The sequence below is a fragment of the Piliocolobus tephrosceles genome, chromosome 4, assembly GCF_002776525.5.
Source record: "Piliocolobus tephrosceles isolate RC106 chromosome 4, ASM277652v3, whole genome shotgun sequence".
NCBI lineage: Eukaryota > Metazoa > Chordata > Mammalia > Primates > Cercopithecidae > Piliocolobus > Piliocolobus tephrosceles.
In genome coordinates this window covers 176,254,470-176,398,648 of record NC_045437.1, presented here as the reverse complement: position 1 = coordinate 176,398,648, position 144,179 = coordinate 176,254,470, and the positions used below count along the sequence as shown (strand labels likewise).

Below are 144,179 nucleotides of genomic sequence, written 5' to 3'. Positions count from 1 at the left end.
ATAAATGGCTGCTCCCTAGCCCTCAGATCTTTGCCCCCGAAATTATTTTCTCATCAAGGCCTCACCTAACTACTTCGTTTAATATTAAAATTAGCCTCTCATCCCTGAACTCCCTTCACTATTCCCTTCCCTGCCTTTATTTGGTATTTCTTACTATCTAACATATCATACTTTGTTTTGTGTTTATTTATCTCACCTCCTGTCCCATGTAAGTTTCTTAAGGGCAGAACACTTTGGCTATTTTGTTCACTCCTATATTCTCAATGCTTAGAAGAGTAGTACATAGTAAGCACTCAACAAATGTATGTTGAATAAAATATTTGAATAAATTAAATAACTTTAATATATACCATCAAATAGCACCAAGAAAAAAAAGGCAAAAAAAGCTCCACTCATGACAGCAACAAAATGTAGGGGGAAAAACAGATAAACAAAATAAAATGAAAAATAAAGCATAAGTTGATTATATTAGGAAAACCACTGACTGACATACGAAAGAATAAATATAGAGACATATAATCCCTCTTAGCAAAAAATTGGCTTGCAGAAATATCAATTCTCTTTACATCAATTTAGAAATGTATCCTATTTCCAATTAAAATTCAATGGAGTCTTAAAGTCTTTTTGGGAGGAAAAATATGCCTGAAAATAGCCAAGATGGTTTTTTTTGTGGGGCAGAGGGAGACAATGAGGAAGGGAGGCCACATAAAATATTAAACCATATTATAAAGCAATAGTATTGAGCTAAGAACAGATAGATCAAGAAAAAAAAAAGAGTAAGATCCATAATGAGATGCAAATGTATGTTCTTCAAAGTTGTACACACATTACATTATGTATTTTCAAGTCAGTAGAGATTCATCACATAGAATTAGGAAAAATCGTTAAACATTTGGGGGAAAATTATGTTTCCTATCATGTGCTAAAAATTCATATACACAAAAATTCCTGAGGCATTAGATATTTAACTTCAAAATAAACCCATAAAATAGCTATAAGAAAATAATGTCAATATTTATCTACTGAGCTCAGTAGAGAGAGTTTTAACATATGCAAAAGGAAAAATGAAGAAAAAGATTGACAGTGACAGATTTGGCTGCATAAGCATTTAAAGCTTATATTTTGCAAAAGGTATCACAAAATTTAAAAGAAGACAAACATTTTAGGAAAATATTTGCAACCTGACAAAAGATTAGTATCTCTAATATACAAAGACCTCTTAGAAATCAAAAAGAAAAATACAAATTCCTAACAGAAAAAAGTGAGCAAAAAGGAAATTCACAAGTTAGAAATAGTCAATAAGTAAATGAAAAAGATGTCCAAACTCACTAGGATTCAAAGAAATGTAAAGTTAAATAATGTTATACCATATTCAGATGTTAGATGATGGAGGTTTAGAAAGGTTATAATAGTTAATGTTACTGAATACCTAAGAAAATGGGCACTCTTATAGACTGCTGATGGTAAACTCTGAAAAGCAATTAGGAATCCATTAACCCAGATTTTTTTTTTTTTTTTTTTTTAGATGGAGTCTCGCTCTGTTGCTCAGGCTGGAGTGTGGTGGCACGATCTCAGCTCACTGCAACCTCTGCCTCTCACGTTCAACCTCTGCCTCTCACGTTCAAGTCTCAGCCTCCCAGGTAGCTGAGACTATAGGCACCTGCCACCACGCCTGGCTAATTTTTATATTTTTTTTAGTAGAGACAGGGTTTCACCATATTGGCCAGGCTGGTCTCCAACTTCTGACCTTGTGATCCACCTGCCTCGACTCCCAAAGTGCTAGGATTACAGGCATAAGTCACCGTGCCCAGCCCAACCCAGATATTAAGAGAAGGATGTGTTTGTTTGCGAGGGCCACCATAACAAAGTACCATAGACTGAGTGGCTTAAACAATACACATTTATTTTCTCTTGATTCTGAAGGTTACAATTCCAAGATCAAGATGTCGGCAGGGTTGGTTTCATTGTGAGGCCTCTCTCTCCTTGGTGACAGATGGCTGTCTTCCCCGTTTGTTATCCCATGGTCTTCCCTCTGTGCATGTCTGTGTTCTAATCCGTATGTGTCTGTGCCTGATCTACATGTTTCTTTGGTCTGTGGAAGGGAGTCAGAGCAGCAGGGAACAGTGTGAGCCATAGCTAGAGTCAATCTGGCTGGAAGCAAAGAAAGAGGCTGAGATCTAGGAGGGTAGGTGAAGTTGAGTGGCCATTCTGAGCACGGTACATACTTCTTGCAACAAACTTACCCCTAACTAGAATAATATTCACCAATAAAGCCTACTAGATTGCTTATTCTCCTTTTCCTGAACCTTCCTAAGCAGTTTGCATTGTTATTTGTTTATGCATGTGTATACTTACTGCCTAAGACAAAATACTCCTTAAGGTCAGAAGTTATAATATATTCATCTTTGTATTCCTCCGTGCCTACAGGGTACATTGAATGAATGTTTAACAATAAAAATTAATATTCTTAAATTCGTTCTGCTCTGACAGTTATCAGATTCCATAACTATGGAAGATTTAGGAGGTAATCTGTAAAGTAACTATTGATTGTGAATAGCAAATTATTCCTTTTAGAGAAGCTAAAATTTATATTAACAAAATAAGGGGCTTTAACTAATTTACAAGATCAGAATGCAATATTTTTTGTGATATCCTCATTCCATATTATTTCACAGATGGTAATTCTGGAAGCATGTAAGCATATGGTTAAAGACAGATTAACATGGTGCAGAGTTTTCCTCTATTTTAGGAATGAGAAAAATCAAAATACTATTTGGGAGTGTGGAGTACCATATTTTGTCTTAAGGTAATATTAATCTATTGGTTCATTCATTCAATGTTGATTTAGCATCTAATCAACGCATGATGTCAGGTGGTGTGAGAGATACAAAGACACTGTTGCATTCATGAAGCTTACAGTCTAGCAGGTGAAAGAAGCAGAATAGAAATTACCATAATACAAGTTAGTATTGGGTAAGTTCTTTATTTTTATTTTATTATTACTTCTAAATTTTAGTTTACTGTGACTACCTAGTAACTAACCATAGATGGATAGCCTATGAAAAGTAGACCACAAAATATTAATTTAAGAATCTCTTTCTAACTTTTATATACCTTGGAGTAGTCAAAATAAAACTGGCTGGGTGCAGTGGCTCACACCTGTAATCCCAGCACTTTGGGAGGACAAGACAGGAGGATCACGTGAGTACGGGAGTTTGAGACCAGCCCGGGCAACACAGTGAGACCCCATCTCTAGAAAAAGTTTTAAATTAGCTGGGTATGGGAGTGCATGCTTCTAGTCCCAGCTACTTGGAAGCCTGATGCGGAAGGGTTACTTGAGCCCAGGAGTGTGAGGCTGCCGTGGGCTATAATCACACTACTATGCTCTAGCCTGGATGACAAAGCAAGACCCTGTCTCAAAAAACCAAAACAAAACAAAACAAAACTGTGTGGGCAACTGTCCATCAACTTTTCAATAACAACTATAACACAAAATTATAAGTAGTTTTTAGGTTTACTCCATCTCATAACCTTCACTTAAGAATTGACAAAAAATCCTAACCAAGAGTTCGATGCTTTTGAAAATACTATTACTGCATGGAATTGAAGGAATTGGATAATAATGAATACTACTAAAGAGACACTATGGATTTATCAGGGTTAGTTCATGAACAACCAGACAGTTGCCCAATAGAGACTAACTTAAACAGCATGCCTTTCCGTAAGAATATGCTACCACTAAAATCCTGAGCTGGTACCTACAATCCATAAAAATCAAAGTATTTCAGTCCTGAAAAAGCTAATCGAAAAAAATCGCAGAAGAAGAAAATGATATTGATTAGAAAGTGATGTAAGACTTATCTAAAGTTACATGACCAGTTAGTAGCAGGGGCACTAAATTTTGGTCACACTGATCTTTTAGATTAGGTAAAATGCACCTAATATGTATTTTCAAAATATAAATTCCTCAGCTAAATTGGACAAAAAGTTGATAAAGCTTTTTCTAAAAATTATGAAGCATTTGAAATGTTTCTATTAAGTGTTGGGCACTAAGGTTACAAAGGCAAAAGACAAGAAAGCATGGTCTCTGCCTTGAGCATGGGGAGAAAGGAAATGAAAACTATGAGAATATCCAGTGTGAGCAGTGCCGGTGTAGGAGTACGTGCAAGGTGCTAGGGCATCAGGAAAGTGTCCAGAGAGGAGGAGCTATATGGAAACAGCCTAGAAAAAATGAGAGGGTGCTCATCAGACAGGTAAGGGGGAAAGGCACTTACGGGGAGCTGCACGTGCACAGCACCGATGCTTGGAGCAGCCTGGCACGCTGCAGTGAGACAGGAATGCAGCAAGAGATAATGCTGGAGGGGGAGTGGACTCACCGTGCCAGACGGGCAGGGCCTTAAATTAAACGCCTCTAGAAGGAGTCTGAACTTCTCTGTAAGGAACAGGCACCTGTTGAAGGATTTTAGGAAGAGCTGCCTGCTCAGTTCTGTGTTACAGAAAAATGACTTCAGTGTCAGTGCCGAGAGTCCTGGAGAGGGCAAGCCTGCAGATTAGAGCACTAGGGTAATCATCCTGGTTAGAGATGAAGTAGCTTAGGAAACCAAAAAGGGAGAGAGGGATCAGCCCCACTGATTTCATCCTTTGCCTCTAATAAATATAAAACTGCCAACACATTTTCAGAAGAGGAATTATATAAAAATACCTCCCCAACAATTTTCTCAGAGACTTTCATCCCATTTATTACTGTGAAGTAAAGTCAGCTTAAGACTACATCACATAAGATTGAACAAATAAAGCCCTTTCCTGAAAGCATTAACCTCTAATGTAGAATATTTTGTTAAGCTTCTCATTTCTCAGAAAGAAGTTCTGAAATTTTATTATAAATAAATGCAAAATTCTGATATTTAAAAGAAATGCAGCCACATCGTTATGAAAAAGCTTCCCTCCACCCCATCTATTTTCTCACTTCATTTATACTACAAATTTGGGCATGTGGATGTTTTAAATAATAGACAACAGGTGTACTAAACAACGTCACTTGCCATAATATTGAATAGATGCCCAATTAACACCAACATTAAGTCTAAATGCTCTTTCAAGTATCTTCTATATCACTGATGTGAATGTTTTAAATAATTAAACACAAAGCTCATCTATCGAGAATTTTCCAAGCAACAGTTTCACAAGTAAATATTCAACTGAGAGTTATATCAGATAAACATTTAATGCTTACTAGTTACACTTAATGCTTCTTAGTCACCGTATTTAAAAGTATTATTAAAAAATAATGGTCTCCAGTAAAGGCTAACATGGGATAATTCAAAAATCTGCATTATTGTAATTTTGTATTTAACTGTACTTTTTATTCTCTATATGCTTTAAAAAGACAAATGCATTAAATTGTACACTGAAAAATAAATAAATAAATATATATATTTTGGCAAATTAAAAAAAAAAAGAAAATGCAAATAAAATTTCCTCCTGTAAAGTTCTTCCAAAAAAAAAAAAATGCTTATTAGTCAATCTAGAAACTTGTTCAATTTACTTTTTCACTTTGTTAGGTGACAGGGATCCAAATGTTTGAAAAAGTAATAGGTCCAGAGAGTCCTTCTACCTACCCATCTTTTTTTCTCCCATCAGTTAGAGTCATCGATAATCAACGGCATAAATTTAGTAATGACTCATTTACATATTTAAACTGGCATTTTGAAATGACAATGAGAAGCTGACAATTAACTGTTCTCTAAGGAAATGCCCTTTCTCTCCATATGGCTTCCACTCTGAGACTAAGAATTAAAGAGATTTTTCAATTTATGGAACAACAGAGAGTCTCTCCAGCTGAGACTCCCATGTCATTTCATTTAGAATGCAAATCCCAACATTTTAAATGTCATTCCTACTGGCTAAGAAGGCAGTTATAAAACGAAAAATCACCCTCACCATAGAGCTTTGGTAAATTAAAAAGTAAAGGACTTTAAGACTTTAAGGGAAAATAAGTTTTCTCATGTTAGCTAGGCCACATGTATGGTGGGAAATACCCTCAAGAAGCTATGTTACCTTAGCTCCTCACCTTAAAATGAAAATACTAATTCCTGTTGCAAAGATTACATAAAATAATGTATGGTCTGATTGTAAACTATAAAGGTTTGTGTAAACATATGCCATTATTACTTTAGACTTCCACTGATATTTGACTCAAAATAAAAAGACTGTAAAATGACCTTGTGGGCCAGAGGAAAAATCAAAAGTACCCTAAAAAACATAGTTACTAAAAATGCATGTGAACGAATTAGTTTACAGATTCAACACAATCCTTATAAAACTCTCAGCCGTGCTTTTTGAAAAGATTGAAAACTAATCCTAAAATTCATATGAATACTCAAGGGACCAACCACAGACTAAAAATCTTGAAAAAGAAGAACAAAGTTGGACAATTCATACTTCCCGATTTCAAAACTTAGAACACAGCAACAGTAATCAAGATAGTATGGTACTAGTATAAGCATAGGCACACAGAGCAATGGAAAGGACTTGAGAGTTCAGAAATATATTCTTACATTTACGGTCTACTGATTTTTGACAAGGGTGTCAAGAAAATGGGAAAAAGACTAGTACTTTCAACAAATGGCTGTTGACAACTGAATATCCACATTCAAAGGGATGCTTTCTTCACACCATACACAAAAATTAACTCAAGTGGATCATAGACTTAAATATAAGAGCTAAAACTATAAAACTCTTAGAAGAAAACATTTAAATTCTTTCTGACCTTTAGTTAGACAAAGCCTTTTTAGCGACAGTATCAAAACACAAGCAATAAAAGGCCACAGAATGTACAATGTCCATAGCAGGCAAGTCTAGAGAGGCAGTAGACTACTGGTTGCCTAGGGCTGGAGTGGTTGGGGGAAATGGGGTTGACTGCTAATGGGTACAGGGTTTCATTTTGAGGTGATGAAACTATTCTAAAATTGGTTGCAATGATTGTTACTCTGAATATATGAGACCATTGAATTGAATGCTTTAAATGGGTTAATTGTGTAGTATGTCAATTATATCTCAATAAAGCTAGTTAAATATAACTTAAAGAAATGTATGTGAAAAGCCACATCGAGTAGTGCTCATGACCTTCATTTGTTAAACATGAGTTTGAATTCAGGTCCTACTGACTGTGGAATCTTGAGCAAATAACAATAATTCTGAGCCTACTTTTCTTATCTTTAAATTCTGTAATAAAAATTCCTTTCTCAAAGGAATGAGTATTAAATGAGATCATGCAGACTAAGTGCTTACTTGGCACAGCCTAGCATACAGTGAGCACTCAATAATATTAGCTATTAAAAGAAGAGATATATGGGCCTAGACTGTAGGGAGTTGCTAAAAACAAAACAAAACAAAAACCAGTAAGTTAGTTGAGGCATTTCTGTAAATGTTATTATTTAAATTATATATAAACTTAATAATAAACAGGGTGCTTCCAAATAGGCAGGCTCACTTTGAAACACTCAGTAAAAAGAGAAAGAAGGTCATAATCATAGGTCCTAACAGAAACACAGAGGCTGGATTTACCTTTTCACCTAAAACAGCTAGAAAACCAGACAAAATACATGAAATAATGATTTTCAGACATTATATAACAGCATAAGAACACATTCCATGAGTAAAGGGCAACAAGCAAGGTGGGCCTACACTTATACCAACTTGCTGCCTGGAGGCAGTCTATCGGCTGCAGAACAGGAGGGAAAATTCAGACTGCACCCAGTGGTCTCACTGAGTTGAGGAGAGAGAGAACAAAATTCAGGGAAGGCAAGGCAGATTAAATTTATGGTGCAAAGGGAAGAGGAAGGAATGCTTTAGATAAAAGGAGCTCCACAGATGTGAAGAGTAGGCCAATTTAAATTAGCCCTAGTCTAAAGACTCCTCTGGTCATGTCAAACAAACTTTAAAGGCAAGCTTCCAAAAGAGCCAAAACTCAACTGCAAGCCACAACAAAGTATAGACATACAATACAAAAACCAGCATGCAACCAGTTAATATATGTGGCATCCAATTAAATGTAACTAGGCTTGCAAAGAAGCAGAAAACAGTTCCATAACCATCAGAAAAATCAATCATTAAACCCAGAAATGATAGAGATGATGGAATTGGCAGATAAGAATTTAAAAGTTATAAATATGCTCCATATGTTCAAATGGAACTTCTAGAGGTGAAAAATACAATATGAATACAATATGAAAAATGCAATATCACTCCACTTTTTGGTGGTGACACTAAGACAGAGGCAGGGTCTGGTGCCAACTCACACAGTAGCAGAGCCTAGAGGGAACTCAACTTTGCTGGCTCTGATCCAGGGCTCTTTCCACTATGCTGCAGAGAAATAACATGATCTGACAGACACTTTAGCTGGTTACTAGCTGCTGTATGCCTGGGCCTTAGGTGGAATGTTGAGGGAGCAATGGGAGAAGTAGGAGTCTGTTATAATAGACTTGTTGATAAACAAGTGATGGTTTGGACCTCAGTGGTAGAAAGGAAGATGGTAAGAAACGGTTGAATATTAGGTATATTTTAAAGAGTTGGTAGGGTGGCTGATGGGTTGGATGTAGCACTTGAAAAGAGGAGAATGCAAGAAGACTTCAAGTTTTTAACTTGAACCTCTAGCAAGGGAGTAGCCATTTACTCTAATGGAAAAAACTGAGGGAGGAGCAGCTTGGGGAGAGGAGTCAGGAATTCGGTTCTGTACATGGTAAGCTTGGGATGCCATCAGACATGGAAGTCAAGTGTGCAGTTACTGCATATAGCTGTCTGAAATTCAAGGGAGAGATTGAGGTTAGAGATATGGAAAGAGTAAAGATGGTGGACAAATGACTAAAGTTTGGAAGCTCTGGACTTTAAGGGTCTTTAGATAAGAGGAATCTGTGATCCGATAATGTGGCATCATGTTCCTCAGGCAAAGCAGTCTCTTGCCAGTCTCACAGAGAGTCCTTCTTATCATTATGGCTTCTCACACTATTTGTCAGGATTATCCACTCTCTTCCCTTGTGTTTCCACAGTATCTGTCTCGCATGGCTACTGTGAATATTACATAAGCTATATGAATATCTGGTAAGCACTCCATACGTGTTAGCTGTATCTTATCTGAAACAGATAATCCTGTTTCTAAAAAGTAATATGGTTTCACTTGTATGTGAATGCTCATAATGCCTTTATTTACAATAACCTAAAACTAGATACAACCTAAATGTCCATCAACTAATGAATGGATAAACAAATTGTGGTACCTTCATACAATGAAATGTTAGTAATAAAAAGGAACTACTGATATATGTAAAAGTATGCATGAATTTCACAAGCATGATATTGTTCAAAAAAAGTCAGATGCAAAAATAATACATGCTGTATGATTCCATTTATGTGAAATACTAAAAGACAAATCTAATCTGTAGTGACAGAAAGCAGATCAGTGGTTGCAGGGGATTGGGTTTGGGGTAGCAATTGACTAGGAAGGCGCACAAGAAACTTGTGTTATGAAAATCAATTGAATTAGGAAATTCAATGGTGGTGGTGGTTATAGGGGTATATACATTTGCCAAAACTCATTGAAATATATACTTTAAATGGGTTCCTTTTATTGCATGTCAGTAAATCAGAGAATACTGCATATCAGTTAGTGCTTCTCAAAAGTAATATGGTTTCACTTGTAATGTGAATGTTCATAATGCCAATGTGTCCTCTTCAAAATTCTCTCCCATGTTACTTTACAATCCTAAGTAGGGATCTATTTTTTATCTTGAGCTACCTCAAGGGGAGTTCTGTAGGGTGTTTTTTTTTAACCTATTTAAAAAATGAAATAGGATCATATTTTTCTTTGACTTATCTTGGTAGGCTGCTTGCCTTATGGCTGGTCTTAGGATTTTAATGGTTTCTCTTTTTTCTTCTTTATTCTTCCACTTAGGTTCAGATTATACTTTTCTTAGTGACACTATGGCTTCATTGTAGCTTTGAGGCTTTCAGTGCTATGCACTTTCTTTGATGCTTGGCTTTGGTTATGCTGCCGTTTCAATCTTGTAAAGGCTCTCTTTTAAAAATTGTGTTCCAGAGTTACTGCTTCCAAGAAGAAAAAATATATTGCAGGTTTTATACTTATGTCACAAGAATCTACTTTGCCATGAGACAAGGAATGTAGAGGTCATAGTCTTTCTGTTCTATTTGCCTTTGGTTCAAGTGACTCTTTCAACCCTTTAAAAGTCAGGTGACTTTTCTCTCTTGCCTCCCCAAGTTCAATTTCTGCTAACATCGAATAAGGGTGAATAGTAGATTATGTTTAAGATGTATATAAATTTGTAGTTCTTTAGTTAAGCAAACTACCATATTCTCCATTAAATCTGAAAACCTTTTGTTGTTTATAGTTGTTGTTGCTGCCGTTAAGGAGGACTGAGCAAAGTGCCTGCAAGCAATTTTAGGTCATACATTTCACTGATAACTTCAGTTTTGACTAATTCTCTAATAACACAGTATATGGATCAATGAAGGTGTTTATTCTAGCATTATAGAAAATACACTTCAAAACTTCTAAGATGCACAGTTTAACACTGTGAAATCTGAATGTTTCTTAAAATTTATTGGCTTTATGCCAACACAGTTACCATTGCCTGTTCTGTGTGAATCAGGTTGTTATTCCTTGTAAAATGGACTAGATAACCGCAAACCTCAGGGCTTCCTCAAGAATACAAGTCGTGGTTATTGTCTGAGAAACTTCCATCAACACCTTCCAGTAAGATCCGGAGTGTCAACATCAATACTTGCAGAAAGTGTGTAGGCATCTTAGAAGAAAATACTATAGCAAATAGCATGCTGCATCCCTAAATATTTTAATGTCACAGAGGTTGACATGAAACACAACATCAATATCTAAATCAAAAAGTGATTTGGAAGACTTGGATTTTATTATTTTTATCTATTTTATTTTATTTCAGACAGGGTCTTGCTCTGTTGTCCAGGCTGAATGCAGTGGGTATTCACAACTCACTGCAGCCTTGACGTCCCAGGCTCAAGTGATGATCCCACCTCAGCCTCCTGAGTAGCCAGGACTACAGGTGCAGGCTACCATGCCTGGCTAATCTTTGTAATTTCTTTGTAAAGACACAGTTTCTCCATGTTGCTCAGGCTTGTCTTGAACTCCTAGGTTCAAAAGATCCACCTGCCTCAGCCTCCCAAAGTGCTGGGATTAGAGGCATGAGCCACTGTAGCTGGCCAAGACTTGGATTTTAAATGTGAAAAAGTTTTAGAATTACTTTAAACAATTGAATTAGCCTATTTCCCTTTTTATATATGTACAAGAGTGCAATATGATAAAAATCTATAACTTAACAATTTTAAGGGAGTCCTTTCAGTAAGAATTTTAAACTTCTAAGTAGTAAGAATTATTTTGCCATAGTTTAATTGGTATAGAAAATAATGGTTTGTCCTAGTCTTTGGCAACTTAGATTTAATGAAATTCTAAAACAAATAATTAGAAACTATCTAAATAGTCAACAACAGGACAATAATTAAATTAATTAAATAAATAATGAGATTACAACAAATATAAATTTTTTTGGCCGAGCGTGGTGGCTCATGCCTATAATCCCAGCACTTTGGGAGGCTGAGGTGGGTGGATCATGAGGTCAGGAGTTCGAGACCAACCTGGCCAACATGGTGAAATCCAATCTCTACTAAAAATGCAAAAATATTAGCCAGGCGTGGTGGTGTACACCCGTAGTCCCAACTACTCAGGAGGCTGAGGCAGAGGAATTGCTTGAACCCGGGAGGCGGAAGTTGCAGTGAGCCGAGATTGTGCCACTTTACTCCAGCCTGGGTGACAGAGTGAGACTCCATCTCAAAAAAATAAAAAATAAAAAATAGGGGGGCGCACCCAAGATGGCCGAACAGGAACAGTTCCAGCCTCCAGCTCCCAGCATGAGCAACACAGAAGACAGGTGATTTCTGCATTTTCAACTGAGGTACTGGGTTCATCTCACAGGGGGCGTGTTGGACGGTTGGTGCTGGTCAGCGAGTGCAGCCCGACCAGCAAGAGCTGAAGCAGGGCGAGGCATCGCCTCACCTGGGAAGCGCAAGGGAGAAGGGAATTCCTTTCCCTAACCAAAGGAAATTGAGACACACAACACCTGAAAAATCAGGTATCTCCCACCCTAATACTGTGCTTTACCAAGGGTCTTAGCAAATGGCACTCCAGGAGATTATATCCCACACCTGGCCCAGAGGGTCCCACGCCCACGGAGCCACCCTCATTGCTAGCACAGCAGTCTGAGATCTAACTGCAAGGCAGCAGCGAGGCTGGGGGAAGGATGTCTGCCATTGCAGAGGCTTAAGTAGGTAAACAAAGCCTCTGGGAAGCTCGAATTGGATGGAGCCCACCACAGCTCAAGATGGCCTGCCTGCCTCTGTAGACTCCACCTCTGGGGACAGGACATAGCTAAACAAAAAGCAGCAGAAACCTCGGCAGAGGTAAATGTCCCTATCTGACAGCTTTGAAGAGAGCAGTGGATCTCCCAGCACAGAAGTTGAGATCTGAGAATGGACAGACTGCCTGCTCAAGTGGGTCCCTGACACCTGAGTAGCCTAACTGGGAGACATCCCCCACTAGGTGCAGACCAACACCTCACACCTCACATGGTTGTGTACACCCCTGAGATGAAGCTTCCACAGCAAGAATCAGACAGCAACACTCGCTGTTCAGCAATATTCTATCTTCTGCAGCCTCTGCTGCTGAAACCCAGGCAACAGGGTCTGGAGTGGACCTCAAGCAAACTCCAACAGACCTGCAGCTGAGGGTCTTGATTGTTAGAAGGAAAACTAACAAACAGAAAGGACACCCACACCAAAACCCCATCAGTACGTCACCATCATCAAAGACCAAAGGCAGATAAAATCACAAAGAGGGGGAAAAAGCAGGGCAGAAAAGCTGGAAATTCAAAAAATCAGAGCGCATCTCCCTCTCCAAAGGAACACAACTCATCACCAGCAATGGAACAAAGCTGGACGGAGAATGACTTTGACGAGCTGAGAGAAGAAGACTTCAATCAATCAACTTCTCAGAGCTAAAGGAGGAACTACATAACCAGGGCAAAGAAACTAAAAATCTTTAAAAAAGAATGGAAGAACGGATAACTAGAATAACCAATGTACAGAAGTCCTTAAAAGAACTGATAGAGATGAAAACCATAACGTGAGAACTACGTGACAAATGCACAAGCTTCAGGAACCGACTCAATCAACTGGAAGAAAGAGTATCAGCGATTGAAGATCAAATGAATGAAATGAAGCGAGAAGAGAATTGTAGAGAAAAAAAGAGTAAAAAGAAATGAACATAGCCTCCAAGAAATATGGGATTATGTGAAAAGACCAAATCTACATCTGATTGGTGTGCCTGAAAGTGACGCCGAAAATGGAACCAAGTTGGAAAACACTATGCAGGATATCATCCAGGAGAACTTCCCCAACCTAGTAAGGCAGGCCAACATTCAAATTCAGGAAATACAGAGAATGCCACAAAGATACTCCTCGAGAAGAGCAACTCCAAGATACATAATTGTCAGATTCACCAAAGTTGAAATGAAGGAAAAACTTTTAAGGGCAACCAGAGAGAAAGGTCAGGTTACCCACAAAGAGAAGCCCATCAGACTAACAGCAGATCTCTCAGCAGAAACTCTCCAAGCCAGAAGAGAGTGGGAGCCAATATTGAACATTCTTAAAGAAAAGAATTTTCAACCCAGAATTTCATATCCAGCCAAAATAAGTTTCATAAGTAAGAAATAAAATTCTTAGCAGACAAGCAAATGCTTAGAGATTTTGTCACCACCAGCCCTGCCCTACAAGAGATCCTGAAGGAAGCACTAAACATGGAAAGGAACAACCGGTACCAGCCATTGCAAAAACATGTCAAAATGTAAAGGTCATTGATGCTAGGAAGAAATTGCATCAACTAACGAGTAAAATAACCAGTTAATATCGTGATGACACGATCAAGTTCACACATAACAATATTAACCTTAAATGTAAATGCACTAAATGGTCCAATTAGAAGACACAGACTGGCAAATTGGATAAAGAGTCAAAACCCATCAGTTTGCTGTATTCAGGAGACCCATCTCACACGCAGAGACACACATAGGCTCAAAATAAAGGGATGGAGGAAGATCTACCAAGAAAATTGAAAACAAAAAAAAGCAGGGGTTGCAATCCTAGTCTCTGATAAAACAGACTTTAAACCATCAAAGATCAAAAGAGACAAAGAAGACCATTACATAATGGTAAAGGGATCAATTCATCAGGAAGAGCTAACTATCCTAAATATATATGCACCCAATACAGGAGCACCCACATTCATAAAGCAAGTCCTTAGAGACTTACAAAGAGACTTAGACTCCCATACAATAATAATGGGAGACTTTAACACCCCACTGTCAACATTAGACAGACCAACAAGACAGAAAGTTAACAAGGATATCCAGGAATTGAACTCATCTCTGCACCAAGAGGACCTAATAGACATCTACAGAACTCTCCACCCCAAATCAACAGAATATACATTCTTCTCAGCACCACATCACACTTATTCCAAACTGACCACATGGTTGGAAGTAAAGCACTCCTCAGCAAATGGAAAAGAACAGAAATTATAACAAACTGTCTCTCAGACCACAGTGCAATCAAACTAGAACTCAGGACTAAGAAACTCAATCAAAACCGCTCAACTACATGGAAACTGAACAACCTGCTCCTGAGACTACTGGGTACATAACCAAATGAAGGCAGAAATAAAGATGTTCTTTGAAACCGGTAAGAACAAAGATACAACATACCAGAATCTCTGGGACACATTTAAAGCAGTGTGTAGAGGGACATTTATAGCACTAAATGCCCACAAGAGAAAGCTGGAAAGATCTAAAATTGACAACCTAACATCACAATTAAAAGAACTAGAGAAGCAAGAGCAAACACATTCAAAAGCTAGCAGAAGGCAAGAAACAACTAAGATCAGAGCAGAACTGAAGGAGATAGAGACACAAAAAACCCTCCAAAAAATCAATGAATCCAGGAGTTGGTTTTTTGAAAAGATCAACAAAATTGATAGACCACTAGCGAGAATAATTAAGAAGAAAAGAGAGAAGAATCAAATAGGCGCAATAAAATATGACAAAGGGGATAACACCACCGACCCCACAGAAATACAAATTACCATCAGAGAATGCTATAAACACCTCTACGCAAATAAACTAGAAAATCTAGAAGAAATGGATAATTTCCCAGACACTTAAACACTCTCCCAAGACTAAACCAGGAAGAAGTTGAATCCCTGAATAGACCAATAGCAGGCTCTGAAATTGAGGCAATAATTAATAGCCTACCAACCAAAAAAAGTTCAGGACCAGACGGATTCATAGCCGAATTCCACCAGAGGTACAAGGAGGAGTTGGTACCATTCCTTCTGAAACTATTCCAATCAATAGAAAAAGAGGGAATCCTCCCTAACTCATTTTACGAGGCCAACATCATCCTGATACCAAAGCCTGACAGAGACACAACAAAAGAAAGAGAACAGTAGACCAATATCCCTGATGAACATCGATGCAAGAATCTTCAATAAAATACTGGCAAACAGAATCCAGCGGCACATCAAAAAGCTCATCCACCATGATCAAGTGGGCTTCATCCCTGTGATGCAAGGCTGGTTCAACATACGCAAATCAAGAGACGTAATCCAGCATATAAACAGAACCAAAGACAAAAACTACATGATTATCTCAATAGATGCAGAAAAGGCCTTTGACAAAATTCAACATCCTTTCATGCTAAAAACGCTCAATAAATTCGGTATTGATGGAACGTATCTCAAATAATAAAGAGGTTTTTATGACAAACCCACAGTCAATATCATACTGAATGGGCAAAAACTGGAAGCATTCCCTCTGAAAACTGGCACAAGACAGGAATGCCCTCTCTCACCACCCCTATTCAACATAGTGTTGGAAGTTCTCGCTAGGGCAATCAGGCAAGAGAAAGAAATCAAGTATATTCAGTTAGGAAAAGAAGAAATCAAATTGTCCCTGTTTGCAGATGACATGATTGTATATTTAGAAAACCCTATTGTCTCAGCCCAAAATCTCCTTAAGCTGATAAGCAACTTCAGCAAAGTCTCAGGATACAAAATCAATGTGCAAAAATCACAAGCATTCTTATACATCAGTAACAGACAAACAGAGAGCCAAATCATGAGTGAACTCCCATTTACAATAGCTTCAAAGAGAATAAAATACCTAGGAATCCAACTTACAAGGGATGTAAAGGACCTCTTCAAGGAGAACTACAAACCACTGCTCAGTGAAATAAAAGAGGGCACAAACAAATGGAAGAACATACCATGCTCTTGGATAGGAAGAATCAATATCGTGAAAATGGCCATACTGCCCAAGGTAATGTATAGATTTAATGCCATCCCCATTAAGCTACCAATGAGTTTCTTCACAGAATTGGAAAAAACTGCTTTAAAGTTCATATGGAACCAAAAAAGAGCCCACATTGCCAAGACAATCCTAAGCCAAAAGAACAAAGCTGGAGGCATCACACTACCTGACTTCAAACTATACTACAAGGCTACAGTAACCAAAACAGCATGGTACTGGTACCAAAACAGAGATATAGACCAATGGAACAGAACAGAGCCCTCAGAAATAATACCACACATCTACAGCCATCTGATCTTTGACAAACCTGAAAGAAACAAGAAATGGGGAAAGGACTCCCTATTTAATAAATGGTGCTGGGAAAATTGGCTAGCCATAAGTAGAAAGCTGAAACTGGATCCTTTCCTTACTCCTTACATGAAAATTAATTCAAGATGGATTAGAGTCTTAAATGTTAGACCCAAAACCATAAAAACCCTAGAAGAAAACCTAGGTAATACCATTCAGGACACAGGCATGGGCAAGGACTTCATGTCTAAAACACCACAAGCAATGGCAACAAAAGCCAAAATTGACAAATGGGATCTAATTAAACTAAAGAGCTTCTGCACAGCAAAAGAAACTACCATCAGAGTGAACAGGCAACCTACAGAGTGGGAGAAAATTTTTGCAATCTACTCATCTGACAAAGGGCTAATATCCAGAACCTACAAAGAACTCAAACAAATTTTCAAGAAAAAAACAAACAATCCCATCAAAAAGTGGGCAAAGGATATGAACAGACACTTCTCAAAAGAAGACATTTATGCAGCCAACAGACACATGAAAAAATGCTCATCATCACTGGCCATCAGAGAAATGCAAATCAAAACCACAATGAGATACCATCTCATACCAGTTAGAATGGCAATCATTAAAAAATCAGGAAACAGCAGGTGCTGGAGAGGATGTGGAGAAATAGGAACACTTTTACACTGTTGGTGGGACTGTAAACTGGTTCCACACTAGTGGAAAACAGCATGGCGATTCCTGAAGGATCTTGAACTAGAAATACCATTTGACCTAGCCATCCCATTACTGGGTATATACCCAAAGGATTATAAGTCATGCTGCTATAAAGACACATGCACACGTATGTTTATTGCGGCACTATTCACAATAGCAAAGACTTGGAATCAACCCAAATGTCCATCAGTGACAGACTGGATTAAGAAAATGTGGCACATACACACCATGCAATACTATGCAGCCATAAAAAAGGATGAGTTTGTGTCCTTTGCAGGGACATGGATGCAGCTGGAAACCATCATTCTCTGCAAACTATCACAAGAACAGAAAACCAAATACCGCATGTTCTCACTCATAGGTGGGAATTGAACAATGAGATCACTTGGACACAGGAAGGGGTACATCATATACCGGGTCCTGTTGTGGGGAGGGGGTAGGCGGGAGGGACACCATTAGGAGATATACCTAATGTAAATGACGAGTTAATAGGTGCAGCACACCAACATGGCACATGTATACATATGTATCAAACCTGCACGTTGTGCACATGTACCCTAGAACTTAAAGTATAAAAAAAAAAAAAAAGAAATGAGGGCAAAAAAAAAAATAAATAATAAATATTTTTTAACAGCTTTGTTGAGTTATATAATTCACATACCATAATGTTCACCCATTGTTTTTTACTATATTCACAGAGCTGTAAAACTATTACCAAAATCAATTTTAGAACACTTTTATCATTTCAAAACAAGAAATCCTATACTCTTTAGCTCTCATTCATCTATTCTTCCCATTACCCACAAACCTGAGTAACCACTAATCCACTTTCTATCTATCTCTATAAAACTGTTTACTCTAGACATTTCACATAAATGAAATAATATAACATGTAGCCTTTTGTGACTGGCTTATTTCACTTAGCATTAATGTTTTCAAAGTTCATCCTTGTTGTAACATGTATTAGTACCTCATTCTTTTTGATGGCTGAAAAATATTCCATTATATGGATACATCACATCTTGTTTATTCATTCATCAGATGATGAACATTTGGGTACATCTTTTGACTATTATAAATAATATTGTTATGAACATTCATTTATGTTTTTGGGTGAACATTTATTTTCAGTTCTCTTAGTTGTATATCTAGGAGTAGCATTGCTGGCATTATACGCCAATTCTATGTCTATGTTTTAGAGAATTGCTAGAGTGTTTTCCAGAGTAGCTGCATCATTTCACATTGCTATCAGCAATATATAAGGGTTCTGGTTTCTTTACATCCTTGTCAACACTTACTATTTTCTGACTTTTTTATTATAGTCTTCCTAGTGGGTGTAAAGTAGAATCCCATGGTAGTTTTGATTTGCATTTCCCTAGTGGTTAATGATGTTGAGCATCTATCTTTTCATGTGCATATTGGCTATGTGTATGTCTTCCTTGGAGAAATGTCTATTCAGATCCTTTATCCATTTTTAAATTGAGTTATTTGTCTTTTTATTATTAAGTGTTCTTTATAAATTCTAAATACTAGTCCTTTATCAGATGTACAATTTGTAAATATTTTCTCCCATTCTGCAGCTTTCACTCTTTTGATAGTGTTTTTTGAAGCATAAACTTAAAAAAATTGCAGAAGCCCAATTTATCAATTTTTTCTTTTGTAGTTTGTGCTTTTGGTGTCACATGTAAGAATCCATTGCCAAATTGAAGTTCACAAAGATTTAGCTCTATTTCTTTCTTCTAAGAGTTTAATAGTTTTAGTTCTTATATTTAAGTTTTTGATACATTTTGAGTTGATTTTTGTAAACGGTGTGAGGAAAGTGTCCAATTTCATTCTTTTATATATGACTATCCAGTTGTCCCAGTATCATTTCTCAAAAGACGATTTTTTCTCCCCCATTTTACCCTTGACCTTGGCATTCTTAATCTTGGTGCTTTTGTTGAAAAACAATTGACATGAATATGTAGGTTTATCCCTGGACTTTCAATTATATTCCACTGACCTATTTGTCTATCATTATGCTAGTACCATACTATCTTAATTACTGTCACTTTGGAGCAAGTTTGGAAATTAGAAAGCATGAATCCTCCAACTTTGTTCTTTTTCAAGATTGTTTTGACTCTTCTAGGTCCTTTGAGTTTCCTCATGAATTTTTAGATCTATTCATCAATTTCTGCAAAAAAAACAGCAGCTGGTATTCTGAGAAGGATTACATTGATTCTGTAAATCAGTTTGGGAAGTATTGCCATCTTAACAATCTTAAGTTTTCCCATCCATGAACATGTGATTTTTTCCATTTATCCAATCATTTTTAATGTACCCATAAAGGAATGGTATGATGCAAATATTATCACTGGGAAAATAGAAATAATATCCCTCGGTTATGGGATTAGAGATAATTTTGATTTTATTTTTGTATATTTCCATGTTTTTCCAAATTTTCAACAACAAGAGTATCTTTTATATAACCCCAAAGAAGTTATTTTTAAAGAAAAAATATCTTTAATAAAATATACACATATCCTCAAAGACCTGAAGACAGAAATACCATTCAACCCAGCAGTCCCATTACTAGATATATACTCAAAGGAACATAAATTGTTGTATTATAAAGACACATGCACCTGTATGTTCACTGCAGTACTGTTCACAATAGTAAAGACATGGACTCAACCTAAATGCGCATCGATGATAGACAAGACAAAGAAAGTGTGGTACATATACACCATGTAATACTACACAGTCATAAAAAAGAACTAGATCACGTCCTTTGCAGGGACGTGGATGCGGCTGGAGGCCATTACCCTTAGCAAATTAACACAGGAACAGAAAACCAAATATCACATGGTCTCACATATAAGTGGGAGCTAAATGGTGAGAACACATGGACACATAGAGTGGAACAACATGCACTGGGGCCTATCAGAGGGTGGAAATTGGGAGGAGGGGGAGGATCAGGAAAAATAACTAATGGGTACTAGGCTTGGTACCCATAACTAGTGGGCACTAGCTTAGTACCCATAACTACTGGGTACTAGGCATGGGTGATGAAATAATCTGTACAACAAACCCCCGCGACACAAGTTTACCTATGTAACAAACCTGCACATGTACCCCTGAATTTAAAATAAAAGTTAAAAATATACATATTTAAAATATCACATAGACATGGAAAATAGAAAATGCTTGAAACATTTTCCAATATACATGAACATACCACTGTTTATTCTTGGTCACATTTTCATCAGAATTTGCTGATTGTGTGCTACATGGCAGACACTGTGCTAAGTACTGAGTATACTGTTTTTAAGAAAACAGGCATGATTTCTGCCCTCAGGAAGCCTACATTTAGTGAGAGAACGACAATAAACAGGCAAAGTAGCAAACAGAAAAGGAATTGTAAGTTGTAAAGGGCACTTTGAAAGAAAGCAATCAGTACTATGATGGACAATAATGGCAGGATAAAGCAAACCTATTTTGATATAGTGGTCAGGGAAGCTCTCTCTAAGGCATCAACGTTTGAGCTGAGACTTGGGAACTCAGAAATGTTAAGTGCTGGCTTTCAACATTTGTCAAAGATATGTTCAACATAAGCAGTTTCTTATATTGAACGGTAAAAACAAAAAGCTTTAAAATTCCAAGGGGAAATAATTTCAACAAACAGAGTAACCTCCACCACCTTCTATAATATGATACACAGGGTCCAAAAAATCCAGTACCATAAAATATGTTAAAAGTCATTGTAAGGTTAATGAAATGCACTGAAAACGCTTACGGTGGTCTCACTGTGCTGCCCAAATTCAGCAGGGTCCCAGCCACAGTTTGGAGCCACTTGATCATAGCTTTCTGTTCCACCTTAACTATTGATGGGGATGATTCTGGGTCCCTTTTACAGGCTAAAGTTCCTTGGCAGAAGCAGCAATTCCAAGAATCTAGGTAGTTGATGCCTTTTTTGTCAGCCTGATGGGAAGACTGGGCCAAGAGAATACTGAAAGCACAAAGCATCACCCCTTACCTCCCTGACATTTCCCCTCATGGCCCAGTTTCTCTTCCACTTATCCTTCCCCAAAACTTAAGATTTCCAGCCTACTCCTGTTTAGAATGAGGGTTAGGCAGAGGACCAGAGCAAATACAGTTGAATGTGGATTATTGGGGGGGGGGGCTTATTATAGGTATTAACTGCTACCTGCCCACCCAATATCTATTTCCTACTCTTAGTAACAGAACCCAGATTTTGTTTAGGAGGTAATGTGCCTAGTTGAATTATATGCTTCCTCAGACCCTACTGAAGTAGACATGGTTAAGTGATGTAGTTTGACCAGTAAGATGTCAATTAAGGGATCTGGGAAAGTTCTGCTTTAATGATATAGGAACCACTTATTTCCACTTTCTTTTACATCTTCTTCCCTAGAATTTGGGAATGAGGAGGGAAACAGGGCAATCATCTTTGGACTATGAGATAACCATGAGGATGAACGCTTTATGTGAAAAACGGTGTTGGAGAAAGGTAGAACATAGCTGGGGACTGACACCACTGCCCCAATCTAGATAGCCTACCTCCAGATTTCTACAAGGTGACAAAGCCAACCCTTATTTGACTGTGGTTAGGTTACTGTGATAACATATAGTCATCTGAAATCCTAACAGGTACAGTTGTCTACCATGAACATAAATTTATTGTCTTTGGATGAATCCAAAGTTTTTAAGGTTTTAATGTAAAAAGTCCAACTCTATGTCTGATAAAACAGGAAATGCACAACCCTCCAAACCATATCACCCACTACAGAGTGGTAAGTATAGGTTATTAAATGAAAGCAGCACAGAAAAGTGGCTTCAGAGAGGGAGTCATTTCATGCCCCTTACCTTCATTAGCCCCACTCCCGAAGTCATACCACATAAACATAAATTCCAGGTAAAACTGTGCTTACTACGTAAACACACTTCCAGACAAGTTCCTTGTTGCTCTATATTGCCATCCCTAAACTTCTCCTACATGGCAATTCTGCCACAGCATAATTCCCAGGGCAGCTCCACCCACAGTTAAAGTTATGATTTAGGGTTCATTACTACACATACCTTGAAACTTTTAAGCAGACGCGTTAAAGTAACGCGGCACAAGGAATGTTAACAACTTTTTCCACTTTCGTCCCAGCCAGTTTCTACTCCAATCCAAAACGGCTTCTTTATCACCACCCGCTTTACTCAAATTACGCTTACAGAATTCATTATCCTCCAGGGTAGAATCACCAAAAATAATGTGAGCATTTATACAGAAAGTGTAGTTCAGATAAAGCAATATATTAATAGGCCAAATTAGAAAAGGATAGCATGCTGCTAGTTTTCTATATGCACTCTTGCCCATGTGAAATTAAACTTTTTTGCATCCATGCCGGGAGCAGTGGCTCAGGCCTATAATCTCAGCACTTCAGGAGGCCAAGGCAGGTGGATCACTTGAGGTCATAAGTTCGAGACCAGCCTGGCCAAATGGTGACGCCCCTTCTCTACTAAAAATACAAAAAGTAGCTGGGAATGGTGGTGGGCACCTGTAATCCCAGCTACTTGGGAGGCTGAGGCAGGAGAATCTCTTGAACCAGGAGGCAGAGGTTGCAGTGAGCCAAGACCACGCCACTGCACGCCAGCCTGGGTGATAGAGCGAGATTCTGTCTAAAAAAATAAAATAATGCATCCAAAGCTGAATGGAGTTTGCTTTATTATTGCCAATGAGATAATAACCTTTCAAGTAGGAAAACAACAAAAAGGAAAACTATGTAATGAAATTTTTTTTAAATCCCAGAACCAAAATAAGTAAAGATTTCCAGATAGAAATTTGCGTAGAGTCAATCAGAGTTACATATTATTTTCATTTCCGAACAGAATTACTCCATCAAGTTTTCTGATATCTTTCTAATGTTTCTCAGTAAAACTTTAGGAAAGTAATAAAAATTCACCTAAGAATGATCAAAATTGCGTTGAGTCCCAAATAATTTTTTTTTTTTTTTTTTTTGTAATTGCAAATTCTTACATGTTAAATTACCTGTTTCGGAGAGCTTTCTAAATTTTAAGGGAAAAATTCCGTACTCTTTCCTTTTAAGGTAGGCAGGGACAATCAGGAAGCAGCCCGGATTTTCAGAAACGATCTTTAGCATCACCAAGGCAAAGACTAAAGAAACATGTAATGCACAACTTGGGCTGCTCCTTCATCCGAGGCAATTCAAATTTCCACGGATACCAAGTCTTCAGTGTCCGGTGTCAACCTTTCAACAGAAGCATACCAGAAACTGTTGCGATCGCCTTCTTCACCACGAGAGTCTAAACGACACAAATCTGGGCAGAAGTAATTATCTGGCCAAGCCGGGAGGCACGAAGCTTAAATACCGCCCCTGTAGGAGGTGCCGGGGATCCGAAGCAAACACCCCAAAGTTTGTGAGTGGAGGCGCAGAGGCGCCCGGAGCCACCCCCGAGGCTCACCTGGTCAGCGCACGGAGCCGGGTAGGAGTAGGGTCTAGCCCCAGTTTGCTCCTGAGCGCTTCGCTCCCCTCAGGCTAGTGCGTTTAAATCAGTACTGGGTGGCAAACGACGCCCATTCTTTGGGCTCTGAAGTTTGGAATTCATGGGTTCTGCGGCATAAGAAAGTTCTTCGCAGGTTATTTTCATGTCCGAGGCGTCGCTTAGCGCATCTCCTCCCGCTGCGGCCCCAGGCTGTCCACCCAGCCGCCTACCACATCGCTGCCCTGTGCCGCAGCATCTCGATGCCCAGGACCCCGAGGCTGTTGGGCAGCCCCTCCTACTTGGGATCAGGGGCCAGAACTCCTTTCCCCACTGGGAAGAACACTCCGAGCCCGGGAAGAGTGCGCATCCTAAAGCGATGTCTCCTAACGCCTAGACAAAGGCAGCGCTGGGAAAAGTTGGACCAACTGGCACCCCTGCAAGGCGAACAGAGCAGCCCCTTGGCCTTGGTGGCCGAGCCGGCTACGCGCTCTCGGAGTCGCGGCCAACTTTTCCCGCGAGCTTCTGAGCAACTTGCCGCAAGTTGGGGCGAAGGGGCAGATCAGGGGTCAAGGGCGCGCGGACCGGCTGATCTCGCCCCAGTCGTTTTCCTCGTGCCTCCCCGCTTACCTGCTGATGTATCCGTCCCCGTCGCCGTCGCATGTCTGAAAGAGGCGCCGCATCCTCTCCTCCTCGCGGGTACTGGACGTGTCGCTGCTGCTGCCGCCGCCGCCGCTGCTGGCGCTCCCCGCAGCCGTTGCCGCCGCGGCCGCCATCATGCGCCCGCTCCCTGCTGGGGAGGAACAGAAGGCGCGGCCGCAGCGGGAGCCGCAGCAGGAATCCGCCGGGCGCGCAGGCTGCCTGCAGCCCTGAACCTGCCTGACAACGGAGCATGCCCAGTGGCCGCCCGCCGGGGCGCTCCGGGCGACGGATTCCACCTCTCCGGGTTTTGCCCGGGCTGGGAAGATGGGCGCTCTGGAATCGCCGAGTAGGCACCTCAGGGAAGAGGGAGGAGGGGGAGGTGGCTAGAGGAGTCAGAGAGCCAAGGGTGGCGACGGGAACACGAGAGGAGGCAGAATACACTGGAAGCCCCCGGAGGGGTGTCAGCATTGTGCTTCCGGCCACGACGCGGGCCCGGGACACTTGGGGGCGCTTCAGGCAGAGCGCGGGTGTTCTCCCGGCAGAACCCCTCCGACCGCCGGGAGTCGTGGATTCCTTTTCCAGAAAAAACATAAACACGCCGTTTCTGCAAACTCAAAACGGTGCTTGTCATCCCACCCTCCAGGATTGTTCCGGGTTCTGTACCCATGACCCCCAGTGAGAACCGGAATGACTGGACTTTTTATGAAATCTTGACACCTGTCAAGAAACCTGGCCCTCACAGCCCTGACCTTGGCTTCCACTCTGTACTGGGAACAGTCTACACTCATATGGGACATTGTGCACGTTGGGTCCATATCCGGAAACGGCTCGCTCTACTGGGCAGAAATCACTAGAATTTCCCCCAACAGCTTTAATAATGCCAAGAGCGAACATAATAGATGGTCTCATTTGATCCACACTACAGACCTGGAAGATACCTCTTTGATTATCAATCCTACGACTTAGGAAGCATTAATAGATAAGTACTTCATAGGGTTACCTTGCGTATAAAAGGAGAGCAGACACAATGCAGTTAGGACAACGTCTGACACTAAGTGCTCAACAAATGTTATAGCTCTCATTGTTCCCAATTTACAGGTTAAGAAAACTGAGATACCAAGAACTGCTCAAGGTTCCAGGTTTAGTAAGTGTCAGGGCAGAGGCAAGCCCAGGCAGCCTAACTCCAGAGCAGGAGCCTTTAAAAACGGCACCATTCCCCCCATAGCCAAAGGGGAACCACAGTGAAGCAATTTGTGGTTTCGTGAATGACTCATTATTCTGTCCTAGATTTTCTGCCAGAGAGGCCTGTGAAGTTGTCTGGTGGTTTTAAAATATGTCCACAGATTCTTTGGTGCATCCCTCATCAAGAGGTGGAGTCTGCTGCTTCCCCTAAACCTGGATTGGACTTGTGACTGCCTTGAATCCTGAGACTAGGTTAGAAAAGGCAATGCAGATTCCACTTGGCTCTCTCCCTTGGGACACTTAACCTTTGACGCCCTGAGCTGCCTGAAAAGAAGTTTGGCTTCCCCGAAGCTGGAGAAACCATGCAGAAAGACCATGAAAAGAAAAAAAGAGACGACCAAAGAGCTACAGCTGTTCTAGCCCTTGGATCTTTGAATCTTCCCAGACTAGGTGCCAGACATGAGTGAAAAATGATGCTAGCTCTAGATGCTGCAAGTGCATTAGAGACCCTGAGCAAAACTGGCTAACCAACCCCCAGAACTGTGAAAATAATAATTAAAAATTGTTGTTTTAAGCCATTAAGTTTTGAGGTGATTTGTTATACAGTAATATATAACTGGAACAAGTCCATATGTCTTGGGAATGTCTGCCAGGTCAGAAGGAAGGAACCTCTGCTCTCTTTCTCCTCCTCTCCACTCCATCTACCTATTCCTACTTTACTTCTTTATAATTCTCTAAGTCCCCAGTATTTCAGGGCACTGAAATCGTAGATTAATGAGTTAATGAGTTAATGGGTTATGGGAGTGGGACTAGTGACTTTATAAGAAGAGAAAGAGAGACCTGAGCTAGCAGGCTCAGCCCCTTTGCCATGTCATGTCCTGCACTGTTTTGGGACTCTACACAGAGTCCCCACTAGCAAAGTGGCCCCTTGACCTTGGACTTTTCAGTCTCCAGGACTGTAAGAAATAAATTCATTTCTTTATAAATCACCCTAGTTTCAGGTAGTCTGTTCTAAGCAACAGGAAATTGACAAGACCAGAAATTAGTACTGAGAGTGGGGTGTTCATGAAAACAAATACCTGAAAATGCAGAAGCAGCTTTGAAGCTGGATAATGAGTAGAGACAACAAGAATGAAGCAGCAGTCTAGAAAAAGCCTAGGTTCTAGTGAGGGCTTAGAAGACAAGAAGAATAGGGAAAGTTTGGAACTCCTTAGAAACTGGTTAAATGGTCATGATCAGAATGCTGATGAAACTATAGACAGTAAAGGCCATTCTGACAAGGTCTCAGATGGAACTGAGGAACAAGGTGCTAGAAAGTGGAGTAAAGACCGTCCTTGTTATAAATTGGCAAATAACTTAGCTGACCTGTTCTATACCTGAGGGCTTTCTGGAAGGCTGAACTTGAGAGAGAGAAAGTGGGGTATCTGGCCAAAGAAATATCTAAGCAGTAAAGCATTCAGGCTGCTGCATGGCTACTTTTAACCACTTACATCAAGCTGTGAGAGAGGGAAAAAGAAAACCTTAAAGGCGGAATTTATAATCATAAGAGAAGCAAAGTGGAAAGATTTGGAAAACTCTCAGCCTGGCCATGTAAAGAGTGAAAAGGTGTGTTTGGGAGAGGAAACCAAGGGTGTAGCCCAGCAACCTTTTGCTATGGAGATTAGTAAAGGAAAAAAGTATCATCATGAGAAGGAAAGACCTCAATGGCATTTCAGAGAACTTTGAGTTGTTCCTCTCATCATAGACCCAGAGGCAGGAGGACAGAATGGTTTCAGGGGACAGACCTGACGCACCTTTCATGGGCTTGCTGCCCAGGGCTCTCTCAGGTCTTTGCTTCCCAAATTCTGGTACAGTCCTTCTGGACATGCCAGCTGTGGCTCAAGAAGCTTTAGGTGTGAATTGACCTGCCACTCAAGAAGATAAGAACCATAAGCCTTAAGGGCATCCATATGGTGCCGTTATAATTCTTCAGATTTGCAGAAAGCAAGAGCTGTGGAGGTTTGGGGGCCTCCACTAGATGTCAAAGGATTTTTGCTGAAAGCCTGGATCCAGGCAAAGACCTGTAACAAGAGCAGAGCACTACAGAGAGCTCCAGCTAGGGCAGTGTTAAGCAGAATTGTAGGGTCAGAACTGCTGCAGAAAGTTTCCAACAGAGCAATGCCTAGTGGAGCTGTGGGAACAGGGCCACTACCAGGATCCCAGAACTGTGAAGTCACCAACAGCATGCAACATCTGCTTGGGAAAGCCTCAGGCACCGGGCTCCAACCTGTACGGGCAGCTGTATGGGCTGCACCCAGCAAAGCCATAGAGGTGGGGCTGTCTAAGGCCTTGTGGGCCCAACTCGTGCTCTAGTGTATCCAAGAGGCAGCACATGGACTCAAAAAAGATTATTCTCCAGCTTTAAGATGTAATGTCTGCCCTGCTAGGTTTTGGACTTTCTTGGGGCATGCTGCTTTTTTTCTTTTTGTTTATTCCTTCCTTTTGGAATGGGAATGTCTGTTTTATGCTATACCACTATTGTATCTTGAAAGTGGATAATTTACTTTGATTTCACAGGAAGATGAAATTCTGGGCTTTGGACTTCTTAGTTGGTGCTGAAACAAGTTAAGACTTTGGGGCTATCAGAATGAAATAAATGTATTTGTATGTGAGAAGAACATAAGTTTGGCAGGGCCAGGGACAGAATGTTATGGTTGAATGTTTGTACTCACTTGAAATTCATGTTGAAACAATCCCCAGTGTGGCAGGATTGAGAGGTGGTTGGTTCGTGAAGGCTCTTCCCTCATAAATAGATTAAATCATTCGTAGATTAATGGGTTATCATGGGAATGGGACTATTGGCTTTATGACAAGAGGAAGAGAGTCCTGAGCTAGCATACTCAGCCCCTTTGCCATGTGATGCTTTGTGCTGTCTTCAGCCTGCAGAGTTCCCACCAGCAAGAAGGCACTTACCAAATGTGGCCCCTCAACTTTGGACTTCCCAGCCTCTAGAGCTACAATAAATAAATTTCATTTCTTTGTAAATTACCCTAGCTTCAGGTATTCTGTTATAAGCCACAGGAAATTGCCGAAGACACTATCTACTACCCAATAATACTTTATTGAAAGTTGCTACCAGCAGCACAAATATTCCTATCTACAATAAAACAAGAACTAAGCCCAAGAGTTTATATATATTTAAATTTATATATATAAATTTTTTAATCCTAATTTTTCTAATTTTTATACAATAAAAAAAACTTCTGTTGTTTGACAATACAGCCAGACAGGAGCTGTTACACTCAATTTTTTCTAGAGAAATGCCAGTTTAAGACTAAAAAAGAAATTAATAAAGCATTTTTCTAAGTACAACATGTATAGAGGGTCTGGAAACCCAAAGGATTTTGCAAAATTTCAACATATCTCTCTATAACCACATTCCATATATACAGAATGTGGAAGTAAAGCTCAACGAATTATATTTCAAAGCAAAGAATATTTTTTCTTCTTACAGAATGGGTACAACATCTCTGGATGTTTAAATTCAAACACACAAAAAGTGGATCTTGATGAATTTCCTAAACAACATTTTTCTCATGCTTGGGTAACTCAGAAATGGCTGAACAGATAGGTTCCACATCCCAGAAAAGAATTTGTTTCTGAATTGATATGAACGTGAAATTTCAGCCTAAAGGGTTACAGGAGAGGGAGAAATTTCTAAGACATTGAAAATACAGATGCCATATGAATATAAAGATGATAAATATAAAGAAGGAGCTTTGAGTGAGAGCCACTCTCTCAAAGAGTGAGGGATGTATACCCACTGCCATAAATCTAACAGTACTGGCCATAATTTCAAGGTTTCATGTATTTATCTGAGATGAGTACACAGCTCAACCTCTTTGCCCTTATTCAGTTTTTTTCTTCAATTTATGTGATACATTTCAGAAAACACTGTACACATTACAAGATATCCTACCCCATATGTCTAAAATTACAAGTTAAAATAAATAACTGCAGTGCTTTGAAAACCTGATAATCTGGTGTGTGTCCCACCAAACTTGATTTACCTAAACTAGACTACATGCAACCATCCTTTTGATGGGTTGCACTATGTCCAATGAGTGCACAGTGAGGGCAGTACTGCTAATACCTATACAACACACCCGCATCAACCAGAGGTTTGCTTTTATCTTGGTGCAATTTTTGGAAAAATGAAAATCCACTTTTCCATGTGAAAAAAAAAGTTTAAAAAAAATAAATAAAAAGGCAGCCAGGTGTGGTGGCTCATGCCTGTAATCCCAGCACTTTGGGAGGCCGAGGCAGGCAAATCACTTGAGGTCAGGACTTCGAGACCAGCCTGGCCAACTTGGTGAAACCCTGTCTCTACAAAAAAAATACAAAAATTAGCTGGGCATGGTGGCAAGTGCCTGTAGTCCCAGCTACTCGGGAGGCTGAGGCAGGAGAATAGGATAATCATTTGAACCAGGATAGTCGAGATTGTGCCACTGCACTCCAGCCCAAGAGACAGAGCAAGACTCCATCTCAAAAAAACAAACAAACAAAAAACGCTATATGCAAGAGTTGGAGTGAGGACTCCATGGTGCCACGGGCTCACCATTTTCTCTAGGATGTTTTTACCATCCCTGCTCAATTCCAATATTCCTCAAGAAGCTTTTCTTCACCACTATAGGACACAGTTACCTTCCAGAGCTCTCTCAGTTGAAGCACACATTTGAGAGAAGCGAACCATAAAACGGTGATTTGCCTCCCAATTCAATAGTATCAATTATTATTAAAAGAAGTTGCAAATTCCTGAGAGAAAATAGTGAGGTAGAGTTAAGAGAGCTTAACTAAGTTTTATTGGGTTCTTATCACAAATCAGTCACAGGGTTTAAAATTACACCTTACTTAATGCTTTCTAGTGGGGGTAGGTATTTATTATCTCTATTTATGGGTGGATGTTGGTGAGTGAGAGTAACTAAATGCCAAAGTTAAGTAATGTCCCTGTCTTAGTCTATTTTGTGTTTCTGTAACAGAATATCACATATTGAGTAATTTATAAAGAAAAGAAATTTGTTTCTCACCATTCTGGAGGCTGTGAAGTCCAATATCAAGGTGTCAGCATCTTTCAAGGCCTTTTTGCTGTGTCGTCCCATGGTGCAGAAGGTAAGAGCAAGAGAGGGTAAGAAGGTCAAATTAATCCTTTTGTCAGGAACCCATTGCAGCAATTATGACATTAATCCATGCATAAGGGATCTGCCCTCACGACCAAATCACCTCTTTTTTTTTTTTTTTTTTTTTTTTTTTTTTTTTTGAGACGGAGTCTGGCTCTGCCGCCCAGGCTGGAGTGCAGTGGCCGGATCTCAGCTCACTGCAAGCTCCGCCTCCCGGGTTTACGCCATTCTCCTGCCTCAGCCTCCCGAGTAGCTGGGACTACAGGCGCCCGCCACGTCGCCCGGCTAGTTTTTTGTATTTTTTTTTAGTAGAGACGGGGTTTCACCGTGTTAGCCAGGATGGTCTCGATCTCCTGACCTCGTGATCCGCCCGTCTCGGCCTCCCAAAGTGCTGGGATGACAGGCTTGAGCCACCGCGCCCGGCCCAAATCACCTCTTAAAAGTCCCCTCTCAACATTGTTGAATTGGGGATTAAGCTTCCAACACATGAACTTTGGGAGACACAAGTAGAGACGCTAGAATTGAACTTGTATCTACCAGTCAAAGCCATGTTTTTAACATTGACTTCATGTTGTCTTAATATCAGATCCAGTGCTATTCACATTCATAGTCATATAGGCATTACACTTTTTGATGAACAGTTTCTAACTCCTTTTAATAAACATTTATAAGCTTTATATATTTATTATATATTTATAGTTATAAGAGGACTTCATGAGGTTTTATTATCTGTCACAAGCTGGGTTCTCTGGGAAGCAGACTCCAATATGGGGTTCACATACAGGATGCTTACTAAGGAGTGCTCCAAGCTGGGGACAAGAGAGGTGAAGGAAGCAAGATGGGATGGAGATAAGGGAGAAGCCATGCTGTGATGCAGGGCTGAGAGGAGCCTTGTCTGACCTCCAAAGCGGCCTTTATTACTTCCCCATTGCTGCTGTAACAACTTACCACAACACAAATTTATTATCTTAACATGAAACAAATTTATTATTGTACAGTTCTGGGGGGCATAAATCAAAACTGAGTCTGAGTTAGGCTGAAGGTGTTGGCAAGACTGTTTTTTCTGGAGGCTGTGGCAGAGAATCACCTGCCATAGCTGCTGGAGGCTGTTTGCCTTCCTTGACTCGTGGTTCCTTCCTCCATCGTCAAAGCCAGCTGAATACCATTTTTAAATCTCTCTCTGACTTAATGCCCTTTTCTACCTCCCTCTTGATTATACTGGGCCCTCCTAGGTAATCCAGGATAACTTCCTTGTCTTAAATTCAGCTGATTAGCAACCATAATTCTATCAATAGCCTTAATTCTCCATTGCCACATAACATATTCACAGGTTCCAGGGATTAGAATGTGGTTATCTTTGGGAGAAGGTACTATGCTGCCTAACAATATCAGATTGTCCTTTACTGAAATGAAATGGCTCGGCTTATATACCTCTACCTCAATCACCCATTGAATATAGGACCCCATCCTACTGGATCCACAATCCAGGAAGGTTGTGATTGTGGGTAAGGCAACTCTGCAGCTGAGACACAATCTGATAGATTGACAGCCGCAGGTTATCTTCTGACAGCACTCCTAGTGCTGCGCAACAAGTCCATTTTTTAAATTAATTTGTTTATTTTACTTTTTATTTTTTTATTTGTGGGTAAATAGTAGATATAGACAGATTTATTTACTTATTTATGAAGTGCATGACACATTTTGGTATAGGCATGCAATACATAATAACCACATCAAGGTAAATGGGGTATCCATAACCTCAAACATTTATCCTTTCTTTGTGCCACAAATGATCCAATTATGCTCTTATAGTTACTTTTAAATACACAATAAATTATCATTGATTGTAGCCACCCTGTTATGCTATCACATACTAGATCATATTCATTTTATCCAACTATATTTTTGTACCCATTAATTATTCCCACTTACCCTATCGCCAACTATCCTTCCCACCCTCTGGTAACCATCATTCTACTCTCATTCTCCATGAGTTAAATTGTTTTGATATTTAGCTCTCAAAAAGATGTGAGACTACATGAAGTTTGTCTTTCTGTATCTGGTTTATTCCACTAAACATAATGTTGTTAATTCATGTTCCATCCATATTATTGCATATGACAGGATCTCATTCTATTTTAGGGCTAAATAGCACTCTATTGTGTATACAGACCGCATTTTCTTTATCCATTTATCTGTTGATGGACACTTAGACTGCTTCCAAATCTTGGCTCTGTGACTACTGCCACAGTAAGCATGGGAGTGCAGATATCTCTTTGATATACTGATTTCCTTTCTTTTGGCTATGTACCCAGCAGTAGGATTGCTGGAACATATAGTAGTTCTATTTTTATTGTTTTTGGGAACTTCCAAACTGTTCTCCATTGTAGTTTTATTAATTTACATTCCCACCAAAAGTGTATGACGGTTGCCTTTTCTCTATATTCTCACCAGCATTTGCTATTGCCCGTCTCTTGAATAGAAATCATTTAACTGTGGTGAGATGATATCTCATTGTAGTTTTCATTTGCATTTCTCTGATGATCAGTGATGTTAAGCACCTTTTAATATACCTATTTTCCATTTGTATGTCTTCTTTTGCAAGGTATCTATTCAGACCTTTTGCCTATTTTTAAATAGGATTATTAGATTTTTTTCCTGTAGAGTTGTTTGAGCTCCTTATATATTCTGATTATTTATCTCTTGTCAGATGGCTAGTTTGCATATTTTCTCCCATTCTGTGGATTGTCTTTGCACTTTGTTGATTGTTTCCTTTGCCATGCAGAAGCCTTTTAACTTGATGTGATCCCATTTGTCCATTTTTGCTTTGGTTGCCTGTGCTTGTGGGGTATTACTCAATAAATCTTTGCCCAGATCAATGTCTTGGAGAGTTTCCCAACATTTCTTTTTAGGAGTTTCATAGTTGGAGGTCTTAGATTTAAGTCTTTAAGCCATTTTGATTTGATTTTTGTATATGATAAAATATAAGGGTCTAGATTCATTCTTCCACATATGGATATCCAGTATTCCCAGCACAATTTATTGAAGAGACTGTCTTTTCCCCAAAGTATATTCTTGGCATCTTTGTTGAAACTGAGTTCACTATAGACGTATGGATTTATTTCTCACTTCTCGATTCTGTTCCATTGATCTACATGTCTCTTTTTATGTCAGTACCATGCTATTGGGTTACTACAGCTCTGTAATATACCTTGAAGTCAAGTAATGTAATTCATCCAGTTTTGGTCTTTTTGCCCAGGATAGCTTTGGCTCTTCTAGATCTTTTATAGTTTCATATAAATTTTAGGATTGCCTTTTCTATTTCTGTGAAGAATGTCATTGGTATTGTAATAGGGATTGCATTGAATCTGTAGATTGCTTTGAGTAGTATGGACATTTTAACAATATTTATTCTTCCAGTCCATGAACATGAAATATCTTTTCATTTTTGGTGCCCTCTTCAATTTCTTGTTTCAATGTTTTACAGTTTTCATTGTAGAGATTCTTCACTTCTTTGGTTACATTTATTCCTAGTTATTTTATTTGTAGTTATTGTATATAGGATTACTTCTAAAATTTATTTTTCAGATTATTCATTGTAGGCATATAGAAATGCTATTGATTTTTGTATGTTGATTTTGTATCCTGCAACTTTCCTGAATTTTTTTTTATCAGTTCTAATAGTTTTTTTGTGGAGTATTTAGGCTCTTCCAAATACAAGATCATATTATCTGCAAACAAGGATAATTTTACCTCTTCCTTTCCACTTTGGATGCCCTTTATATCTTTCAATTGTCTGATTCCTCTAGCTAGGACTTCCAGGACTGTGTTGAATAACAGTGGTGACAGTGGACATACTTGTTTTGTTCCAGATCTTACAGGAAGGGCTTTCAGTATTCTCCATTCAGTATGATATTAGCTGTGGGTGTGTTGTATATGACTTTTATTATGTTGAAGTATATTCCTTCTATTCTGTTTTTCAAGGTTTTTTAAATCATAAAAGGATGTTGAATTTTATCAAATACTTTTTCATCGTCAGTTGAAATGATCAGATGGTTTTTGTCCTTCATACTGTTGATATGATATACTACATTGATTGACTTGCATATGTTCAACCATCCTTGCATCTTGGGATAAATCCTGCTTGATCATGATGAATGAACTTTTTAATGTGTTGCTGATTTTAATATGCTAGTATTTTGTTCGGGATTTTTGCATCAATGTTTATCGGGGATATTGGCCTGCAGTTTTCCTTTTTTTGATGTCTTTGTCTGGTTTTGGTATTAGAGTAATACGGGCTTTATAGAATGAGTTTGGAAGTATTCCCTCCTTTTTTTCAGAATAGTTTGTGTAGGATTGGTATTAGTTCTTTAAATGTTTGGTAAAATTCTGCTCTGAACCCACTGGGTCCTGGGCTTTTCTTTAATGATAGACTTTTTATTATGGCTTAAATATTATTACCTATTGGTTATTGGTTTGCTTAGGTTTGCAGTTTTTTTGTAGTTGAATCTTAGCAGGTGTCTAGGAATTTATCCATTTCTCCTACATTTTCCAATTATTGACATATAGTTGCTCATGGTAGCCTCTAATGAGCCTTTGAATTTCTTCAGTGTTGGTAATAATCTCTCCTTTTTCATATCTGATTTTATTTATTTGAGTCTTCTATCTTTTTCTTAGTCTGGCTAAAGGTTTGTTGATGTTTATCTTTTCAAAAAACCAACTTTTTGTTTGGTGATCTTTTGTATTTTTTTGGTTTCAGTTTCATGTATTTCTGCTCTGATCTTTATGATTTATTTTCTTCTACTACATTACGGTTTGGTTTACTCTTGCCTTTCTAGCTCTTTAAGACATATTGTTAGGTTGTTTAAGTTTTTCTAGATTTTTGATGTAGATGCTTATTGCTATATATTTTCCTCTTAGTACCGCTTTCCCTGTATCCCACAGGTTTCGGTATGCTGTGTTTCCATTTACATTTGTTTCAAGAAATTTTTTAAATGTCCTTTTAAAATTATTCACTGACCTTTAAAAATTATTCACTGACCCACTGATCATTCGAGAGCATATTGTTTGATTTCCAATCATATGACTGCATAAACAAACTTACAAAGAATCAAAGCAAAAACTAACAAAAACTCTATAATTTAATCCCCCACTTTTTAACTTTTTTGCTGTTTCTACTTATATCTCATTATACTGTCTATGCCTTAAAAAGTCATAGTTACTATTTCTGATAGGTTCATCTTTTAGTCTTTCTACTCAAAACACGAGTACTTTATACACTACAATTACAGTGTTATAATATTCTATGTTTTACTATTATCAGTTAGTTTTGTAATACTTCAGATGATTTCTCATTGTTCATTAATATCCTTTTCTTTCAGACCGAAGAACTCCCTTTACCATTTCTTATCGGACATGTTTTGTGTTTTAATGAAATCCCTCAGCTTCTGTTTGTCTCAGAAAGCCTTTATTTCTCCTTCATTTTTACTGGATATGGTATTGTAGGATAACAATTTTTGTCCTTCAGCAGTCATGTCACTCTCTGCTGGCCTGTAAGGTGTCCACTGAGAAGTCTGCTGCCAGACCTATTGGACTCCATTGTATGTTATTTGTTTCTTTTCTTTTGCTGCTTTTAGGATCCTTTCTTTATCTCTAACCTTTGGGAGTTTAATTATTAAATGCCTTCAGGTAGTATTCTTTGAGTTAAATTGGCTAGATGTTCTATAACATTCTTGTACTTGAAAGTTAATATCTTTCTCTAGGTGTGGGAAATTCTCTGTTATTGTCCCTTTGAATAAACTCTCTACCCAAATATCTCTTTCTATACCTTCTCTTTAAGGCCAATAACTTTTAGATTTTCCCTTTTGAGGCTATTTTCTGTATCCTGTAGATGTACTCCATCATTTCTTATTCTTTTTTTATTTTGTCTCCTTGGACTGTGTATTTTCAAATAGTTCTGTCTTCAAGCTCACTAATTTTTTCTTCTGCTTGATCAATTTTGCTAGTAAGAGGCTCTGATATAGTCTTCAGTATATCAATTGCTTTCTTCAACTCCAGAATGTCTGTTTTTTTTTCTTGTTAATGATACTTTAAGTTCTAGGGTACATGTGCACAACGTGCAGGTTTGTTACATACATATACATGTGCCATGTTGGTGTGCTACACCCATTAACTCATCATTTACATTAGGTATATCTCCTAATGCAATCCCTCCCCTTTCACCACACTCCCAACAGGCCCCAGTGTGTGATGTTCCCCTTCCTGTGTCCAAGTGTTCTCATTGTTCAATTCCCACCTATGAGTGAGAACATGCGGTATTTGGTTTTCTGTTCTTGCGATAGTTTGCTGAGAATGATGGTTTCCAGCTACATCCATGTCCCTACAAAGGACACGAACTCATCCTTTTTTATGGCTGCATAGTATTCCATGGTGTATATGTGCCACATTTTCTTAATCCAGTCTGTCACTGATGGACATTTGGGTGGGTTCCAAGTCTTTGCTATTGTGAATAGTGCCGCAATAAACATACGTGTGCATATGTCTTTATAGCAGCATGATTTATCATCCTTTGGGTATACACCCAGTCATGGGATGGCTGGATCAAATGGTATTTCTAGTTCTAGATCCTTGAGGAATCACCACACTGTCTTCTACAATGGTTGAACTAGTTTAAAGTCCCACCAACAGTGTAAAAGTGTTCCTATTTCTCCAAATTCTCTCCAGCACCTGTTGTTTCCTGATTTTTTAATGATCGTCATTCTAACTGGTGTGAGATGGTATCTCATTGTGGTTTTGATTTGCATTTCTCTGATGGCGAGCGATGATGAGCATTTTTTTCGTGTGTCTGTTGGCTGAATAAATGTCTTCTTTTGAGAAGTGTCTGTTCATATCCTTTGCCCACTTTTTGATGGGGTTGTTTGTTTTTTTCTTGTAAATTTGTTTGAGTTCTTTGTAGGTTCTGGATATTAGCCCTTTGTCAGATGAGTAGATTGCAAAAATTTTCTCCCACTCTGTAGGTTGCCTGTTCACTCTGAAGGTAGTTTCTTTTGCTGTGCAGAAGCTCTTTAGTTTAATTAGATTCCATTTGTCAATTTTGGCTTTTGTTGCCATTGCTTTTGGTGTTTTAGACATGAAGTATTGCCCATGCCTGTGTCCTGAATGGTATTGCCTAGGTTTTCTTTTAGGGTTTTTATAGTTTGGGGTCTAACATTAAAGACTCTAATCCATTTTGAATTAATTTTTGTATAAGGTGTAAGGAAGGGACCCAATTTCAGCTTTCTACATATGGCTAGCCAGTTTTCCCAGCACCATTTGTTAAATAGGGAATCCTTTCCCCATTTCTTGTTTTTCTCAGGTTTGTCAAAGATCAGATGACTGTAGACGTGTGGTATTATTTCTGAGGGCTCTGTTCTGTTCCATTGGTCTATATCTCTGTTTTGGTACCAGTACCATGCTGTTTTGGTTACTGTAGCCTTATAGTATAGTTTGAAGTCAGGTAGTGTGATGCCTCCAGCTTTGTTCTTTTGGCTTAGGACTGTCTTGGCAATGCGGGCTCTTTTTTGGTTCCATATGAACTTTAAAGCAGTTTTTTCCAGTTCTGTCAAGAAAGCCATTGGTAGCTTAATGGGGATGGCATTGAATCTATGCATTACCTTGGGCAGTATGGCCATTTTCACGATATTGATTCTTCCTATCCAAGAGCATGGTATGTTCTTCCATTTGTTTGTGCCCTCTTTTATTTCACTGAGCAGTGGTTTGTAGTTCTCCTTGAAGAGGTCCTTTACATCCCTTGTAAGTTGGATTCCTAGGTATTTTATTCTCTTTGAAACTATTGTAAATGGGAGTTCACTCATGATTTGGCTCTCTGTTTGTCTGTTAGTGGTGTATAAGAATGGTAGTGACTTTTGCACATTGATTTTGTATCCTGAGACTTTGCTGAAGTTGCTCATCAGCTTAAGGAGATTTTGGGCTGAGACGATGGAGTTTTCTAAATATACAATCATGTCATATAAAAAGAGGGACAATTTGACTTCCTCTTTTCCTAATTGAATACCCTTTATTTATTTCTCTTGCCTGATTGCCCTAGCCAGAACTTCCAACACTATGTTGAATAGGAGTGGTGAGAGAGGGCATCCCTGTCTTGTGCCAGTTTTCAAAGGGAATGCTTCCAGTTTTTGCCCATTCAGTATGATATTGGCTGTTGGTTTGTCATAAATAGCTCTTATTATTTGGAGATATTTTCCATCAATACCGAATTTTTTGAGAGTTTTTTTTAGCATGAAGGGCTGTTGAATTTTGTGAAAGGCCTTTTCTGCATCTATTGTGGTTTTTGCCTTTGGTTCTGTTTATACGCTGGATTATGTTTATTGATTTGCTAATATTGAACAAGCCTTGCATCCCAGGAATGAAGCCCACTTGATCATATGGATAAGTTTTTTGATGTGCTGCTGGATTCAGTTTGCCAGTATGGGGCAGCCAGAGAGAAAGGCCGGGTTACCCACAGAGGGAAGCCCATCAGACTAACAGCGGATCTCTCGGCAGAAACTCTCCAAGCCAGAAGAGAGTGGGGGCCAATATTCAACATTCTTAAAGAAAAGAATTTTCAAGCCAGAATTTCATATCCAGCCAAACTAAGTTTCATAAGTGAAGGACTTCATAAGGGAAATTTACATTTACACTCTACCAGTGTGTAGAGGGAAATTTATAGCACTAAATGTCCACAAGAGAAAGCAGGAAAGATCTAAAGTTGACACCCTAACATCACAATTAAAAGAACTAGAGCAGCAAGAGCAAACACATTCAAAAGCTAGCAGAAGGCAAGAAATAACTAAGATCAGAGCAGAACTGAAGGAGATAGAGACACAAAAAACCCTTCAAAAAAATCAATGAATCCAGGAGCTGAAGATCAACAAAATTGATAGACCTCTAGCAAGACTAATAAAGAAGAAAAGAGAGAAGAATCAAATAGACGCAATAAAAAATGATAAAGGGGTTATCACCACCGACCCCACAGAAATACAAACTACCATCAGAGAATACTTTAAACACCTCTACAAAAATAAACTAGAAAACCTAGAAGAAATGGATAAATTCCTGGACACATACACTCTCCCAAGACTAAACCAGGAAGAAGTTGAATCCCTGAATAGATCAATAACAGGCTCTGAAATTGAGGCAATAATTAATAGCCTACCAACCAAAAAAAGTCCAGGACCAGATGGACTCACAACTGAATTCTACCAGAGGTAAAAGAAGGAGTTGGTACCATTCCTTCTGAAACTATTCCAATCAATAGAAAAAGAGTGAATCCTCCCTGATTCGTTTTATGAGGCCAACATCATCCTGATACCAAAGCCTGGCAGAGACACAACAAAAAAAGAGAATTTTAGACCAATATCCCTGATGAACATCGATGCAAAAATCCTCAATGTCTGCTTGTTTTTAATTATTTTAATCTCTTTTTTAACTTATGTGATAGGATTCTGAATTCCTTCTCTGTGTTACCTTGAATTTTGTTGCGCTTCCTCAAAACAGCTAATTTGAATTCTCTTTTTGAAAGGTTACATATCCTTGTCTCTCTGGGACTGGTCCTTGGTGCCTTATTTAGTTAATTTCATGAGGTTATATTTTCCTGCATGGTCATGATGCTTGTGGTTGTTCATCAGTTTCTGAGAATCAAAGAGTTAGGTATTTATTGTAGTCTTCAGAGTCTGGGCTGGTTTATACCTGTTCTTGGGAAGGTTTTCCAAGTATTCAAAAGGATTTTGGTGTTGTTATCTAAGTCGTTGGTCACTGCAGCCATATTTGCATTAGGATGCACCCCAATGCTCAGTAGCACTGTGACTCTTGCAGACTCATAGAGGACTGCCTTGGTGGTCTTGGGTAAGATCCAGGAGAATTCTTGGATTACCAGGCAAAGATTCTTGTTTTCTTCCCTTAATTTCCCCCAAACAAATAGAGTCTGTCTCTGTGCTGAGCTTTCTGGAGCTGAGGGAGAGGTGACACAAGCACCACTGCAGCCACAACCACTGGGACTACACTGGGTCAGACCCGCAGCACAGGGTCTCACCCAAGGCCCGCAGGGACCATTGCCTGGCTACCACCCATATTCACTCAAGGCCCAAGGACTCTACAGTCGGTAGGTTGCAAATACAGTCAGGCTTGTGTCCTTCCCTTCAGTGTAGCAAGTGCCACTCAGCCCCAGGTGGGTCCAGAGATGCTGTCTGTGAACCAGGGCCTGGAACCAGGAACCTTAGGAATCTACCTGGTGCTCTATTCTACTGTAGCTGAGCTGGCACCCAGGTCGTAAGACAAAGTCCTTCCTACTCTTCCCTCCCCTTTCCTTAAGCAGAGGAGTCTCCCCCCATGGCCACCACCACCCAGGCCCATAAGGAGTACTGCCTGGCTACCACAAGTTTTCATTCGCGGCCCAAGGGCTCTTGAGTTAGCTTGTGATAAATGCTGCCAGGCCTAGGTCTCTCCCTTCAGGGAAGTGGCTTCCCTCTGGCCCAGTGCACATCCAAAAAATGCTGTCTAAGAGTCAAGACCTGGAATCAGGGACCCTGGGTATCTGCCTGCTCTTTGCCACTATGGCTGAGCTGGTACCCAAGCTATATGACAAGGTCCTCATACTATTCCTTTTCCTTTCCTCAGACAAAAGGAGTCTCTCCCTTAGCTACCACGGTGGGAAGGTGCTGGGTCACACCTGAAGCCAGCATGGTTCTGAGTCTTACCTAAGGCCCATGGCAAGTACAACCTGGCTACTACTGCTGATTTAGTCAGCAGGTGTTGAATCCTGCCAGGACTGGTATCTTCCCTTCAAGGAAGCAGTTTCCCTTCTGGCCCAGGGTATATCTAGAAATGTCATCCGGGAGCTAAGGGGCCTCACAACTCTGCCTGGTGCTCTACCCTACTGTGGTTGAGCTGGTGTTGAGGTTGCAAGACAAGGTCTTCTTTATTGTTCCCTCTCCTCTCCTCAAGAAGAAGGAAAGAGTCTCTCCTGAAGCTGTGAGCTGTGCCTCCTAGGATTGGGGAGGGGTGATGCAAGCACTCCCTTGGTCATCCCAACTGTCTCACTAGGTCATGTACACCCCAAGTCCACTGGCTCTGAGCCCAGGACAGCACCAAGATCTGCCCAGGAATTGCAACCCTTGTGGCTTACATTCCCTTTCAAATTTATTTAGGGCCCCAGAGCTGTAGCTTGCAGTGATGGGACTAGCTGGAACTCAGGTTCCAACTGCTGGAAGAGGTAATTCTCCCCTAGCTAGGGCTGATCTAAATACTCCCTGCCAGTGTGCCAGCTGAGTTCTGCCCCATGTTTCCGCAGTGACAGGCCAGCACTGAGTTCCAAAGGAAGTCCCACTATCACTGCACTCTCTCTTCTCCAAATACACAGATTCTCTCTCCACACCAAATAGCTGCTGCCATGGGATGAGAGAGGGGTGGTATAGGGGATTCAAGATTGTCTTTCCTACCCTCTTACAGTGTCTATTTCCTTAATTTGATGTTAAAATCAGTTACTGCGATCACTTATCTGATTTTTGGTTCTTAATGAAGTTACTTTTTTGTGTGCAGGTAGTTGTTCAATTTGATGTTTCTGTAGAGGTGACAATTGCTAAAGGCTTCTAATCAGCCATCATGCTCTACCTACCCCAAGAAGTCCATTCTTAAAGGGAGAACTCGGTGGTGCACCTTAATGTTCATCACAGTTCATCTTGAGCTATTGGAATCCACTTCTTTGTACACGTCTGGGAAGCTGCTCCTCTGCGATTCCAGTGGGCTTCTCTTTCTGGGGCACTCTTTTATTTTCATTTTTTTCTTTTCTTTTTAAATAGAGACAGGGTCTTGCTATGTTGCCCAGGCTGGTCTCGAACCTCTGGGCTCAAGTGATCCTTCCACCTCAGCCTCTCAATGTGCTGAGATTACAGGTGTGAGCCACTGCTCCTGGCCTCAGGGGCACTCTTAGAAGAGGAAGTTTATTGGGAAAAATAACAATCTCCATCACTGCTCTAGGTCTTAGGGTCCCAAATGATACTCATTGTTTCCCTCTTCCACTTGTAAAATGGGGGTAATAGTATCACTTATTACATAGAGATATTACTAAATTCCAGGAAATAATGCAAAGCACACTGGACCCCTGGGAAGAGCCCAGTGAAACATAGCCATTATAATTTTTAGTATTATAAAACTGGATCAGGCTGTACATCATGATAGTTTTTAAGACATTTATTGCTGGATATCAGATAACATCAGTTCCTCCTTTTAAAATGTTTCCTATTTCTCATTCTGGGTTCAGATACAGGAAGTTAGCCATACAGTGTTTAGATTCAAATCTCTGGCTAGGGGGCCTGGTATTTTCTTTGCATATACAGCACCTCTTATTTTTAACGTGCTTGCATTTCTTCCTGGAACTAAAGGATGTGGCAAACACAATAGGGACTATGTGAGGCAGGCTGAGTGTGTGCAGGGATATGCATCGTCATCACACTCTCGGTGCCTCACAAGATGACAGGCTTTCCAGCCACCTCTACCCTAGCTAGTAGGTGGGGCTGGCTATAAAGAGGAGTCTTATGCCTGTCAGGTGTTATATGTTGGTTGACTTTACACAATCCCTAGGTAAATATCATCTCTTGTAGTGAACATAGGTATCTTGGATTTAAACAGAGCAACCATACTTTGTGAAGAATCAAACTGGTTTCTAATGAAGGAAATGGTGAGGCCAAGAACTCCAGAGAAAAGAGCTCCTTTCCAACATCTTACACCAAATCCTTAGGGCAGTGGTTTTCAGACTGCAGTTTGCAACCCATCAGTGGGCTGCAAAATCATTTTAGTAGGTGGTGGCCAAGCTTTAAAAATATGAACTAGAGGAAAAAAAAAAACCCATGAACTAGAGAAATATAAAATATCTGCATGTATTTACCTTAGTACAATTGTCCTCCCTTATCTGCAGTTTCACTTTCCATGGTCAATCATGGTCCAGAAATCTTAAATGAAAAATTACAGAAATAAACAACTCATAATTTTTAAATTGTGCACAGTTCTGGTGATGAAATCTTGCACTACCCTGCCCTGTCCTGCCTGCAAAGTGAATCCTCCCTTTGTCAGTGTATCTGCATTGTATACACTAACCATCCATTACTCACTTAGCCGTCCAGGTTATCAGATCGAATGTTGTGGTATCACAGTGCTTGCATTCAAGTAACCCTTATTTTATTTAGTAATGGCCCCAAAGTGCAAGAGGAGGGATGCCGGCAATTTGGATATGCCAAAGTGAAGTGGTAAAGTGCTTCATTTAAGTGAAAGGGTGAACTTAAAGTGCTTCATTTAAGTGAAAAAGTTCTCAATTTAGGGAATGAAAAAGATCATATGCTGAAGTTGCAAAGATCTACAGTAAAAATGAATCTTCTATCCATGAAATTATGAAGAGTATATTGTTATCACTGTTTTATTTTATTACTATTGTTTTTAATCTTTTACTGTGTCTGATTTATAAATTAAACTTTATCATATGTATGTACAGAAAAAGCAAAATGTATATGAGTTCAATACTATCCTCAGTCTTAGGCATCCACTGGGGCTCTTGGAATGTATCCCTCACAGATAAGGGGGGAGGACTTGCAGTGTCACATATTGTTGCATAAAACATTTTCATTTACGTGTGTATTTTTTTCTGAACACAATAAAAACAGTGTATATCTGGTTGTATATCTGTCTAATATGCACTGCTCTAGGGGGAAATACTTATAGCAAGAACAATCACCCTGACACTCTTAGCTCAAAAGCTTTATTTTTCTTTCCTTAGTTTTGATCAGGAATAACTCGAGGCATTGGCCCTATTTCTCTTTATTTTATTCACCTTCTATTTCGTATACTTGGGGTGATTAGGAAGGAATGCATTTTATTTCTGTAGCTCCCATTCTCTTTCTTATTTCCAGCATGTTCCCCTGGTGGACCAAGAAGGCTAACCTGCTTCATTTATCTCCTCTACCAGGCAAAGCAGTCAAGAGTGAGTTAGGCTACTGAGTTCTGGGAGGGGATTGGAGCAGGGTTTTTTATCTTAGATGGGTGGAGCCAGTGAATAAATTATTGGAAATCTCATTTGGATTCTCAAATCTAAGAAGTCAGGCAGACAACTGGAGCCAATGTGCAGAAGCAAACAGTGTCAGAAACAAATGTCAGAGACAAATGTGGATTGATTTTCCGGTGTTGAGATGGGATGACGGGAGGCACAAAGGAAGAATTTCTCAAGTGAGGAGCACCCTCAAGAATGCCCCATGATTTGAAAATGAGAACAGCTGAAAAGTTGTAAGTACATTATTTCCTTTTCTACTGACTTACATATTTTAAGTATGCCCAAAAGGAGACAATAGGAGTGTGGGCTACACAGGGTGTCCAGTCCTAAATAGTATAGCTAACAATTGTGCATTTCAATGTATATACATTTTACTTTAAAATGATAATAATTGGGTAAGGGTGGGAAGCGTGTGGAGGTACACCTGGGTCAAGGATGGCAGACTGTTGAGGCTGCATGAAGGGTACGTGGAGATGCATTCTTCTTCTTTTTTTTGTTTTTTTGAGATGGAGTCTAGCTTTGCTACCCAGGCTGGAGTGTAGTGGCACGATCTCGGCTCACTGTAACCTCTGCCTCCTGAGTCCAAGTGATTCTCCTGCCTCAGCCTCATGAGTAGCTGGGATTACAGGCATGAACCACCACGCCCGACTAATTTTTGTATTTTTAGTAGAGGGTTTCACCATGTTGTCCAGGCTGGTCTTGAACTCCTGACCTCAGATGATCCACCCACCTCAGCCTCCTAAAGTGCTGGGATTACAGGTGTGAGCCACCGCACCCAGCCATTATTCTCTTCATTTGAGATTTGAAATTTTCCAAAGTGCAAACTTGAAAAAAAGTCTCAAAATAGCTTTAATGCTCTTCCTTGTTATTAATCCAACCATGGGCTGATATTACCTTTTTTTCCCATAAACCTCAGACCAGCATGGAAGTAAGCTACATTGTTTCCACATTCTTGGCTCCTCTCAGCAGCCAAGTCCTGAAGTTGCAAGAACCATGATCTCCACCCTGGGCAATCAGAAGGGATCCAAGAGATAGATACAGTGACTTTGTATCTGAAGTATTTATTAAATCTAGCATTTGTCCATTGACCCCATAAATCTCTCTAATGTCAGGGACCTTCTCAAGAGTCTGTGAAGGTAAGAGACTGGTGCTTGTTTTTTCCATTGTGTGTTGATAGTTATGGAGACAATAAGACTGAACCTACCTACAGGTTGCCTGCATTTGTGAATTATGAATACAAAAGGTAGGGTAGTAACAGATGGCAATTCAGTATGTATGATTTACTTGAAAAGGAAGCCACAAAACAATTTTTGAGACCCAACACAACATGAAATGTGCAAAAGTGATTGCCTAAGGCTCATAAATTAAAGGATTGCTGGTGAGGAAGTGGCTTGCTTGACCACCTCTTTGCTAACTGGTCTCCACTGAGGGTGTGCTGCCAGAAGCTGATCTTGATATCTAATGATATGGGGCAGAACTGGAGTGATGATGTGAAATGGTGTCATAAAAAGTATTCTAGTCTTGGATCCTCATGTAACTACACAATATTGGGCAATAAACCCAGCCAAGCTATACTTTCATTTCCTTATTTGTAAAATGATTCAGTTGAATTCCAAAGGTTCCTTTTATTTCTAAAATTCTATGATTTATTTGTCATAGTTAAAATTTTACTTGCTCATTACTTTGGAGAAATCCCAATAAGTCAAAACTCTCCTCTGCTCATGTGCTACCTATTTCTTGACAAGGATTAGTCTCACAAACAGAGAGTAGTGGCCACTTCCCATGCAGTGATTCAGGGCATAATGAGATGGGATCCCATTGGCAAACTCCTCACTAGCTATAGCGTTTCCAGAAATTACATTACAAGAGATTTATTTCTTTGCATTTTGGAGGTTCCTCTTTAAGACTCCCTTGTTAAAGTAGAAATGTCCCTGGAAGACTATTCAGTCCTTAGTATTGATTGAAAACTTTGTGGGAACAGTCTGTTAGATAGGTCTTATGGGCCAGAGGAGAGGAAGGGGCTGAAGAAGAGTGTGGAGGCATCGGTGTGACTCCAGTGCACCTCTTGGGGCCCCATTACCCTGTGTGATGGACCAGTCATTACAGGAAAAGGAAGATGATGGGATCAAGTTTGGGGAATAGATTAGAGAGACTTGAGTCAGGTGGTGCATCTTAGCACATGCATCTTAGCACATAACTCTGAAGTCCCTGACATCTCTGTTATTAATGTTTGTGTCCCCACCTCCCTAATTCATATATTCAAGCTCTAACCTCCAAAGTGAAGGTACGTGAGGATGGGGAGGTAATTAGTGTTAGATAAGGTTATGAGTGTGGGACACTCAAGACAGGATTGGCGCCCTTTTAAAGGAGACAGGAGAGAGCAAGCTATCTCAGTGCAAGAGACCCTGTAAGCACACAGCAAGTGGGCAGCCATCTGCAAGCCAGGAAAAGGGCTCTCTATAGAAACTGAACTTTCTCAGACCTTGATCTTGGACTTTTCAGCCCTCAGAACTGCTGAAAATAAATTTATGTTGTTTAAGCCAACCAGTGTATGGTATTTTGTCATGGCAGCCTGAGGTGACTAAAATAATCTTCTTTTAATCGTGTGGTCCTTTTCCTTTTCAGTGTTAGTTGTGAGTCAAATTAAACATGAAAGAAATGTCCCTAAAACATCTGCCAAGGGAGTATTCCTAAATAGTATTCCTCCCTGACCAAATGCTAGGCTGGTTTTTCTTTGTTACTGTTGCTGGAGTTGACTAGTTTTGGATGATCCAATCAAACCAGGTAGTTACATGTCCTGAAAGAATACTTCTTTCTTAACCTATCCCAAATGCTTAAGTAGGTTTACTAACTTGATACATTTTGGGGCTAGAAAGACTCTTAACGATTTTTTAAAAAAAAGTCAACATTTTCAAACATGTCCCAAAGTAAAAAGAATAGTATGAAGAAGACCGGTATAACCATTACCCAATTCAGTAATTACCAGGATTTTGCTTGTGAAGATTTTGAAGAAAAATATCAGTAAGAAATAAAGTACTATATTTATCAAATACTAAGTGTGCCCTGGGGAAAATAAAATCTTGATTTTGTGGGATATAAATACACTGTCAAGCAATGGAAAAATGTAGTCAATTCCTCTTCAGCTATCTGCATGGGTAAACTTTGCCTGTGCTTTAAAAACTGAATCCTTTAATAAAACAGAAACATTAAATATTTAGCAATAACCTTTTTGTTTTCAGTGGGTTTTTGACATTCTCTTCTCTTCAGAGCGCTCCAGGACACAGCTCCATGAATGTACTCTCCCTCTTCGTCTCTGAGTTCTTAAAAGTCTCCTGAAGGAGAAACGTAGGGGTGTTCATTCTCCCAGCTCGGCAGCGTCCTCTCATAAATTCTCACCCGATTCTTTTTACTACCACAGTTACATTATTTAAAGTGTCATCATTTCTATACTTGATTTTTAAAATCCTACTCTTGATAAATCCCAAGAGCATGGTTTCCTTAAAATTCCATAAGGACATATGCCAACGGACAAATTTACATCCCTCCTGTCTTCCCAGTAGGTAAATTTCCTCTGGTATCCAACCATAGACTAGATCTACACTGATCATTTAGTGTCACTGCTTTCTTCTTCGGCCCCTTCAACCTGCCTTTCCATACTCCCAATGAGGGGCTTTCAAGATTGTGACATGGTACTTTCTCTTACATACTGCTCCTTTGCTTAGCAAATACTTTCCCATGGGTTGGGCATGGTGGCTTATGCCTGTAATCCCAGCAGATTGGGAGGCCGAGGCTGGTGGATCACGAGATCAGGAGATCAAGACCATCCTGGCTAACATGATGAAACCCCGTCTCTACTAAAAATAAAAAAAAAAAAATTAGCCGGGCGTGGTGGCTCATGCCTGTAGTACCGGCTACTCCCGAGGCTGAGGCAGGAGAATAGCATGAACCTGAGAGGCGGAGCTTGCAGTGAGCCGAGATGGCACCACTGCATTCCAGCCTGGGCGACAGAGGGAGACTCCATCTCAAAAAAAAAAAAAAAAAAAAAGTTCTTCCCTGTGACCCTGTGAGCTTTTCCAAACCTTTTCTTCCTATTTTCCTATGCAATGCTTTAAAAATGTATCTCCTTTATAAAACAAACAAGCAAGACTTCCTGGAAGAGATGGTTTTCCTCTTCTCAGTCATCCCCAACATGAGATAGCAATTGCTTAGTGAGTTACACAATGTATTTGCTGACTTACTGTGTTCACAATTTTGGACTGAGCTTTTAGTGTTTGGGAGATGGTTAAGGATGTTCTAGATGTTTTTAAGGCACATTCTGTAAAAATAGTCATTTAAATTTTAAGCTCCAAGATCTAACAGACTATGTCTATTTATATTTCTTATTTATGGATGCTGAATAAATTAGTGTTTGATACTTTATGTAATGATTGGGGTATCCTATCACATGAGAGTGGGTAAGAAGAGAAAGAATACAAACTAGTTGATAGGCTCTTCCAGAGAGTCTTATTTTCATGATTTTAAAATATGAACATTGCCTCCTATTAACCTCACTGCTGCCACCTCCCTTATTAAAATGAAATTGTCCCTGGAAGGGATTACTACTGTTATTACAATACTTCATAGAAGCCATTTATGAAAATCAATGAGTCAAGACCTAAAACCATAAGCAAAAGATAGCTTTCTAGTGTCACCTTGTGGCTAACCATATTAATACACATTTAAGCTGATTACTACATAGATAGGTAGATAGATATATGGGATATAGGAAAATACCATTTTTTCGATATATACATTTTGATATGTGTATAAAATGATAACACTGGAAGTAGTTTTACAATTAAGTACAAATTTTATTCCATAGATTTAGATATGAAATAACTTAGTTTCTCTGTAATTAACCTCAGTTAATTCAGGGGACGCCACTTTTCTCTAGGCTTGCTTCTAAGTTCTGGGGGACTTACGGAGTATCAAGGCGTTAGTAAGTGTGGGAAAGAGTTTCTGATCCTTGGTGGTCAAACAACATAGGTCACTGTTAAGTCATTTATTGCTTATTCTCAACTGTGCGATTCCTTCAGGTCTGGCATATCTCTCTGCCAATTCTGGACACCTCTTGGCACCAGGAACCCTCTGCTGCTCTATACCACACTGAACCTCACCTGCCTAGGCACACCGCACCACCCTTCTTTCCTGGACTGCCTCTCTGGGCTTCCCTTGGGACAGCAGCACAGGCCATACTGTTCCAGGATCTCCCACACCATTCAGGGTTTTTGTTTTGTTCTCCCCAATAGAAGCAGGGCTCAGGATCCTTTTAGGCAACTTACTGGTATATTAATATGTGACTTCTTCCAGTTCTGAAAAACTGAAACCAACTTAAGACAATATTCCCCCAAACAATAAACCCCAAATGACCTGGCTGAACAAGAGAGAAAGGGATGGAGGGCTGGCAAAGTAGAGGTGATGAGGGGGCAAAGGGTGGGAGGAAATATCCCTAGCATCAATAATAAAATCATCTTGGTTATATTTTAAGACTATATTACTCTACCAGGCCAATTTTATAGATGTGAAGAGAGCAGTTTCCAGACCACTGTGCTGTGGCATGCTCGTATGCCACAAGTTATTTATAGGCATATCAAGAAGTTGATGACCCCAGTTCTTAGGCAACTGGGTACAAACTGGAACTGGTGAAGCCAATTCTCTCAGCCTAGTCACTTCTGCCCAAGATCAGCCTTATCATTGTCCAAATATATTAGTCAGAATAAGCTAACTCTTTGTATCAGTTATCTACTACTGTGTAACAAACCCAACCTAAAACTTAGTGGCTTAAAGCAACATTCGTTTTATTTGTTTATGTGTTCTGTGGGTCAACAGTTTGGACTATGTTAGGTAGGTGGTTCTGCTAATCTTGCTTTGGGTTGCTTACAGGGTTGTAGTCATCCAGTAGCTTTTCTGAGACTAGACTTTCCATTATGCCCTTTTTTGCCTGTCTCTCCCTCGGTGCTGGTGGATGATTGGGCCATAGGTGTCAGTGGCCTAGTCTAAGCTTCTTTACTTTGCAGAAGAAGAATTCTCAGCCTCAAAACAGGGTAAGCCTTAATGCACAAACACCTTTCAAGCCCCTGCTTATCTCGTATTTGCTGATGTTCCAACGACCAAAGCAAGTTACATTGCCAAGGACAGAGTCTATATGGGAAGGAAGAATCCATGGGTGTGAACACAGGAATGCGTGATTCATCAAAGGCCATACCTTTGATGAATTCAACAATTTACCATATTGTTACAAAAAAAAATCTCCCCAAATCTCAGCAGTTTACCACAACTAAGGATTATTTCTTACCCATATCATATTCCAATGTGGGTTGGTGAGGACACTCTATCACACTCAGAGGATCGGGAACCTGCTATCTATCTAGTGGTTCTACCGTTGTCTAAGAACTTCCAGAAGACCAGGAAAGGCAGGGAAGGGAGAATTCAAGGAAGGTGTTACAGACCAAGGGTTCCAATGGCCATGTGAACTCAGCCATGTGGCCCCCGGCTAACTGCAGGGGAGTTGGGAAATATCATAACGCCTAGGAAGAAAAGGAGAAACATTTTTTGATGAGTATTAGTATTCTTTCCCACAGTTCATACTTCTTGTCACCAAATATTCCGCCCCCTTTTTACCACACACAGAATACACGTATATCCTCCCCAGACACCTGGAGTTCTATCTAAGTCACTGCATCCGGATCTGTTGTTGATACACAGTCCTCTTTATTAGATTCAGATGTGTATCCTTATTGCCAGGTAACTCATGAACGATGTAAATATGTACTACGTGCCTGTCCCCACTCAGCTAGCCTGTGTAGCCTGATAGAGCAAGGGTGGCATACTTGTATTAAAATCTCCCATTCAGAAAAGGGAAGAATGCAAGACACCTAACAGTCGCTCATTTTTTAGTATATGTATTTTTTACGATATTTTTCCAAATATTGCACGGGAAATAGATATACTAAAAAGTATTCGTTTATCTGAAATGCAAATTAATTAGGCATTCTGTATTTTTTTTTTTTTTTTGACGGAGTTTCACTTTGTTGCCCAGGCTGGAGTGCAGTGGCCGGATCTCAGCTCACTGTAAGCTCCGCCTCCCGGGTTCCCGCCATTCTCCTGCCTCAGCCTCCCGAGTAGCTGGGACTACAGGCGCCCGCCACCTCGCCCGGCTAGTTTTTTGTATTTTTAGTAGAGACGGGGTTTCACCGTGTTGGCCAGGATGGTCTCGATCTCCTGACCTCGTGATCCGCCCGTCTCGGCCTCCCACAGTGCTGGGATTACAGGCTTGAGCCACCGCGCCGGGCCAGGCATTCTGCATTTTTATTTGCTAAACCTGGCAACCCTCCTCCCACTGTAATATAAATTCCATGAAGGTAGGAACCTTCTCCAATGTGTATCGAAGGCGTGGCATAGTGCCGGGTCCACAGTAGGAGCCCATACATGTTACTGCGGGAATTAATGAAGGACGACACGACGTAGCGAGGGAGTGAACACGAAGACGAGGAGCGACCCTTGGTGGGCGGGCGGGCGGGCGGGAAGAGGACCGCACCACGGCTCTGCAGAGCCGCCCTTAGGCGCGCAGCGGCGGCCGCGCTGAGGTCACGGGCGTCGGCCCGGGTGACGTCATTACGCCCGCGCTCCCCGCCTCGCCGTGATATCAACGGCCGGGCTTCAGTTCTGCTGTGGTGGCGGCTGAGGGCTTTCTGGTGACTTCACCCCAACGCAGGCCGTCTGCGGAGCCGCCCGGTAGTGGCCCCGGAGTCCCACGGCCTCTATCATTGGCTGTCACCCAGCAGGCCTGGCCGCTCCCGCGCAGCGAGACCATCTCCTCAGGGCCATGTCCAGGCCGAGCAGCGTCTCCCCGCGGCAGCCGGCGCCTGGCGGTGGCGGAGGCGGTGGCCCCTCGCCGTGTGGCCCCGGGGGCGGCGGGCGGGCCAGGGGGCTGAAGGACATTCGCATTGATGAGGAGGTGAAGATCGCAGTCAGTATCGCGCTGGAGCGCTTCCGATACGGGGAGCAGAGAGGTGAGGTTCCCGACAGGGACCCTGCTGGCCGTCAGGACACCCCTCACCCCAGCGCCCCCCAAACCTGGGCCCACCGAGTGACGGGGTTGCCTCCGAGGAGGGAGGGAAGCCCCGGGCCGCGGTCCGGGGCGGGCCTCAGCGGCGGCACCTGGGTGTGGAACCACGCGAGGTGCCCTGCGGATGAGTGGGGTTGTGGGCACTTTGCTCGCCAGCTGCGTGTGTTTTTCCCCCGCGTCTTTCAACAGCCTTGGGCGGTGAAGCCACCGTGTTTCAGATACTGCTTAGCCCTAACCCTTAAGAGAAATTTTTTAAGGGAGTGTCACCTTAATGTGGCACGTTGAAGCTACGGATGTGGAAGAGCAGCAAGAAATGAAACATTTAAGCAAGTGCACCGGTAATACCTTTGAACCCTGAAGCGATCACGCTCGCACTGAAGCTTGTTGGGCACACGAAGCGTCTTCCACACCTCCTGAGGTTGGAAAAAGCCACTTGTCTTGGCTCCTGTAGTGCAGAACCAGCAACTGACCTGCGGTGACCTGTGCAGTGTGTTGAGAGCTCATTCGGACCTGCTGGCCTAGTTAGGGGACCTCTTCCTCTGGACTCTTTATACTCAAAAGTGGGGAATGTTCTGGACGGAGAGATTCTGAATTCACATTACAAAAAGAGAAAGCCTCAGCAGCATGTAACAAATCCCTCTGAAATAGTGAAATATGAATTCTATACAGTTTCGAAAGCAAAAACAATGGAGTTTCATGTTGAGAATTCATAATGTTTGAGCATATCTCATCATTGAAGAAAAGAAACATTTTGTTAACTAAACAAGTAGGGACCACGTTAAATATGTTCAGTCATTATACCAACTCAAAATTCCAGCACAAGTAAGAGGACTCGTTTATTGGTAAATATCAGAGGCCTTTGTCACATTTAGGTTTAATACATAGATGTCTTTTTATTAATATCAGAATTCTGGTAGATGTTCAGTAGTTATTAATAAAATATATTAATTTTATTAACTCAGAATATGAAATATAAAGTAAGTTAACCTCAAAGTATAATAAATTTGTCTATGTTTTTCATATTTTATATCTGTGTGTATTACTTGAGAGAAAATTGCCTATCTACAAATTGTACTACTTTTGTTTTTTTTTTTTCCCATGTAGAGATGGAATTTCCTTCTTCTTTGACCAGTACTGAAAGAGCCTTTATTCATCGACTCAGTCAGTCTCTTGGTTTGGTCTCTAAAAGTAAAGGGTAAGCTGGTAGCTTTTATTTTTTTAAAAAAAGATTATTTGCTCAAAAAAGGGAGAATGTTTCTGAGTATGTTTAAGTAGTTATTACTGTTTTAACTTCACATTCTTAATTGTATCCTGTGTAGATAAAATGATTCAGGTCTGTACCAAATTCACCTCTTTCCTCTTCCTTCTATCTACCTCTCCCCGCCTTTTTTGTTTCGTTTTCTGTTTCCCTAGGAAAATGCTTTTTCCTCTACCCAGCTTAGGTTCCTTGGCTGGGACCCTGCAAATTAGACTGATAAAAAACATATTAACAAGAGAAAAACATAAGCTTATTAAGACATGCATCATGCATACATAGGGGAAAACTCGATAGTAACTCAAACATGGGGCTAATGTGGCATCTTAATAAAGAACAATGAATTTATTTAAAAAATGACAAGACAAAGGAAAAGGACTTTGAACTTGTAGGAGCAGTAAATTGTGGGAAGGTATATATGGGGAAACTAATGGAAGATATGTGTTGTTTTAGCAAGGTTGGTTATGTAGATTCCTCTGGTGCTGTCTCTGGGTTAAGAGTCTAGAGTGGTTCCTCTTATTAAGAATAGTCCTGCCCTTTCTGGTAAAGCAGGGGAGGTCAGAGTTCTTCTAGGTCTGCTTCTTCTCAGTTGCCTTCAGCTCAAAATAATCTTTATGGCAGAGTGACATATATTTGGGTGGCATACTCTGAACTCTTTCAAAGGTAAATTTTAAGATGTAAGAAAAAATAGTTTAAAAGTTGAAGTTGATTGCTTGAGAAAAATATTTTTATTTTTTGATAGAAATGAAATCTCATTTGAAAAATGGATGTACAAAAGATAAGTACAATTATTTATGGAACTTATTTCCTTTACTGTTACTGCACTGTAATAGTAAGCTTTATAACATATGTTCATTGTTTTCTTTCCTACCAAGTCAAGAATCTGATGATTAGAAATAATTTTAAAAAGTGGTACAGGAGGAAGTTGTTTTGTTTTGTTTTGTTGGGAGGATCACAGAGCTACAGTGGGGAAAAGTCATTTGAGCCATCCAAATTGAAAAACTCTAAATTCTGTGGAGCTATTTCATTTTGTCAGTAAGGATGGTGGGATCAATATAAAGGAAGCTTTCTCACTGTTGAGGCTATTGACATTTTGGACTGGATACTTCTTTATTCTGTTTTGTGTACTGTAGGGTGTTTAACAGCATCCCTAGCCATTACTACTACATAGCACTAACACTCCCAACCCCAGTTGTGACAACCAAAGATGCTTCTGGAGGTTGCCAAATGTCCTCTGGAGAGCAAAATTGCTCAGGTTGAGAACTACTGACATGGAAAAAAAAGATAATATTAAATAAATATATTAATAAATAAATATTCAGACGGTCCCAAGATGAAAGTAGCTCATGTAGGAATGTCTTGCATATGACTGCCTACTACAGTGATAAATTACTGAGACGGGATTTAGTTTAGGTGAATGTGCATTTTGAACATCACTAAGGCCTGTGCTGGAACAGTGGTTAGATTCCTGAGTGTGCACATATTATAGTCCACTAGGTAGGTAAAATACTGCACCTGAAAATAAAAATATAGTTCAGAGCCGCAATACTTTATCCTGAAACACTTGGGCTAAATATATTTGAGATTCAGATTTTTTAGACTTTAGAAAGGTATTTGGGTATATTTGCAATATGTTATGTAATCTACCTAATAAAATATGGCCATCACCTTTAGTCACATTTATATTTTTGCTGGAAATTTTATGAATATTCACACTGAGACTATTAATAACCTCATGTCAATGTAATCACATGATCACATTTGATGTCAAATGAGGTTACTGCAAACTTAAAAGTTTCCAGTTTTTAGCACTGTTTGGGTTTAGTAGTTGCAAGTAAGAGGTTTTGGGTCTGTGCTGGGAAATGCATGTTATAAATGTACAATTCTGTAGCTACATCATTTCTATGGTTACATGGGTCTTGCATTCTAAACAGCTAACTTAGAAAAGCAGTCCATTAGACTTCCTGTCCTTCTGTCAGTATCATAGTCGTCTAAGAGTTGATCTGGAATGAATAAATATCTTGGGAAGGAGGAATCAAGAAGGAAGTTATGGAGACAAAAATGGGGAATGCGGAAACATTGAAGAGCCAGAGAAAGAAGAAAAAGGAAAAGAGATGCTAAGGGAAGCAAGGCAATGCTGTCTATTTATCCAGTCCCTAATACCTATAACCTTAATGCTTTCAACCTTCTTATGAAATACCCTAGCTCCTTCTCTCTCCTTTTCATCTTTGAGTAAACTTTGTATTATATTTTCTTAGTGGTCCTTGTGATTTTCAAATGCCTTTTCTTCTTTTCACAAAAAGAAATAAATCACTTGGAATCTACTTCTCAAATCTTTTCATTTGTATCAGAATTTGTACCTGACTTATATTTCATGAAATTTTCTGTTCACCCTTTGACTTTTTTTTTGTAGGGGGAGCGGGGGACAAGGTCTTGCTCTGTCACCCAGGCTGTAGTACAGTGGCATGATCGCGGCTCACTTCTCACTGCAGTCTCCATCTCCCAGGCCCAATCAGTCCTCTCACCTCAGCCTCCTGAGTAGCTGGGACTACAGGCATGTGCCACTACACCCAACTAATTTTTCTGTTTTTTGTAGAGGACAGCATCTCACTATGTTGCTCAGGATGGTCTTGAACTCCTGGGCTCAAGCAGTCCTCCCTCCTTGGCCTCCCAAAGTACTAAGATTACAGACATGAGCCACTGGGCCCAGCTGGAGTTTTGTAAAAAATCTTACTGACTTGGCAAGTTAGTTTTCCTCTGTGTGTGTGTGTGTGTGTGTGTGTGTGTGTGTGTGTGTGTGTGTGTCTGTATGTGTCTGATACTATAGTTTCTTAGTACGTATTTGAGAGGACACCTGGTATAAAGGACAGAAAGCCTGGATTCTATTTCGAGTCTCTCATTGCCTCATTCTCTTATTTGGGCTTCTTATATAAGTTTTTAAAGATAGAGTCCAGACTTTTTGTGATAGTTCTTAATTTTTTTCTGGTCAGTTTTTTCTTTTTGATATTCTTTCTTTCAAAATTAAGCCATTTGTGATGGATTTTGTTTTTCATCTTCCAAATAATTGACTTTTACCTGCTTTGATTTTATGTATTTATTTATTTATTTTTGAGACAGAGTCTTGCTTAGTCACCCAGGCTGGAGTGCAGTGGCGTGATCTTGGCTCACTGCAAGCTCTGCCTCCTGGGTTCACGCCATTCTCTTACCTCAGCTTCCCAAGTAGCTGGGACTACAGGCACCCACCACCATGCCCGGCTACTTTTTTTGTATTTTTAGTAGGGACGGGGTTTCACCATGTTAGCCAGGATGGTCTTGATCTCCTGACCCTGTGATCCACCTGCCTCGGCCTCCCAAAGTGCTGGGATTACAGGCGTGAGCCACTGCTCCTGGCTTTATTTTTATTTTTTAGGAGTCTTCCTCTGTTGCCCAGGCTGGAGTACAGCGGCACAATCATAGCTCACTATAGCCTCAAACGCCTAGGCTCAGGCTATCCTCCCAAGTAGCTAGGACCACAGGCATGCACCACCATGCCTGGCTAATTAAAAATTTTTTTTTTGTAGAGATGGGGCCTTGCTATGTTGCTCAGCCTGGTCTCAAACTCCTGGGCTCAAGTGATCTCCTGCCTAGGCCTCCCAAAGTATTGGGATTATAGGCCTGAGCTAGTGTGCCTTGGCCCTGTTTTGATTATTTTTTGTAATTGCTCATCTTTTAGTGAAAACATTCTTGGAGTAAAAGCCCCATTTTGTGATTTTTAGTATATCCTAAAGTTTTCTTTGAAATTCTAGTCAGGTTTCACATACCAAAAATTTCACATCATGATTTACTTCTTTTCCTCAATTTCAAAGGTTGTGTTTAAAGTCACACTGAGGTCACTGTGGTTTAGTCCTAAAGGCTCACTTTTCTAAGTCTTTGCCTTGTTTATAACGAAAACAAAATCCTGTCTCGATTTTTCTCAGTCCAAGTTAGACAAAAATGGATTTTACAAAATGAACTTTGTTAAAAATCTGTAGAATGGGAAAATATGAAGTATATGAAAGTAGATTTTCAAAGTACAAGTTTCTTATTCTGTGACTGCTAAGGTCACTGCCTAATAGGTACCAAATAGAGTACCAAAGTACTCCACTCACCCTGACCAGAAGGCTCCAACCTACAAGGACACTCCCCTTTTCAAATTTAGATTACTGCCCATCTTGCTTCCTATCTTGGAAAGTTGCATACTGCATTCTTCCTCTCTCCTCCCAGCTAAAGTAAGAAAAATAGTTTTCAGGTAGTGAATTTTTGGATATCCACTAAAAAGAAAACCTGCTGTATTCAATAATAATAGGAGTTAACTCTTTTTTTTTAGTGGCTAAAATTATCTTACAGTTCTGGAGGTCAGAAGTCCAACAACACAGGTCCCGTGGACTTAAAATCAAGGTATCGGCAGGGCTGCATTCATTGAGGAGGCAAGAGCAAACATTTATTAAGTGTTGTTGTGTACTTGTGCTAGGTACTTTAAATGGATTATCTTTTAATTCTAACAACAGTTTTTTTTTTTTTTTAAATCGTTATATAAATTTAATCAAGATTAGAAATTTACTCACACAAATGCCCGTTCAGAGGTAATTTAAATGAAAGAGTCAATAAACATAATTTCTTTTCTTTTTACTTTTATTTTACTTTAAGTTCTGGGATACATGTGCTGAATGTGCAAGTTTGTTACATAGGTGTACATGTGCCCTGGTGGTTTTCTGCACCTATCAACCCATCAGCTAGGTTTTAAGCCCTGCATGCATTAGATAGTAGTCCTAATGCTCTCCCTTTCCTTTCCCCCAACCCCTGACAGGCCCCAGTGTGTGATGTTCCCCCCATGTCCATGTGTTCTCATTGTTCAACTCCCACTTATGAGTGAGAACATGCAGTGTTTGGTTTTCTATTCCTGTGTTAGTTAGCTGAGGATGATGGTTTCCAGCTTCATCCATGTCCCTGCAAAGGACATGAACTTATTCTTTTTTATGGCTGCACAATAAACATAATGTTATTTTTACTTCAGTTTTTCCTGGAGAGTCAAAGAGAAGGACACCTCCTGTTTTTTATGAAACTAGTATAACTTTGCTACCTAACTCAGATAAAGAAAATATTAGAAATGAAAAGTATGGGCTTATCTTACTTATGATCATAGGTGTAATATGCTAAATAAAATATTATTAAAATAAAAAATTAGATCACGTTTAAACTGGGGTTTCCCAAGAAAAAAAGGATTACTGAAAATAAAATAATCTCTTAGTTTTTTTTTTTTTTTTCTTTTTAATGAGAAGGAGTCAGCATTCTCATATTTGGATGAGAGCCTTTGGTTTGGGGCTGATTCATCTCTGGCCTGGTGTTTACCAGAGGGGAAAGGATAGACCTTGACCTGAAAGTGGGTGACTCCCATGGCCTTAGTGCACTTTGTGTTCACGGAAGTGAGTGACAAGGACCAGTGGTTCCTTCTTATACATTAAATGCAGCATGATGTATGTCAGAGCATGCCTTCATTTGTGTACTAGTGTGGATATAGTTTATTTTTCAACTTTTAAGTTCAGGGGTACACTGGCAGGTTTGTTACATAGATAAACGTGTCAAGGGGATTTGTTGTACAGATTATTTCATCACCCAGGATTAATCCTAGTACCCATTAGTTATTTTTCTTAATCCTCTCCCTCCTCCCATCCTTTACCCTCTGGTAGACCCCAGTGCCTGTTGTTCCCCTCTGTGTGTCCATGTGTTCTCATCATTTAGTTCCCACTTACAAATGAGAACATGCAGTATTTGGATTTCTGTTCTTGGGTTAGTTTGCTAAGGATAATGGCCTTCAGCTCCATCTGTGTTCCTGCAAAGGAGATGGTCTCGTTCTTTTTTATGGCTACATAGTATTCCATGGTGTATATGTACCACATTTTATTTATCCAGTCTACCATGGATCTTAACAACAGTTTAATAAGGCAGAGTCTGTTTTAACACCTGGCACCTGTGTAACACATGAGGCAATTAAAGCCTAGAGATGTTAAGTAATTTTCCTGAGATCACACAGCTAGCAAGTGGCAGAGCCAGGATTTGAACACAGTTAATGCTTAACTAATTATTTTTTGATGTTCACATGAAGTTCATAGCAATGTAGTAGGTGCTTTGAGGAGTTAGAACAGAAATATTGGATAGATCTCATCTTCAATTTAGCTTACAGTTCATTAAGACTAGAAAAATAGGCCGGACACAGTGGCTCATGCCAGTAATCCCAGCACTTTGGGAGGCTGAGGTGGATGGATCACCTGAGGTCAGGAGTTCGAGACCAGCCTGACCAATATGGTAAAACCCCGTCTCTACTAAAAGTACAAAAATTAGCCGGGCATAGTTGGGGGGCGCCTATAGTCCCAGCTACCTGGGAGGCTGAGATAGGAGAATTGCTTGAACCCAGGAGGCGGGGGTTGCAGTGAGCTGAGATTGTGCCACTGCACTCCAGCCTGGGTAGCAAAGCAAGACTCTGTCTCAAAAAAAAAAAACCCAGAAAAATAATTTTACTATAGGCATAGTGACCATGCCTTGAAAGCAACTGTGCTCAATTTGGCAACAACATGAAGTGAACTGGTTGGTTTATTAGTTTTTAGGTAGTCTTAAAAAAGTACAAATTAGTGTGATGCAAACTTTAATACATTTCCAATTCTGTATTACAGTATTGGGGAGAAAGTGGTTTGGAGCTAGATCTTTGCATCTGTCTGCCTAATGGAAATATAAATTAAGGGAATATGAAAATAAGTATTTAGTAGGCATCAAATGAATGCCTGTTTTGTTGTTGTTGTTGTTGTTTGTTTGTTTTTAAGAGACTCCTGTGTCTGTGAGCTTTTTAAGTAGTAATTTCAGATGTTGGCTCTTCAGCTGATCTTTTAAACTGTTCTTAGATTTAGAAGTAGGAAATATTGAGGCATATGTTTATATTTGATTTAAATGTTTAGTAACATCCTTTGTAAATTAATAAATTGATTATTATTAACATTGTGTCAAATTTGATTACTTATAGCATCATTTTTTTTTTCCAAAGGAAGAAGCCATTGAAATGCCAAAATGCATTGGTTACTTTTATTTTTCGAAAGTTAGATGTTATGATACTCTCATCTGTAATTTTATTACATTTACTTTTATATTTCGAAATTGCATATGGGGTTTACATTTTATTTAAAAAACTCTTGTGAATTTCACCTAGCTAGCATATTTTCCACATGTGCAGCTAGTTTTTAGTTAATTTTGCTTTGTATAAAGGATTCCTGTGTTTATCATCAAACCATACTTTCAGTTATCATGAAATGAAAGAATAATGAGGAGAGCTGTTTGTTAGTTTACATAGTACAACAAATTTCTACTGTATTTAATGTTTCCATCCTCACAACGAGGTGAATATTTTACCAAAAATTTCATTAATCCTTTTATGATATATTAGTGTCACTGTGGTGCTGACTGTGGTAGGAATAATCAGTTAAAGCACAAGTAGAATCCTTTACTAAAACATAAAAACTATCAAGTTGATATTATCTTTCCATTCTACCATATGTATTCAAACTGAATTCAGTAAATTTTAAATGGTAATGGCTAAGTAGTCCCACCTGCTTGTTACGAGTTTTTTTTTTTAATACCTAAATGCTATATTAGGTAACCTATGTTAGGAAGATTTCAATATGACTTATTATTTCAGTTGTGAGCTTATTGAGAAAGGGTATATTTTACTCAATTTTGTATTCCTGGCTTCTACCATAGTGCCTGGCATGAAGTCAGTGTTTAGTTTATGTATAAATGACTAAGTGAATGAATAAAATAAAATTAAAGGTGAAATATAGCAAAACCTTTCTGAGATGATTTTTAAGAAAATTAAATCATCTTTGAGTTCTTAAAGATGTGAAGTTTTAAAAATTAACCAATATACAGTGTCAGAAAAGTAAAATGATTTGCTGTTGATCATATAACTAGTTGAAAGTTTATTACTAGCTGAATATTAGCCTCCTACCATTTGCTCTGGTGCTCATTTCAGCTCACTTCCTGCCTTTTGTAGTTAAAATTTTATGAAATGAACATCACAGAAGGGAAATGAATTATTGAGTCTATAATGACTGTCCTGAAGTTTCAGAAAGGTCCATGGGAAAATAACCTACTACAGAGAACATTTCTAGAATTCAATAGTTTGAATTTGTCATGGAAATAACGAAAACTTCTAGATCAGATTAAATTTTATTTCATCATTATAGCATCATTTTAAGCACCACCAAGTACTTGTTAAGGAGTAAATAACAACATAGAAAGCTTGTAATTCATTGAAACATTCAATTAGGAGTTTCCAGAAATTAAAAACCTCAGTAAATTGGAAGCCTCATTTAGAACACTTATATGCTAAAACTGTATAGGTTAATCCCCAATTTGATACCAGTCTTATGGTGAAGATACCGTTGACAAAATTTACATGTAATGAAAATTGAAAAATTATAAAATTTGCTTTGTAAATTATAAATTTTTCATTGTGATTAGGCTCTGTTGATTATTTCTGTAGTATAATAGTGACGTAAGAAATGGCAAAACATTTTATGAAATATTTTGGGTAACTTAAAATTTAAGAAATAATATTGTTTCTGACTATAATAATAGTTTTCATTTATTTAGAGTCTACTCTGCAACAGATACTGCACTTTGCTCGTATTATCTTAATCGTATGAATAATCCTTTGAGGTATATATTATTATTGTGTCAGGCTCAGGGCCATTAAGTAGTTTACCTGTAGTGCCACAACTAGTAAGTGGTAGAGGTGGGATTCAAGCTCAGGTCTGTGTGCCTTTGGAGCCTGAGCTCTTAATCAGTATTACACTGCTACGTTATAGGCGTGTATTGTGAAATCATTCAAAACACATTTGGGAACTTCCTGGTATATAACACTATACTACTCTTAGAGCTACAGAAGTCGTAAAAGATAATGCTCAGTATAACTTGAACAGTTACAAATCATCATTACCTTGTAATTGAAGAGTAGAACCAGAAGCTCTGAAAAATATTTTATTAAAAATGCATCTGAAATTATTTATCAGTAATGCTGATTTCTGCTTTTTTGGTCCAACCACTAAACTTGGCTCTCATAACAGGTTTTCATGGGAGTGTCTCATTACCAACTTACTGTGGAAACATTCACTGGGACATATCAGTCTGAACTATGGACCATAACTTTTTCATTATCATTTTTATGTTCTATTGTTTAGATTGATTTTTTCCCCCTCTGTATGCTTCCCAGCATGTATTGTATTAACTGGTGATGTTTCATCTACCATGAAGTCTGCTAAAGACAAATTTAACACTTAAGGGTAAGTAAGCCTTTTTAGTGGACTTAAACTTGGATTTGCAGCACTTGACATTTTACTGAAAATAGTTTTATGGCCACTTTAGCCCAAATCTGTCTTTACTGAATTTTTTTGGACTTTCAGCATCTTCTCCCAAAGCATTTTGATTTTTTTCAATGTTTTGCTTGAGACATATTTTCTAAGTAGGCATACATCATATGTGAACAAGTTGACTATATATAGTAAATAAATGATTTTTATTAATATTCAGAAAGGGAGCAAATAGATACCTAACTGTGAAGAAGAAAGATGGATCAGAAACAGCTCATGCAATGATGACCTGTAATTTGACTCATAATACAAAACATGCTGTTAGGAGCCTAATTCAAAGATTTCCTGTCACCAATAAAGAGCGTACAGAACTTCTGCCTAAAACAGAAAGAGGAAATGTGTTTGCAGTTGAAGCTGGTATGTATTTTCTGGGGAGCTTCCTCATTTACCCTATTATTTGATGACTGTTCTTTTTCCATTTTAGATTTATTTTCGAAAACTAAGATGAAATAAATTTCTCCATTGGAATAGTTTGTTAGAAATGATTAAGAGTTGTAAAAATTTGAAACAAAGTGTAGTGTTAAAGCATGTAATTAAGTTGAACCGGGTTTTTTTTTGAGTGTTATAATAATATCAATAGCTACCATTTATTGAGCATTAACTGGGTGCGAGGCGGTATACTTAAACCGTTTATATGGGGCCTCATAGCAAGCAACCCTTGCAAGGTAAGAATTTCCCCTATTTCACAGGTGAAGTAACTGAGGTTTAGGATAATTAAATAGTTTGTTCAAGGACACCAAGCCAGCCAGTAAACTGCAGAGCCGTGTTTGACTCCAGGGACTAGGCTTTCCTGTATTGTGCTGCCATGACACACTAATAAGTGAGATTTCGAATTGGGGCTTTAGCTCTGGTAAGAGATTGGACAGAGTCTTCAGTACGTTAAGTTGCTCAAAGGTAGATAAATAATGTATTTGGGTTACAAAATAAAGATGTAATTTCACTGTTTGGAAAGATCACTTCCCTAGTAAGAAAACTATTTATTGCCTATGGTGATAAAATTTACATAGTTATTACTGTCTATTGGAATAGATCAGCAGAATATAGAAAATATGTGGTCCTAGATACCAAAGAACTTGCACTTTAAACATAGGCACACAAACATATTTTGAGCTACATGGATATACGACATTTCATACGTCTTCTTTATTCCTGTCTGTTTAGTTAAATGTGGATGTTGGGCTAAAATACTCCATTAGTAAATTTGTTAACATTAGGACCCTTATATTTAACACGTAATTATTCTATTTGATCACTTAGTCTTACATGTATAACATTAAACATATATGGGATATTTTCTTTTTTTGTCATATGTTTTCCTAATGTAGTGACAGATCTTATAAGTATGCACATTATTTTCTACTATAAAAATTTAATTTTCCATGAAATTATTGATAGAAATTTATAACAAGCCTAAAAATCTTTTAGATTATCAAGATTGTTTTATTTTTAATGGTTATTGAATGATTTATTTTTATCAGTTTTTAAACATTTTGTACCGGAAATATGTCTGAGAGGTTTGCTTTCTAATTGATACTGAAATTTGTAACATGTTCAATGAGAATAGTATGTGTAAGAGTACAATTGAGATATAGCTTGACAACTTTATATAGACTGAGTAGAGAAGAAAACATTTGAAAGGAATTATGTTAGAAATTACCTCTTTTGGCATGTTTTTCTAGGTTTGGCAAAAAAAAAAAACTTATTTTTATTTTTAACACTTCTTTTTCAGTGTTGATCATACATTTTTTGTTCTTTTATTCATTTTCAAAGAAAACCGGGAAATGAGCAAGACAAGTGGGCGACTCAACAATGGCATACCTCAGATTCCAGTGAAAAGAGGAGAATCCGAATTTGATTCTTTTAGGCAGTCTTTACCAGTGTTTGAGAAACAGGAAGAAATTGTTAAAATAATTAAGGAAAATAAAGTAGTTTTGATTGTAGGAGAAACTGGGTCTGGAAAGACCACACAGGTTTGTTTCTTTTTTGTTGTTTATAGAAAAAGAAAATATATATATATAGTCCCATATTATAATTTTATATCAAATTTACACTGCATATGATTTAAAAAGCAGAAAAAGAAAACTTGTGGATATTATAGTAATGGTTATTTCAGACATAAATTACTACTGGAATATATTTGGAGAATTTGTAGAAAGAAAATGTTTTAAATAATTTACTTATTTTTAAGCTAGTGCATTAGGCCTTTATTTAAACAGAGGTGGGAAAGCGATTCGGTATCATGGAAGGAAGACGGGCTTTGGCCTTGAGTTTAGATTCCAGTTCCCTCACTTATTGAAGTTCTAGGCTCTTTTTGTAACCTCTGTGAGTCAGAGTTTTCATTTATAAAATGAGACTAATAATTGCTACCTTTCATAGTGAGGTGTAAAGATTATCTCTGTAAAGTGCCTAGCATAGTGTTTTGCATATAGGAACAAAAGTAAAAGCAGTAATAACAAATATTAAGTCGACTGTAGAATGGAATTAATATGATAGCTTTGACTTGGATTTTTAGAATCAAAGTAACTCCTTATGAAGTGTCAGTCATAGGATAACAGATTGGAAGTAGTAAGTGCGACGTCTTATGACTCTCTCTTGTGTACATTCTTGCAGCATTTCAGCTTAAAATTACTAAAATTACTTTGGTTTTAATAGAGGTTCAGATAAAGTAATATATTTATAGGTTTTCTTCTTTTAGGGACATAATTTTGTTTTTGACAATTGCCTAAGATTTGATTATATTGGCTGGTTTAATAGGCTTAGTAGCTAAGGCAAGGTGGGAGGAGAAGTTGATTATAAAGTTTACCAGTTTTTTACTTGAAGGACTTAAACATTTTTACAGAATTATATCTCTGTCCTTAAAACTTGATCCTGTAAAACTGAATAATTAAAAACATGATGAAAATTTTTTCTGAAGACAATATACAAGATCTTTCTTTAGCATGAGTTCTTTTTTTTGAGACCAAGTCTCTCTCTCTCACCCAGGCTGGAGTGCAGTGGTGCGATTTTAGCTCACTGCAACCCCTCCTGCCAGATTCAAGCGATTCTTGGCTCAGCCTCCTGAGTAACTGGGATTACAGGCACATGCCACCACGCCTGACTCAGCATGAGTGCTTTTATGATTAAGTGAAATTCCATGGAGTTACTCCAGAGAATTTGTTTAGCTGTCTTAGATTGTTATAATTTTTTTTTTAGGTTGAGTAGTTTTTCCATTAAGTATTAATTGTAGCAGTTCTAATTATGTAGAATAACGATTAAGGAAGTTTCGATAAAATGTAATAAGTAGGTCTTTGTTTAAATTATTTGAATGTCCTTGCTAATGATACCTATATATTGGAATTATGGATGTCTATTTTCACAATTATGTGTATCATTTTACTAGGTATGAAAGGATACTTGAGAATTTAATTCGTAGTTAAATATTATACTCTGCTTTTTAAGAAGAAACTATTAATTTAATGAGTTCAAACCTGAGAAATAATTTTGTCCTATTTAAAGAGTTAATTAAAATACTAAATTTTTATTCTTTGAAATATGGAACAGAATGTAAGTGGTATTTTGTCTTGCCTTTAATGGTATTAGGAAGTTAAGTGCTTTTTGAATTTTTTTCTTATTTGTGTTCATTGTGTGAAACTTGAACATTATGGAAAATATTTTATAGAGAGTAGAAGATTTTTTTTTTTTTTCTCTTGAGACAAGGTCTCACTCTGTTACCCAGGCTGGAGTGCAGTGGTGTGCAGCCTCCACCTCCCGAGCTTCGTCAATTCTCCTCTCTCAGCCTCCCAAGTAGCTGGGACTATAGGTGCATGCCACCATGCCTAGCTAGTTTTTAAATTTTTTGTAGAGACGAGGTTTCAACGTGTTGCCCAGGCTGATGTCAGACTCCTGGGCTCAAGCGATCCACCTGCCTTGGCCTCCCAAAGTACCAGGATTACAGGCATGAGCCTCCATGCCTGGCCAGAAAATGAAAGATTTTAAATTCTCCTGCCACCCTGTATCACTGCATTACTGTCAGAATATCCAAATATGTGCTGGTGGATTTTTGTTTGTTTGTTTTTCTGTTTTTGGTGTTGGTGGTGGTGGTGGTGGGGGGGTTTGTATGTTTTGTTTTTGTTCTCTTTACAGCATTGTTATATATTGGTTTTTTAACATAGGCTAAGAACATATAATTTTGCATCTTGATTTTTTTTCACAACAGATTTGGATATTTTTCCAAGTCAGTGCCTGTAGATATGCCTCATTGTCTAAACAACTGCATAGTATTCCTGAACATTTTTGTAATGATAATAAACAATGGTGAAAAATGACACTTTACTGTTTGTTGGGTTATATAAGAGTTGTCTCATTTCATCTTCTCAGTAACTCAAAGACATGTGGGTTTTATCTTTTAACAGATGAGGAATAAAAATTAAAACTTACGGATGTTAATCTACTCTAGTTAACATAGCTAAGAAGTGATAGAGTAGGAATCTTTCTCTTATATTGTACTTACTTGTATCCTAATTTTTTTTGCTTATTTGTAGGAATGTTTCAATAGGATAAGTTTCCTAGAAGTAGAAATGCCAGATCAAGGATATGGCAGTTAAAAATTTTAATAGCTAGATTCACTAGTTATTGTTCTATAACTCTAAGAAAGAGTTAACATGTTACCGTATTGAAAGTATTGAAAGTTCTTGTTTCTCTAAAGTTTGGGCAAGAATGGATATAATTTTTTAAACCTTTATCAAGCTGATCAGCAAAAAATATTTTAACTTGCATTTTGTTGATTCTTAGTTATCTTTTATTTGCCTCTTATCTGTTTATCTTTTATGAGTTCCTTATTTTTATTCTTTTTGGCTTAGTAATTTTGGATTTATTTTTTAGAGTGTTTATATATTGTAGATGCATGCCTGTTGACCGTTAAACATCTTAAAAATAATTTCTCCCAATTTTTTGTTTACTTTTTACCTTCGTTTATGGTATCTTGTTTAGTAGTTTTACATTTTTATTTAGTCAAATCTGTCAATATTTTTCTAAGGCTTTGGAGCATGTTAAGAGTGGATTAATGGACATTTTCTGTATTTATTTATTTATAGGTGGGATATCACTATGTTTCCCAGGCTGGAGTGCAGTGGCTATTCACAGAGTTGATTATAGCTCACTATAGCCTTGAACTCTTGGCCTCAAGGGATCCTCCTGCTTCTGCCTCCTAAGTAGCTGGAACTATAGGTGCATACCACCACACCTGGCTCTTTCTATAAATATTTTATTCTAGTACTTTTATATTGTTTAAAAAATTCATCTGAAATTTATTTTATTGTATTATATCGGGTAGGAATTTTACTTTTTCTTCATGTTATTTCCAGTTCAGATATAACTTTTATTTACCAATCTGTCCTTCCCTCCAAACTCCCCGACCCGATTTAAGATGCTATTTTTGACCAAATACTAACTTTCTATAGTACCGGGGTCTATTTCTGAAATTTTTTTTCTGTATCTTTAATCTCATTATCTATTCCTGCGTCAGGATTCTGTTTTTTGTTGTTTACAGTGTGAGCCTAATATTCTTCTTCATTATCTTTTACCTTTTTTAGTGGTTGCTCTAGAGTTTGCAATATACATTCGCAACTAAACCAAGTCCACTTTCAAATAACACTATACCACCTTACAGGTAGTGTGTGTACCTTAAATAACAAAATAACCCTAATTCCTCCCTTCTGTCCCTTGTATCATTGTTGTCATTCATTTTACTTATATGTAACCATACATCAACATACATGTACACACATAAGATATATACATACGTAATCAACTACATTGTTGCTATTATTATTTTGATCCATTTGTTAAGTGTTAGATCAGTTAAGAATACAAAAAATAAAAGTTAAAAAAATTTGGTTTTTTACCTCTATTTTTAGTGTTCTTTCTTTCATTATGAAGATTCAAGTTTTTGGCCTATGTTATTTTTCTTTCTCTGTGAAGAACTTAAAAAAACCATTTCTTGCAAGGCTGTGGTCTACTGACAACAAGTTCCCTCAATTTGTATTAATCTGATAAAGTCTTCATTTCTCCTTCATTTTTGAAGGATAATTTTGCAAGGTACAGAATTCTAGGATGGTGTTTTTGTTGTTGTTTTTTCTCCTCTCTTCTCTCCACTCTTTTCTTGCATAATGTCTGAGGAAAACTTGTATTAATTTTTACCTTTGCTCTTTGTAGGTAAGGGTTTTCCCATGCTCTGGCTTCTTTTAGGATTTTTTAGAAGATATCAATGATTTTCTGTAGTTTGAAAATGATACACTTATCTTCTCTTTTCAAATATTTCTTGGTGGTACTTATGCATTTATGCTTCTGGATGTGGGGTTCCGACCTGCAGACCCTGAACCAGTGATGGATGAGAGACATACACTGACACAGATGTTTTGCCTGTCAGTTAGGTTGAGGGTCTGGGCCACTCACCAACACCAAGGAAGGTGCTGTAAAGAGCTGTAGCCTAGGCCCCATCAGCCAGCAAAGCTCACATTTATTCAGTATAGATTAAATGACAAAGGTCCTGAGTAGACACCACTAGAGGGTAATTGACATTGCCGACCTCCGGAGTAGAGGAGTAGAGAGCAAATGCACCGGGGTTGATTAAAGGTTGGTCTTAGGATCACATGAGTAAACAAGCTATTTAGATAAGCTCCTCTGCATTCCTATGTATCTATGAGCTCAGCTTTTAAGAGAATTCAGTTGCCTTCAGCCACTTTATGCAAACCCCCAGACCTTCCAAGAGGGTTTGTGTTTATTTCCTATAATTTTACAATTTCTTTCACCATGCTGACCGAACTCCCACATCTGGATGAACTAGTTAAGTTAAAAAAAAAAAAAAAAAAAAATCCCAGGGGCTGACACATGTATGAAAAGATGTTTTCTTTTACTCACAGTTAAAAAAATAAAAATAAATTATATTTTTTAACTATAAGATTGGCAGAAATTAAAAAATTGATGATACCAAGTATTTGTATGGGTGTTGGAAGGCAGCTCTTCTGCTTTGTTGCTTTGTTGGTAGGAGTATAAATTGTTTTGAGGAGCAATTTGATAATTTTTTTTTTTTTTTTTTGAGGCGGAGTCTCGCTCTGTCGCCCAGGCTGGAGTACAGTGGCTGGATCTCAGCTCACTGCAAGCTCCGCCTCCTGGGTTTACGCCATTCTCCTGCCTCAGCCTCCCGAGTAGCTGGGACTACAGGTGCCCGCCACCTCGCCCGGCTAGTTTTTGTATTTTTAGTAGAGACGGGGTTTCACCGTGTTAGCCAGGATGGTCTTATCTCCTGACCTCGTGATCCGCCCATCTTGGCCTCCCAAAGTGCTGGGATTACAGGCTTGAGCCACCGCGCCTGGCAATTTGATAATTTTTTCATCTAAATTAAAAATATGTGTACTCTTTGACTCAGCATTTTCACTACTAGTGATTTCACGGCTAGTACATATATCTTTCTAAAACTCTGTGGAGACAGGTGTTTACTGCAGTGTTGTTTATAATATCAAGCAACAACATCAATAACAAACCTAAAAACCTGGAAATTACTTAAATGTTGAATCATTTGTTAAATTATAGCATATCCACGAGATGGAATATGTAGCTGTTAAAATGGGCTAGGTAGATCTGGTATGTTATGTGAAACCTGCAAATTACAGACATTAAGCACAGTCATCTCTGCGTGGATGAAAAACATGCTTATATACACAAATATTCTGGGTTGTGTAAACATTTTTTTTCTTGAATGATTTCAAAAGTAACAGTAGTTATCTTTATGGAGAAGATATAAGGGCATTGGTGGTAGGGAGTAGGTAAGAATTTGATTTTAAATCTTTCCAACTTGTTTGAATTTTATTTACAAAAAAGTATCTACAATCCTGGTTTATAGGCTATTTTTGTTTTTTTTTTTATGCTTTTCATCATTTAAAAAATCCCAGTGGAATTTTTATTTTTATTTCATTGACTTTATGGAATAATCTGGGGAGAAGTTAACATTTTTACAGCGTTGATTATCCCCATCCATGAATATGGCATATTTCTTTATATATTCAGGTCTTCTTTTATGTTTTTCCAGTAACGTTTTATAATCTTCATGTAAACCTTAAATATTCCTGGATATATTTGATTTTAGATATTTTAGCTTTAGTTTCTATTGTGAGCAAGATCTTTTCAAATTATATTTTTTAGCGATTATTACTAGTTACATGAATGTTGCTGATTTTATGATTATATTTGGACTTGTTATAGAACTTCTTGAGTTCTAACGGTTTTTCAGTTGATTCACTTAGATTTTTTGTAGTATGTGATCATGTCATCTTATAGTATTTTAAAACTTTTGTTTCAGATTCCTCAGTTCCTTTTAGATGATTGCTTTAAAAATGGTATCCCCTGCCGTATATTTTGTACTCAACCAAGACGATTGGCAGCTATTGCTGTGGCTGAAAGAGTTGCCGCAGAGAGAAGGGAAAGGATTGGTCAAACAATTGGTTATCAGATCCGATTAGAAAGCAGGTAAAAACAGTTCTCATCTGTCTTCTCTTTTATCATGCTTAAAAAAGACTATGTATATTTCATTAAAAATAGAGGATGTGTTAGTTGAAAAGTTAGATGATCTTTTTGCTCCAAGTAAGTCTACGTCAGGATATTGAAGTCATGTCTAAATCTAGGGAAGTTTTGAATGAAGAGTTTGAAAAAGATTTGAACCATAGATAAAAATTCCATTTCATAGTTTCATGATCATAGTTATTTTACTTATTTGAGCCTCAGTGTCCTCATCTGTAAAATGAGTCAAAGAAAAGCATCTAGAGTACAGGTTTGATGTGAGGTTTGTAGTGAACGCTCAGTAACTGTTAATGAGTGAATTTATTATCAGTAGTAGTATAAATTGAGCATCTTACATCCAAAAATCTGAAATCCAAGATGCTCAAAAATCTAAAACTTTTTGAGTCCCAACGTGACACTCAAAGGAAATGCTCGTTGGAGCATTTTGGATTTTTTATTTTCAGGGATGCTCAACTGGAGGTATTCTAAAATGTGGAAAAATCTGAAAGCTAAAACCCTTTCTGTCTCAAGCATTTTGAATAAGGGATACTCAGCCTGTAGTATTAGTAATGCCTTCTTGACAAGTAGTACTTTTTTTTTTTGTTCTCAGTAATGATACAAAATCTGATTCCATTTGTAACATACTTTATTTGCAAGCAAAAAGTACTTAAGGTTTTGTTTGTTTTTGGAGCAGCTTAGGTTCTTTAACAAAATACATCACTTAATATAAAAGCTATTGTCAGGCAGTCTCACATAACTGCAAAACCATATAGCTTTACTAATAAACTGTACATACCAGTACAGTATTATATTAGTAATATTTATTAAAGTGTGTACCAGGCCAGCATTTAATGTGATTATGTTTTAGTTACATGAAAGACTTGCAATTGTGCACTTTATTTTGCTTTTTTTAAAAAGGGTTTCTCCAAAGACACTTCTGACATTTTGTACTAATGGGGTATTGCTTCGTACATTGATGGCAGGAGATAGTACGTTGTCGACTGTGACACATGTTATCGTGGTAAGAATATTGCTGAATTTGTCATATGTAACTCAGATTGCTTAAAATTTAAATACATGTGCCATTTCAGGGTAGTCTCAAAAAATTTGAATACATAATTACATTTTTGGAATAAGGTGGAAAAGAGAACTAACTTATTCTTTTGAACAGGCTATAATGATCAAGTTATTTTTTGTCTATAATTATTAGAAATATTTTATATTACAAAAATAATAAAACCGTCTGGCTTTATTGGGGAAAAATAAAATAAGCAGGTAGTTTTAAAAAATGTGCTTTTCATATATGAAAATGATGCATGTACTTAGAGTTCTCAAAAAAGGAGAAGTTTTCTTTTTTCTCTTTATGTGGTCATTTGATCCCTTCATTAATATCATGTATTTGCCAATGATAGGGGTATACTTATAAACTCCATGGTTAAGCTGCTAAATTAACTAACTGCTGATGAACTAAGTTGATGAGTTTACCCCTTTATTAAGGAATTCTAAACTTTTATCTAGTTTGTGTCAGAAAAAAATTAGATTAAGTTTTATAAGCTTGGAATAAGCAGCTTTTAGAAACTTACCCAAACCAAAGGATGCACTTCATAAGCTCTGATGCTAAAAGAAACATATTTAAATAGATTTTTTATGTATTAAAAGCACCTTAAATTGGACTTTACTTATAATTTTTTGTAGTTTTATATTCTGTGGGGGAAAAAGGGCAATATAGACAGCCCTCTGTATCTGTGGATTCCATGACTATGGATTCAAACAACTGCAGGTTGAAAATACTTGAAAAAATATTGTGTCTGTATTGAACATGTACAGACTTATCTTGTCGTTATTCCCTGAAGAATGTAGTGTAACTATTTACCTAGCATTACACTGTACTAGGTAATATAAGTAGTCTAGAGATGATTTAAAGTATATGGAAGGATTTGCATAAGTTACGTGCAAATACTATGCCATTTTTTTTTTTTTTTATCAGGGACTTGAGCATCCATAATTTTGGCATGGGGGGAAGGCCCTGGAACCATTCACCCACAGATGCCAAGGGACAACTTTACTTTGTCATCTACATTTCATTGTTGATGTCTAATTATTTCTGAAATTCCTGTAATACAAAATTTTCATGAATATTGATTGACCTTGTCCACATTTAATTTGAATTAGTGTGAAACCCAGTAGTGCCATTGTTTTAAAGACTTAGTGATCAATAATGTTTTAACTGTTCCATGGTTTTATTTCTGTTTACTACAGGATGAAGTGCATGAAAGGGATCGATTTAGTGATTTTTTACTTACAAAGTTAAGAGATTTGTTGCAAAAGCACCCACCTTTGAAACTAATTCTTTCTAGTGCTGCCTTGGATGTGAATCTCTTTATAAGATATTTTGGAAGTTGTCCAGTGATATATAGTAAGTTAAATTGTCAGATTTCTTCTCTAATTTTTATGAAAGAACACTTTTGGACATTATATATCCTAACAGAAACTGGGGAATGTTCTGAAGTAGAGGCCATCTATTACTGTTCCCCCTGAGATAGGCTTAATAGTACTTCTCTGTGATTTCAACTTCTCCTTTTCTATCAACAGCTCTTTGGTATTTGTGTAGTGAGCCTAATTCTCTTATCTTAAAAGGAAATATGCTTTATTTTCACTTTGTGTTCCGTCTTAAATTGTCCTATAACTATTTCCCTTTATTGGTAGATATCTTTAAAAAGTAGTCTGTACTCCCATGTTTTACTTCACATTCACTTCTGAAAATGCTAAAACAACTTTTGTCCTTGTGCTTTATTAAAAACTGATTTTGCCACCAGTCTTTAAAAAAATGATGAATTCCTCTTCAAAAAAATACAACAATTAGGCCAGGTGCTGTAGCTCATGCCCGTGATCCCAGTACTTTGGGAGGCCGAGGCAGGTGGATCACAGGGTCAGGAGATCAAGACCATCCTGGCTAACATGGTGAAACCCCATCTCTACTAAAAATACGAAAAATTAGCCAGGCGTGGTGGCGGGCGCCTATAGTCCCAGCTACTCGGGAGGCTGAGGCAGAAGAATGGTGTGAACCCAGGAGGTGGAGCTTGCAGTAAGCCGAGATTGTGCCACTGCACTCCAGCCTGGGTGACAGAGCGAGACTCTGTCTCAAAAAAAAAAAAAAAAAAATACAAAAGTTGTGTTTACTTCAATGAAGTAATACGAAAATATATAGAGAAAAAGTTCAGTTGCCCCTATCCTTGTGTCATGTCCTAGTTTTCTGATTTATGGATGTTAACAGTGTTATATATATTCATTCTTACTTAATCCTTGCTCATACAAATGTATGCAAATATATACATATTTATAATATTTACAAAAATCGGTTTTATGAATTTATGATTTATGGAAGTTAACAGTGTTATATATATTCGTTCTTCATGCTCACAAAAATGTATGCAAATATATACACATTTATAACATTTACAAAAATTGGTTTTATAAAAATGAGCACATGGCTAAGACATTATTTTCAATTTGCTTTATCATGAACAGTTTTCCAGTTTAGTAACTCTGTATCTAGTTCTTTATTTTAAGCAGCCGCATAATAAAGTATTTCATAATATTGATGTACTATGACTTATTTAACCATATCTTTATTTTTGGACATTCAAGTTTGTTCTAGATCCCCTGCCTTGCCCCTGCCAACAGTGTTACAGTGAACATCCTTTTACGTATATCCTGATATACTGGATTTCTAGGGATAGATTTCTGAAAGTGAATTTGCTAAATAAGAGTATATCTATTTTTAATTTTAACAGCTTTTGCCATTTTACTTTTCAAAAGGCTGAAATGATTTACACTTCTGAAGTGTGTAGAGTTATTTATTTGAATTTTTACCAGTGTTGTTTGACATTAACCTGATTGCCAATCTAATATTCAAATTTTAGGCAAAAGTCTTACTTAGCTTTTCTGTGGTATCTTTTATGGTTGGCTCTCTTTTTTTTGTGTGTGTGAAATACTCAGATGCTATAATTTGTTTGATAGCATTGCTGCTTCCTGAACTTCATTCTTCATTATATCCCATACTTTCTCAGTCTGGCCTGTGGGCTTCTCTTCTTTTACATGGGGCTTAAATAGTGATATTCTCTAGAATTATTCCCTTGATCTGTTTCCTTTTTTTCCTGTTTGCTCCATCTTCCTTCCTTCCTTTCTTTCCCACTATTCCCACCGTCTTGTTTCCTGCCCTATGCTATACTGTACTAGGTATTGGAGATGCATAGTTTCCCTGGAAGCTTTCATTCATGCCCTGGGCTTCTGTTTTTTCTTTTATACTGATGACTTCTGAATCTTTATTTTCAATTGTTCTCTAGAACTCTGGGTTTTGATATTTCTAATATGATCCAAACTGAATACTTCATCTCTTCTGCGAAATCTATTTCTCTTCTTGTGTTACTTGTCTTAATCATACTACCATTGACCTAATCACCTGAATCACAAACCTATAAGTTCTTAACGCCTCATAATAATCTTGGGTGATCAGGGATATCAGATCTGTACATATGCTAATTGAAAGCTCATTTCTCATTTTACATGCTTAAAACCAAACCTCATTTCAGCAAACCTGTTATTTTCAGCTTTCTTTCTTACCTCAGAGAATGACATTATCATTCAGATTTGCAAGCCAGACATCCAAGGACTATATTTGACACTTTACTATTTTATTTTTTTTCCATATCCAATATAATGCTGAGTTCTATGGATTTTACCTCCTGACTAGCTCTAGAAATTGTCTGCTTCTTTTTGGTTTTCAATATTATTAATCTCATTCAGGTTAACCTGAACTATTGCAGTAACTGCTACTCGGTTTGATGTAGCCATTCTGCTGTCTTTTAAATCCATTCTCCATATTGCAGTCAGAGTGGTCTTCTCTGAAGTAGAATTCTGATGATGTCGAGCACCTTCCTGAGCTTAAATCTTTGAGTGACCTTTATCTCACGATAAAAACATAAACCCTTAGTAAAACTTATCTTTTCCTCTTACTTCATCTTGAACGATAAGGTAATCTACTCCCACCATTTTTGAAGTAAGTTGGCCTTTTAGTTCCTTGAAACACCTTTAGGTCCTTGAAACTCTTTTCCAGCACAGGGACTTTGCACATGCTGTTTTTCATCGTCATTATACACTTTTTTTCTTTTTTCATATGGCTTTGTTGTTTTATCTTCTTGTTTCTCATTTTCTTAGTGAGGATACTTTTCTTGATGCGGTCAAATCCCCCCTGTTATATACTGTCATGGTGTCTTGTACTTGCATCTCATAGGACTCTTCACAACTCTGTATTTACATTTATATTCTGGATTTTGGGATTAATTTCTGTCCTTCTGCTAGCTTGCCTCCAGGAACAGGAAATAGCTCTATTTTGTCTTACCATTTCTGTTTATAATACAGATGATATCAATGCCAGACACATGATAAGTAGATAGTAAACACTAGAGGAAAAAACCCAAGCACATGAACAGTTGTCTAATAGTTGTTTGTAAGTCAAAGTTATAGGTAAAGGACAATATTATAGGAGTCACTTGAACTATGAAATCGCTTTTGGATATTATACTCAGGTTCATTAACTTGGTATTCTCATGTTTTTATGTGAATTTTCTCTAAGATGCAAGTTGAGTATTTAATTTTTTTAAAATTATTTAGTACAGGGAAGACCATTTGAAGTAAAAGAAATGTTTCTGGAAGATATTTTAAGAACAACTGGATATACAAACAAAGAAATGTTAAAATACAAAAAGGAAAAACAGCAAGGTAAATTTTTTAATAAAAGAAATTACTATTGCTAATGACTTTGGAGTACTACATCCTTACATTGTGGAAGTACAAGGACACTTGAAAGTGTTTTTCTCTTGTGTATAATTGTTTAACATTGTATTAGAATATTGTCCCAAATATACCTTTGCTTTCCGATTTGTGTCCAGAAGTTATAATCTATGGAGAGGAACTGAAGTGGATGCCAGAGTTGAGGAGGTGTCTGTATCCAAAGATTCAGCCACCTTTTAAGGAGATGGAAGAGTATATGCTGGCTGCCCACGGCATATCTCATAGTGAAGGACTGGGAAGTGAATGGGAGGGAGTGAAAAAAGTAGTATGTGAGTAATAAACTCAACTTTGATAAGATGTTGAGTTTTCCAAATCTTGATGATGTTATGGGATTTCATTGATACTTTGAATTTAGCATTATTTGCCTATTAATACATCTCTTGTAATGACTTATATTTCAGCTGTTGAATTAGGGTTCAGATTTCTTTTTCTTAATTTTAACTTCATTATTCATCATAGAAGACTTGGCTTCACACTTTGATACCTTGTTTATTCTATATGCCCTTGGACAAAAATCTGAACTCCTTTGGATTCTCCCCTTGAAAAATGTAATCAGCAATGCTGATTTCACTGGGCAGCACTGAATTACTGATATGTAAGTTGTAAAACTCCTAGATCTTGAAACTTAAAAAAAAAAAAATTAAAAAAAAATTTTTTTAGAGACAGGGTCTTGTTCTATCACTCAGGCTAGAGTGCAGTGGTGCAATCAAGGCTCACTGCAACCTCGACCTCTTGGTCTCAAGGGATCCTCCCATCTCAGCCTCTTGAGATGTAGACCACTGTGCCCAGCTAATTTTTTAGATACTTTGTAGAGACGCAGTCTTGTTATATTGCCCAGGCTGGTCTTGAACTCCTGGCCTCAAGCATCCTCTTGCCTCAGCCTCCTAAAGTGGAATTACAGGCATGAGCCACCATGTCCAGCTGAAACATTTGAAGGTGAAAATTATATATAATTATATCTCAAAAAGCTGGCACGGTGGTAGAAGTTCAACAAATGATTTTCTACAAACTGCTGTATGAATTTTGGTCATTGATTTAAACAATAGTTATAACATGGATAAAAATACTCTTAATTCTGGACTTACATAGAAGTAAACTTATTAGTAGGATTTGGAACAATAGATGAATACATGAATGTATTAGCCCGTTTTCACAATGGTGTAAAGATACTACCTGAGACTGGGTAATTTATAAAGAAAAGAGGTTTAATTGACTCACAGTTCTTCATGGCTGGGGAGGCCTCAGGAAACTTACAGTCATGATGGAAGGCAAAGGGAAAGCAAAGACCTTCTTTACATGGCAGCAAAAGAGAGAAGTGCAAGCAGGGGAAATGCCAGATGCTTATAAAACCATCAGATCTCATGAGAACTAACCCACTATCATGAGATCAGCATGGGGGAAACCGCCCCCATGATCCAGTCACCTCCCACCAGGTCTTTCCCTCAACACCTGGGGATTATAATTTGAGATGAGATTTGGGTGGAGACACAGAGCCTAACCATATCAATGAAGTTTTTAAGCAGTTTCATGTATCTTTGTGTTTCAGCATAACACATTTTTTATTGAATATTCTTAATGTGTTTTTTAAAAGTAACTACAGAATACGGCCAACTTTTAAGAGATACCAGATTCACATAATTTATTTAAACAAAGGAATACATTTCAAAAAGGAAAAGATTTGTCTATATATTCTTTCTTTGATAATTAATTTAGAAGAGAAACAACAAACCACACTTACAGAATGGTACTCAGCTCAAGAAAATACTTTCAAGCCTGAATCTCAGAGGCAGAGAACTGTTCCAAATGTGACTGACGAGTATGACTTACTGGATGATGGTGGTGATGCTGTCTTCAGTCAGCTGGTATGATCTCCCTGGTTTCCCACTGATATTTTGTGTGAAAATTGTGTAGGTTAAAGATCATTTTATGAGATTATACTTTTTTTTTTTTTTTGAGACAGAGTCTCACTCTGTCGCCCAGGCTGGAGTGCAGTGGCGTGATCTCTGCTCACTGCAAGCTCCGCCTCCTGGGTTCATGCCATTCTCCTGCCTCAACCTCCCGAGTTGCTGGGACTACAGGCGCCCGCCACCATGCCTGACTAATTTTTTGTATTTTTAGTAGAGACGGGATTTCACCTTGTTAGCCAGAATGGTCTCGTGATCCTGACCTCGTGATCCACCCGCTTTGGCCTCCCAAAGTTCTGGGATTATAGGCATGAGCCACCGTGCCCTGCCAAGAGATTATAATTTTTTACTGCATAATTGAATGGTAATTCTCTTAGTTTATTTTAGACTACAACCAATTTTTCAGAGCAACTTCTTACTCTTTAAAAAAAAATTTACCCTTTTTTTGAGCATGTGACTGTATATAATGCAGATATGCTTGCAGTTTTCTGCCAGTGTTTAAAGTTGTAATGTATCCAAATGAACTATACATGAATTTTTAAAAGTACTTTTAAGGAATATTTAAAAATTGATAATAAAAATTGTTATTTAACATCTTTATGGATATGCACACTAAATATACTATATATATTATGATATATATCTATATGTTTATAGGATTATAACATGCTATATGTAAAAACATATAGTGTAGACTTATTTGGGTCATGAAACAGCATTTTGACCTTGTGTATCTGTGGTTCTTAAGACTGGCTGTACATTCTGTCACCTGAGGAGCTTTTAAAGCCCTGTGGAATCTGACGCCCTGCCAACAGGAGATTCTGATGCACTTGCTCTGGGGTGGGACCTGGCATCAGTATTAAAAAGCTCCAGGTGATTCTTCCCTTGATGTGCAGTTGGGAAAGAGAACTACTGAGGTGTATGTGCATTTAACAGTATCATATTGGAAGCACAATTAACATTGTGACTGGATCATAGTCCTTTGTTGACAAACTCATTCTCAGATAAAAGCTGAGTATAAGGACAAGATACCATGTTGTGAGTGATAATGTTTGTGATGAAATGAGAAATTTTTTTATGTCAAAGCCTTTGCTATATAGTATCATAGGATTAGTAGTCCTTATGGCTATTGTGGTCATCTTATGTTCTTTGCAAGCAAATGTTCATAAATTGTTAGGTAATTTATGATAATTTATGATTTTTACTGTTTTTTTGTAGACTGAAAAAGATGTGAATTGCCTTGAACCATGGTTAATAAAGGAAATGGATGCTTGTCTTTCTGATATATGGCTACATAAAGATATTGATGCCTTTGCTCAGGTCTTTCATCTCATTTTAACTGAAAATGTTAGTGGTAAGTTTATTTTAATTTTAAAAATTTACCCTTGCAGTTATTTATGGTGGAAGTATAGTTTAATTCAAAATGTATGTACTACCAATAATTGCACAACCAAAAATTTTATTTTTTAGGAGTATTTATTTTCTTTCAAATGCACAAATCAGGATCTTCTTACTAGCATAGCATAGTAGAAATAAATACTGTGTTAAATCAGAGATTCTTAAGCTCATGTCTCCATTGTAGTTTGAAGAGCTATTTGATTACATACATGACAGTTACGTGCAAAAATGCTTTTATGTGTATGTGTTATGCATATACTCTTGTCTTTCCCTTCCTTGGAAAGAATTTAGATGTCAAGTATTTATTCTCTCACCTAAACCCCTCAGCATTATTATTGTAATTATTATTGATTACTTTCTTCTTGAAATATTTTACTCAGTTAACTTCTGGTATTTCATACTTGGCTTATTTTCTTCTTCTTTCCCTGGGTCTGACTTCTTGGTTTTCTTAGCAAGATCTTTTTCTTTTTTTCTGACCTGTAAATATGAAATTTCCTAGGTCTCAATCCTTAAGACCTTAATTCTATTTATACTTACTCCTTAAGGGGATCTCAAATAGTCATTGCTTTAAATATCTATTTTAAATGACCCCTAAATTTACATTTCCAGACCTCACCTACCCCCTGACTGAAATATACCTGATCACTTGTTATCTCCAGTTGGATGTGTTAGGTGAATAAAGTTAAATATGCCTCAAACAACTTCTGATCCCCTCCCTACATACCTTCCTCTCAACCTGCACTTTTCATGTGTTTCCCTTTTCAGTAAATGGTCACTATCATTCACCTAGTTGCTAAGGCAGCAAAGCATACAGAAAGTCTGCTGTCACATTGCACATATAATTCATTAGCAAATCCTGTTATTTTGCATTCTAAAATAAATCTGGAATATGACCACATTTCATTTCCCCTACTGTATATTTCACTCCTCTAGTCCAAGCCAGCCTCTCTTCTGGACTATTACAGTAGCCCGTTAACCATTTCTGTTTTTATGTTACTGCAGTCTGTTCTCCACAGAAAAGTAAGATTGATCCTTTCATAAAGGAAATTGGATCATTCCGCTTGCCTGTTCTCAACTCTCCCAGGCTTCCACTTACACTGTGGATGAAAGTCAAAGTCCTTTCCATGATTAGACCTCTGGCTGCTTTCTTGATCTTACCTTCTGCCACTCTCCTCCTTGTTCACTGTGCCTAGACACACTTGTCTTCTTGATATTCTTCATGTTTGCCAACACATTCCCTTCTGTGAGATTTTGTTTTGTTGTTTCCTATGCCTAGAAAACTACCTCCACTGGTAATCACACAGCCCAATGCCTACTTATTTAGGTCTCTGCTTACATACTGCCTTCTCAGAGAGGCCTTTTCTGATCACCTTACTAAAATTGTACCCTTTTCTCACTATATCTCCTTACCCTGCTTTATTAATCTTTATTGTACTTTCATTACCTGTCATGTATTTTTTATTTTTCATTACCTATTTCATCTATAGAATGAAAACTACATGAGGGCAGAAACTTTGTCAGTTTTACTTATCTCTGTATCACCAGAGGTTCATCGTTTATTAAGTGCTGAAAAATCTTTGTTGAATAATGATATTATTATTATTATCGTTATTTTTGAGACAGAGTCTCACTCTATACCAGGCTGGAATGCAGTGGTGGAATCTTGACTCACTGTAACCTCGCCTCCTGGGTTCAAGTGATTCTCCTGGCTCAGCCTCCTGAGTAGCTGGGACTACAGGTGTACGTCACCTCGCCCAGCTAATTTTTTTGTATTTTTAGTAGAGATGGGGTTTCACCATGTTGGCCAGGATGGTCTTGATCTCTTGACCTTTTGATCTGCCTGCCTCTGCCTCCCAAAGTGCTGGAATTACAGGCATGAGCCACCGCACCCAGCCGAATAATGATGTTACTTTTAAGCGTCTTTACCACATGATAATCTGTTGGAACATGTTTAGTGACAGGAAGTTCACTACCTTTCTTTTGAATTGTTTCAGTAGTTAACTTTTTAGTATGTTGATGTGAAATCTAACTACATGGCATTTGCCTTTTTTCTGCTTCTGGAGTGATCACATGTATTTATACTTGACAGACTTCCAGGTATATGAAGATGGTTATTCTCTTTCCTTTACATTTTTTGTTTTTTGGGCTGACTATACCTATTGCTTCAACTATTCTTTACTGTAACATGATATCTGGTCCTCTCCTTCCCTGGTCCATCTTCTCTGGATATGTTCTGTTTTATCCCTTTTAAAAAGCATAGTATCCAGTTCTTAGTAACCATCTTAGCCTAAAACCTTCTACTCTTTACTTACATTAATCCAGCCAACCCCATTGTTTTATTGATTCATATTGTTTTTGAAATTTTTAGTTCTTTTTTTAAACCTATGATTTTATTAAATTAAATTTTTTAATCATCATGTACTTGTTTTGACTTTTTTTTTGAGCTTGAGACATTCTGTTTATTCATTATAAATTTTATCTTAAAGTTAGATTTGGCCCATTGTTTCTGTTTAACAATTTAAAAAAATTCTAATTGTTAGCTATTACATTAATAAGCTTTCTCTGTTTATTAATTTGAGGTGCCTGGGTCAATTATCAAGGCATGTGGTATGCTACAAGGGACTTTAGGTCAATATTTGGGTGTGGTTGTTCAAGCAGTTATAATCCTACACATCTTCTAGTCTAACTTCTTAAAAAATAAATGAGGAGTTTTTGACTTTCTTTATTCTCTTTGTAAATGTATGTTGGCTCCTAGTGATTTGCTTTTTAAAGTTCATTGTTTTGTTTTGTTTTGAAACAGGGTCTCATTCTGTCACCCAGGGTGGAGTGCAGTGGTGCGATTGTGGCTCACTGCAGCCTTGACTTCTGGGCCCAGGTGATTCTCCCACCTCAGCTTCCAGAGCTTTGGATTTAGATATTTCTAATATGCCCCAAACTGAATACTTCATCTCATCTGCAAAACCTGTATCTCTTTTGTTGAAGAGCTGGCCAGGCTGGTTTTGAACTTCCAGGCTCAAGCGACCTGCCCAACTTTGCCCCTCAAAGTGCTGGGATTACAGACCTGAGCCACTGTGCCTGGCCCTCATTATTGATTTTTTGAAAAATAATTGATCTCCATTTTTAAAAGTAACATTTTGGATTTGAAAGTGTAGATATTTGTTCGTCTCCAGTTTTCTGGCATTCTTTCTTTTTCCATTATTTAAAAAAATATTTACTCTGAAGAGTTTAGCAATCTTACTTGAAAGTTAAGGAATTTAAATTCTGAAAACAGTGGCTTTAAAATATTTATGATGCATTTTAAGTACTTAAGTATTATCCTTAGCTTTCTTCCTGATATTTCTTTAGTGAATACTAGACTGTTAATTTGATAATGGTCATCCTATGTAGGCTCAGGTCTCTTTTCTGCTCTTATGTACAGTTTGTACATTTCCTAGAGTCCCGTATTCTAATGTCTTAAGCCATGTGAGGAAAACTAAAATGTTATAGTAGCTCAATCATTCACTCCTCATCTTTTTATTTCATTTCTAAAATCTCAACCCTTGATTTGAACCAGAACTGAAAATATGTCATATGATTTAGGAAACTCTGGGCTTCATAGATTTCTTTTTAGTACCATCATTTTCCCCATGATCGTGTAGAAGCAGATAATAATCAGTTAAGACTTGACATTCTCTGTCATACTTACTGTACTAGTCATCTATTGCTACATTACAAATGATTCTAACACTTAGAAGCCTGAAACATTTATTACCTCACATGGTTTCTGAGAGTCAAGAATCTGGGAGTGGTTTAGCTAAGTGGTCTGGCTCCAAGTCTCTCATGAGGTTGTGGTTAAACAGTTGGTAGGGGCTGCATTAATCTGAAGGTTTGTTGGTGCTGGAGGGTCTGCTTTCATAGAAGCCTCACTTACATAGCTTTTGGCAGGAGGCCTCAGTTTGTTGCTGGCTGTTGGCAGAATAGCCGTGAGTTCTTGTCAGCTGTCCTTCTCAGTAGGGCTACCTTATTCTTCCTGTGTGGCTTTTCTGAGAATGATTCAAGAGAGAAAGAAAAAGAGCAGGCAGGAAGTTGTAGTTACTTTTTATGACCTAGTCTCCAGAGTTGCACACCACCTCTTTCATGTTATTCTGTTTGTTAGAATGAGTCACTTAGTCCAATTTATAGTCAGGGAGAAGGCAATTAGGCTCCACCTCTTGAAGGGAGGAGTGTTAAAAATGTTTTAAATGTTTCACATTTATTCATACCCTTGTGCTCAAAATACACACAGTTTGATACTATTCTCCAAGGCCATGGATTGAATATTCAGTTGAAGAAGTAATTTTCATACAACGAGTACAGATAAAAATAAATTAATCTTTTAAAATGCCTGACCATCCCTGACTTATTGAATCTGAGTCCTGGAGTAAGGTATGGCTATCAGTATTTTTAAAAATACAAAGCGAAAACGATGATAACAACAAACCCACCCCAAATAACAAACCCCAAAGCAAAATAAAAATACATGCCATTATATATTTGTTCAAGTCCATAGAATGCACAAAACCGAGAGTGAATCCTAATGTAAACTATGGACTTTGGTTGATGTGTCAGTGTAGGTTCATCAGTTGTAACAAATGTTCCACTCTGGTGGGGGATGTTGATAATGGGGGAGGCTGTGCATGTGTGAAGGCAAGGGACATATGGGGTATACTTGTATTTTCCTCTCAGTTTTGCTGTGAACATAAAACTTGTTCTAAAAAAAGGTCTTAAAAAAAAAGCTGAGGCAATTTTCTTATCTCTGCCCCACTTTAAAAGAACACTGATTTGTATTGATAATGGGTACCATGTTTCAGAGTGTTTATTGAATAGAAGATAATTGGGTATACATACTGTGTATCCAAGATTAAAATTTTCCTTTTGTAGTTATCTTAAATTTTACTATGGAGGGTTTTTTTCATGAAATCTTTCTGAAATTACCAATTTTGTAATTTAAGCAAATTAGTGCTAAGCAATTATATTGAATTGCTTGAGAAATATATTCTGGGAAGAAACTTCAATAGAACTTTAATTATTTTTCTAATGTAAGGGTTTTATGGGAAATAAAGTTTCTGTCAGTGTTAATCCCATTAAGCATCTTACAAAATAGCTTGGAATGGGGGATTAAAAGCAAAGTAAAATAACAACAAAACACTGTCTCAAACTTTGCATTTGAAGCTTTTAAGTATTCATTACTAGTTACTGATGAAAATTAACTTTTAAATTATTTAATTATATCTTGTCATTTGGTAAACAAATAGCTTTCCTTTTCTGTTGAAATCATGTAGATGAGCCTAAAACAGTTTAACCATGATCTTTCTTTCTCCTACCTTCCAACCGACAGTCTTTTTTTTTTTTTTTTTTTTTTTTTTGAGACGGAGTCTTGCTCTGTCGCCCAGGCTGGAGTGCAGTGGCCGGATTTCAGCTCACTGCAAGCTCTGCCTCCCAGGTTCACGCCATTCTTCTGCCTCAGCCTCCCGAGTAGCTGGGACTACATTGCCCACCACCTCGCTCGGCTAGTTTTTTGTATATTTTAGTAGAGACGGGGTTTCACCGTGTTAGCCAGGATGGTCTCGATCTCCTGACCTCGTGATCCGCCCTTCTCGGCCTCCCAAAGTGCTGGGATTACAGGCTTGAGCCACCGCGCCCGGCCCCAACCGACAGTCTTTATTCTATTTACACTAGACGTATCATAACAGATTGCTGTAGATCATCTAAGTTAAGTGTTACATAGTGCTGTCATTATGTAGTTAAGGAGCAAGTCTCAGGCTAATTATCCTGACACTCACTTCTGCTATTTCAAATTTTTTAAACAGTGAAAATGGTTTTAAGTAGTTTGGAAATTTAAGTTGTATTTATCTTTTCCTTTTTTTAGTTGATTACAGACATAGTGAAACCAGTGCAACAGCTCTGATGGTTGCCGCAGGACGTGGCTTTGCAAGTCAAGTAGAACAGTTAATCAGTATGGGAGCCAATGTCCATAGTAAAGCATCAAATGGCTGGTAATTTTAAACTACATTGATTCTTCATATATCTTCGTATAGCTACACATATCTTTTTTGATTTCTTATGTTTGTCTTTATATTAAAAACTATTGTGTAATAATTGCTGGTGAATTTCTGTTTTAATGGGTTAATAATTTTGAATGACTTGTTTTTTAACTATAATTTATCTTATTTTTTATTTAAAAAGTTTTTTGAAAAGACAGGGTCTTGATGTTGCCCAGGCTGGTCATGAACCAGTTTTACAATTTTGATGACATCTTTTTTATATATCTTCTGAATTTTGGCAGGATGGCATTGGATTGGGCTAAACACTTTGGGCAGACTGAAATTGTGGATCTTCTAGAATCTTACAGGTAAAACTTTATACTATTTTAAATTAATTCTACCTTCTTTAAAAGAGCTTCACCATATAAATTATGGACTATGCAAAGGTAGACCATTTATAGTCTTTTATCCAGAGATTTTTTTTGTAATTCTAAGGAAATTTTCTGTCTGATCTACCATGGTATATTAAATTTTATTTTAAGAAATCAGAAGAGGGATTTCCAATTAAACATGGTAGATACGACATAAGTATTTATCTCTGCATTTTCTCAAACCTTTTACATTTCCCAAAACCTCACTAAAATGACAATGAAGCAATATAAAGGAATTTAAAAGGTGTAAACCAAATTCAAAGAGAATGGAAGAGGACAGGGCAACTGATAGAAGATGTTAATTTTGGGATGATAGATAGCTAATTGATTGACTTAGCAGAACTAGGAAAACTCACAGTGCTGTAGAACTAGGAAAACTCCACAATCTGGAGAAATGCCTTCAGATTGTGTTTTTCTAAAAGCATTCATTGCCAAATTTTACTTTGCATAATGTGCTTGAAATCAAAATCATATTATAGCTAGGACATTAAGTGTCACTTACCTTAGCTTCCTTAGGGAATATTGGAAATTTGAAGGACCTAAGGATTACTCTTTTTAATAGAAATTGACTTCGTCTTTTTTTTTTTTTTTTTTTTTTAGTGCTTCACTGGAATTTGGAAATCTGGATGAAAGTTCTCTGGTTCAAACAAATGGAAGTGACCTCAGTGCTGAAGACAGAGAGCTCCTGAAAGCTTATCATCATAGTTTCGATGATGAAAAAGTAGACTTGGATTTGATTATGCATCTTCTATACAATATCTGCCATAGTTGTGATGCTGGTAAATAAGTGTTGTCTAAAAGAACTGGAGCAAAATATATACTTCAAGAATTAATATTTTAAGTGTACAAATTTTTATATAATTGCACTGATAGTAATAAGCAAATAATCTCATGTCATCTTATGATAGTTTACCAGTACATGAAAACGTGATACAGATTTTTATAATTCTGTTGATTGCATCTGATTTCATAGTGAGATTTAATATTAAAAAGTCATTCTTCCCCAAGGTGCAGTACTAATTTTTCTGCCTGGATATGATGAAATTGTTGGACTGAGAGATCGCATCCTGTTTGATGACAAGCGGTTTGCTGACAGTACACATAGGTAAGGGCTAAAGCCTTATGTCTGTTGCTTAAAATAACAGACAGGTCCTAGAGTATATTTTCTCTTTTCATTGTCAACAGATATCAAGTTTTTATGCTTCATTCAAACATGCAAACATCTGATCAAAAGAAAGTATTAAAAAACCCACCTGCAGGTGTTCGAAAAATAGTAAGTTTCATAAAATCTCCTTTTTAACATTTTTATTAGTTATTTTTTCTGTTTTTATATTAACTTTAAAGTAATATCTTGTTGCAGATCCTTTCCACCAATATTGCTGAAACCAGCATCACAGTCAATGATGTTGTCTTTGTTATTGATTCTGGTAAGGTGAAAGAGGTATGTATGCGTAAGTTGTAGTTTTACTTAAATGGAGAAGATTAAGTTCTACTTCAACAAATGCTTTTATTTATTATTTAGTTATTTTTATTTAATTTTACCACTACTCAAGACAGCTTGGACCAGCATGTGCTTTTATAAGCAGAATTTAAGAAAAATGTCTGGTTCTAGATAAATTTAACATACTAAATATTGATTTTACTAAATATTCTGCCTTAAATAATTCAGTATATAGAATCAATTTTGGTTATTTTAACTGAGTATACAAACATGTTTCTCTGCCTACCAAATACTAGGAAGAAAATAAAGGGTTTGGTTAGTTACATGAAAATGTTGTTACAGTATGGGAATTTGATTACATATTTTTTATGTTTTCCTTCTACATATGGACATGGATTATGTCCTTGTTCACTATTAAATCTTTAGTGCCTCACCTATAGCAGGTGTTCAAAAGAAACTCAGCTCAAGTGAACCATGCTGAAAGAAAGCAAAGAAATCGATAAACCATGGGATAACCAGCAGCTAAATTGGACTTAACACTTGCTTTTGTAAAAAAAGTTTCACTGGAACTTAGCTACGTCTGCTTTTAACTTTTCTCTATGGCTGCTGCTTTCACACTGCAAGGCAGATTGGAGTATTTGTAACAGAGACCCTCTCAAAGCCTAAAATATTTACTATTTGGCCCTTTTCAAAAAGTTTGCCAACCTTTGATATAAAAAAAAAGGCATTTATTTCCTTTTAGTACGGGAATGCCCAGCAATTGTCCATGTTCCTAACTTTTGGTAGGTAACAGTCGCTGAAAAAATGAAATTGGGAAAGATAATTGATTTTTCAACGGAAGAGATACTATTCATGTGTGGAAAGCAAATTATGTCTAAATTTAGTGAATATAAATCATCATTTTTAATGTGAAAAAATTAATTGCCTTATAATGTTTTCAATGTAATTTGAAGGAATATTTTATAGAAAATAAAATTTTATTATAAAAATTGGCCAAATGCATTATAATTGAATTCTCTAAAGACGGGATAAATTTTATTTTTATATAATCGTACATTTTACTTAAAAATCTTAATGGTGAGCCAACAAAAATTCAGATTTTATTGCCCTAAAATTACCTAAAGTGGATAAAGTGGGTTTTGAATATTTTAGAAAGTTCCTTTAGGTGTTATTCATTTATTAAATAACTGAAATTTAAACATGGGTAGTGTCAAAAGTTATTTAACATACAAAATTGATAAATGTAATGTTATATTAAAAACTAAATAAGAAGCTTGTTTCCTAAAAATTTTATAAACTATTATGCAAACATTTTTATTTGCTCTATGCAGTTATTTTATGAAAGGGAAAGTATAAGTACCGAGTGACTGAAATATATGTTCTAGTTAGGCTTGTATTTCTTTTTAAAGTATTTCTCTACAATAAATTTTCACTATAGGTTATTTGAAGAAGTATGTGGGTAATAATGGTTCTTTTTTTACTTTCTTCATTGTAAAATTCAGGAAAGGCTAACTTTGTTAGTAACTCAGCAGGAGGTAAAGTGGAAGTGTTTAAAAATATTTCTCTTTGGGATAAGGTTATTGATTGTTATTCTTACTCCGCAAGGTTAGGTCCCTGAAAAGTATTTCAGAAAATGTCTTTCCTTGATCTTCTTATTCTCCACAATGATGCAAATCTGATAGAAAATGACCTCAAGGGAATAGATCACTTCTCTCCAATCTTGATGTCTTATGAGAGCTGGCTGCCATTATCCAGCTGTGGCAGAGAGCAACAGATAGCTCAGCAGAGCACAGAATGGGAAAGTTATTACAGCTCTTCTGAGTTTAGTTTTTACATCTTTTTTCTTAGTGTGTTTGTAATCAGAAAATCAGGGTTTATTAAAAATCAGTATTGCTGTTTTAATTGTTTAATCAAGAGAGGACTTTGAATTAAACTTGGCGTGTTAAAATATGTTGATAACATTTCTTGCTATTACCTTTTAAATACCTTTTATATTCTAACATAAAGATGGTTTAAATATTACAGAAATCCTTTGATGCTCTGAATTTTGTTACAATGTTAAAAATGGTATGGATTTCCAAAGCTAGTGCCACACAGCGGAAAGGCAGGTAATGTGTATTTAATGTATATTCATTCAATTGCCTGTAAAATGGAAACATTTTTATATGTATTACACATTTATCACATATTCCACTTTTGATAAAATAATAGTTTTCATGTTAAAATTTTTATATTATTTTTGCAAAGCAAGCCATTTTAATACTTCTTTAAAAGTTGAATTTAGGTGATGTTAAAATTAAAAACTTTTGCCTAGTTAAATGTACATTCAGATATAAGAAGCTTAAAAAACAAAACCAAAAAGTCTAAACATATGCAATATAGGACAAAGAGCTAATTTTCTTATCATATAAAAAAGCTCTTTGAAATCAACTAAAGACTAGTTATCCAGTTAAAATGGATAAAGGGCACAAATAAGCAATTTACCAAAATAAAAAATATGCATGTCCTACTAATACATTAACCTCACATATACTACCTAATATGTATCAAAATAAATGCAAATTAATGAGATACTATTTTTTGACTCTCAGATGGGCATTGATGAAAATGTTTAACAGTATGTACAACATAGAGGAAAAACATGGGCCAACAGACTTTCATATTTTACTGATGGGAGTATAGATTGGTGTGACTTCTCCAGAGTGTAATTTTAAACTATCCAAATCTACTCTTTCACCATAGATTCCACTTCTCATAATTTATCCTGAGTATGCTTGCGCATGTGTGCAAACATGTATGTTTAATCTTTGAAGCATTGTTTATAATAATGAAAAGTCTGGGAACAGTGTGGTGTCCATCAATACTGAAGTGATTAAATAAATTGTAGCCACACAGTGGCTTTCTAAGTAGCTGTTAAAAGGAAAAATGTAGATCTATGTGTTCTTATGTGGAATGAGTTTTCGGGATGCATTGTTAATTGAAAGGATATAGAACATGCATCTAGTAATCTTTTGTGGTAAGAAAAATATATGTATGTTTTTGTATGTATTTCAACACAAATGCATCGAGAAGTCTGGGAGAAACATTAAAAAACAATGAATGGTTATTAACTCTGAGAAGGAGGATTTGTGGGGCTCTTGGAGCAAGGAGACAATTTTTTTTTTTTTTGTAATTTGGTTATTTTACTATGTGTTTGGGTTACTTTTTAATTTTCAAAGGATAACATTAAAAAATATCATTTTTCAGTAATTATCTTGCCTTTTATTATAATTAGCAAGAAAACATGAAATGCTGACTTTAAAAGAATGCCTCATGTACTAAAGACTCATATGCATTATTTCTTTACCTTGTAACTTCATAGAATGCCCATGAGGGCTTTGTTGTTGTTATGTCAGTTGTTTTCTTATGACCAATAGTGGCTTGATACATTAAGCTGGACTTATATGATATTAATAGTATATTATTGTAGGTAAGGCTGGGTGTGGTGGCTCATGCTTGTAATCTCAGCACTTTGGGAGCCTGAGGTGGAAGGATCGCTTGAATCTAAGAGTCTGAGACTAGCCTGGGCATCATAGTGAGACCTTGTCTCTACAAAAAATTAAAAAATTAGCTAGGTGTGGTGGCACAGGCCTGTGGGCCTACCTACTTGGGAGGCTGAGATGGGAGAATAATTTGATCCTAGGAGGTCGAGGCTGCAGCTGCTGTGAGCTGTGATCATACTACTCCACTCCAGCCTGAACAACAGAGCCAGACCCTGTCTCAAAGACAAATAAAATGACAATATATTATTGGAGATGAAGGCCAGAACTGTAAAAATTTTCATTGCCATTTTTCCACAAATGTTTATGAAAAGCCTTCCCTGTGCACGTGTTATGGATACAGTGATCAATAAACCATAGCCTGATAGGTAAAACTGGAGGTAGGGCAAATGTTGCAGTCCATATGGGAGTCAAATAAATTAAGCAATTTTAATACAGTGTTGTCTGTGCTACAACTGGATGTTTCCCGAGTTGTTAAGATTGAATCTGAGACAATTGTCAGTAAAGGGGGAGTTGTGGAAAGGCATTTCCAAAAGGCAGAGGGAAAGTATCACCAAGTATACTTATTTGCCTAAAGGCAAGAGTGAATAGGAAGGATGTTTGGATGGAATTTAGTTTAGAGAATAGGGAAAAATGACCTGAAAGTTGGGGACAAGTTCTTAAGGACCATTTTGAGTTTTCTCTCTTTTTTAAAACAATAAACAATGGGATAACATGATTATAGTATCCGTTCAGCTCTCTGAAGAATGGATGGGCAGAGACAAAAATGATGGTAGGAGGACCCAGTAGGAGGCTTCTTCATTAGTACTTTCCTATAATAAGGTCGAGATGAAATAAAAATAAATAGATAATTCAAGAGATACTAAAGAAAGTAATGTTGGTGATTGATTGTGTATGTAGGGGGTGAGGGGTAAAGAAGAGAGTGGAGTTAAGGATGTCATCCAGGTTTCTATCTTAGAAAATTGAACAGTAGTGCCATAGTCAGATAGGGAAAATGGGAAGAGTGTTTTTACTGGGGAGAATAATTAATTTTTGGTTATTTTGAGTTTGAGTTGCCTGTAGAAAATCTAAGTGGATTGGGAGGCTGAGGCGGGCAGATCACAAGGTCAGCAGTTCGAGACCAGCCTGGCCAACATTGTGAAACCCTGTCGCTAATAAGAATACAAAAATTAGCCCTGTGTTGTGGTGGGCACCTGTAATCCCAGCTACTTGGGAGGCTGAAGCAGGAGAATTGCTTGAACCTGGGAGGCGGAGGCTGCAGTGAGCCGAGACCATGCCATTGCACTCTAGCCTGGGTGACAGAGCAAGACTCCGTCTCAAAAAAAAAAAAAAAAAAAAAAAAATCTAAGTGGAGCGGTCTAAGAAGTTTCTGAAGTATAGGCCTAGAATTAGGATAAGAAGATATAATACAGATAGAAATTGAGGTTATGAATATAATTAAAGTTACTTCAGGGGAGAGGGTAGTGTAAGAAGAACAGATGGCTGAGGGTTCAGTCTCAGAGGACCCATAAACGTTTAAGGACTGGGTAAATGTAGAAATCTCTCAGAGGAGCCTGGATAAGTCAGAGGCTGAAGGGAATAGTGTAGGGAAGTATAAGGGGCCTTCAAAAACTTTATGGAAAATACATCTTATATAAAAATTATGCATGGAGTTCAACATTTTTTTGCACCAAAATAAACTCATATTAACTTGTTATAGCATATCTGAACAGGATCTCATTTAAAGCACTAAGAAAGATAAGACATCAGTTTGAAAAAAGCCCCTGTAAGAGCAACATGAATTCTTCTAAAGTTGAAGTAAGAGGAAATAGCACATTTATGGTGACAGTGCCCTGAAGAAATCAGCCGTTTATAAATGGATAACTCATTTTAAGAAGGGACGAGATGATACTAAAGATAAAGCCCATAGCAGCAGACCATCCATGTCAATTTGCGAGGAAAAAACAATCTCATTTGTGCCCTAGTTGAAGAGGACCAACAATTAACAGCACAAAAATAGCCAACACTATAGACATCACAGTTGGTTCAGGTTACCCAATGTTGACTGAAAAATTAAAAGTTGAGCAGACTTTCCACTTGATAGGTGCCAAAACCATCGCTTCTAGATCAGCTGCAGACAAGAGCAGAGCTTTCAATGGACATTTTAAACAATTGGAAGCAAGATCCTGAAGCATTTCATGGAAGAATTGTAACAGAAGATGAACCATGGCTTTACTAGTATGATCCTGAAGACAAAGCACAATCAAAGTAGTGACTACCAACAGGTAGAAGTGGTCCAGTCAAAGCAAAAGCAGACTGGAGGTCATGGCAACAGTTTTTTGGGATGCACAAGGCATTTTGCTTATTGTCTTTCTGGAAGGCCAAAGAACAGTAACTTCTGCTTATTATGACAGTGTTTTGAGAGAGTTAGCCAAAGCTTTAACAGAAAAACCCATAGGAAAGCTTCATTAGAAAGCCCTTCTCCACCACAGCACTGCTCCTGCTCATTCCTCTCAAGGGCAGTTTTATGAGAGTTTTGGTGGGACTACCTTATAGTCCTGGCTTGGCTCCTTCTGAATTCTTTTTATTTTCTAATCTTAAAATACTTATGAAGGACCCCCATTTTTCTTAGGGTAATAATGTAAAACTTCATTGACATAATTACATTCCCTGGACCTTCAGTTCTTTAGGGAGGACTAAATGGCTGCTGTCATTACTTACAAAAGTGTCTTGAACTTAATCGTTGCGAAATTTTATTTTTTTTCTGTTTTAATTCCATTTTTCCACAAACTTTTTGAAGTCCTTTTGTATTTGATGAAGGAAAGAGTTGATCAATAATGTCAGATTTTATAGCGCTTATAATGTGGTATAGTGATGATTGCCTATCTGGGTTGTAAGCTCCATGAGGGCAAGAATATTTCTATTTCTCTATCCTTTAGCATGGCTAGCCCTGCCATTAGCTGATGTAGTGACTTTGGGTGATTTTAGGAGACTGCTTTTCTTCCAGGTATTTTTCTGCTGCTTCATAGAATATTATACAAGTCTTTATGATGACAGGAGAAATGTCATTCCCTTGGAGCTGTGTAATGCATGGTTTGTACAACTCTAATCACTGGGCCTGAACACAGTGGTTGATAGAAGCTCAGTAAAATTGATTGAATTTAAATTACCAGTATTCATTCATGCTTGGTTTTTTTGCTCACTTTCATATGTATGCTATTTCTTTTGATTTTTACCATAGCCCTACAAGATATATCAGGTAGGTGTCATTCATGAATTTCACTGTCTACGAAATAATTGAGTCCCAGATTAGTGAAGTGCTTTCCAAAATGATTCATAGAGGATAAGAAAGAGAATAAGGATTTAAACTCAGGTGTCCTGATTCTGGATCATTTTTCTCTTTCCTAAATCACATTGTGTTTATAATTTATTGTAGCCATTATTCCTTGTTTGAGTCATAATCTTGTATTTTATTTTTAAGGGCAGGGCGATGTAGACCTGGAATTTGTTTTCGTCTGTTCAGTAGACTCCGATTCCAGAATATGTTGGAATTTCAGACTCCAGAACTTTTGAGAATGCCATTACAGGTAAAAATTTATTTAAATATAAAAGGCATTTTTGTGGGTGAGGGAAGAGAGGAGCCATTTCAACTTCTATGGATTAGGCCTTTAAAAAATCAATTTGTAAAACAAAATTATTCAATATATATTATGGAGGGTGGCTATGTGTATAACAGAAATATTTTTTCTATATAAGAAAATTTAATTCATAAACCTTCAAAATTTTAAAGAGTCACTTGAATGTGTTTAAATTATGGTACAGTTTTAAAGTTTAAATTTTGTTTTTTTTTTTTGAGACAGAGTCTTGCTTTGTTGCCCAGGCTAGAGTACAGTGGCACAATCTCAGCTCACTACAACCTCCGCCTCCCAGGTTCAAGCGATTCTCCTGCCTCAGACTCCCAAGTAGCTAGGATTATAGGCACCCACCACTGTGCCTGGCTAATTTTAGTATTTTTAGTAGAAACGGGGTTTCACCATCGTGACCAGGCTGGTCTCGAACTCCTGAGCTCATGATCCACCCACCTCAGCCTCCCAAAGTGCTGGGATTACAGGTGTGAGCCACCGTGCCCGGCCATATTTTTTTAATGCAGCATTTTGTGAGTTTCAACTATATAGTGTTCACCTTTTAAATTCTCAGAGGGATTAGAAAACAAATTACTTAAGGTCCAGAAGATAATACCCAAATCTCAGTATAAGATGCTGAGATTATCTAGTAGTTTTAGAACTGAGTTCATGGAGATTTTCTGACCTCTGTTAATTGTGTTGTGTGTGTGTGTTTTAAGTTTTCTAACTTGATGGAACAGCCAGACCTGTAACTTCTAGGTAAGATTAGCAGAATGCATTCATTTGATTCTTTAGTGTGTTTGGCTAATGCTGGCTTCCAAACCCTTAAAGAGAGGCAGGATAATGTGTTAAACATCCATATACCTAAGATGATTTCTCACCTCCCAATGCTTATGTGTGATTTTCCGTTCCTCCTGGGATAAAATTCAGAATTCTTAAAAGAGTGTGAATTACTTGTCCCTGTCTGTGTCTCCAGTCACAGGCAGAAATAGGTGATTTCTTGTTATTTATCCTCTCTTACACCATTGGTTTTAGTTTCTCAAGCACATCTTTTTTCCTTCTGCCTTAAGGCTTTCACATGTATCTGCTCTCTCCTTAGATTCCTTCCCCTTATTCCTTTTATGGTTACTCCTACTCAATCTTTACATCTTAGTTTTAAGTGTCTTTCTTCAGGAAAACTATCTGTAACTTCGCATGGTCTGCCTCTCCCGCCCTTTTCTGAATTTGATTAAGTCATATTTACTTTAGCTCCCTATAGCCTTCATAGCACTGATGATAGTTGTAATTAAGTAGTCAATTATATAATTAATTCTTTAAGGTCTGCTATTCACATTACAGTGTAAACTCAATGAGAATGGACACTTCCTTCTGTCCCCTTCTTTTTCTCCAATTTGCATATTTACGTGCTTGCACCTAGCAAGCTGAGTAGATAAAATATTCTAGAACGTAGTAAGTATAAAGGGGGAAAATTTTTTTTTTTTTGGACAGTGACTATGAATGTTATGTATAAGAACAGTGTGAGGAGATGTTGCCAGTGGGAGCAATGGCAATCTTTGTATAAGTTGATTGAGGAAAGTATTAAGGTTCTGGCATCTAGGGCAAAGTGTGAGCTCATCTTTTACAGAAAGACATTGTTCCTTCTACTCTTCATTCTAGTCAGAGACTCTATTAGTCTGTGTTTGGGAACTATAGTTCCCATGATTTCTTTAAATGTTTAGGTTAGTATTCTTGTTAATTTTTAAAAATTATTTACTGTTTTGGTTTATAGGAACTTTGCTTACATACCAAGCTGTTAGCCCCAGTTAATTGTACCATTGCTGATTTTCTTATGAAAGCTCCTGAACCTCCACCAGCTTTAATTGTAAGGAATGCTGTACAAATGCTTAAGGTTGGTGTCTTCATAGTTTTATTTTACTTCACGTTTTTACTTGAAATCTTAAACTAAATGAAAATATGTCTTAACTAATTTTGTATAATTATTTTTTTTGTCCTACTATGTGTGTCCAGATAAACTAATTTTGTACTTTTAAACAATTATCTTAAATGATCATGTACTTTAATACCGTCATGTATAAAACATTAGGTATAGTTCTTTTATATAGTATATTAGAAACAAAATATATTTTTATGAGATGTAGCAAAAGAAAATCTGTATTCTTATCTCTTATTTAGGGGTTTTTAATTATGTGGTTTGATTAAACATAGTGTTTGCTCATGTCAAAATCTGTTCTGTCTCCTTTTACTTAGACAATAGATGCAATGGATACATGGGAAGATCTGACTGAACTTGGGTATCATTTGGCTGACTTGCCAGTAGAACCACATCTTGGTAAAATGGTCCTGTGTGCTGTTGTTTTAAAGTGTCTGGACCCCATCCTTACAATTGCTTGCACACTAGCTTATCGAGATCCTTTTGTGCTACCTACTCAGGCCTCTCAAAAACGTGCAGCTATGCTTTGTAGGAAACGTTTTACTGCAGGAGCTTTCAGTGACCATATGGCACTTCTCAGAGCATTCCAGGTACTATTACTGTCATTTTATTTCTGAAAATGCTGCTGGTTAAACACATTTCTGGATAAATTTTAAAATTGCATTAATTTTGTTTCATTGTGAAGTCACATTAATAGTCCTGAAAAATACCTTCTTGCTGTTACTATGTTAAAAGAGTTTTGCTCTTTTTTTCTCATTTTCTCCTTATAGGAATATATGTGTGTATTTGTATATATATTTATTTATATTTATGCTTCCATTACCAGGTTTCTTTAAATCATGTCTTGGGCAAACAATGTTCTAAAATTTTAGTTAAGAAATACTGTATACTATTTAAACTACATAGAACAAAGCTTATAAGAAAATTATATTGAATTTAATGTCTATCGATTTTTCTTAGAGTTCTTTCTTGTGTGCTCAAGACACTATGCCGAGAGCTTAATTTTGTAAAGCACAATACAAAAGTCACTTAAAAACCTTTAAGATGATGGTAATGGGAAGTTGAGGAAAGAGGAAAATGGAAAAGAAAAGATAGGGAAAATAGGATCCTGGGGAAGATAAATTAAATGTAATTTAGAATTTCAGATATGTGGGGAAGAATATGTTATTTCTTGAAAACATAGGCATTGTGTTTATCCTTAAATCTTGAATGTAGGCTGTGTCTATACTTTTTTTTTTTTTGAGACAGAATCTCACTCTGTCACCCAGGCTGGAGTGCAGTGGCACAGTCTCGGCTCACTGCAACCTCAGCCTCCCATGTTCAAGCAATTCTCCTGCCTCAGCTTCCCAAGTAGCTCGGATTATAGGAACCCCCCACCATTGCCTAGCTAATTTTTGTTTTGTTTTGTTTTTGTTTTGTTTTGTTTTTGAGATGGAGTCTCACTCTGTCGCCCAGGCTGGAGTGTAGTGGCCGGATCTCAGCTCACTGTAAGCTCCGCCTCCCGGGTTCACACCATTCTCCTGCCTCAGCCCCCCGAGTAGCTGGGACTACAGGCGCCCGCCATCTCGCCCGGCTAGTTTTTTTGTATTTTCTTAGTAGAGACGGGGTTTCACCATGTTAGCCAGGATGGTCTCGATCTCCTGACCTCGTGATCTGCCCGTCTCGGCCTCCCAAAGTGCTGGGATTACAGGCTTGAGCCACTGCGCCTGGCCATTAATTTTTGTATTTTTAGTAGAGAGAGGATTTCACCATGTTGGCCAGGCTGGTCTCAAACTCCTGACCTCAAGTGATCTGCCAGCCTTTGCCTCCCAAAGTGCTGGGATTACAGGTGTGAGCCACCATGCCTGGCCATATCTTTTAAAAATCTAACTTTGTTTATGCAGAAGTACTCTTTTTCAGACATAAAAGATTTTTTCAACACATATATGATTTTCAAAAATAATTACAAGCTCTTTTGTATTATTGATCAATGGATGACTCATTGTTATTAATTTGGTATATTAAATACCATATATTATAGTAGATTAGTTAAGTGAGAAGTAGAGAGAGATTTAGAGTAGAATTTCTGTCTGTTCTTTGCTTTTCTCCCAGCTCCTTCAAAAGCAGAGAGAATAAATTATTGCTTCAGTCTTTTAGTTATATATATTCCAAAGCAAGAGAACCTATTCACAAAGGAAAGCTTTTTATACTGCATATAGATGATTTATAGAAATCCTACTTTCCATTCTTAGGTAGATTCCAGGGTTGACATAGAGATTATTTTTTGGAGGACAAGAGTGGCACGATTCTTAGATATAAGTGTTACGAAGCCTTAGTTGAAAACCTCCTACACTTTTGTAGAATAAAATTAGCAGATGCATCTGAGAAGGCAAATATTTTTACATTGTTCGTCATTTAGGCTACTTGACACTTAGTTCTCATTGAGGTTTTATAAACTCAATGGCTTTTGTAGCATTTGAGTGTAAATTAATGATAAATATTATTTGTTCATAAAGTCTTAGATTTTATAGAGTAATTAAAATAAGCCAAATTGACCTTGAGGAAGTCGTATAGTGATGTGTGGTAACTTTGTTGCCTCACTAAGAAGTGGTTAGTAAATGTGTCTTGTTATGCGATTATTCTCTTTTTGTAGGCCTGGCAAAAAGCACGAAGTGATGGGTGGGAGCGAGCCTTTTGTGAAAAGAATTTTCTTTCACAGGCTACTATGGAAATAATCATAGGCATGAGAACACAGTTGCTTGGTCAACTTAGAGCATCAGGTAAAGTTTTCCCTCAAAGAGTCTATTTAAGTTACTGAGAGTACCCTACCCATATTTTATAGTATTTCTTATGTTAACAGATGCCATCTATTATTTTTATGACATTATCATGTTGTACATCTTATATTCATGCATCATTTGTAGACTTCTATATGTCTTCAACTTTTGCTTGTTGATGAAGAAAAGGCTATTGCAGAAGGTGTATTTGAGAAACCTAGGGACAACATCTATGCCCTTTTGATACTGTTGGCAATGAACAATTTATATTTCTTGGCAGAGATCAATTTAGATCTTTTAGTTATTTTCTTTTATCACCATTAATGAATACTTATTTAGTTCTGTGAAATATAAATTTTAAAAAATTGATATGAATGCTGCTCTTCGTATTTTTGGAACACAAAAATGACTGGTAATACTTGAAGTTGCTGTTTTTTTTTTCTTTCTTTTTAAGAGGATGTTAGTATTGCTATTACCTTTTAGAATTGCTTTTTTGAGTAGCAAAAAAAAAAATTGATGTGATAATCAGAAGAAAAGTACTGGAGCCTGGATTCATAGGTTAGCTGAAGTGCCAAAGTAATACAAGGAATGAACCAGAGGATTCAAGAGTTGACTTGAACATGAGGAAATATGAAGGACTTTTGAAACTCAAGCAAAAATTGCCATATATTTACTTGACTTCATCTACAGAATTAGTATCTATCGTAACCAAAATGTAGTTAGTAACAATCAGAAGAATGGTTTGAGTTTCCAGCTATGAATTTAGTTTGTTCTGGCAGCAGATTATGAAGAACTGTATTGCAAGAATGTGCATTTAAAAAAATTTAAGCCCCCAATGATTCTTATACTTACTCTAACCTGAGCAGATCTACACTTCCCTAGAATGTTGGTTCTGTATCTATTTTGGTGGGGCCGGGGGGTGGTGGTTCATATTTTAAACAATTTCCAGAGGAGATTCTATTAATTATTGTGAAATTTGAATATCACAACATTTACATGAGTTGTACAAGTTTTTGGAAAAAATACACAAAAATATCTTTTGCAAATAGAAAAAGTTGGTGTGTTTTTTTTTTCCTCTCTCTAGGTTTTGTTAGAGCACGAGGTGGTGGTGACATTCGAGATGTTAACACAAACTCTGAGAATTGGGCTGTCGTTAAAGCTGCATTGGTGGCAGGCATGTATCCTAATTTAGTCCATGTGGACAGAGAGAATCTAGTGTTGACAGGGCCAAAGGAGAAAAAAGTTCGATTTCATCCTGCTTCAGTTCTCAGTCAGCCTCAATATAAAAAGGTAAAATATTTTGAATGCTCTTGGGTTTTGAGGTGAAACTAATTTAGATAATCGACTGTCAATGGAAAATGCTCCAAATACCTGCCTGCTTTAAGAAATTAGTAAGTTACATATATATATGTATATGTGCGTGTGTATATATATATGTGTGTGTATATATATATAATATTGGAACAAAACTTACTAATCTTAGAGTTGGAAAAGGTAATGTGTTAAGTAATGAGTATTTTTGTACAAACTACTTGAGCAATGACTTGTTTTAATTTTTGCTTAGGTACTAATATGCATCATCTATTTCACTGAGAGACTTTTTACATTTTAAAATTATTTCCAGTAAACTAGGTGATAAACACAATTAACAATTTTTTAAAATTTATTTTCTTAATAGATTCCTCCAGCCAATGGCCAAGCTGCAGCAATTAAGGCACTGCCCACAGATTGGCTTATTTATGATGAAATGACCAGAGCCCATAGAATAGCTAATATTAGATGTTGTTCAGCAGTGACACCTGTCACTATATTGATATTCTGTGGACCAGCTAGATTGGCAAGTAATGCTCTTCAGGAACCTTCGTCCTTTAGAGGTAAATGTATTACGAAGGAAATAAAAATCTATTTGAAATGAATTTTTTTTTTTTTTTTTTACTAAACCAAATGATGAAATTATAAAAATTTATATAGTAGCAGCTCTATTTTGATATACTAAGACTAATTAGGAAATACTAAGTTATACTACTGTTTTTGAAATTTATAAGGTAACTCGATGTTGATTTGTGCATTTTTTATTAATCTTGCTGTTGGGAAGAAATTTTTCTTTTCCACTTGAATTTAAATGATAGTTTAACATAAATAAAGGTAATTGTAAAAGAAATAATGATAGCCACCTATAATCTCACTTTTCTCATGCTAACACTTTTTAATGTTATATTTTTTCTACATGTTTATGTATTTTAAATTATGTCACCCAAACTGTTATTTTATATTTTGTTATTTTCATTACAGAGATATCAAAAATATTTTTAGTATTTTATATTAATGACTGCAAAATAGTGTATCACACAAGTGGCATAATGCAGTTTTTTCCTTCAACTTTTATTTTAAGTTCAGGGATACATGTGCAAGATGTGCAGGTTTGTTGCATAGGTAAACATATGCCATGGTGGTTTGCTGCACAGATCATGCCATCATGTATCTATCAAGGCCAGTGTCCGTTAGCTATTCTTCCTGATGTTCTCCCTCCCCACTACCACATACCCCCAGCAGGCCCCAGTGTGTGGTGTTCCCCTCTCTGTGTCCATATGTTCTCATCATTCAGCTCCCACTTATAAGTAAGAACATGCAGTGTTTGGTTTTTTGTTCCTGCATTAGTTTGCTGAGGATAATGGCTTCTAACTCCATCCATGTCCCTGCAAAGGACATGATCTAATTCCTTTTTATGGCTGCATAGTGACCCATGCTGTATATGTGCCATATTTTCTTTATCTAGCCTATCGTTGATGGGCATGTCTTTGCTATTGCGAATGCACTGAACATACAAGTGTATGTGTCTTTATAATAGAATGATTTATATTCCTTTGGGTATTTACCCAGAAATGATGTTTTTGCCTCTAGGTCTTTGAGGAATCACCCTGCTGTCTCCCACAGTGGTTGAATTAATTTACACTCCCACCAGTAGTGTAAAAGTGTTCCTTTTTCTCCGCAACTGCACCAGCATGTCGTTTTTTGAATTTTTAATAATAACCATTCTGACTGGCATGAGATGGTATCTCATTGTGGTTTTGAATTGCATTTCAGTAATGATCAGTGATGTTGAGCTTTTTTTCATGTTTGTTGGCCACATGTATGTCTTCTTTTGAGAAGTGTCTGTTCATGTCCTTTGCCCACTTTTTAATGGGCTGTTTTTTCTTATAAATTTGCTTAAGTTCCTTGTAGATTCTGGATATTAGACCTTTGTCAGATGGATAGATTGCAAAAATTTTCTCCCATTCTGTTTCCTATGGTGATAGTTGTTTCTTTTGCTGTGCAGAAACTCTTTAGTTTATTAGATCCCATTTGTCAATTTTTGCTTTTGTTGCAATTGCTTTTGGTGTTTTTGTCTGTGCCTATGCCCTGAATGGTATTGCCTAAATTTTCTTCTGGGTTTTTATGGTTTAGGGTTTTACATTTAAATCTTTAATCCAGCTTGTGTTAATTTTTGTAGAAGGTGTTAGGAAGGGGCCCAGTTTCAATTTTCTGCATATAGGTAGCTGGTTCTTCCAGCACCATTTGTTAAATAAGGAGTCTTTTCCTCGTTGCTTGTTTTTGTGAGGTTTGTCGAAGATTAGAGGGTTGTAGGTGTTGTAGGTGTGTGGTTTTATTTCTCAGTTCTCTATTCTGTTCCACTGTTCTGTGTGTGTGTTCTTGTACCAGTACCATGCTGTCTTGGCTAATGTAGCCCTGTAGTATAGTTTGAAGTCAGGTAGTGTGATGCCTCAACTTTGTTCTTTTTGCTTAGGATTGTCTTGGCTATATGGTCTCTTTTTTGGTTCCATATGAATTTTGAAATCATTTCTTGTAAGTCTGTGAAGAATGTCAGTGGTAGTATAATGGGAGTAGCATTGAAACTGTAACTTTCTCTGGGCAGTATGGCCATTTTCATGATATTGATTGTTCCTATCCATGAGCATGGAATGTTTTTCCATTTGTTTATGTCCTCTCTGATTTCTTTGAGCAGTGATATGTAGCTCTCTTTGAATAGGTCCTTCACTTCCCTTATTAGCTATATTCCTAGGTATTTTTTTAAATTTTATATTATTTCATGTTTTTGAGATGGAGTCTTGCTCTGTCACCCAGGCTGGAGTGCAGTGGCACAATCTCAGCTCACTGCAACCTCCACCTCCTGGGTTCAAGCAGTTCTCCTGCCTGAGACTCCTGAGTAGCTGGAATTATAGGCATGTGCCACCATGCCTGGCTAATTTTTGTATTTTTACTAGAGACAGGGTTTCACCATGTTGGGCAGGGTGATCCTGAACGCCAGACCTCAAGGTGATCCATCTGCCTGCCGCAGCCTCCCAAAGTGCTGCAAATACAGGCATGAGCTATACTATGCTTGGCCTTTTCCTAGGTATTTTATTCTTTTTGTAGCAGTTGTGAATGTGAGTTCATTCATGATTTGGCTCTCTGCTTTCCTGTTGTTGGTATATAGGAATGCTAGCAATTTTTGCACATTGATTTTATATCCTGATGCTTTACTGAAGCTGCTTATCAGTTTAAGAAGCTTTTGGACTGAGACAATGGGTTTTCTAGATGTACGATCATGTCAAACAAACAAAGATAATTTGACTTCCTCTTTTCCTATTTGAATATGCTTTATTTTTTTTGAGATGGAGGCTCACTCTGCCGCCCAGGTTGGAGTGCAGCGGCATGATCTCAGCTCACTGCAACCTCTGCCTTCTGGGTTCAAGTGATTCTCCTGCCTCAGCCTCTGGAGTAGCTGGGATTACAGATGCCTGCCACCACACTCTGCTAATGTTTTTTTGTATTTTTAGTAGAGAGAACATTTCACAGTGTTGGCCAGGCAGGTCTCAAACCCCTGACTTCAAGTGATCTGCCACCTTGGCCTCCCAAAGTGCTGGATTATAGGCACGAGCCACTGCACCCACCCGGCCTGAATACTCTTCATTTTTCTCTCTGGCCTGATTTCCTGGGCCTGAACTTCCAATCCTGTGTTGAGTAAGAGTGGTGAGAGAGAATATCCTTGTCTTGTGACAGTTTTCAAGGGGAATGCTTCCTGCTTTTGCCTATTCAGTGTGATATTGGCTGTGGGTTTGTCATAAATAGCTCTTACTATTTTGAGATATGATCCTTCACCACCTAGTTTATTGGGAGTTTATAACACGAAGGGATGTTGAACTTTATTGAAGGCCTTTTCTGCGTCTATTGAGATAATCATGTGATTTTTGTCTTTAGATTTGTTTATGTGATGAATTACATTTATTGATTTGCATATGTTGAACCATCCTTGCATCCCAGGGATGAGGCCAACTTGATTGTGGTGGACAAGCCTTTAGATGTGCTGCTGTATTTGGTTTGCCTGTATTTTATTGAGAATTTTTGCATTGATACTCATCAGGGATATTCGCCTGAAGTTTTCTTTTTTTGTTGTATCTCTGTCAGGCTTTGGTATCAGGATGATGCTGATCTTACAGAATGAGTTATGGAGGAGTCCCTCCTTTTCAGTTGTTTGCAATAGTTTCAGAAGAAAGGGTATCAGCTCCTCTTTGTACTTCTGGTAGAATTCAGCTGTAAATCCATCTGGTTGGTAGACTCTTTGTTACTGCCTCAATTTCAGAACTTGTTATTGGTCTATTCAGGAATTCAGCTTCTTTCTGGTTCAGTCTCGGGAGTATGTATGTGTCCAGGAATTTATCTCTTTCTTCTAGATTTTCCAGTTTATTTCTATAGAGGCGTTTATAGTATTCTATGATGGTAGTTTGTATTCCCGTGGGGTCAGTGGTGAGCTCTCTTGTATCATTTTTTATTGTATCTATTTTATTCTTGTCTCTTTTCTTCTTTATTAATCTAGCTAGCAGTCTGTTTTATTGATTTTTAGAAAGAACCAGCTTTTTGATTTGCTGATTTTTTTGGAGGGTTTTTCCTGTCTCTATCTGCTTCACTTCTGCTCTGATATTAGTTATTTCATGTCTTCTGCTAGCTTGGGTTTGTTTGCTCTTGGTTCTCTAATTTTTTAAATTGAGATGTTAGGTTGTTAACTTGAAATCTTTCTAGCTTTTTGATGTGTTCATTTAGTGCTGTGAAGTTCCCTCTTAACACTGTTTTAACTGTGTCCCAGAGATTATGGTACATTGTCTCTTTGTTCTTATTAGTTTCAAAGAACTTCTTGATTTCTGCCTTAATTTCATTATTTACCCAAGAGTCATTCAAGAGCAGGTTGTTCAGTTTCCATGTAGTTGTGTGATTTTGAGTGAATGTCTTAGTCTTGTGTTCTAATTTGATTGTGCTGTGGTCTGATAGACTGTTATGATTTTACTTCTTTTACATTTGCTGAAGAGTGTTTTACTTCCAATTATGTGGTCAATTTTAGAGTAAATGCCATGTGGCAATGAGAAGAATGTACATTCTCTTCTTGTTTTTGGGTAGAGAGTTCTGTAGATATCTATCAGGTCCACTTGATCCAGAGCTGAGTTCAGGTCCTGAGTATCTTTATTACTTTTCTGTCTTGATAATCTGTCTAATGTTGTCTGTGGGATGTTAAAGTCTCCCACTATTATTGTATGGGAGTTTAAGTCTCTTTGTAGGTCTCTAAGAACTTGTTTTATGAATCTGGGTGCTCCTGTATTAGGTGCATATATATTTAGGATCATTAGTTCCTTTGTTGAACCCTTTACCACTGTGTAATGCCCTTCTTTGATCTTTATTGGTTTGAAGTGTGTTTCATCAGAAACTGGGATTGCAACCACTGCCTTTTTCTGTTTTCCATTTGCTTGGTAAATTTTCCTCCTTCCCTTTCTTTTGAGCCTATGTGTGACTTTGCATGTGAGATGGGTCTCTTGAAGACAGCATACCCATGGGTCTTGGCTCTTTATCCAGTTTGCCGTTCTGTGCCTTTTAATTGGAGCATTTACCCCATTTACGTTTAAGGTTACTTTTAAGGTTAGGTATTGTTATGTGTGAATTTGATTCTGTCATCATGATGCTAGCTGATTATTTTGCAGACTTGTTTATGTGGTTGCTTCATAGTGTTACTGGTCTGTGTACTTCCGTGTGTTTTTGTAGTGGCTGGTAATGGATTTTCCCTTTCATATTTAGTGTTTCCTTCAGGAGCTCTTGCAAGGCTGGCCTGGTGGTGACACATATCCTCAGCATTTGCTTGTCTAAAAGGGATCTTATTTGTCCTTCACTTATAAAGCTTAGTTTGACTGGATATGAAATTCTGGGTTGGGATTCTTTTCTTGAAGAGTGTTGAATATCAGCCCCCAGTCTCTTCTGGCTTGTAGAGTTTCCTCTGAGACTACTGTTAGTCTGGTGGGCTTCCCTTTGTATGTGACCTGGCCTTTCTCTCTGGCTGCCCTTAACATTTTTCTTTAATTTAGACCTTGGAGAATCTGATGATTTTTTGTCTTGGGGTTGATCTTCTCATGGAGTATTATACTAGGGTTCTCTGGATTTCCTGAATTTGAGTGTTGGCCTGTCTTGCTAGGTTAGGGAAGTTTTCCTGGATGATATCCTGAAGTATGTTTTCCAACTTGGTTCTATTCTCTGGTATTTTTCGGCTATCCCAGTCAGTTGTAGGTTCAGTCTCTTTAAATAATCCCATATTTCTCAGAGGTTTTGTTCATTTGTTTTTCGTTCTTTTTTCTCTATTCTTGTCTGCCTGTCTTATGTCAGAAAGATAGTCTTCAAGCTCGGAGATTCTTTCCTCTGCTTGGTCGGTGCTGCTATTGATACTTTTGATTGCATTGTGAAGTTCTCATGTTGTGTTTTTCAGCTCCATCAGGTTGGTTATGTTCTTCTCTAAACTGGCTATTAGCTCCTGTATTGTTTTATCATGATTCTTAGCTTCTTTGCATTGGGTTACAACATGTTTCTTTAGCTCAGTGAAGTTTGTTATTACCCACCTTCTGAAGCCTACTTCTGTCATTTCAGCCATCTCAGCCTCAGCCCAGTTCTGTGCCCTTGCTAGAGAGGTATCACAATCATCTGGAGGAGAAGAGGCATTCTGGCTTTTTGAGTTTTCAGCATTTTTGCATTATTTCTCACCTTTGTGGTCTTATCTACCTTTGATCTTTGAGGATGCTGACCTTTGAATGAGGTTTTTGTGGAGTCTTTTCTGTTGATGTTGTTTTTGTTGTTTTCTGTTTGTTTTTCTTTTAGAGTCAGGCCACTCTACCATGGGGCTGGTGTGGTTTGCTGGGGCTCCCCTCTGGACCTCAGTTGCCTCAGTTTTTCCCATACGTGGAGGTATCACCAGTGAAGTCTGCAAAACAGCAAAGATGGAAGCCAGCTCCTTCTTCTGGAAGTTCTGTCCCAGGGGGTTATTGACCTATTGCTGGCCCGCATGTACCTGTAGGAGGTGACTGGAGGCCCCCATTCTGAGGTCTTACCCAGTCAGGAGGAATGAGATCAGGGACCTGTACAAAGAAGCAGTCTGGCTGCTTTTTGATACAGCAGGTGTGCTGCATTGGTGGAAACCCTTCCTGATCCAGACTGCCTGTATAGCCATCAGGCTGGAGTGGCTGAGTTGACCAAACCACAAAGATGACAGCCACCCCTCCCCCGGGAACTCGGCCCCATCTCAGACTGATCAACCCACTGCTGTTGGCTGGTGGGGATTCCAAGGCAGTTGGTTGTAATTGGTGAGGTGCCATGGAAGTGGATCCCACAAAATGATGCTGCTTGGCTTCCTGGATTCAGCCCCCTTTCTAGGGATATGTACAAACAGATTTCCTGCCTTGCTAGGGATCCCAGGGCCAGAGTATGTAAAACTCCTAGGTTTCTGTGTGTGCCTTGAGTGGCTGCTCTGCCGAGACTCCATACAGATCTGTGGCATGGGCTCACGAAGGGATCCCCTGATTCACAGGTTGCAAAGATCCATGGGAGAAACATGGTTTCCTGAGAGGGGTCATGTAATCACTCACTGCTTCCCTTGGCTGGGTGTGGGGTTCCTTTGGCTCTGTACTGCTCGTGGGTGAGCCGTCGCCTTCACCTACTTTTCTTCATTCTCCATGGGTTGATTTGTATGCCTAGTCAGTCCGAATATGAGAACCTGGATATTTCAGTTGAAGGTGCTGAATTCATTGTGCCTTTTCTTTCCTCTTTGTGAGTGCTGCAGACTGCAGCTGCTTCTAATAAGCCATCTTTGATTGATCCCCTGGCATAACACATTTAAAATGTTCCTTCATAGTTGGACATCTTGATGATTTCAAATTATTTGCTATAGTGATTCAGCAAATATTTAGTACCTACTATATGTCAGGTACTAGGCTAGGCATTGAAGGTATAACAGAGTGTGTCTGTCCTTAGGAATTTACACAGTAGTGAGGTTAGACAGTAAAAAATAAATTATCTGCATGATGCTATTAAGAAAATACAAAGAGGACTGCCTTAGAGGTGACCTACTTGAAAGGAAGCCTAAACCAGTTTTTCTGAGAAGACTTAAATTGAGACCTACAATATGAGAAGAGCCAGCCACCTGAAAGAAGCAGAAATGTGCTGCAGGTGGAGAAAGAGGGAAAGTCCCAAGAGTCTGTGCTAGGAAATGATCTAGGAATTGACAGAAAGGCTGTGTGATTGGAGTGCATTGGTCAATGGAAGAGGGCAATGATAAGGTTGAAAGGAAAGCATGGACTTGTAGGCCATAGACATGCAAAGAAAAGGAAGCCATTAACAGTTGAAGGAATGACATGATGTGATATGTTCCAAAAGGTCATTTTGGCTAAGGGGATGAATTATAGGAGTAATTACAAGAATAGAAGAGTGGAGGCAGGTAGGAGGCTTTTGCAGTGGTCTTCTAACAGAAGATGATGGCTCAGAGATGGGATAGTGATTGTGGATATGAAGAGAAGTGACATAAAATTATTTTGAAGGTACTAGTAACTGCTAGATGGAATGTGGGTAGTAAGGGAAAGGGAGGAGTCAATTCTCAGATTTTGGTTCTAGTAGCTTGTCACTCATTTGAGATTCAGAAAACTGCAAAGAGCAAGTTGTGTAGGGGAGAAATTAAGGGTTCTTGTTAGACATGTTAAGTTTGAGATGGCTAAGACATTCTAAGTAAGTTTTTTTTCAGGAAGCAGTTGGATATGCATTTCTGGAGCTCAGGGAAGATGTCTGGGCTAGCAATACAAATTTGGCAGTCATCAGCTTGTAAATGATATTTATAGACATGAGAATGGGTTTCCTAAAGAGAATGTATAAATTTGAGTAGCGGAAGAAAGAGTGGTTCAGTGTTGGAGGTAAATCTGTTCCAAGAAGGGAGTGATTAGCTCTATTGAATGTGCTTTGAGAGACTGAGGGCATTAAGTTTGTATGAAGAGAGTAGAAGTAGTATGATTGATAATTTATGAGATTATGGGGCATTGCTACATTGACATCTTCATCTGTGTGTCCTTTTGCTTTAATGCATTTAATATTTTCTTTGTGATAAAACTTTTTGAAGTGGGAATTCATAAAAATGTATAGATATTATTTATGGTTCTTCCTCCATACTCAACCATATTAGCACCATTGAGAGTGAATTTCATGGCAACTATGCCATCATTTGGTGTTGGTTTTAAAGATTAAATATTTAAATTTTATTTCTGTCCAAAAGAAATAACTCTCCATGCATTTCTTTATATTTCCCTTTAGTTGAGTTTTTTTTTCATCTTCTACCCATTTATTTGATTGATTTGTATGCCTAGTCAGTCTGAATCAGTAAAAACTGATATTTTACTCAAAAATTTGAATGATAGCTTTATAATTTAAAGATATTATTAATATTTTTTCTATCTTGTTCAATTCAATCTGTTACTCATTTTAGTGTTACATATTTTGAGTTCTGAGTTTTGATTGCTGTGTATTTAAACTGAATAATCTTTTGCTATACTATCCACTTTCAAAACTGAGAAAATTTCATCCTTCCATTGATGTGATAAGTATTGTTTTTGTTTTCTATAATTTGATTTTTAAGATTTTTTAAACCATGTTGTGTTGATTCTGACTTAAAACAAAGATCTAAGTTTTTCCAAGTGCTTTCCCCTCATCTGTACAATTTATTAGGTAGTTCTTATATATCCTCCTTTAGAAAGCTTGCATGATTGCATATTAAATTTGATATCTTTAACCTTTTTGTATACTCTGTTCCTTTACATTTCTGCCTTTATATTGCACCTTCTTGTTTAGTATTTTTGTTTAATAAATTCTTATATCTGGTAGTAGAAACTCTAGCTGTTACTCTTTACTGCCTTTCTGTTATTGAGCTATTGTTTGATAATCTTACCTATTTTTTAAATAATGAATATTCATTAGTCATCTTCTTGTAATCCTTTTGCAAACAACAATTCTTTTGTGTTTGTTTGTTTGTTTGAGACAGGGTCTTGGTCTGTCCCTCCGGCTGAAGTACAGTGGTGCGATTACAGCCTTTGCAACCTCTGTCTCCCAGGCTCAAGTGATTCTCCCACCTCAGTCTCCCTAGTAGCTGGGACTAAAGGCACACATCACCATGCCTGGCTAACGTTCATATTTTTTGTAGAGATGGGTTTCGCCATGTTGCCCAGGCTGATCTTGAACTCCTGCGCTCAAACAGTCTGCTCACCCCAGCCTCCCAAAGTGTTGGGATTATAGGCGTGAGCCACCACACCTAGGCCTCTTTTTGTATGTTAATTTAATGTTTCCATCCAGGAAATTTAGTGTCTTTTATTTAGCCATGCCTTATTTTAAATTTATCTTAAAAATATATATATTTTGGTAACTTTTATAAAGGTTGGGGATATTTCCTAAGGTGATTCTTAAGATTCTTTTGTTGCTGTTTTCAGTTGTCATGGTGAATGGATTCTCTTTGTGTAATTTTCTTGCTGAACTTTACAAACATTATTGCAGACATATTTTATGTACCTTGTTACTTTACTAAACTCATTAATCCTTTGGATTTTGTATTTATTTAATTATATTACCTTCAGGTGGTAATACTTTCATTTATTACCAAAAGGTATTCCTTTAATTTCTTTTTGAAGATATTAGAAAACTGAATTAATGGTCCATTTTGTCATACTGAATTTTAAAGTTTCAGATTCTAAAGTTATACTATTGATTATAATGTTAATTTTAACAAAAGGTTCCTTTTAAATAATGGAATAGTGTTTTGTGTGTGTGTGTCTGTGCGTGTGTTTGTGTGTTTTTGTTTTTAAGAGACAGGGTTTCACCCTGTCACTCAGGATGGAGTGCAGTGGTGCAGTAGTCATAGCTCACTGTAATCCTGAACTCCAGGGCTCAAGTGATCCTCCCACCTTAGCCTCCTGAGTAGCTGGGACTACAGGCATGAGTCACCAAACCTGGCATAGAAGGTTTTTTTGTTTGTTTGTTTTGTTTTTGTGTGTGTGTTAAAAATTGGTTGAATGTACTAAATAGCATTTGAGCATTTGTTCATATAATCAGAAATTATTTAGTCTATTGATATGGTATATAGATTTTCTTACAGAACAGTTATTTTATTCTAAAAATAAACCTTCCTTGGACTAAGTGTGATTTATTACATTGCTGGATATTTTTCTAACATTTTCTTTAAAACTTATATTTCTCTTCATTGGTGAGGCTCACCTGTAGGGGTTTGTGTGGTGTGTGTTCATACATGTTCTGGTATGTAGCTTTCAGGTGTTAATCAGGTTTTGGTTTAGGTTTAGATTTGTCTCATTAAAGTAATGGTCATTATTTGATTCCCTGCAAAATTGAGAGACTTGGTGTTCTGGATTTCTTTGTTGATGTTCTTTAAGGATATCTCTGATTTCTTCCTTAAATATATTTGGGTTCTTCTAATTCTTCTACTTTCAGTTTTAGTAATTTTTGTGTAGAAAATAATAGATTTCTTTGAAGATTTCAAATTTATTATTTATACATACTGTATATTTTAGCCTATATCAATTTTGTATTAATTTTATAATATGTTCTGTATTAATTTTTATAATCTTATTTTCACCTGATCTTGCAGATAGATTTTTGCTTTCTTCTTTATTAAATTTACATAGGATTATCTATTAATCTTTACAAAGAACTGGGTTATAGTTTTAATTATCATTTTGTCTTTCTAATTCATCTTTTTTTATTTTCTATTTTATTCTACTATTCTTTGGGTTTTATGCTATTTTTCTTAGATATATTTAGCTGTATACTTTTTCTTTTTAAAACTGACCTGTGACTTTATAAGAGTATTGCTTTGGGCACCTTTCATAGTTCTTGATATGTAATGTAGTCATTCCTTCCTTGAATTATGTTCTTTTTCATCCAGTTATTAAAGATTGTGCTTCAAATTTTATATTCTTTTCTTTTTTGTTTTGTTGCATCGTGATGAGAGATTATAGTCTTCAAATTGTCCCTTTTTTTTTTCCTTTTAAATAAATATTGAGATTTAAATAAATATTGAGATCTTTTGGCTTTGAAGAACTTCCCGCACAAATTGTTGTATGTCAGGAGGGTTTGTGTATATGAAGCGTATTTATTCTTCTAAGTTTTTTGCCATAATGTAAGAAGGTAAAAGTGATTTTTTTTTTCATTATGTACTTGGACAGTGGATGGCATTCCCAATGACAGTAGTGATAGTGAAATGGAGGACGAAACTACAGCTAATTTGGCAGCCTTGAAACTTGATGAGTGGCTCAATTTCAAACTAGAGCCAGAGGTAAGTTGCTTTCAAGTAGTATAATACATTTCTTTTATTCAGTTAGTGTGAATTGATATATAGTATGATAAGAATTTTTCCTTTACTATTGAGCCCTTAGTATCAGAGAATACAGCTTGTTTTTCAGTTTTCATAGGGACCTCATTCATTCTCTTCTGTATTGGAGTTTATTCCAACAGAGGACTTGGAAAACCTAGTTGTAGCTCATTATTTAAGCAAGGTAATTGTCTTAGTCTGTTGTTGCTGCTATAGTAATTTATAAAGAACAGAAATTTATTTCTCACAGTTCTGAAGGATGTTAAGTCTGAGATCAAGGTGCTGACATCGGGCAAGGGCTGCTGAACCCTGCCTCCTCTAGAGTGGAGGAATACTGTGTCCTCACACGGCAAAAGGCAGAAGGGCAAGAGGGGATGAATTCCCTCCATCAAGCTCTTTTATAAGGATACCTAGTCCCATTTGTGAAGCCAGAGCCCTCATGACTCAGTCACCCCTCAAAGGCCAACACCTCCCATTACTATTGCATTGGAGGTTAAGTTTCAACATGAAGTTTTGGAGGGGACAAAAACTTCTAACTATAGCAGTAATCCTTGAATATTTCTGGATATATAAGAAAGTATTGAGTATCGGGTACACAGGAACTCCCTTTATTTTGTATAACTATGTTTCTGAGAGAAAGATATGATTCCATACTATTTTCTCTTTTTCATATACTTCTGAATTGGGGGTTTGAGGGAGGAGGAATGTTTCTTTTCAAATTACAAATTTTTGTGACAGAGCCTCCCCTTGATTCTATCTCTACTGTTCAAGATCATTCTCTATACATTTTTGGGAGGCGCCAAGCTGTCAGTAGTTAACACTGGCTAGGTTTACTATTTTAGCATCCATTCATTCATCACTTCAACCTACCTACACTCTCACTTCCATTCCCACCAATCCATCACTTCACTGAAACTGTACTTGCCAAGGTCAACTGTGTCCTTCGTGTTATCAAAGTCAGTCTGCTGTCCTGGATAAATGGGACCTCTCTATATTATTTATCACTATTGTCCATATCCTCCTTTTTGTACTCCTGCCCTTCACCAATTTTCTTCCTTACTCCTGCCCCAAATTCTTTGTCACTAGTTACTGTAACATTAATCTTTCTTAATTCTTTCTCTGTAGTCAGTCCTTCTTAGTTGTTTCACAGACCCCGCCATATGTGTTTGTGCTTTAAATTTTAAGTTGTCTAGCACTTTGTGTCTTACTCTTATCTTCTTACTCCCTCTGTACAGTCCCCGGGGACTTTACCTCTATGTGTATATTTTGCAATAATTTATGAACTGGTGACTTTCAAGTTTAGAGCTGTATCTTAGACCTTTCTATGAATCCAGCTGCCTTCAGGACATGATCATTTGGATGTTCTACAGGCACTAAAATAACACTATGAACTACACATATTTTTATTTACCCTGCTGCTACTTTTCCAGTATTAATCACACTCTACCACAACTATTGTTTACTGTCTTTCTTATTAGACTATTTAATTTGATTTTGTGTCTTAGTGCCTAAAATATAATAAATAAATTTTATTTCATTCACCCATTAAAAATAATGAAATTGGTAGTAAATTATATGAAATGTGAAATATGTTTATTGGAAACAGTTGCAAACTAATGGAAACTAATCAAACAAGTGTTTTGCATATGTGATATTCATTTGCTTGTATCTATTTGAACTGTTACAGGCAGCTAGTTTATTGCTGCAGCTCAGACAGAAGTGGCATAGCTTATTTTTACGCCGAATGAGAGCTCCATCTAAACCTTGGTCTCAAGTTGATGAAGCTACCATAAGAGCAATTATAGCTGTTTTAAGCACTGAAGAACAGTCTGCAGGTTTACAACAACCATCTGGGATTGGTCAAAGGCCAAGGCCTATGTCTTCAGAAGAGCTTCCTTTGGCCTCTTCTTGGAGGTCAAATAATAGTAGGAAAAGTTCAGCAGATACTGAATTTTCTGATGAGTGTGCTACTGCAGAAAGGTAAATTTATGACATTTTACCAAAGTGGGTCACTTTTTCTTCAGGAAAATGAATTATTTATCTTAGAATCATATGCTTTTATAATATTTAAAGATTACTTTTTTTATAATCTAAGATCCATGAAAAGGTAGCAATAACGTGCAAAGAGTTTTCTACTTGTCCAACTTAATTCTTCTAAGTATTGTGAATATGAATTTTAAACTATTGGTATCTGTCAGTTATTTAATAAGGCAACTCTTTGTCAGGAAAAGGTCAAAATATCTAATTTCTAGAATTGGATCTCTCAAAAATATATAGTTATTTTAAGATTATATATTTTACTTGATATATGTGAAGTAACATTTTACCTAGATACCCTGAGCTGTACTGGCTATGGCCGTTTAGAAGAACAACCTCCTTATAAGCCTTATCTAGATATCAGTACTGCTGACTAGCATTCTTATAGAAAAGTACTTCAGTCAGTGACACATGCAATGCCAGTTGTTGGTGTGAGGGATCTAGAAGTGTACAAAACATAAGATCTCCTCCAGAGGATTTACATTTGATTGAGGGGAGGCATATAATAAACAAATTTACTGTCATATGACAACATTTCTGTTATAATTTAGCCAAATTCTTCTTTTGTTCATTTGCAATTAAATGTGGTGGTGTTTTTGTTTATGAATATTAATGAGACACCTCATACTGAATTATTTATGTAAAAAATATATTCCAGTAATATGATAGTGGTTACAGTAAATCATTGGCCATGATTCAGAAGTGTTTCTGGTTATAAAAATGTTTGTTAGAATCAAATTTAAGTTATTTTATATCAGGTTTTCACCTTTTTAAAATTCATAGCAAAAAACATTCTTGGCTATGAGGCTAGTTTTGGCAATACTGTAGAAAAGTCTCTATAATAAGAATTTGATTTTATAGTTAAACTGAAAATAGAAACAATGGAAACATTAAAAATACATAATGCTTACTGTTTTTCAAGGATCAGGTGGGGTTTTTAGTACCTTTTTTTGATCAGATTTTTGCATATTTGAATGAAATATAAAGGCTTAATATCATTTAAGACTTTAATTAAAGAGGAATAAAACATTGGTTTCCATGTTCTTCAGATACTACATTTTAGTAGTAATTTAACCAGTTCCCAAGGAAAGCTTGTAAAATGCGTGCCTGAACCTTTCTTTCTGGTCTAGACCCTGCTGAGAAAAAGGGAGACTAAAAAGTATATTTTTTACTTAGATACGCCCCACTTTTTGAAAATATTGTTCTAGAATTTTCTTGAGCATTAGTTATTTAGAATGTGGAAATATATTTCCGTAGGAATTATTCTGTAGCAGAGTTATTCCTAAACCAGCCTATGAAAAATTCTGTTAGATTCAAGAAACATGACATACTAATATATAATGCATGAGTGTTCCTTGTATGCTGATGCAAATGAATCAATAATGTGAGACAATTGAGGAAATTATAATTTTATTGGGATTGGTAACCACTTTGGTTATGTAGGCACAATGCACCCATTTTAACAGATGCATATTTAAATATGGAAGGATAAAATTACATGATGTGTGGGATTTACTTTTAAATATGTAAGCCAAAACAGAAAAGAAGCAAGCAAGAAAAAACAAAATAATGTTAGATAAATCAAGTCGGTGAAATGTTCAAGAAACTAGGTCAGTGGTACTGTGAGATGTCCTACGTTCTGGATTTGTCTCTGCTTTTTCCTGGCACTATTTATTTCTATACCCTATGTATCTTTTATTTTTTATTTATTTTTATGTTTTATTTTTTGAGACAGTCTTGCTTTGTCGCCCAGGCTGGAGTGCAGTGGCGCGATCTCAGCTCACTGTAACCTTCGCCTCCTGGGTTCAAGCAATTCTGCCTCAGTCTTCTGAGTAGCTGGACTTGCAGGTGCACGCCACCACGCCCGGCTAATTTTTGTATTTTTAGTAGAGGTGGGGTTTCACCATGTTAGTCAGACTGGTCTCGAACTCCTGACCTCGTGATCTGCCCACCTCAGCCTCCTAAAGTGCTGGGATTACAGGCGTGAGCCACTGTGCCCAGACTCCATACCCTATGTATCTTATGTAAGCTGGTGGTTAGCTCTCAGGGCTTGATTGGATCCAATGTTTTAACAATAATATTTTATAGGTGGTGTTGTGAACTTTATATTGCAATACATCAGGAAGCACTTAATGTCTGATTGTCCCAGAAAGACCCGTACTTTAAGAAAAATTATGAAATTCCTGAACTGCCATGTTTGTGGCATTTATTCATAGAATTTTAGAATAGAAAAATCTTGGAGTTTAGATATAATCCTTTTATTTAACAGATAAGGAAATTAAAGCTCCAATAAGTTAAGAGGCTTGCCCAGGATCTCATACCTAGTTAGGTGTAAATTTAGAACTGTCATAGACATCTATATTTCCTGACCTTAGTATTTTTAAATAATATTCCATAAATCATAAGATCATTGGGACTTTGGATTAAAATGGCATCTGCTTTGTATTATAAACTTATACATAACTGATCTTTGTATTACGAACTTATGTATAACTGATCTTTGCTTCCTCCTTCTTGCTCAAGAATACTGATGAAATCTCCATCTCCAGCATTACACCCACCTCAGAAGTACAAAGATAGAGGAATTTTACATCCTAAACGAGGCACCGAGGACCGATCAGATCAGTCTTCTGTGAAATCTACAGACAGCAGTAGTTACCCAAGTCCTTGTGCTAGTCCTTCTCCTCCATCCTCAGGAAAGGTAGAGTATCTGAAAGAAAATGTAGTAAGGAACAGATTTGTAGCACATGTAATGCTAGGTAAATAAAATTGTAAAACAATTAGAGTACTTTTCTAATTGTGGCCTCTTTTCTAGATGTAAGTTGAAGCTAGCAAACTTGATACACTTTGAGTAAATGTAAAATTTTTCCTGTGTGCCAAATACTTCTAGTTATTACCATCTTGGGGTATTTTAGAATGTTTTAAAACTATAGATCATTCACTACTGGCACGTAGTTAGGCTGTTTATTATTTGTTTCCTATTTGTTTCGAACCTTTTTTTTTGAGATGGGGTTTCACTCTTTTACCCAGGCTGGAGTGTTGTGGTACAATCATATCTGCTGCAGCCTTGAACTCCTGGGCTCAAGTGATCTTGACACCTCAGCTTTTGAGTAACTGGGACCACAGGTGTATGCCACCATGCCCAGCTGATTAAAGAAAAATTCTTTTTTTGTAGATGCGGATCTCCCTTTGTTGCCTAGGTTGGCCTCAAACTCCTGGGCTCAAGTGATCCTCCCATCTCAGCCTCTGAGTGGCAGGCATTACAGGTGTGAGCCATCATGCCCAGCCCTTTAGAAACTTTTTTGCTAAAATAAATAACAAAAAGATTAATTTAACTTTGGTTTATAATTTCAGAATTGAAAACAGTGGTTTCTGTCTGTTGTTAATTGATTTCTACAGTGGTTATATTCAAAAAACAAGATGGGATAGGGTTAGGAAGGTAGGAAATGTTGATATGGAATTGAAAACTGTACCTTTAAAAAAACTTGTAATAAGAATAATTTCAAATGTTCATGATGTGATTACTTTTACTTTCCTGTTTTAGTAGCTGAGTAGGTATTTGATTAGAGGTTATTTAGCTGCATATTGTATTTTGGTGAATGTGTCTATTGAAATACTCTTTGTTAAATAAGAGGAAAATAAATGTTTTTGTAGATTTGCATTCTTAGGTTTTGAAGTTTTTTGGTTTATTTATACACCTTTATTCAGGTGTAATTTACAATAAAGTTCACCAGTTTAAACTGTATAATTTAATGAATTTTGACAAATGTAAACAATCATGTAACTATACCACAATCATCTACATATTTCCATCACCCCTACTCCCTGGTAACCCACTGTTCTGCTCTTTGTCCCTTGAATTTTGCCTTTTCTGGAATTTCCTGTAAATGGAATCATATATATGTAACGTTTTGTGTCTGGCTTATTTCACTTAATAGAATCCTTTTGAAATTATATTAAGTGAAATAAGCCAGACACAAAATGCTACATACATAAGATTGAATGTATCAACAATCTATCCATATTGTTGAGTATATTATTAGTTTATCTTATTGCTGAGCAGTATTCCATTTCTAGATAGACTGGTTTGTTTTTCCATTCATCAGTTGATGGACATTTGGGTTGTTTGCACTTTTTGGCTGTTATGAATAAAGTTGCTAACATTGTACTAACTGGTACTAACATTCAAGTTAAATCTTTGTGTCTAAATATGTCTTCTATTCTTTGGCAAATCCCTAGGATTAGTATCGTTTGAGTTGTTTGATAAATGTATATTTAGCTTTACAAGAAACTGTCCAACTATTTTCCAAAATGACAGTACTATGTTGCATTTCCTTTAACAATCTTTAAGAGTTCCACTTGTTCCATATTCTTGACAGTATTTGGCATTATTAGCCTTTGTAATTTTAGCCATTCCAGTTGGGTATGTAGTAATAGGCCATTATAGTTTTAATTTGTATTTTCCCAGTTACTAATGATGTTGAGCATCTTTTCATGTGCTTATTAGCCATTGTGTATCATCTTTTTGAAATGTTCAAATTTTAGTTCACTTTTTGTTGTTAGTTTTTGGTGATTTGTCATCTTTCACTGAGTTGTAAGAGTTTTCTGTATATTCTGGGTACAAGGCTTAATTATTATATGTTTTGCATATAATAATATATGCTTATTTAATATATTTTTAATATATTATTAATTATATAATTAAATAATATAATATAATATATAATTTAATATATTAAACATTAATATATAATGTTTAATATAATAAAACAATATGTGTTAGATATGTTGTTTTTCCATTTCCTTAACAGTATCTTTTGAAGAGCAAATGTTTTTCATTTTGATGGAGTCCATTTCATCAACTTTTTCTATTATGATTCGTATTTTTTCTGTACTAAGAAATTTTGTGTACCAAACCCAAGATCATAATTTTCTCCTGTGTTTTCTTTTAGAAGTTTTCTTTTCTTTTATTTTATTTATTTATTTATTTATTTATTTTATTTTATTTTTTTATTATTATTATTTTTTATTATACTTTAAGTTCTAGGGTACATGTGCATAACGTGCAGGTTTGTTACATATATATATATGTGCCATGTTGGTGTGCTGCACCCATCAACTCGTCAGCACCCATCAATTCATCATTTATATCAGGTATAACTCCCCAATGCAATCCCTCCCCCCTCCCCCCTCCCCATGATAGGCCCCAGTGTGTGATGTTCCCCTTCCCGAGTCCAAGTGAGCTCATTGTTCAGTTCCCACCTATGAGTGAGAACATGCGGTGTTTGGTTTTCTCTTCTTGTGATAGTTTGCTAAGAATGATGGTTTCCAGCTGCATCCATGTCCCTACAAAGGACGCAAACTCATCGTTTTTTATGGCTGCATAGTATTCCATGGTGTATATGTGCCACATTTTCTTAATGCAGTCTGTCACTGATGGACATTTGGGTTGATTCCAAGTCTTTGCTATTGTGAATAGTGCCGCAATAAACATACGTGTGCATGTGTCTTTGTAGTAGCATAATTTATAATCCTTTGGGTATATACCCAGTAGTGGGATGGCTGGGTCATATGGTACATCTAGTTCTAGATCTTTGAGGAATTGCCATACTGTTTTCCATAATGGTTGAACTAGTTTACAATCCCACCAACAGTGTAAAAGTGTTCCTATTTCTCCACATCCTCTCCAACACCTGTTGTTTCCTGATTTTTTAATGATGGCCATTCTAACTGGTGTGAGATGGTATCTCATTGTGGTTTTGATTTGCATTTCTCTGATGGCGAGTGATGATGAGCATTTTTTCATGTGTCTGTTGGCTGTATGAATGTCTTCTTTTGAGAAATGTCTGTTCATATCCTTTCCCCACTTTTTGATGGGGTTGTTTGTTTTTTTCTTGTATATTTGTTTGAGTTCTTTGTAGATTCTGGAATTTAGCCCTTTGTCAGATGAGTAGATTGCAAAAATTTTCTCCCATTCTGTAGGTTGCCTGTTCACTCTGATGGTAGTTTCTTTTGCTGTGCAGAAGCTCTTTAGTTTAATTAGATCCCATTTGTCAATTTTGGCTTTTGCTGCCGTTGCTTTTGGTGTTTTAGACATGAAGTCCTTGCCCATGCCTGTGTCCTGAATGGTACTCCCTAGATTTTCTTCTAGGGTTTTTATGGTATTAGGTCTAACATTTAAGTCTCTAATCCATCTTGAATTAATCTTCGTATAAGGAGTAAGGAAACGATCCAGTTTCAGCTTTCTACTTATGGCTAGCCAATTTTCCCAGCACCATTTATTAAATAGGGAATCCTCTCCCCATTTCTTGTTTTTGTCAGGTTTGTCAAAGATCAGATGGTTGTAGGTGTGTGGCATTATTTCTGAGGACTCTGTTCTGTTCCATTGGTCTATATCTCTGTTTTGGTACCAGTACCATGCTGTTTTGGTTACTGTAGCCTTGTAGTATAGTTTGAAGTCAGAGAGCGTGACGCCTCCGGCTTTGTCCTTTTGACTTAGGATTGTCTTGGCAATGCGGGCTCTTTTTTGGTTCCATATGAACTTTAAAGCAGTTTTTTCCAATTCTGTGAAGAAACTCATTGGTAGCTTGATGGGGATGGCATTGAATCTATAAATAACCTTGGGCAGTATGGCCATTTTCACGATATTGATTCTTCCTATCCATGAGCATGGTATGTTCTTCCATTTGTTTGTGTCCTCTTTGATTTCACTGAGCAGTGGTTTGTAGTTCTCCTTGAAGAGGTCCTTTACATCCCTTGTAAGTTGGATTCCTAGGTATTTTATTCTCTTTGAAGCAATTGTGAATGGAAGTTCATTCCTGATTTGGCTCTCTGCTTGTCTGTTACTGGTGTATAAGAATGCTTGTGATTTTTGCACATTAATTTTGTATCCTGAGACTTTGCTGAAGTTGCTTATCAGCTTAAGAAGATTTTGGGCTGAGACGATGGGGTTTTCTAAATACACAATCATGTCATCTGCAAACAGGAACAATTTGACTTCTTCTTTTCCTAACTGAATACCCTTGATTTATTTCTCTTGCCTGATTGCCCTAGCCAGAACTTCCAACACTATGTTGAATAGGAGTGGTGAGAGAGGGCATCCCCGTCTTGTGCCAGTTTGCAAAGGGAATTTTTCCAGTTTTTGCCCATTCAGTATGATATTAGCTGTGGGTTTGTCATAAATAGCTCTTATTATTTTGAGGTACGTTCCATCAATACCGAATTTGTTGAGCGTTTTTAGCATGAAGGGCTGTTGAATTTTGTCAAAAGCCTTTTCTGCATCTATTGAGATAATCATGTGGTTCTTGTCTTTGGTTCTGTTTATATGCTGGATTACGTTGATTGATTTGCGAATGTTGAACCAGCCTTGCATCCCAGGGATGAAGCCCACTTGATCATGGTGGATAAGCTTTTTGATCTGCTGCTGAATCCGGTTTGCCAGTATTTTATTGAGGATTTTTGCATCGATGTTCATCAGGGAGATTGGTCTAAAATTCTCTTTTTTTGTTGTGTCTCTGCCAGGCTTTGGTATCAGGATGATGTTGGCCTCATAAAATGAGTTAGGGAGGATTCCCTCTTTTTCTATTGATTGGAATAGTTTCAGAAGGAATGGTACCAGCTCCTCCTTGTACCTCTGGTAGAATTCAGCTGTGAATCCATCTGGTCCTGGGCTTTTTTTGGTGGGTAGGCTATTAATTGTTGCCTCAATTTCGGAGCCTGCTATTGGTCTATTCAGGGATTCAACTTCTTCCTGGTTTAGTCTTGGAAGAGTGTAAGTGTCCAGGAAATTATCCATTTCTTCTAGATTTTCTAGTTGATTTGCGTAGAGGTGTTTATAGTATTCTCTGATGGTAGTTTGTATTTCTGTGGGGTCGGTGGTGATATCCCCTTTATCATTTTTTATTGCATCTATTTGATTCCTCTCTCTTTTCTTCTTTATTAGCCTTGCTAGTGGTCTGTCAATTTTGTTGATCTTTTCAAAAAACCAACTCCTGGATTCATTGATTTTTTGGAGGGTTTTTTGTGTCTCTATCTCCTTCAGTTCTGCTCTGATCTTAGTTATTTCTTGCCTTCTGCTAGCTTTTGAATGTGTTTGCTCTTGCCTCTCTAGTTCATTTAATTGTGATGTTAGAGTGTCAATTTTAGATCTTTCCTGCTTTCTCTTGTGGGCACTTAGTGCTATAAATTTCCCTCTACACACTGCTTTAAATGTGTCCCGGAGATTCTGGTATGTTGTATCTTTGTTCTCATTGGTTTCAAAGAACATCTTTATTTCTGCTTTCATTTGGTTATGTACCCAGTAGTCATTCAGGAGCAGGTTGTTCAGTTTCCATGTAGTTGAGCGGTTTTGATTGAGTTTCTTAGTCCTGAGTTCTAGTTTGATTGCCCTGTGGTCAGAGAGAAAGTTTGTTATAATTTCTGTTCCTTTACATTTGCTGAGGAGTGCTTTACTTCCAATTATGTGGTCAATTTTCGAATAAGTGCGATGTGGTGCTGAGAAGAATGTATATTCTGTTGACTTGGGGTGGAGAGTTCTATAGATGTCTATTAGGTCCGCTTGGTGCAGAGATGAGTTCAATTCCTGGATATCCTTGTTAACTTTCTGTCTCGTTGATCTGTCTAATGTTGACAGTGGAGTGTTGAAGTCTCCCATTATTATTGTATGGGAGTCTAAGTCTCTTTGTAAGTCTCTAAGGACTTGCTTTATGAATGTGGGTGCTCCTGTATTGGGTGCATATATATTTAGGATAGTTAGCTCTTCCTGTTGAATTGGTCCCTTTACCATTATGTAATGGCCTTCTTTGTCTCTTTTGATCTTTGATGGTTTAACGTCTGTTTTATCAGAGACTAGGATTGCAACTCCTGCTTTTTTTTGTTCTCCATTTGCTTGGTAGATCTTCCTCCATCCCTTTATTTTGAGCCTATGTATGTCTCTGCATGTGAGATGGGTCTCCTGAATACAGCAGACTGATGGGTCTTGACTCTTTATCCAGTTTGCCAGTCTGTGTCTTTTAATTGGAGCATTTAGTCCATTTACATTTAAGGTTAATATTGTTATGTGTGAACTTGATCCTGCCATTATGATATTAATTGGTTATTTTGCTCATTAGTTGATGCAGTTTCTTCCTAGCCTCGATGGTCTTTACATTTTGGCATGTTTTTGCAATGGCTGGTACCTGTTGTTCCTTTCCATGTTTAGGGCTTCTTTCAGGGTCTCTTGTAAGGCAGGCCTGGTGGTGACAAAATCTCTAAGCATTTGCTTATCTGTAAAGAATTTTATTTCTCCTTCACTTATGAAGCTTAGTTTGGCTGGATATGAAATTCTGGGTTTAAAATTCTGTTCTTTAAGAACGTTGAATATTGGCCCCCACTCTCTTCTGGCTTGTAGAGTTTCTGCAAAGAGATCTGCTGTTAGTCTGATGGGCTTCCCTTTGTGGGTAACCCGACCTTTCTCTCTGGCTGCCCTTAAGATTTTTTCCTTCATTTCAACTTTGGTGAATCTGGCAATTATGTGTCTTGGAGTTGCTCTTCTGGAGGAGTATCTTTGTGGCGTTCTCTGTATTTCCTGAATTTGAATGTTGGCCTGGCCTGCTAGGTTGGGGAAGTTCTCCTGGATGATATCCTGTAGAGTGTTTTCCAATTTGGTTCCATTTTCCCCCTCACTTTCAGGCACCCCAATCAGACGTAGATTTGGTCTTTTTACATAATCCCATACTTCTTGCAGGCTTTGTTCATTTCTTTTTCTTTTTTCTTTTGGTTTCTCTTCTCGCTTCATTTCATTCATTTGATCCTCCATCGCTGATACTCTTTCTTCCAGTTGATCGAGTCGGTTACTGAAGCTTGTGCATTTGTCACGTATTTCTCGTGTCATGGTTTTCATCTCTGTCATTTCGTTTATGACCTTCTCTGCATTAATTAGTCTAGCTGTCAATTCTTCCACTCTTTTTTCAAGATTTTTAGTTACTTTGCGCTGGGTACGTAATTCCTCCTTTAGCTCTGAGAGGTTTGATGGACTGAAGCCTTCTTCTCTCACCTCATCAAAATCATTCTCTGACCAGCTTTGATCCGTTGCTGGCGATGGGCTGTACTCCTTTGCAGGAGGAGATGCGCTCTTATTTTTTGAATTTCCAGCTTTTCTGCCCTGCTTCTTCCCCATCTTTGTGGTTTTATCTGTCTCTGGTCTTTGATGATGGTGACGTACTGATGGGGTTTTGGTATAGGTGACCTTCCTGTTTGATAGTTTTCCTTCTGACAGTCAGGACCCTCAGCTATAGGTCTGTTGGAGATTGCTTGAGGTCCACTCCAGACCCTGTTTGCCTGGGTATCAGCAGCAGAGGTTGCAGAGGACAGAATATTGCTGAACAGCGAGTGCACCTGATTCTTGCTTTGGAAGCTTCCTCTCAGGGGTGTACTCCACCCTGTGAGGTGTGGGGTGTCAGACTGCCCCTAGTGGGGGATGTCTCCCAGTTAGGCTACTCAGGGGTCAGGGACCCACTTGAGCAGGCAGACTGCCTCTTCTCAGATCTCAACCTCCCTGTTGGGAGATCCACTGCTCTCTTCAAAGCTGTCAGACAGAGTCGTTTGCATTTGCACAGGCTTCTGCTCCTTTAGCTGAGCCCTGTCCCCAGAGGCGCAGTCTACAGAGACAGGCAGGTTTCCTTGAGCTGCTGTGAGCTCCACCCAGTTCGAGCTTCCCAGCGGCTTTATTTACCTACTTAAGCCTCAGGGATGGCGGGCGCCCCTCCCCCAGCCTCGCTGCTGTCTTGCGGTTAGATTGCGGCAGACTGCTGTGTTAGCAAGGAGAGAGGCTCCGTGGGCGTGGGACCCTCCCGGCCAGGTGTGGGATACAATCTCCGGTGTGCCGGTGTTACAGCGCAGTATTGGGGTGGGAGTTACCCGATTTTCCAGGTGTTGTGTGTCTCAGTTCCCCTGGCTAGGAAAAGGGACTCCCTTCCCCCTGGCGCTTCCCAGGTGAGGCGATGCCTCGCCCTGCTTCAGCTCTCGCTGGTCAGGCTGCAGCAGCTGACCAGCACCGATTGTCCGGCACTCCCGAGTGAGATGACCCCAGTACCTCAGTTGAAAATGCAGAAATCACCGGTCTTCTGTGTCGCTCGCGCTGGGAGATGGAGACTGGAGCTGTTCCTATTCAGCCATCTTGCTCCGCCCCCCTCTTTTAGAAGTTTTATAGTTGGCAATCTTTTGCTTATACAATTGTTCCAGTACCATTGTTAAAAACCATTTTTTTTTTCCATTGAGTTACTTTGACACCTTTGTCAAAAATCAACTGGCCGTAAATATGTGGTCTACTTATTGGACTCATTAGTTTCATTAATCTGTCTCTCTCTCTCTTTCTCCCCCCCCTCAATATATGATATATATTAATATATTTATGTACTATGTATTTGTATATTATTAATATATTGTATATAATACTATAAAATATATAGTATATTTATATATTTATATATGGTATTTCATATATATATTTGCCGGTGGTACACTCATATTATTTTAGTAGCTTTATAGTTAAGTCTTGAAATCAGTTAATCCTTCACCTTCAATCAATTGTCCTTCAACTTTGTTTATCTTCTTCAATATTGTTTTGGCTGTTCCAGGTCCTTTGTACTTTCGTATAAACTTTAAAGTCAGTTCATCAGTTTCTACAGAAAAATTTTTTGGTATTTTGAGTGGAATTGCATTGAATCTATAGATCAATTTGAAAAAAATCAACAATTAACACTTTTTAGTCTTCTAATCCATAAGCATAGTATATCTGTTCATTATTTGGATAGTCTTTAATTTCCCTCAACAGTGTTTTATAAATTTGAGAGTACAAGTGTTACACATTTTTTGTTAAATTTGTCCCTAAGTATTTAATGTTTTTGATACTGTTTTTTAGAATTTTAATTGCAGGTGTTCATTGCTAGTATGTACAAATACATTTGATATTTGTATTTGCCCTGAATCTTATGACCTTACTTCATTTATTAATTCCATTAGCTTTTTATGCCATCTGATAATAAAGATAGTTTTCCTTTTCAATCTGATTGCTGTTTATTTCTTTTTTACCTTATCTCTCTGGCCAGAGTCTCCAGTAAAATGTTGTTCAGTGTTGAGAGCCACATATCTTTGCCTTGATCTTAGGAGGAAAGCATTTTTTGTCCATTAGTATGGTGAATTCCTTGCTTGATTTTCTTATGTTTATACCTCACTTGGTCATGGTGTTATTTTTATATATTGCTGGATTTGATTTTGTTAAATGAGGGATCTTTGTTCATGAGGGGTATTATGCTATAGTTCTTTTTCGTTACGTATCTTTGTATGGTTTTGATGTCAGAGTAATGCTGGCCTCATAAGATTAGTTGGGAAGTGTTTGTCCCACTTCAGTATTTTAGAAGAGATGTGTAGAATTGGTATTATTTCTTCCTTGAATATTTGATAGAATTCACTAATGAAGCCATTTATTTATTTATTTTTATTTTTTATTTTTTATTTTTTGAGACAGTCTCACTCTGTCACCCAGGCTGGAGTGCAGTGGCGCGATCTCAGCTCACTGCAAGCTCCACCTCCTGGGTTCACGCCATTCTCCTGCCTCAGCCTCCTGAGTAACTGGGATTACAGGCATGTGCCACCACGCTTGGCTAATTTTTTGTATTTTTTAGTAGAGACAGGGTTTCACCATGTTGGTCAGGCTGGTCTCGAACTCTTGATCTCAAGTGATCCGCCCACCTCAGCCTCCCAAAGTGCTGGGATTGCAAGCGTGAGCCACCGCGCCTGGCCAACAGTGTTCTTTTATTTTACACTTTACTCCTTTGTGTTACTGTTTTCATACATTTTGTTTTTATATAAATGCTATAATGTATCATTTTTACTTTACATAGTCAATTATCTTTTATGAAGATTTCAAAGCCAGAAAAATATATTTTTATATTTATTATTTACTAATCTTGTGCTCATTATTCTTTTGTGTTAATACGAATGTGCACTTTGTATTATTTACTTCTGCCTGAAGAACCTCCTTTCTGGGACTCTGGATACACAGATACAAAACCATTTCATATGGTTCCACAGGTCACTGATGTTCTCTTCATTTTTTTCAGTCATTTTTGGTGTCTAATCTGGTGTTCTTTCCTTCTCGTGTGTTTTCAAATGCTGTATTTTCATCTCTAGAAGTTCCTTTCGGGTCTTTTAAAAATTTTCAAAATATATATACACACACACACACGCACACACACACACACACACATATATATATATCTTCTGGCCGGGCTTGGTTTATTTTATGTCTGTAATCCCAATGGTTTGGGAGGCCAGGTTGGGATGATAGCTTGAAGCCAGGAGTTTGAGAACAACCTGGGCAACGTAGGAAGACCCCATCATCTCTACAAAAGAATAAAAAAACTAGTTGGGCATGGTGATGGGCCACCTGTATTGCTAGCTTCTGGGGACGCAGAGGCAGGAGGATCACGTGAACCCAGGAATATGAAGTTATAGTGAGCTATGATTGTGCCATTCCAGCCTGGATGACAGAGTGAGACTCTTTCTCCCTAAAAAAAATTAAGTAAATAATATCTTCCATTTCTCCTCTCATTATGTTCAAGTTTTCCTCTACTTTTTTGAACATAATAAATGTTTTTATAACAGATGCTTTAACATTCTTGTCTCCTAACTACATGAACTCAGTCATCTCTGAGACTGTTTCTGTTTATTACTTTTGGCATTTTTTTTCTTTCACTTTTGTTTCTGTTTTGTCTTCTTGTTATCCAGTACTTTGTGGAGAAAATGTAAGAGTACAAATTTTATATTCCATATGCACATGGGAAATGGGTTCAGATTTGTAAAGAGCTATTAAAAATCTACTTGTAAATGTGTCTGATTGCTCATTGGGTTAGACTTTGTTCTGATTCACAGTTTAGTTGCAATCAGTTGAATCCTTTTGAAGTTTGCTTTTAAGCAGTGTTAGGGTTGGGCCAGAGCAGTCTTTATTCTGTTATTAATTTAGTTCCAATACTAGGGTATGGCCCTTCTGTGGGCCAGTACCATATGTACCATATGTATTACATAGTACCATATGTATTACAGGTTCTATCTGTTCTGGCTGGAGATAACATGAAATATTCCCAGCCATGTGTGAGCTCTAGGAATTGTTTGGTCTACTTGTTTTCCTTTGGATCTTTCCCTAGCCTTGGGTTATTTATCTTTTTTCTCACTCATGTTCAGGTCAGCACTTAGCCAAAAACTTGTGGGAACCCCTCTGTGTTTTCTTTGGAGCTCTCTTGATGTGCAGCTCCTTTCTATCTAACATAGTACATTGCCATGTACAGTAGCCACTTCGGTCTCTGAACTCGTTTCTTTCTGCACAACTTAATGAGACCACTGGACTGTTTTTCTTTGTCCTCTGAAAACTGCCTCCAGGCAGCAAGCTGGAGAAATACTTGTTTTGTTTTCTGATTTTGAAAGTGTATTAAAACATTTTCTGAAAGTATATTTGAGGTATAAACCAAAGTTGGTACTCCAGGATCGTTTGTTTATAAGGGATTTTGAATGCTCTGAAAATGAGTACTTGTTTTTAGCTAACTTTATTTTGGTTGAGTCTTGTATAGGTTTCAGACATGATAGAGCTATTTACATTTGTTGAATATATGGTAAAATATGTTTATGAAGATGTTATTTAATGGAGCCTATTGGTTTTGAAAGGTCAGATTACCTTTCAAGAACTTATGTATTCTTTTATAGGGATCAAAATCTCCTTCGCCAAGACCAAACATGCCTGTTCGATACTTCATAATGAAGAGTAGCAATTTGAGAAACCTTGAAATTTCTCAACAGAAGGGTATCTGGTCTACAACTCCTAGTAATGAGCGGAAGCTAAATCGAGCCTTTTGGGAAAGCAGCATGGTTTACTTGGTATTTTCTGTTCAAGGATCTGGACATTTCCAGGTGAGCCACCCTGAATCAGTAAAATGGGGTTGTTCTGGCTATAGGTTAAATCATAGAGATTTTTAGAAAAACAGCTGGCTTTTCATTGCATCAGAATGCAAGAATGTCTTTTGCTTGATTGAGAATGAGGGATATATTGCATCTCTTTAGAGGATGATAGAACTGAAATCCTCTTTGTTTTTGCCTTGTCTTACCAGAGTCTTTCCAGATAAACTATGTTTCCTTCTGAAGACAACTTTAGATTTACTAATTCTCAGGTGGATTCAAAGTAATGAGAAGCTTGACCTTTTGGTAAAATATTTATTTAAATAGGCCAAGGAAGTTAGTATTGACAATCAATAAACTAAGTATGTTTCTTAACCATCACCCATCTTGACTTAATGTATACCTGAATGTATAAAATAATACATTTATTATTTGATGTTTGTTATAATTTTGGGAAATGAAAGCCTAGAAGTTAACTTGTATCCATTTATCATGGAACAAATATGGACTTAGAACTGTTGCTGGTTTATTTAGAAATCATCATTGATATTTGAAATTGTTAGGAGGCTAGAACTGTTTTTTTCTCTAAAATTTGCTAAGAGCTTTTAATGAAAAATTTAATAAGTAGCTTATTTTTTGTTTTTGTTAGGTTTCTGTTATTTTAATATTATATCTTTATCTTAAAATTTTAAAAACTTAGCCTTCTCAGATAAATTTAGACATGTTAATCTCCTCCTCACCTCTATTCCTTCCTCCCATTTTACCTACAGGGATTTTCTAGGATGTCTTCCGAGATTGGAAGGGAAAAGAGCCAGGACTGGGGCTCTGCGGGACTAGGAGGAGTATTTAAAGTGGAGTGGATACGAAAAGAAAGCCTTCCCTTTCAATTTGCACACCATTTACTCAATCCATGGAATGACAACAAGAAAGTGCAGATAAGCAGGGATGGGCAGGTATACAATGGCATTTTTTTAAAACTTTTATTTCTGTTTGTTTTCTTGTTATCTAGTGCTTTAATTGAGAATAAAATGTAAGAGTACAAATTTTACATTCCATATGCACATGGGAAACAGGGGTTCAGGTTTGTAAAAAGCTAGTAAAAACCTACTTGTAAATGTGTCTGATTGTTCGTTGTAATCAGAGTCTCAAGATGACAATAGTATTTAACTTCTCTTTGGCTTTAATTATGTAAAGTAAATAACCTTTTATATTCTAGTGGCTTGTTTATTTCTGTAATGTTTTGCTTTGTCTTCATGATGCTACTTACATGCATTTTAAGCTAGTTAAGGTGATGGAAATTTATATATATTGATCAAATACTATGCTAGCTGCTTTATAAGATATAATTTATTTCTTATGATTAAATTATTAGTCCCATTTTATATAGGAGAAAATAGACTCAAAGATTAGTTTTGCCTAAGGTTACACAGCTAGTAATGTATCTGAACCAGTATGACTCGTTTCAAATCACTGTGTAAAAAGTGTTTAGGTTCCTCTTAAGTGCTTATCATAGGTATCATTCCATAGGAGGACTATAAAGTGGCATTCTTTTCAGTTGTGTGAGAATAATTTCATTTTTATTCTGTAATGATTTTGAAGAAATATCTGTTAGAAATAATTCTTAGAAGAAAAAATATTTTAATAATTTTCAAGATAAGAAGATGTAGTTGCTTAAGAGAGTTTCGTGGGAAAAATCCAACATCAAATATGCTAAGTTTCACAGTAAACCTTTGGAAGTTCCAGCTGAGTGCTTTTGCTAAATCTCTATTAAAAACAAAATCCATTATTTTTAGGTAGAAACAGTTCCAGAAGGACTCCATGGGAATCTGTTGCCATTTTGTCACAAAAGTTGAGAGATTTTGCAGATTAACTGTAATCTTAAATCTGGAAGTCAACTCCATAAACCTTAAAGCAAAGAATTAGAACAATTCATACCATATGATTTTAGCATACTGTGGTAGGAAAATGAAATTTAAAGTGTTTTTCTTACATTTTTATCAGTATAGGTTTTGGTCATTAAAAATTTTCAATCCAGTTATTTTTATGTTTATTTTCACTTCTGATTTATCCAGGAACTAGAACCTCAGGTTGGCGAACAGTTGCTCCAGTTATGGGAACGTCTTCCCTTGGGTGAAAAAAACACAACTGACTGACACTCAGGTTATACCATCTTGACTTTGAATATTGGCGGTATTAGTGATCATTAGGAACTTTTCAGATTATTTATCTTTTTTTTCCCCCCTTTCTTCTAGAACTCTTAGCTGTGGAAGAACATCATGCCTATTTATAACCACTGAATGCACTGACTTTCAAAAACTGAGATGGAGTGTGTGCTACGAATGGGCTTTTTAACACTTTTAGAGTGTAGCTTTAGAACTACCATCTTCATATACAAGAGAAAGGAATCATTTAAATTTTTATAGTGATCATAGAGAATGATTATATGATGTTTGTAATGAATAAAATAGTTTCATCATTTGGCACAATAGCAGTTATTTTAAACAAACTTAATTTGAAGTTAAACATTTCATTTTTAGAAACACCGAATTACAGTTCTTACTGATGACTTTTTAATGCAGAGTAAGTTGTTTAAGAAAGACCTGAATATGTCAGAACATCTGAACACCATTTTAGAAGAGTCAACTCTTAAGGTTATCATTAGAAAACAAATACGTCAACACCTATGAAAAGAAGCGGGGAAAACAACAGGGACAACAACAAAAAACCACTGAAATTCTACAAATGTCCCTTTTAAAAATCGTATGTGCTAAGGGCTATTCATTCTGCCATTTTTAACTTGAGACACATTAAGAAATAAGATGGATGTTCTTTTTCTGTGATTATGAAATGCAATAAAATCTGAATATGGGGCAAAGTTTCTTCCTGATCAGATTAGATTAAGTGCTTAATTTTATTCCTAATCCTGCCCCTTTTAACCTGATGTGTACCTTACTCTTTCTTCCCTCTCCCTCCCTTCGTCCTCTCCCCGCTCCTTCCCTGCATTTCTCCCTTCCTCCTCACATCTCTTATATGAGCACAGCAATTATGACCTTTTTGTTTTGGCTACAACTTGATTGAAACAAGTTCAAAATTTAAACAACTTCATATAAGTTTTTAAAAATTCTTAACTGGTAGCTTGCTTGCTGTGTGTCTTCCAAAGTAAAACCTGCAAGCACCACAATTCTAAGTGCCGCCTTCCATTTTTTCCATGTTTTCACTGGCTTATGTTTTCAGATATGATTTTCCTTTTTCACATATATGGTTTAATAAATGGGGGATTTTTTTTTTTGTAAACCTGTGCTAGTGCCAAGTCTCGTATTTCTTTGCCATCTCAGAATTACTTTTTACCACCACTGTTTATAAAATTTCCTTAGAGACTTTTTGAAGGGAAAATAGAGCAACAGGGAAAAATGAAAGAAATGTCTTGGTTACTGAGCTCTGAATAGACAGGTTTGATAGCACTTCTCATGACACATTTTAGTTATAAAAGCAAACAAACATGAGTGTAAATTAAAGACAAAAAGAAAACTCTGGTTTTATATTTGAGAACAAGTGAAAAATCATGGGTCAACATAAAATCTTGAGAACCCTTTTACTTTCTCTAGGAAAGCATTATATAGTGGTGCATTAGTTTAGAAAGTCAGCTATAATGTTGCCTATATTTCTAGTTATTAGCTTTGGGTTTTTTTTGTACTTTAAGACATACCTGTAAATTGAACCTATGTGAATTATATTCCAGTGTATGTGTATTATAGTTCTTTTCCTATTAGAGCAACTTGTGTTTCCCTGATAATGTGTAAATTTTTTAGGTATATACTTAATAGTTTACAATGTTCTAAATTTGGAAAGACTTCAAAAAAAACTTGTTTTAATTTCCATCTGCTTTGTAATATCTAGCTCTATATGTAAATGATGGGTTTGTTGGTATTTAAAATGAATACAACTTGAATGTAATTAAAATGCTGTTTTTTGGAAGTGATAAACTTTAAATATACTTATTAAAATGAAATTCTATTAAGTTATTCAGATCTTATTTCTTATACTTTATAATAAGACTAAGTTAACAATGATCAACAATATCCCCTGAGATAATAATGAATTTCAAACACCTTGAAGACTACTAAATTGATATAGACGGTGATGGTTTGTATTGAAACTCCCTTCCCTGTAAATTGTCTTATTTCAATAGAAGATGGCAAAAATCTCACAACATGTGTTTAGTATAAAATATTTTAAATATTAATAAAATATGCAAAAATAGGAAACTTAAACTATATGGAAACATTTCTAAATATTATATGAATAGTACCTTGTACTTAAATGTTAGTATTTTTCTAACTTTATTTGCAAAGTTCTTGTCTAAACATCCAGGAGAAAGTTAGTTATAGTACAATATCTTTTTTTTTTAATAGTATAATATCTTGGTGTAGCTAACACTACTTTTTCTGAATAATTTAGTTCTTTTCTGTCAGCTAGTTAATGTTTCGTTTCTTTCAGCTAATGAAGCCATCCATTCCGAAAAGGTGGAGCAACTGCTGTTTTACCCAGACATTTCTTTGTAGAAAATGGTAGTAGTATCTTAGATACTGGGGTTCCATCAGTCCTTTCATCTCCCAGAGAATTTTAATATTTGCTTTCACTAATTCTCTGGAAGCAGTTTGTTGTCTTTTTTTTTTTTTTTTTTTTTAAAGCAAGGTCTTGCTCTGTCACTGAGGCTGGAGTGCTGTGGTGAGATCACAACTCACTACAGCCTCGGTCTCCTGGGCTCAAGCAGTCCTCCCACCTCAGCCTCCCACGTAGCTGGGACATGCCACCAAACCATGCCTGGCTAATTTTTTTTTAGAGACAAAGTCTCACTGTATTACCTAGACTGGTCTCAAACTCCTGGGCTCGAGTGATTCTCTGGCCTCAGCTTCCCAAAGTGCCGGATTTACAGGTGTGAGTCACTGTGCTCGGCCATATTGTCCTTTATAATAAATATTTAATATCACATACAGTGACATACTAAGATATAACAGGTACAATTCTTGCTGTCCAGGAGGAGTTAATCTTATTTTGGGTAACAATTTTATTTAAAGTTGTGAGTAACAGTTTTATTTAAAATTGTAACAATTGTGCACTTTTATATCACAATTGTTATAGACAAGGGTTAAGGTATTTAAGAGGAGGATAATCATTGAGGTCTTCATGGTAGAGCTGCATCTGAGCATGCTTTTAAGAAGAGAGAGAATTTGTAAATGGATTGTAACAAAATTAAAACTAGTGAAGAGCTGGAAAAGGACAAGGTGTATTTGGGAATATATAATTCACAGTAGCTACCTGGTAAGATTTTGTGTAAGAGTTTTACAATGTGAAATATAGAGTGTTTAAGAATTAAAGCTAAGAAGTGATCATTGAATCAAGTGGAACTTGAGCTTTAATATGCAGATGAGGTGGCTGTTAAAAATCGTTCCTTGGCTTATACACAGGGTCTGATCAGTAGGTCATTAGTTTTGTAATAGGCCTCAAGAATCTTCATGTTTAGTACCTACTTCAAGTACTGTCATTTCAAATGGACAATACTGAAACAGATTGATAAAGAAACTGTGTTTTAAAGTTCATGTGGCATCAACACAAAATATTCACATTTTGTATTTTATGCAATAAAACAGAGGTGATTGGAGTACTAAAAGTAGAGATATATAATAAAAGATTTACCTTGTTGTAAGATATTATAATGTGTTATATCAAGAAATAGCTTTATATTTAAGGTTACAATACCTGCATTTGATGCCAAGCTCCAACACGAGATGTGAAAACAGCAAACCACTTAACTTTTCTGAGTTCTGATTTCCATGGTTGAAAAGTGAAAATGGTATTTATCTATCTTATAAGACAATTAGAAGGGTCAAATGAGAGTGCTTGGAAAAGTATGAACACTATACAAATATAAACAGTATTATCTGTCTAATAGTGTCCAGCACAGAGAGGGCACTCAAGTGTGGTAGATCCCTAATGTGTATTTATTCACACCTTTTTCTCTACTAAGCCCATTGAGAAATAAAGTAGGAAGAGACTGAAATATTAGTTTTCTTGCTAATGAAGTTGAAGTGAAGATCATGGCTCAGATTCATGGCCACACAAAATTTCTAAATGAAACTATTCCTCATTCATTAAACTTAATCCTATGGTCATAAGCCTCACCTACAGGGACAGGCCACATATCCTGTTGTTGAGGAAGAGAACATGTGCATCTTGAGACCATGAGACCCAAAAAGGAAAATGCAGGAAGGAAGAACTTGAGAATACTCAGTCCCTTCAGAAATCAGTAAGATGATGTCACTTCTGCTGGAGGGAAGGAAACAAGGGCATACGTGCTTTTCTCATTACTTCTCTATGGGCAAGTGTTACTTTATAGTGCAAGCAGGAACTCTGTAGAAGGAGAGCATGTATTTTTCCTCAGGAGACACAAGGCAAAGAAAGGCAGAAAGAATCATCCATGAAGTAGAAGAGTACCAGAGTAACCAGCCCTGAGGATGAGGGAGCAGACTGGTGGAGCTGATCTGTCACTCTGCAGCACTGGTTTTGCAAAGATGTTTTATCTGAGAAGAGATGTTGGTAGATTCAGTAATTTTGGATGTTAAGCTGAAGTGTCTTATGATGAAACTGCTAAATATGCCTATTAACCCATTTATGCTGGAGGTTGGAATATTTTGTGAAAAATTGACCTTGGCGATGACCTTGAGCAGTAGTATATAAATAACTCCCACATGCTTAGTGTTCCAATAATGGAACACTAGGTATAACGGGATTAAGAAGTTCGGCTTAATCTGAGTTACTTGTGTATTTAATGAATACTCAAAGACCATGTATGTTCCTTCAGTTTCTAAGAAAGGAAGAAAGAATGACTTAATGGGTTTTTTTGGGGGAGAATGGACTGCGTGTGCTCAGTTTAACTCTTCCTGAATTCTCCATCTGTGTACTTTTTCTTTAGGCAACTGACAATTTCTTTAGGGGAAATGCATATTCTAACTTAAAATGAAAGAGGGAAATAATTTATATGCTAATATCCTCATCTCACAACTTTTTTGCATGATATTCAAGCCATTTGAGCATAGTATGCTAATAGAGATAAGCTCTTGCAGATATATTCTTCAGTTTTTCCTCCCTCTATATCATATACATATCCTAATCTACTTATATAAATTAAATCAAGACAGCACTTTAACATGCACATTGAAATTCAGTGAATGTTTGATAAATATTTTCAAATCTGCTATGAAGTTGAAAGTCAAGAGTTTATAATATAGATTATCAATGTATTTGACACAAATTCAGAGAGTTCTCATTTAGCCAATTGGAAAAACCCTTTACTTTTATTAATCAAAATGAGAGATCAAGCCTAGAATAATACAAATATATACTCACATACCTGTGCATATATTGTATGCACATGTAGTGGGGACAGGCTTTTGAGTTTATGTCCATAGTAACAAAAAAGCTAAGGCCATTTATTCCATCTATTGCAGTTAGTGAGTATTGGAAATTAGCTTTCAATTTAGTATACTGTAAGTTTTCCTAAGTTGTGCAGAATCTTTTGGTTATTATATGAAACAGTTTCTTCATATTTTTAATTAGCTTTGAGACACAAAAATTCACTGTGCACTTATAAGAAAATACTGATATTTAGGAAATTAAAATGTATTCTCTTAGAGATTATATAAGTGAATGGATGAATAGAGAAAATGTTTATTTGATCAAAACTTTGTGAGGTGGATTATTTTAAACTAGGCTAATTTTGGCAGCTTAACAACTAATGGTAAGAATGAAAAACAAAATAGTACAAAAATTGCTGCTCAGCAATTTCTCAAGATAATATTTCCTAACTTCCTGTCATTCTCAAAGAATATATAGTGGCAAAATAATTACTCTGTGATTATATAACGAAAGCATTGTTCCTCATGCCTCACTGCCCACTCCCTCACCCCTCAATACATGCCATGCTAATATCAACTTTTAAAGAGCTAGAATGGTTATATTAATATCAGACAAAGGAGAATTCAGAACAAAGAATATAATTGGGATAAAGACAGTAATTTAGTAATAATAAAGGATTAATGGATATAATAATCCTAAAAGCTTATGTTCTTAATAAAAGCTTCAAAGTAAAAATTGATAAACTGCAAGGAAAAATAGGTAAGTTGACAATTATAGTCAGATTTCACTGTCTCTCAATAATTGATAGAAAAAGCATAAAATCAGCAAAAAAAGCAGAATTGAAAAACACAACTTAACATTTATAGAACTTAACACATAACAGGAGCAGAATACACATTCTTTTCAAGTGCACATATAATACTTACCATGATAGACGAATTGTGGGCCACAAAGCAAATCCCAATAAATTTAAAAGCATTCAAGTCATACAAAGTGTGTTCTCTGACCACAATGGACTTAAATTTGAAATCAGTAACATTCTACTTTGAACTAGCTAGAAAAAGCAATGTTCTCCCACTGATTTCCTCATAACTTCCAGTATTGACTTTCATTGGATCAATTGGTCATGTACTTGTCTCTACACCAATCACTGTGCTAATTAGTCTCTGTCAAATTTCTTCCCAAACACATGGACCAAGAGTAGATGAGAAATGGTTCCCCAAAGGAACAGCAAAGCCATATTATCACAACAAGGATTCTGGGGCAGGCAGAATTATTAGTTTCCCACTACCAAAAGCTACTTGAACTAATTAATGAGTTTAACAAAGTTCCAGGATACAAAATCAACATACAAGAACCCAACTGTATTTCTATATATTGGCAACAAACAATTGTAAGTTAAAATAAGAAAAAAATGCCATTTGCAAAGCATCAAAAAAGATCAAATATCTAGGAATAATTGGCAAAAGATATGAAAGACCTATACACTGAAATGTACAAAATGTTGCTGAGAGAAATTAAAGATGACATAAAAAACAAAGATTTACTTTTTCATGGGTTGGAAGACTCAATATTGCTAAGAAGCCAGTTCTCTGCAAAATCTATAGATTCATCAGAATCACAATCAAAAGTTGGCTTTTTTGTAGACATGGGCAAGCTGATTTCAAAATTTATATGGAAATGTAAAGGACCTTAGCATAGCCAAAACAACTGAAAAAAGAACAACTTTAGAGGACCCATACATATTTTTTATCTAATTCAAGACTTAAAGCTTTATGCTATAGTTTGGATATGGCTTGTTTGACCCCCTCTAAATCTGATGTTAAAATTTGGTTTCCAGTGTTGGAGATGTGTCCTAATGGGAGGTGTTTGGGTCATGAGGGGAGATCCTAGGTGAATAGGTTAATCCCCCTCTCTCTTGCTTGCTTGCCATGTGACCTCTGCACAGCTGGCTCCCCTTTGCCTTCTGCCATGAGTGGAGGCAGCCTGAAGCTCTCACCAGAAGCAAATACACCATGCTTCTTGTAGAGCCTGCAGAACCATGAGCCAAATAAACCTTTTTTTTTAAATTAATTACCGTCTCTGATATTCCTTTATAGCAACACAAACAGACTAAGACACTTTAGTATACCAAACAACTTGGTTTGTACATAAATGTGAACACATAGAGCAACAGAAAGTAATGGAAAGTCCAGAAATACACTCAACATCTATGGGCAACTGATGTTTTTCACAAGGACACGAAGACAATGTGGTAGAAAAAGTACAGTCCTTTCAGTACAGGAGTTGGAAATTATTTAGGCAGATAGGGTAAGAAAGTCCTCAGTAAACTTTCCTTTTTGTAAAAGCAGCCCCCAGATCATTTCTAACAAAAAGCAGCCTGAAAAATCAAGCCGCAAGCATAAATAAGCAAGTAAAACCTTTCATAGGTTAATACCGGCAGCGGTGCCAATAGAGAAAGGCTAGCTGGGGGCCATGACGTTCAGCATGGTGGCTCCATCTTCACTGTTCTTTGTGAGCCACGTGTACAGTAAGGAACAGACAACGTGGCGCTGGCCAGGTAGAGAGCCCATCTGCATAATAAAAGATTAGGGTGGCACGAGCAGCTTCCTTGAACCCCGTGCAAACATCACAACTGGTTCCACCGATCTCTTGGGCCCTGTGTAAATCAGACACCACCTCCCCAAGCTCATCTATAAAACCCCCTGCATTTCATCACAAAACCAGAAGACCCACTCAGGTGCCCCTCTCTCTGCAGAAGAGAAAACTGTTCTTTTTCTTTGATGTATTAAACCTCTGCTCTTAAACTCACTACTTGTGTGTCCATGTCCTTGAATCCCTTGGCGTGACACAACGAACCTTGGGTATTTACCCCAGACAATGTCGCTGCTTCATTTTGGGGCCCCATCTGGGACATCGGAAGGGTGAGTATAGGAGCAGGCCCCCAACTGTGTTCTTTCATTTCGAGGCTGTCGGCCTCCATTCTGGGCATTTTGGCTATGTTTTGAACTGATTTCCCTTCTGGAAACCTAGCCATTGCATGGGGCTGGAAGAGGTCCTGGAGCATGAGGAATCTGGCCGGGTCTACACCCTGGTGTTACCTGAAGTCTTCTGGACGGGCCGCTTCCAACTGCCCAATCAGGAGCTCCAGCTTTACTTACCGTATTTCCTCCTTTCCTGTCTGCGACCGCCATGTCTCCTGTGCAATGTGGTGGGAATTTCTACAGTTGAGGGAAGTAATTCTATTAGGCAAGATCAGGAAATGCTATAGGATGCTGCAGTAACCAGGAATATAGCTCAAGGGAATGTCATTTTTGTGATTTTTCCAGGAACAGAGGGTCCCCCCCACTCCCTCTGCCCCACCACTGTGAGCCTTTCTCTGCCCTTGGGCTGGAGGGCACAGGGCATTTCAAGGTCAACACCACCACCTAGTGGAATAGAAATCTCCATGAGGCACGTTGCCGGCCCTTTGCCAAAACGCTTTAGCGTCCCGAATTCTCCTCCCTTTTGGCACCCTTCTACTGGAGACCAGGCTTTATGCTGCTTCTGTAAATGGAAAAACTCTCCCTTCAGCAGCGAGGAGGAAACAATCCTCCAAAACCAACTTTTAGTCTCAATGCTGTCCCACCAGCAGGAAAATGGCCATTCGGTCCCCACGTTCTTTTAAGGCACATATTCTGCCTCCCAGTAAAACGGTACTTAAATAGTAAGAAGATTTTATGTCTGGAAGTTCGCCGGAACCATTCTCTAGGGGTAAATGCTTTAGCATGGGCCATAATAGCAGGACATAGAGTTTAATCTAGTACACCCCCTCCATCAAATGGGTCTTGCCCAAATGAAACTATTATGTAGTTTTTCCTGAGATCCATCTTTCTGGGAGCCGCACAGACCAGATGAGTCTAGGAAATCAAAGGAATATCACAAGGGGAGGACGAAAGTCACATGAGTGAACATAATCCCAATTGCTTAGTTCCCTTGGTTCCATGCTGAGGATCACGCCTGCAACCATGGGTAGCACATTTAACGGATGCCAGGGCTCAGGGAACTAGGGAGGGAAACGGTTGGGGGATGCTCCCACTGTCTGTACCTCTACCTTGGGCCATTTCAAAGGAAAGGAAGGAGTCTCAAGGGATACCTTTTTCTTGCTTCTCTTTCTAGATGGGTAACAGACCATCTTCAGCTTGAATTCCTCTGGAATGCATTCCGAAGCACTGGGACTCCTTGGACCCTAGATTTTAAAGAAAAAGTGGCTCACTTTCTTATGCACAAAGGCATGGCCTTCTTACTAGACCTTTGCAAGTGTTGCACAATCAACTAAGCTTTTTTACCAGCATATCAGGGGGGCCCAAAAGGAATGATTCCCCAAAATTAGAGAAACAAACCCCCGGGAAACCGTTGAAGGCAATCCTCGAATGCAACCTCCAGATGCTCTGGCCCTTCCTGCCCCCACCCACATGTCAGCTCCTCCAGTTCTACCACCCAAACCCCTAGACTTTTCTATGGTATTTCTCCTTCCTTCTTTCACAGTTTAAAATGGCTCCTATTCCTTCTTTTATAATGTTCCTTCAAACAGAGAAATGTCAATTTCCCCAAACCTTAAAGTGCTTGGCTTAGAGTTGAACTCAGAGGAAGGGAACCCAGAAGCCTGACATGCCAGCAAAAGGCTAAAAGTTTTTTTTTAAGCGTATGGGTTTTGGCCTCTCTCTCTCTAGGCAAACTGGTAAAAGGGATAATAAGGATCACTGATTACATTCTCTGTAAAGTTTTAATTAATGAAAAAGGATTTGTGTGGTTGGTCTTAAGCTGTCGTCAATCTGGTGTGCTTTGCATGTCTTTCTGCGTGGTTCTGTCAAATGAAAGGGTGCCTTGGGATAGAATGCAAGTGTAGGACCCCAAAAACCTGCTGTTCAAGCCAGCCCTACAAA

The 144,179-nt window shown here is 37.4% G+C and overlaps 2 protein-coding genes and 1 non-coding gene across 8 annotated transcripts in view; 2 read left to right on the top strand and 1 right to left on the bottom strand.

Annotated features, from left to right (window-relative positions):
- MCC (MCC regulator of WNT signaling pathway) overlaps nucleotides 1-24,730 on the bottom strand; it is a 469,138-nt gene extending 444,408 nt beyond the window's left edge. Inside the window, exon 1 of the mRNA XM_023197695.2 lies at nucleotides 24,582-24,730. Within this exon, the coding sequence (XP_023053463.1) occupies nucleotides 24,582-24,730 (149 nt within the window). The remainder of the gene's footprint in view (nucleotides 1-24,581) is intronic.
- A 5,113-nt stretch (nucleotides 24,731-29,843) lies between these two features.
- LOC111531073 lies at nucleotides 29,844-29,968 on the top strand. The gene has a single exon (XR_002728127.1). It is a non-coding gene; the product is annotated as a U4atac minor spliceosomal RNA (small nuclear RNA).
- Nucleotides 29,969-52,665: 22,697 nt separating this feature from the next.
- Nucleotides 52,666-135,856, top strand: YTHDC2 (YTH domain containing 2). Of its 6 annotated transcripts, none has more exons than XM_023197651.2 (30): nucleotides 52,666-53,053; nucleotides 54,214-54,304; nucleotides 63,956-64,152; nucleotides 65,566-65,765; nucleotides 72,131-72,297; nucleotides 73,246-73,348; nucleotides 74,587-74,743; nucleotides 78,001-78,108; nucleotides 79,894-80,042; nucleotides 81,303-81,438; nucleotides 87,370-87,496; nucleotides 87,787-87,852; nucleotides 88,516-88,694; nucleotides 88,924-89,020; nucleotides 89,101-89,188; nucleotides 89,276-89,356; nucleotides 91,382-91,464; nucleotides 96,356-96,461; nucleotides 98,266-98,385; nucleotides 98,745-99,017; nucleotides 101,060-101,186; nucleotides 102,268-102,473; nucleotides 102,862-103,057; nucleotides 114,731-114,840; nucleotides 116,564-116,856; nucleotides 119,437-119,614; nucleotides 131,650-131,853; nucleotides 132,609-132,791; nucleotides 133,911-133,998; nucleotides 134,091-135,856. In XM_023197651.2, the coding sequence occupies exons 1-29, from the start codon at nucleotides 52,867-52,869 to the stop codon at nucleotides 133,989-133,991; spliced, it is 4,293 nt and encodes a 1,430-aa protein (XP_023053419.1). In that variant the 5' UTR covers nucleotides 52,666-52,866; the 3' UTR covers nucleotides 133,992-133,998; nucleotides 134,091-135,856. The 6 variants fall into 6 exon arrangements, with proteins under 6 accessions (XP_023053419.1, XP_023053445.1, XP_023053429.1 ...); XM_023197661.1 differs by lacking the exon at nucleotides 52,666-53,053 and adding an exon at nucleotides 53,076-53,951; XM_023197677.2 differs by lacking the exons at nucleotides 63,956-64,152; nucleotides 65,566-65,765 and having other exon boundaries at nucleotides 134,091-135,844.
- The last annotated feature ends 8,323 nt before the right edge of the window (nucleotides 135,857-144,179 follow it).

Excerpts from the sequence above, each read along its gene's own strand:
- YTHDC2 (XM_023197651.2), top strand. The coding sequence starts at position 52,867 with ATGTCCAGGCCGAGCAGCGTCTCCCCGCGGCAGCCGGCGCCTGGCGGT. Across the intron at positions 74,744-78,000 it reads AAGTTGTCCAGTGATATATA|TACAGGGAAGACCATTTGAA; the intron begins GTAAGTTAAATT and ends AAAATTATTTAG. Across the intron at positions 78,109-79,893 it reads CAAAAAGGAAAAACAGCAAG|AAGAGAAACAACAAACCACA; the intron begins GTAAATTTTTTA and ends TAATTAATTTAG.